Source organism: Dipodomys spectabilis, unplaced genomic scaffold (assembly GCF_019054845.1).
Source record: "Dipodomys spectabilis isolate Male_0828 unplaced genomic scaffold, ASM1905484v1 ptg000215l, whole genome shotgun sequence".
NCBI lineage: Eukaryota > Metazoa > Chordata > Mammalia > Rodentia > Heteromyidae > Dipodomys > Dipodomys spectabilis.
In genome coordinates, this window is record NW_024870892.1 from 9,011,382 (window position 1) to 9,148,189 (window position 136,808).

General features: G+C 49.6%; 4 protein-coding genes and 1 pseudogene across 18 annotated transcripts; 3 read left to right on the forward strand and 2 right to left on the reverse strand.

Annotated features, from left to right (window-relative positions):
• The first annotated feature begins 2,271 nt into the window (after positions 1–2,271).
• Positions 2,272–58,179, forward strand: Ap3d1 (adaptor related protein complex 3 subunit delta 1). Of its 2 annotated transcripts, none has more exons than XM_042697040.1 (32): positions 2,272–2,590; positions 15,239–15,334; positions 17,282–17,362; positions 22,322–22,402; positions 24,747–24,854; positions 26,557–26,686; positions 34,040–34,179; positions 34,324–34,397; positions 36,026–36,075; positions 37,026–37,075; positions 37,954–38,002; positions 39,085–39,230; positions 39,494–39,642; positions 39,726–39,956; positions 42,351–42,582; positions 43,569–43,714; positions 44,167–44,308; positions 45,566–45,637; positions 46,543–46,618; positions 46,755–46,957; positions 47,373–47,446; positions 48,093–48,273; positions 49,006–49,074; positions 49,445–49,576; positions 50,161–50,313; positions 50,631–50,678; positions 51,849–52,038; positions 52,779–52,867; positions 53,061–53,146; positions 55,950–56,071; positions 56,343–56,422; positions 56,913–58,179. In XM_042697040.1, exons 1-32 carry the CDS (start codon positions 2,495–2,497, stop codon positions 57,006–57,008), a joined length of 3,672 nt encoding a protein of 1,223 aa, XP_042552974.1. In that variant the 5' UTR covers positions 2,272–2,494; the 3' UTR covers positions 57,009–58,179. The 2 variants fall into 2 exon arrangements, with proteins under 2 accessions (XP_042552974.1, XP_042552975.1); XM_042697041.1 differs by having other exon boundaries at positions 49,469–49,576.
• A 1,562-nt stretch (positions 58,180–59,741) lies between these two features.
• Izumo4 (IZUMO family member 4) lies at positions 59,742–63,047 on the reverse strand. Of its 8 annotated transcripts, none has more exons than XM_042697206.1 (10): positions 62,358–63,047; positions 62,180–62,260; positions 62,024–62,095; positions 61,386–61,412; positions 61,220–61,295; positions 61,040–61,087; positions 60,921–60,935; positions 60,555–60,572; positions 60,346–60,360; positions 59,742–60,056 (listed from the first exon to the last, which is right to left on the reverse strand). In XM_042697206.1, exons 1-10 carry the CDS (start codon positions 62,644–62,646, stop codon positions 59,966–59,968), a joined length of 732 nt encoding a protein of 243 aa, XP_042553140.1. In that variant the 5' UTR covers positions 62,647–63,047; the 3' UTR covers positions 59,742–59,965. The 8 variants fall into 8 exon arrangements, with proteins under 8 accessions (XP_042553140.1, XP_042553141.1, XP_042553142.1 ...); XM_042697212.1 differs by having other exon boundaries at positions 59,979–60,056; positions 60,555–60,568; XM_042697207.1 differs by lacking the exons at positions 61,040–61,087; positions 61,220–61,295 and having other exon boundaries at positions 60,872–60,935.
• Positions 63,048–63,173: 126 nt separating this feature from the next.
• Mob3a (MOB kinase activator 3A) lies at positions 63,174–93,674 on the forward strand. Of its 2 annotated transcripts, XM_042697216.1 has the most exons (5): positions 63,174–63,294; positions 74,306–74,387; positions 80,745–81,273; positions 88,063–88,265; positions 93,066–93,674. In XM_042697216.1, the coding sequence occupies exons 3-5, from the start codon at positions 80,853–80,855 to the stop codon at positions 93,093–93,095; spliced, it is 654 nt and encodes a 217-aa protein (XP_042553150.1). In that variant the 5' UTR covers positions 63,174–63,294; positions 74,306–74,387; positions 80,745–80,852; the 3' UTR covers positions 93,096–93,674. The 2 variants fall into 2 exon arrangements, with proteins under 2 accessions (XP_042553150.1, XP_042553151.1); XM_042697217.1 differs by lacking the exon at positions 63,174–63,294 and having other exon boundaries at positions 74,277–74,387.
• On the reverse strand, positions 92,379–92,596 carry LOC122122818 (annotated as a pseudogene).
• A 21,757-nt stretch (positions 93,675–115,431) lies between the features above and the next one.
• On the forward strand, positions 115,432–129,287 carry Mknk2 (MAPK interacting serine/threonine kinase 2). Of its 6 annotated transcripts, none has more exons than XM_042696989.1 (14): positions 115,433–115,574; positions 115,750–115,884; positions 120,209–120,317; positions 120,423–120,524; positions 120,603–120,700; positions 122,859–122,938; positions 123,219–123,292; positions 123,517–123,621; positions 123,714–123,769; positions 123,875–123,970; positions 124,458–124,652; positions 125,481–125,645; positions 126,423–126,466; positions 126,824–129,287. In XM_042696989.1, exons 2-14 carry the CDS (start codon positions 115,834–115,836, stop codon positions 127,062–127,064), a joined length of 1,416 nt encoding a protein of 471 aa, XP_042552923.1. In that variant the 5' UTR covers positions 115,433–115,574; positions 115,750–115,833; the 3' UTR covers positions 127,065–129,287. The 6 variants fall into 6 exon arrangements, with proteins under 6 accessions (XP_042552925.1, XP_042552923.1, XP_042552924.1 ...); XM_042696990.1 differs by having other exon boundaries at positions 120,209–120,296; XM_042696991.1 differs by lacking the exon at positions 120,209–120,317 and having other exon boundaries at positions 115,432–115,574; positions 120,423–120,516.
• Positions 129,288–136,808: the final 7,521 nt, after the last annotated feature.

A 136,808-nucleotide genomic window follows, 5' to 3' on the forward strand; every position in this document is an offset into this window, starting at 1 on the left:
TGTGTGCTGGTACTGGGACTTGAACTCAGGGCTTTGTGCCCTTGTTTAGCTTTTTTGCTCCAGGCTGGTGCTCTACACTTGAGCCTCACCTCCATTTTGTTGGTTAATTGAAAATAAGATTCTCTTGGATTTGTATGCCCAGGTGGCTTGGAATCCAGATACTCAAACTTCAGCCTTCTGAGTAACTACGATTATAGTTGTGAGCCATAACTATCAGGAGACCAGAACTCACTCTTGGCCCCAAACCTCCCCCCTCCCCGAAAACCAAGACTGGCAATGCAGTTCAAGCTGGCCTTGAACTGGAGATCCTTCTGCCTCAGTTTTCCCCTTTCTGGATTTGATGATAATACTAGGATTTGAACTCAGAGCCTTGTGTTTACTTAGGCTGGCACATACTAGGCTAGGCTTCCACCATGCTTTCAGCCTCCAGGTGCTGAGATTACATGTATGTTCCATCATGTCCTGTTTCAGATATTTTTTGTTTGAGGCAAGGTTTCCCAATGTAACCAGGCTATCCTTGATTCATAATTCTGCCTCAGTTTCCTGAGTGATGGAATTGTAGATATACACTACTATTTTCAATCTGTTTCAATTATTTTAAAGATAGGGTCTGGTGGAGGTATGGGATGGGGAATGCCTGAATGCAATCTCAGTCAAAAATCTGAGGTAAGCCGGGCACCAGTGGCTCACGCCTGTAATCCTAGCTACTCAGGAGGCTGAGCTCTGAGGATCATGGTTCAAAGCTAGCCCAAGCAGAAAAGTCCATGAGACTCTGATCTCCAATAAACCACTAGAAACCGGAAGTGGCACTGTGGCTCAAGGGGTAGAGCACTCGCCTTGAGCTGAAGAGCTGAGGGACAGCGCCCGGGCCCAGAGTTCAAGCCCCACGACCGCCCCCCCCCCCAAAAAAAACAAAAAACCAAAAAAAACTGAGGTAGGAGGATCACAAATCAGAGACCATCCTGAATAATACAAGATCCTGTCTCAAAAAAAAAAAAAAAAAAAAAGGAAAAGAAAAAATAGCAGGATGCTGCTGTTCACATCTGTAATCCTAGCTACTCAGGAGGCTGAGATCTGAGAATCACAATTCAAAGCCAGCCCAGTCAGGAAACTCCATGAGATTTTTTTTTAAATTGTTTTTTGCCAGTCTTGGAGCTTGAACTCAAGGCCCTGGCACCGTCCCTGAGCTTCTTTTGCTCAAGGCTAGCACTCTACCACTTGAGCCACAGCACCATTTCTGGCTTTTTCTGTTTATGTGGTACTGAGGAATCGAACCCAGGGTTTCAGGCATGCTAGACAAGCACTCTACCACCGACCACATTCCCAGCCTCCATGAGAATCTCATCTCCCATTTACCACCAGAAAATTAGAAGTGGTGTTATAGCTCGAAGTGGCAAGAGCACTAACCTTGAGCAAGCCTCACAACCAACAAAAGAAAGATTTCTGGGTGTTGTTCAAGGCTGGAACCAAATTCCTGGGATCAAACAATCCTACTGTGGGGCTGGGAAGGTGGCTCAGTGGTAGAGGGCTTGCCTTGCATGCCTGAGGGCCTTGGTTCGATTCCTCAGCACCACCTAAGAAGAAAGCCGGAAGTGGCGCTGTGGCTCAAGTGGTAGAGCGCTAGCCTTGAGCTGAAGAGCTGAGGGACAGCGCCCAGGCCCAGAGTTTGGTTCTATATTTAATGTGGAGGTCATATAGTTGAAACTTCCTTTTGAAATCAATTCTGATCACTCCTCTGTGTGTGTGTGTGTGTGTGTGTGTGTGTGTGTGTGTGTGTGTGTGTGTGTGTGTATTTTGTGAAACGGAAAGGGGCCAGATTGCTTCGCCGCAGCGTGGGTTTGGAGGTTCTCAGGTAGCGTCATCTTTTAGATTTAGAAAAGGCGGAGCTGGATTCTTCAGAACCTGAGGGATGAGCGCCACGTGGAGCCACGCCCACAACTAGCTCCGCCCACACGAAAACACTCCTATTAATGTCACCTAGCCAAGGGGCGGAACAGGCCTGCCATTACTCAGGGGCGTGGTTAGAACCCGGAATAAGGAAGTCGATGGAGTTCCATAAGATACTGACCAATGAAAGAACAGGACTCCGAAAAGGAAGAGGAGGAACGGAATAGTCAAAAGGGCGGTGTCCGCCTTGATATTGGGTTGCCTGTCGTCGTCAAGGAAACCGAATTTGAAGGGCGGGGATTCTAGGAAGGCGGGGCTTCCGGGGGCGGGCCGGCTAAGACCTGACGGCCGCTGTCAGCTGACCTGCCGCCATCTTGTCCGCCATTTGCGAGCGGCCGGGAGTGGGAGCGCGGGCCCTTGTCCAGCGGGTGGCCGCCCCTGCCGCCGCCGCCGCCGCTCCCAGACCCCGCCGCCGCTCTGGCCTGGGCGTCTGCTCCACCGCGGTGGCCGGCAGCACTGCGTTCCGCCGGCGGTAGGCGCGGCCTCCGGGCTTCCTTGCTGCTCCCGGCCGGGGTTCTCCGGGGACCACAGCCCGTGGGCCGCCGCGATGGCCCTCAAGATGGTAAAGGGCAGCATCGACCGCATGTTCGACAAGAACCTCCAGGACCTGGTCCGCGGCATTCGTAACCACAAGGAGGACGAGGTGAGCCGCGCTGATCGGGGCTGCCTGATTTGGTTCCTGCCTGGGCCCTGCCTGCCTGGCCCACTCGGCCTCCAACCAGCCCCTGGGTCGCTCGCGAGGTGCTTCTCTGGTCTCGGGTCCGGCCCTGGCTGCCTGCCCTCAGGGGCTGTAGCCCGGCATATTCTCTCCTTTACCTTAGCGTCAATTCACCCGTGAGCAGCAGTTGTCTGTCCACTTGGGGGGCAAGTGTGTACATAGGCGGGGTGTCGGGCCCCGATGCTGGGTGCTGTTCTCAAAGCCTCGGTTTACTCGGAGCGAGTTTCAGGTGTGCTCTCACACCTCCACCAGGGACCCCACCCTCACCCAGCGCGACCTCGCAGGTGCCATCTCACCTTAATGCATTTCTGAACCGGGGGTGCCTGTCCGGATCTCTAGTAGAGATTTCCCCCTTGACAAGCCAAGCCAAGGGTCCACAGGTTCCTGCTGAAGAAAAGTCTTTTCCTTCGGCCGTTTTCTGGGGCCTGACAGTAAATCCCACTGGGGTTTCAGGCTCTAGACTCTGGGTCCTAGCTCTCAGGAAGGTAGGGCTGCTTATGGTTGCAGCCTAGGACACAAAAAGGAGTGGTTGGGGGGTAGGGGTGGGGGAGATCCTGGGATGAGGAAGCCAGCTTCAAACAACCTGAAAGCCGGGGCTGGGAAACGGTTTTCCAGAAGTAAAATTGTTGCTGTGAGCTTCATTTCCTTACCCTCCATTCCCTTCCCCCAACTTGTGACCTAGATTAAGGAGAACAGAGATCGTGGCCACTTGCCTCTGGCTTCATTGAAGGATACCATTTAGGCTGTACAAGTAGTAAAGTCTTTCTACTGAACAGAGGAAAAAGTCCTGAAACAGGGCAGCTGTCTGATGCCTTTTAATGCCAGGTTGTTGGCTGAACCACTCACTGTGAGGGGTCATCATAAGAGGCAGAGAACCTGGTTCTCTGGTTCCATTCCAACCATTCCCTGGTTGGGGGATGGGGGAGTTCTGCTTTCTCGCGACATTGTTGCACTTTTCCTGATCCTGTGACTTCTGACATTGGTAAGGCTATTTTTTGCTCTGCCTTCCACTCCCCTTCTCTCCTGCCTACTGGTATGTTTCCTTACCTGGCTGCTTCAGTTACAATATATAACTAACCTGGGTGTCTTCTTTAGTTTCTAATGGAATGGAGGGAATAAGCTGATTGGCTATTACATGCTGATTGGAAATGCTGTTTTCTCCCCTAGGAGAAATTCATTATTTAGTGGGTAACTTGGACAACTTGTTTGGGTACTGTGAGTGAGGACAAATGACACACACTTTTTTTTTTTGTCAGTTATGGGGCTTGAACTCGTCCTGGGCACTGTCCCTCAGCTCTTCAGGTCAGGGCCAGTGCTCTACCACTTGAGCCAGAGCCACAGTGCCACTTCTGGTTTGGTGGTTTATTGGAGATAAGCATCTCATGAACTTTCCTGCCCTGGTTGGCTTTGAGCTGCAATTCTCAGATCTCAGCCTCCTGAGTAGCTAGGATTACATGTGTGAGCCACTGCACCCTTCATACACACACAGGAGTTGTTTTTTTTTTTTTTTAATTTTTTTTTAGTCTGGTCGTGGGGCCTGAACTCTGGGCCTGGGCACTGTCCCTCAGCTCTTCAGCTCAAGGCTAGCACTCTACCACTTGAGCCCCAGCGCCACTTCCGGCTTTTTTCTTCTTGCTTATGTGGTGCTGAGGAATCGAACCCAGGGCCTCATGCATGCAAGGCAAGCGCTCTACCACTGAGCCACCTTCCCAGCCCCACACACAGGAATTTTGACATGCTTCGTTACCTACCTGAGCTCCTCATCTCTCTCCTTAGGCAACCCTGGAACACACCATAGTTGTATTTATTTATTTGTTTATTTAGTCAGTCATGGGGCCTGAACCCTGGGCCTGGGCTCTATTCCTCAGCTCTTCAGCTCAAAGCTAGTGCTCTGCCACTTGAGCCACAGTGGCTCTTCTGGCTTTTTCTGCTTATTTGGTGCTGAGGAATTGAACCCAGGGTCTCATGAATGCAAAGCAAGCACTCTACCACTGAGCCACCTTCCCAGCCCAAGGAACACACCATGGTTAGGATATTGTTCTGCCCCCTCTATACTAGGGTTTGAAATCAGGGTCTTACTTCTTTTTTCTTTTTCTTTTTCTTTTTCTTTTTCTTTTTCTTTTTCTTTTCTTTTCTTTCTGTGTGTGTGTGTGTGTGTGTGTGTGTGTGTGTGTGTGTGTGTTTTGGGTCCGGTCATGGGACCTGAACTCTGGGCCTGGGCGCTGTCCCTCAGCTCTTCAGTTCAAGGCTAGCGCTCTACCTCTTGAGCCACAGTGCCACTTCCGGCTTTTTTCTTTTTGCTTATATGGTGCTGAGGAATTGAACCCAGGGCCTCATGCATGCAAGGCAAGCGCTCTACCACTGAGCCACCTTTGAAGCCCATCTTTTTTCTTTTTTTTTGTGGGAGACTTAAACTCAGTATCAAACTCAGTATCTGATACTCTCTCATTGGAGGGTACTCTACCACCCAGGCCTCCAACTCCTTGCATTTTTATTTTTATTTATTTACTTTTTATTTTTGCCAGCCTCTCTGTGCTCAAGGTTAGCACTCTACCACTTGAGCCACTTCAAGACCCATGACTGACCCCCTCTCCCCCAAAAAGCACTGTGGCTCAAAGCAGTAGAGCACTACCATTTAGCAAAAAGAGCTCAGGGACAGCTGCCAGGCCCTGAGTTCAAGCCTTAAGACCCCTCCCCCCCAAAAAAAAAATGCTTCGTAGAGTTTTCTTGCTACCCAAGACACCTGAACAAATATTTCCAGTAGTATGTTTTCCGTAGCAGCATAATTTCCCCGAAATGTGTTCCCCACACACACACACCTTTTTTTTTTTTTTTTTTTGCCAGTCCTGGGGCTTGAACTCTGGGCCTGGGCACTGTCCTTGAGCTTCTTTTGCTAAAGGCTAGCGCTCTACCACTTGAGCCACAGTGCCACTTCTGGCTTTTTCTGCATATGTGGTACTGAGGAATCAAACTCAGGGCTTCATGCATGCTATGCAAGCACTCTATCACTAAGCCACATTCCCAGCCCCCCAGCCTTGTACTTTTTTGTGTGTTTGTGCAAGTATAGGAAGATCTGACTTGTGTTTCTGAACCTTCCTAGTGCAGCTGTCTAGGTTTTTAGCTGTTCCCTTTTGACAGGAACCTCAATGGGTCAGGCGTTGCTACATTTATCCTGCAGCATAGTCTGCAGATCTGGGGGATGAAGTCCACAGAGGACACCAGGAAGGACACTTAGCCCCATTGCCTGGTGCCTGGCTTTTAGAAGCTTCTGAAGATATCACCAGATTGAGTGTGACCCAGTGTGGGTCTCCCAGACCTCTAGTCTTGGGAAAGGGGAATTGAGGCTGGCTCTCTTGTGCTTTATCTGCCAAAGACCGCACTGCACAGCTGCTCCAGCAATGTTTGAGTACAAAGGAACACCAGGAGGTCCTCTTGGCCTTGATGGACTTTGTAATAATCCCAGGGCCAACTGCATAAGATGATTTTGACCAGTCTCATAGACATGCTTCTGGGGTCTGGAATTGAGCTTTAACGTGACACATACTGGCTAACTCCTCTTTTTCCCATGTAGCTGGGATGACAGGCATGGACCATCACACTCAGCTATTTGTGTGTGGTACTGGGGCTTGAACACAGATCCTGAGTGCTAACCCTTAGCTTTTTCACTCCAGGCTGGCACTCTGCCACTTGAGCCACAGCTCTACTTCCACCTTTTTTAGTGTTTAATTGGAGATACGCGTCTCTTAGCCTTTCCTTCCCAGGCTGGCTTTGAATGGCAATCCTCAGATCTCAGCCTCCTGAGTACTTAGGATTCAGGCGTGAGCCATCAGCACCTGGCCATTTCTGGCTTTTGGTAGTTCTTTGAAGATAAAAGTTTTATAGACTTTCCTGCTCAGGTTGGCTTTTTTTTTTCTTTTTCTTCTGTCAGTTATGGGGCTTGAACTCTGGACCTGGATGCTGTCCCTCAGCTCTTCAGCTCAAGGCAAGCACTCTGCCACTTCAGCCACAGCATCATTTCCAGTTTTCTGATGGTTAATTGGAGATAAGAGTCTCACAGACTTTCCTGCCTGAGCTGGCTTGGAACCGAGATCCTCAGATCTCAGCCTCCTGAGTAGCTAGGATTATAGGCATGAACCACTGGTGCTCAGCTTTTCAGCTATATATATATATATATGTATATATATATATATATGTATATATACATATATGTTTGTGGTGTGTGTGTATATATATATAATATATATATGTATATGTAATTTTTGTCGGTCGTGGGGCCTTGAACTCTGGGTCTGAACACTGTCCCTCAGCTCTTCAGCTCAAGCCTAGTGCTCTACCACTTAAGCCAGAGGACCACTTCTGGCTTTTTCTGCTTATGTGGTACCGAGGAATCGAACCCACCACCTCATGCATTCAAGGCAAGCACTCTACCACCGAGTCACCTTCCCAGCCTCTCCAGCTATCTTTTTGAGATAGAGATCTTAATAACTTTCTGCCTGAGTTGGCTTCCAGCTGTTACTCTCCTGATCTCTACCTCCTAAGTAGCTCTGAGATAGCAGATGTGAGCCACTGCTGCCTGGCTTTTTTTTTTTTGGTCGATTGTGGTACTTGAACTCAGGGCCTGGGGTGCTGTTTCTGAGCTCTTTTGCTCAAGGCTAGTGCTGTACCACTTGAGCCACTGCACCATTGCAGTTTTCTGAATGGTTTTTTGGTGATAAGAGTCTCTCCGGCTTTCCTGCCTAGGCAGGCTTTCAAACGCAGTCCTCAGATCTCAGCCTCCTGAGTAGCTAGGATTACAGACATGAGCCACTGGTGCCTGGCCTTTTTTTGGGGGGAGGGGGGTGGTCAGTCGTGGGGCTTGAACTCTGGTCCTGAGCACTGTCCCTCAGCTCTTCAGCTCAAGGCTAGCGGTCTACCATTTGAACTACAGTGCCACTTCCAGTTTTCTGGTGGTTTATTAGAGATAAGAGTTTCACAGACATTCCTGCCCAGGCTAGCTTTTTTTTTTTGTCGGTCGTGGGGCTTGAACTCTGGGCTTGGGCACTGTCCCTGTGTTCTTCAGCTCAAGGCGAGCACTCTACCACTTGAGCCACAGCGCCATTTCTGGTTTTCTAGAGGTTTATTGGAGATAAGAGTCTCACAGACTTTCCTGCCCAGGCTGGCTTTGAACCACAATCCTCAGATCCAGCCTCCTGAGTAGCTAGGATTAGAGGTGTATGCCACCAGGCTGGTGGCTTTTTTTTTTTTTTTTTAGACAAGATCTCATCACAAGCCAGGCACTGGTAGCTCATGCCTGTAATCCTAGCTACTAAGGGCTGAAATCTGAGGGTCATGGTTCAAAGCCAGCAGGGACAAAAAAGTTCCCGGGAAACTCTTATCTCTAATTAATCACTCAAAAGCTAGAAGTGGTGCGGTGGCTCAAGTGGTAGAGTACTAGCCTTGAGCACAAAGAGGCTCAAGAACAGCACCCAGGCCTGGAGTTCACGCCACACAACTGACCAAACAAAACAAACGAAAACCTCATCATTGTGTAGCCCTGGCTACACACTTGTTCCAGGCTACACTCTTGTTCCTTCTGCCTCAGCTTCCCAAATACTGGGATTATGAACATTTGCCCCTACATCTAGCGAAGGCCCATCCTCTTTGCTCTGTCCATTTCCAGCACAAACTTAAAGATTTTTTTTTTTCTTTTTTTCCAAAATGAGGTCTGGCAGTGTTGGCTAGGCTGGCTTTCAATTCCTGGACTCAAGTAATTCTCACATCCCACTCTTCTGAGTAGCTATTTGAATCCCTTTTTGAATCCTTTTTTCAGTGATTTCATTGACTTGATCTGGCCAGTCACCTGCTCCGCAGGTGCTGTCCATTGTTCAGGCAGGCTCTGTTTTCCTGCCAGTTCCCCTCCAGACAGGACCTTCTTCCCCAGAGGCCCTAACTTCTAGGTTTCTGCTGCGGCTATAGGAACTGCTTCCTCCTTCCAAATAATCTTACTGTTTTCCAGCCCCTGTGTGATATGGAGACTTGAGGGTGACTTTATTGTGCTTAGGTAGATACTGGGCACCATAGATGCCTGTCTGGGGATCATCCTCGATCATACAGACCTACTGTCACCACAGTGTAAGAGGCAGGCAGAAGCCAGGCTGAGATCTGAGTGGATCATGATTTGAAACCAGCTCAGCCAGTAAAGTCCATAAGTTATCACAAATTAAGCTCCCCAAAACCAGAAGTGGGGCTTTGGCTCAACGTGGTAGAGTGCTAGCTTTGAGCACAAATGCTTAGGGACAGCACCAAGCCCTGATTTCAAGCCCCAGGATTGCTCCCCATTCCACATTGAAACAAGCAGGCAGGAAGATCGTAGAGCAAGATGGGAGATGCTACTACTATGAAGAGGGAAGAGGGGGCCTTGAGCAGAAAAAGGATTTGGGGCCTCTGGAAGCTGGAGCAGGTGGAACCCAAATCCTCTGGGAAGGACCACCAGCCCTACCTGGACCTTAGCCTAGTAAGGATTGTTTGACCCCTTTTTTTTTTTTTTAATTGGTAGGTCATGGAGCTTGAACTCTTGGCTTGGGTGCTGTCCCTGTGCTCTTAAGCTCAAGGCGAGCACTTTACCGCTTGAACCACAGCGCCGCTTCTGGTTTTCTGAGTGGTTTATTGGAGATAAGAGCCTCACGGACTTTCCTGCCCCAGCTGGCTTTGAACCGCAATCTTCAGATCTCAGCCTCCTGAGTAGCTAGGATTACAGGTGTGAGCCACCGGTGCCTGGCTGTTTGACCCTTGTATTACGAAAGGTCTGCTGTTTCAACAACCACACTTTTTTGAGTATGTACATGGATCAGTCCCTGGCCTTACAGTCCCCCTTCTTCCCTGTGACCTTTCTCCTATCCCATGCCAAAAGCTATGGCTCTACCCCCTCACATCCCAAGAACCTGATCCATCCTGGCTATTTGCCTCTACATTGTCCTGTATCATGGATGCCACATGTCTGACTTGGCTTCCGCTCAGCAGCCCTTTTAGCATACATTGTTCGCGTACAGGTGCCTGTTGCAGTGTGCTCCTTGGGGGCACTTGGGCTCTTGCTGCATTTTTCTGTAATACACTACCCCTGGCTTCACTGTTGCTTCTGCAGTTAAGCTCAACTGAACATCTAGGACTTTCAGCACCCAGACCTGTGAGAATAGGCAGGACTTGCAGCCACCTACCCAGTCCTTTCATCCCACTTCTCTGCTACCTCATCCTTATCACCATATTAACCAAGTTGGTTCTGCCAAAGAAACTACCTGGAAGGGGTTAGTCTGGACCTGACTTCCTTGGAAACACACAGCACAGAAGTCCGTCGTGAGGGCTGGGAAGTTGGCTCAGTGGTAGAGCGCTTGCCTTGCATGCCTGAGGCCCTGGGTTCGATTCCTCAGCACCACATAAGCAAAAAGAAAAAACCTGGAAGTGGCGCTGTGACTCAAGTGGTAGAGCGCTAGCCTTGAGCTGAAGAGCTGAAGGACAGTGCCTAGGCCCAGAGTTCAGGCCCCACGACCGGACTCCCCCCCCCCCCCCCCCAAAAAAAAAAAAAAAAAAAGAAGTCTGTCGTGACTGAGGAGGAATGGGCAGGGGGTAGAAGGCAGGGAAAGGAGAAACATTCCTGTCCTGAGTGGGCCACCGTCATCCCTGCAAGATGAGATGATGGGGATTCCAGTGCTCCCCAGTGTAGCCCAACATTGCATGTGTGGCTCTGGCCCCTGCTGCCCATCAGTGCTCTCTGGCATTCAGGACCACCGCTGACTACAAATAGAAACAATAACAACCATGGATGGTTTAAATCTCCCATTTAAAGCAATGAGAAAGAGCCGGGTGCTGGTGGCTCATACCTGTAATCCTAGCTACTCAGGAGGATGAGATCTGAGGACTGCAGTTTGAAGCCAGCCTGGGTAGGAAAGTCTGTGAGACTCTTATCTCCAATTAGTCACAGAAAAGCCAGAAATAGTGCTGTGGCTTAATTGGTAGAGTGCTAGTCTTGAGCAAAAGAAGCTCAGGGACAGCACCCAGATCCAGAGTTCAAGCCCCAGGTCTGTCAAAAAAATTGAAAAAATACATAGTGGTTTATTGGTACATACTTATAATCTTAGCACTTGCCTCAGGAGACTGAGGTGGGAGAATGGGGAGTTTGAGTTCAGTTAAGGCAACATTGCAAGACTTGGTCTCAAGAAGTCTGTGAAGCTCAAGTGGTAGAGTACCAGCCTCTAGAGCTTGAATTTAAACTCTAGTATTACTCCCCCCCCAAAAAAAACCCCATAAGATACAGTTAATTATAAAAATACATTTGATCTAACACAATGTATCTCAGATCTTGGCATTTCATGACAATGTAGAGAGGCCATTTGACATGCTTGTTTGCCTGTTAAGTCTTGAAGACATAGCATGTGATTGGCTCTCACACTTGGTTCTGATTAGCCACATTGCTATATGGGAGGCTGGGAGCTTCCTTAGGAAACTTGTAGCTCTGATGTCATGACACTCTCTGTCTGTTTGTCTGTCTGTCTCTCTCTCTCTCTCTCTCAGCCCCTGCTTGGATCCCAAGCATCTCAGCAGGACCTGGAAGTACAGACAGGACCTGAGTGCCAGGAACTCAGAGGCTCCTTTGGACTCAGTCTCTGTCCCTTTTCTATCCTGTTTTCTTAGGACTTGCCCCTCCTATCATGGCACATGAATGTGCTCTAAGCTCTTACTTCACTGCCAACTTGTAGCTAACCCAACTGGCTGCCTCCTTTAGTTGCCTCTAGGCCTTCGCATACCTGGCCTGCCCGTCCTCAGTTCTTCATGCTTGGTTGCTGGTATGGCCTCTGGCTTATGCAGGACTCAGGAATACTTTTAGAACAATTATGAAAACACAGTATTACCTTGCAGCATCTGTTAGGTGTCCTGTCCTTGGGTGGCTGAAGAATACCGGTATTAGTGTATAGATCTGTAAATGGAGCTTGTTCACCACATGAATAGGACAATATTTCTGGGTTGCTGCATTTTTCTAGCCCTGACTTAGTTAGCATCACAGTATCTGCACTTGGCTCACCTACTACAGCCCTGCCCAGCAAACATGAGGCCCTCATTTCAAACCCCAGTATAGTCATATATAATACAATACAATACAATATGATACTAGACAATACGATAGGATGGAATTTGTGTAAACACACATTTCACAATTGGAGCTTGATTTATCTCAGGGCTAGAGCGCTGTCCCTGAGCTATTTTTGCTTAAAGCTAGCACTCTACCATTTTGGCCACAGCTCTACTTCTGGCTTTTGGGTAGGCTAATTGGAGATAAGAGTCTCATAGGCTTTCCTGTGCAGGCAAGAAACCACAATCCTCATATCTCAACCTCCTGTGTAACTAGGATTACAGGCTTCAGCCACCAGCACCTGGATCAGCTGAGTTATTTTAAGAGCAAGGTAGCCAAGGATAGCCTTGAGCTGTGGAACCTTTTGTCTCAGATTCTAGTGCCAGAATGACAGTTGTGTGCTGCCACCCCAGGCTCCTTTCTTTTTTCTTTTTCTTGCTGTGCTTAGAATAGAATCCAGGGGCTCGTATGCTAGGTAAGCACCCACTACTGAGCCATAGCTGAGATTTGAACTCAGGGCTGGACTCTGTCCTTGAGCTCTTGTGCTCAAGGCTAGCACTGTACTACTTGAGCCACAGCTCTGTATCTGGCTTTTTGGTGGGTTAATTGGAGAGGAGAGTCTCATGAACTTCCCTGCCCAGGATGGCTTTGAACCATGATCCTCAGATCTCAGTCTCCTGAAAAGCTGGGATTAGACATGAGCCACCAGTGCCAGCTCGAGAAATTCTTGACTCCTGTTAACTAGCAAAAAGCCAAAACTGGAAGTGTGGCTCAAGTGGTAGAGTGCCAGCCTTTAGCAAAAAAGCCTAAGCAAGAGAGCATGGCCCTGTGTTCAAGCAGTACTAGTACAAAACAAAAACTCAGTCTTGGAAAAAAGTTGTTACACTATCCTCTTTAGTGAATCATAACAAAATTCTGTACTGTTCAGCACCAGAGATGCAGTGATGTTATTTGTTTTTTTGTTTTTAATGGTTCTGGGGTTTAAACTCAGGACCTTGAGCTTCCTAGTGAGACAAAAATTTTCAACCCAAGGTTGGTTGCATGTAGGAATGTAGAACCTGAGAATACAGAGGGTGACTATGATCTTTTTATTCTAGATCATTTGTGTACTATCATCAGGTAATTATTTTCTTCTGCTTTTCTGGTAGCAGTGTTGTATGGAAAGAAATTTGAATGCCACCCTTTTTACAGCATTGCTTACTGTCATTGTAAATTGTATTCTGTCTGTTACCAGAAATGAGTGCTGTCAGGTCCTTCTAAAGATCAAGAGGGAACCCCAGGAGGGCTTTGCATGTCCACCTATGTTCTGTTCCAACACCCATACACGTGGCATACATATGGGCTGAAATTGGTGTTCCAGTGATAGCGTATTTCATCTTGGAAAGAGCCTCCAGCCTGTTTCCATACAGGCTTACCCTGTGTCAGTCCCACTTACCAAATAAGAGAGGGGCAGTTCCTTCACATGGGGTTGTCCTCTGATGTTTGCTTTTTAAATCACTGGCAGTGATGTCCTTGCCGGGAACAAGAACTGAGGGTCCTGGAGTGGGATTTAGTAACTGGAAGCACATTGGAAGGATATGATGGCGCTTGTTCTATTGTGCCAAGTCTCAATCATAAACTATTCAAAAGGCTATTCTGTGACTGGGAGGACACTGAGCTACTGTGCCCCCCCCCCCTTTTTTTGTTGGTGCTGTGCTCATGGTGAAGATCTCAGGTTGGGTCAAAGTGTGGTCCTGGGGTGACAATTATGACCCCAGAGAGCAGCCTGGAAAAGTATGAGGTCAGATCCCCAGGCTCTTTGGAATCAGGGCCTGACATCTGTGCCTTTCAAACTGGCCTTGGGAAGCAGTAGCTCTGTAGATGGTATGTTGGAGCAGGCAGCAAGACAGGGGTCCAGTAATTGTGGCTCTTGGTCCCTCTGTCAGATCTCATACATACTCATGAGCCAGATTTGCTGTCATGCATCACTTGATCTGTGGAATCCTGGTGTGGGGTCCTCATATCCTATAGCTACCTCTTCTTCTCTCATTGGGATCTTCAGTTTCTCCACGGGGCTGACATTGGGATGTCTGCCTGTGTCATAGTGTGGTATGAGCCACTCCCAGAGGACCATGTTCAATCACTACCTTGCACATGTAACTCTGTACAGTATTTTCACAATAAAAAACTTATTAAAAAAAAAAGAACCAAAAAGGTACAGGATACTGTACTTGGAAATCCTGCTGGCTTGCTCAGCAGCTACTCACTACAACCAAGAAGTAGGATGTCTGTCTGTCCACCATGGAATTGATAATCCAGTGTGCTGTCTGTGTATATGATGGGATGTCATGTGACTGTCATTACTGTCTAGGTCCAGAATGTTTAGTCACCTCTAAAGCACCATATTGTCATAAGCAGTCACCTCATCCTTTCTCTAGCCCTTGGCACTTACAACATTGACTTCCTATTTCTGGATGTTTCCTATCAATGGAACTGCACATTATAGGGTCTTTGGTGTCTGACTTTCTGAAATGGTTATTATTTATTTTTGTTAGTCATGGGGCTTGAACTCAGGGCCTGGGTGCTGTCCCTGAGCTCTTCTGCTCAAGGCTAGCGCTCTACCACTTGAGCCACAGTTCCACTTTTAGCTTTTGTCGTTAATTAGAGATAAGAATTTCACAGACAACTGGGGCTGGGAAGGTGGCTCAGTGGTAGAGTGCTTGCCTTGCATGCATGAGGCCCTGGGTTCAGGTCCCACAACTGACAAAAAAAAAAAATTCGCAGACAAGCTGGGCACAGTGGCTCACACCTGTAATCCTAGCTACTCAGGAGGCTGAGATCTGAGGATTGGGGTTCAAAGCCAGCCGCCCGGGCAGGTAAGGCTGTGAGCCTCTTATCTCCAATAAACCACTCAGAAAACCAGAAGTGGCGCTGTGGCTCAAGTGGTAGAGTGCTCGCCTTGAGCTGAAGAGTGCAAGGATAGCACCCAAGCACAAGCCCTACGAACAACAACAAAAAGAATTTCACAGACTTTCTTGCCCACATTGGCTTCAAACTGTGATACTAAGATCTCCTGAGTAGCTAGGATTATAGGTATGAACCATTGGTGCCCGCTTCCCTCCCCCTCCACCCCCCCAATTCTGGGGCTTGAACTCAAGGCCTGGGCACTGTCTCTGAACTAATTTTGCTCAAGGCTAGCACTCTACCACTTGCCACATCACCACTTCCAGCTTTTTCTGTTTATGTGGTACTGAGGAATCAAACCCAGGGCCTCAAGCATGCAAGGCAAGCACTCTGTAAGAGCCGCCTTCCCAGCCCCAGCTTTTTTATTTTTTTGAGACAGAGTCTCACTATGTATTCCAGGTTGGCTTCAAACTTGAGATCCTCCTGCTTTAGCCTCCCAAGTGCTGGGATTATAGACATCACCACTATGCCCTGCTTGAAATGATGAGACTGTTAGACATTTGTGACTTAATTTTTTTCCCTCTTTTTAGGCAAAGTACATCTCTCAGTGCATTGATGAGATCAAGCAAGAGCTGAAACAAGATAACATTGCTGTGAAGGCGAATGCAGTCTGCAAGCTGACATATGTAAGTATCCCTCCGACTGCCTCTCGCTTGTACCCCTGATGTTGCCAGGCTTCTGAACTGTTCCACCATCCGTGCACCCATCACCTGTCCAATATTGACTGCTGCTATTTACCCTGCAGGGCTAACTCAGCCACATGTGATTATCACATGTTTGGTATGGTCAGGGGCACAGGCATGGCTGGCATAGAAGAAGCCCTTTCTTTAGCCTCCACTCCTCTCAGGATGTGCCAGGGAGCCTGGTGGGTGGCACAGATCTGGGGTCCCATTCTAGTTGTGAGTGTGGGTCACCATGTGAGCTGTAGGTCAACAAATACCTGACTTCCCGTAGAGGTAGGGTAGTGAAGGGCAGTGTTCTAAGAGTCCCCCGTGAAGGTCTTACGTTATTATAGCTATAACAATGAGCCAATTGGCCCATCATTGATAGGAGCATTTTTGGGTGGGGGGGAGGGTGATCGGTCGTGGGGCTTGAACTCTGGGCCTAGGAGCTGTCCTTCAGCTCAAGGCTAGTGCTCTACCGCTTGAGCCACAGCACCACTTCTAGTTTTCTAGAAGTTTATTGGAGATCAGAGTCTCATGGACTTTCTTGCCCTGGTTGGCTTTGAACCCCAATCCTCAGATCTCAGCCTCCTGATAGCTAGGATTACAGGAGTGAGCCACCAGCGCCCATCTGAGCATTTTGTTTATTTGGGGTTATTTGAGGTGAAGTTTTGTTACAGATCCCAGAGTGGCCTTAAACTGGAATCCTCCTGCCTGTGCCTCCCTAAGTGTTGGGATTGCAGGTGTGGACACAACAATCATCATGGTGGGAGAACTTTTAACTACAAATGCCATTATTTTCAGTTACAGATATTTATTGTCTTACAGTGTTCATTGTTTATCTGTCTTTGTAGATTTATTTTTATTTTTTTTAGTTTTTTTTTTTTTTTTGGCTGGTCATGGGGCCTGAACTCTGGGCCCGGGCACTGTCCCTCAGCTCTTCAGATCAAGGCTAGCACTCTACCATTTGAGCCACAGCACCACTTCCAGCTTTTTCTGCTTATGTGGTGCTGAGAAATCGAACCCAGGGCCTCATGCATGCTAGACAAGTGCTCTACCACTGAGCCACCTTCCCAGCCCGATTTATTTTTATTTTTATTTTTTTTTGTCGGTTGTGGGGCTTGGACTCTGGGCTTGGTTGCTGCCTTTGCGCTCTTCAGCTCAAGGCAAGCACTCTACCACTTGAGCCATAGCGCCACTTCCGGTTTTCTAGTGGTTTATGGGAGATAAGAGTCTCACAGCCTTTCCTACCTAGGCTGGCTTTGAACTGCATTCCTCAGATCTCAGCCTCTTGAGAAGCTAGGATTACGGGCGTGAGCCACTGGTGCCCGGCATCCTTGTAGATTTTAAAAGCTTTTTCTTTAATTTGTAAGGCTGGCGTGAGCCACTGGTGCCCGGCGTCCTTGTAGATTTTAAAAGCTTTTTCTTTAATGTGTAAGGCTGGAGGTGAACCTAGGGCCTTGTACATGCTCACTGAGCTACATCCTAACCTTCATTTATTTTCTTTTTCTTTCTTTCTTTTTTTTTTTTTTTTTGCCAGTCCTGGGACTTAAACTCAGGACCTGGGCATTGTTCCTGAGCTTCTGTTTGCTCAAGACTAGCATTCTACCACTTGAGCCAGTATCACTTCTGGCTTTTTCTGTTTATGTGGTACTGAAGAATCAAACCCAGGGCTTCAAGCATGCTAGGCAAGCACTCTACCACTAAGCCACATTCTCAGCCCTGTCAGAGTCATTTCTCAGGAAAAGAAATGAAAAGTCCCAGGTTGTGTCTCTGGTGATATTTGTGTGTTAAGACTGTGCATGGAGTTTGTCTTCCCTGTGCTTGGAGCAAATGTTCCATGTTACGGCTTAAACCTTTTGTCTCGCTTTGGCTTGTGAGTAAAAGTCACCGTGCCTCCCTTTTTAACAGTTACAAATGTTAGGGTACGACATCAGCTGGGCTGCCTTCAACATCATCGAGGTGATGAGCGCCTCCAAATTCACATTCAAGGTGAGGCTGGGGACAATGAGGGACTGTGGGTGCTGGGGTATGAGATCCCTTGGGGGGAGAGGAGGGATCCCTCTATACTGAGCATCCCTGAAGGTCTCTCTGTGGTCAGAGGCACCACTGTGCAGGGTAATGGGGGCTCACCCTTCTAGATAGTGTCCTTCATCCTTCCTGCTAATGGCTAGGGTATGTGATATATTATTACCATCCTTTCTGAGGGGGAATAATATCAGCATACTGAGCCCCATTCTAGCCACCACTTCTTAGATGGTGAGCCCATATCCAAGATGAATTTACCTGCTTTTAAACACACTCAGATGGAGTGGTTCAGTGTCCTGAGCATCAAAAATCAAACTTTATATTTTTGAAGTAGTGGTAATTCTGGGGCTTGAACTCAGGGCCTGGGTGCTATCCCTTAGCTTTGTTGTTCAAGGCTGGTCTTCTACCACTTGAGCCATAGCTCTATTGCTTTATTTTTTTATTTTTTTATTGTGAAAATACTGTATAGAGGGGTTACAATTACATGGGCAAGATAATGAGTGCATTTCTTATCAAGCATTGTAGCCTCCTCCTTTGTTTCCCCTTCCCATCCTCCCCTCTATTGCTTTTTTGGTGGTTAATTGGAGATTAAAGTCTCATGAATTGTGTGTGTTTGTGTGTGTGTGTGTGTGTGTGCGCGCATTAAAGTCTCATGAATTGTGTGTGTGTGTTTGTGCGCGGGCGCGTGCGCGCACATGCATGTGCCACTTATGGGGCTTGAACTCTGAGCCTGGGCACTGTTCCTGAGCTTTTGTTCAAGGCTAGTGCGTAACCACTTGAGCCACAGCTTTTTCTGATGGTTAATTAGAAATGAGGCTCTCATGGACTTGTTTTTCTGCTTGGGCTAGCTTTGAACCTCAATCTTCAAATGTCAGCTTCCTGAGTAGCTAATAGCTAGAATTATAGTTGTGAGCCTCCTCCTAACACTTGGGCCAAACTTTTTATGATTTTTGATTTTTGTTCAGGTCCTGGGGCTTGAACTTGGAGCCTTGGCACTATCTCTGAGCTTTTTGTTCAATGCACTTTTTGCTCACTATACCACGTAAGCTACTTCTCTACTTCTAGCATTTTTGTGGTAAAGTGGAAATAAGAGTCTCACAGACTTTCCTCTCCATGCTGGCTTCAAGCCATGATCCTTAACCAATGTGTTCAGCACACTTAGTTTGTTTTCTGTTTTTGGTTGTTTGTGGGGGCTTTTTGTGTTTTTGTTTTTGTTTTTTTTTTGCTGGTTGTGGAGCTTGAACTCTGGGCCTGGGCAATGTCCTGAGCTCTTTAGCTCAAGGCTAGCACTCTATCACTTGAGTCATAGCACCCACTTCCAGCTTTTTCTGTGTATGTGGTGCTTAGGAATCGAACCCAGGGCCTCATGCATGCAAGGCAAGCACTCTACCCTTGAGCCACGTTCCAAGCCCCTGTTGTTTTGTTTTTAATCTCTGACTTCTGAGTACCTGGATAACAGGTATGTCTTTTTTTTTGGGGGGGGGGACTAGGGTCTCAGTAAATTGCCCAGGCTGGCTTTGAACTTTATTTACTTATTTATTTATTTTTGCCAGTCCTTAGGCTTGAACTCTGGGCCTGGGCACTGTCCCCACTCTACCACTTGAGCCACAGTGCTGCCACTTCTGGCTTCATGCATGCTAGGCAAGCACTTTACCATTAAGCCACATTTTCAATCCAATTTGAACTTTTTCTTTTTTTTTTTGGTCGGCTGTGGGGCTTGAACTCTGGGCCTGGGCACTGTCCTTCAGCTCTTCAGCTCAAGGCGAGTGCTCTACCACTTGAGCTACAGCGCCACTTCTGGTTTTCTGGTGGTTTATTGGAGATAGGAGTCTCACGGTCTCTCCTGCCCGGGCTGGCTTTGATTTTTTTTTTTTTTTTTTTTGTCGGTCGTGGGGCTTGAACTCTGGGCCTAGGTGCTGTCCCTCAGCTCTTCAGCTCAAGGCGAGCGCTCTACCACTTGAGCTACAGCGCCACTTCCCCGGGCTGGCTTTGAACCGCGATCCTCAGATCTCAGCCTCCTGAGTAGCTAGGATTACAGCCACCAGCGCCCGGCTCCCAATTTGAACTTTTGATTCTCTTGTGCCAGTCTCCTTTAGCAACCCAAATTATAAGTATGTCCTACCATGTCTGGCTTAGACTTTCTTTTATCTTCCTTTCTTTCTATTCTGTGCTGATACCAGGGCTTGAACCTTTCTTGCTTACAGCTGGCACTCTGCCATGTGAGCCATGCCTCCAGTCCAGCTTTTTGTTGGTTCATTGGAGATGGAGTCTTGTAGGTTTTTCTGCCTGAGCTGGCTTCAAACCTTGATCCTTAGATCTCAGCCTCCTGAATAGCTTGATTTATAGTTGTGATCCACCAGCACCCAGCTATTATTTTCTTTTCAAGTGTAACAAGCTTGTCTTTTTTTTTTTTTTTTTGGTGGGGCTTGAAATCAGGGCCTGGGTACTATCCCTGAGATTCTTTGTGCTCAAGGCTCTAGCGTTCTACCACTTGAGCCACAATACCACTTCTGGTTTTTGAGTGGTTAATTGGAGATCAAGAGTCTCATGAAGACTTTTCTGCCCAGGCTGGCTTCAAACCACAGTCCTCATATCTTAAGCCTCCTGAGTAGCAAGGATGACAGGCATGAGCCACTGGCACCTGCCTGTAAGCTTGTTTTTTTGTTTGTTTTTTTGGGTCTGGTCGTGGGGCCTGAACTCTGGGTCTGGGTGCTGTCCCTTAGCTCTTCAGCTCAAGGCTAGCGCTCTACCACTTGAGCCACAGCGCCACTTCTGGCTTTTTTCTTTTTCTTTTTTCTTTTTTTTTTGGGGGGGGGGGGGTCCGGTCGTGCCGCCTGAACTCTGGGCCTGGGCACTGTCCCTCAGCTCTTCAGCTCAAGGCTAGCACTCTACCACTTGAGCCACAGCGCCACTTCCGGCTTTTTTTCTTTTTGCTTATGTGGTGCTGAGGAATCGAACCCAGGGCCTCATGCATGCAAGGCAAGCGCTCTACCACTGAGCCATCTTCCCAGCCCCTGTAAGCTTGTTTTATGCCAGTAAATTTCTCAAAAATGACCTTGTATACATGGATGGTCTTTCATATATTTTCTTAGTGCAGGTGGCCAACGCTGACCAGTATTTCCTGTCTTAAAGGCTCTTATCTGCATGTCATTATCATGGTCACGTCATGTCTCATTCTACCTTAGGTGATATCCACCAGTGGTATCCACTGAACACTTGTCTTTTTTCTTTTTTCTTCTTTTTTTGGTCAGTCAAGGGGCTTGAACTCGGGGCCTGAGCACTGTACCTGAAGTCTGTTTTTCGGTCAGTTGTGGGGCTTGAACTCAGGACCTGGGCACACACTGTCCCTGAGCTCTTTGCTCAAGGCTGGCGCTCTACCATTTTGAGCCACAGTACCACTTCCATTTTTTGAGTAACTAGTTGGAGATAAGAGTCTTATGGGGACTTTTCTGACTGGGCTGGCTTCGAATCATAGTCTTCAGGTCTCAGTCTCCTAAGTAGTTAGGGTTACAGACATGAACCACCATCTCCTGACCTATCCCTGAGCTCTTTTGCTCAAGACTAGCACTCTACCACTTTGAGCCTCAACTCCACTTTTGGCTTACTGGAGGTTAATTGGAGATAAGAGTCTCATGGACTTTCTTGCCAGGACTGACTTTGAACCACAATCCTCAGATCTCAGCCTCCTGAGTAGCTAGAATTATAGCCACCTGGCTTGCTTGCTTCCTTTCTTTGTTTCTTTCCTTGTTTGTTTGTTTCTTTCTTTCTTTCTGTCTCTGTCTCCCTCTCCCTTCCCTTCCCTCTTCCCTCCTTCCTTCCCTCCCTCCCTTCCCCCTCTCTCTTTCTCTCTCCTTCCTCCCTCCCCCCCCCCTCTCTCTTTCTTCCTTCCTTCCTTTCTTTCTTTCTTCCCTCCCTACCCCCCACTCCTGGGGCTTGAACTCAGGGCCTAGGCACTGTCCTTGAGCTTCTTTTTTGCTAAAGGCTAGCACTCTACCACTTGAGCCACAGTGCCACTTCCAGCTTTTTTTGTTTATGTGGTACTGAAGATTCTAACCCAGGGCTTCATGCATGCTGTGCAAACACTCTACCACTAAGCCATATTCTCAGCTTTCTTTTTTTTAGTTAACATATATCAGTTGTACATATTATTAGAGATCAGTGTAATATTTGTAAGCATTCATATTGCAAGCACTGATGGAATCTAGTCTCTCTCTTCTTACCGGTCATGATGCAGAAATTAAATACTATCGCTGTCAAGTAGGGCAGCTGCCTATACACAAGTATCTTAGAACTTGGTATGCATTTCTTTTTTCTTTTTTTTTTGTTGGTCCTGGGGTCTGAACTCTGGGCCTGGGTGCGCTGTCCTTAGCTCTTCAGCTCAAGGCTAGTACTCTACCAATTGAGTCACAATGCCACTTCTGGCTTTTTCTGATTATGTGGTGCTGAGGAATCAAACCCAGGGCCTCATGCATGCAAGGCAAGCACTCTAGCACTGAGCCACCTTCCCATCCCAGCTCTGCCACTTTTGACTCACAGCTCCACTTAAGCTTTTTTGAGTGGTTAATTGGAGGTAAGAGACTTATGGGGCTGGGAATGTGGCTTAGTGGTAGAGTGCTTGCCTAGCATGCATGAAGCCTTGGGTTCAATTCCTCAGTACCACATAAACAAATGGCCAGAAGTGTTGCTATGTCTCAAGTGGTAGAGTGTTAGCCTTGAACAGAAAAAGCTCAGGGACAGTTCCCAGGCCCTGAGTTCTAGCCCCAGGACTGGCTCCTCAAAAAAGAGTCTCATGGGACTTTTCTGCCCCGGCTGGCTTCGAACACCAATCCTCAGATCTCAGCCTCCTGAGTAGCTAGGGTTGTGAGCCACCAGTGCCTGGCTTGGGCCTGGCCTCTTCTGACGCAGCATCTGTTGGCTCCACAGCGAATCGGCTACCTTGCAGCCTCCCAGTGCTTTCATGAAGGCACCGATGTCATCATGCTGACCACAAATCAGATCCGAAAGGTAGGTACCCCCAAAAACCTGCGCCCTGGGGTGTCTGACCCCCAGGGATGATCTTCTTGTCACTCCTGTAACATGGAGAAAACCTGAGAGCCTGTGGTTTGCTTAGCAAACTGATAGGGGTTCCCTGGAGCTGTTGTCTTCTCAGCAGTCATGATGACGTGGTTCTTAGTAGGGCCAGTCTTTTGTGCTCTGTGGGTTTGTGAGGCTGACGTCTTGTTAACACAGCATCCTTCTCAGCTTGCTCTTCTTATTTCCTCTACCTGGTGCTTGTAGACTGGCTGTGACTGCTCCAGGTGTCCTCATTGGGGCTGTCCCCATTCTCCTCTTGTGGTAATATTTGCCCTGCTAGAGTTGCATTCTCTTCCCTGCTACAATTGCTTTCTGCCCCTGTTGTTTTTTCTTAACCTTTTGAAATGGTTTTTGAGACCATAGAATAAATGTTTCCCCTTTGGCCTGCTATGTTGAGCATGTTTTCTTTCCCCCCCTCATGATGGAATCAGTCATCACGAAGTGTCAGAGCATCAGAAGCCCACTTTTGCAGTGGGCAGCTGACCTCTTTTTATTTCATAAAGGCCATAGCCCTGTGCTCACAAATCATGGGGAAAAGGGCCTAGGCTGGGGGATTTGGGGGCATGCTGTAGAGAAGGGGTGTGTGGTGCCATTCTGAGCCACAGTGGTCTGGCAGGGTTCATGGTGCTGGTGAAGCTGGCTCTCAGCTGGTGGTTTAGGGTAAGACTGCAGGACTGCATCCTGCCAGAGCCACATGCCAGATTTGATGCCTATAGAATCAGGTGCTCAGTTGTAGGTGTGGGGCTCTAACGAGGCTCAGCCAAGTGTATCCCTGCCCACCACTCTGTAGACTCAGACCACCACCCTACCAGGAAGTCTGCTTAAACTCAGTTGTGACTGAGGTGCTCCAGACCCTTGCAGCTTCCTTCATGGCAGAGTATACAAAGTGTCAACTTCACCAAGAAAGATTTGGAGATTTACCACTTTCCCTGTGCCATTTCCACCTTTGCCTTTTGCCACCCTGCCTTAGAGAAATTCCTGTCATCACAGGTCCACAACCCACAGTAGTCCCTGTGTCCATTTACTTATTTTTATTTTGAGATGGGGATCTTGGCATGTAACACAGGCTGGCCTGGAGCTTGCCTTGGACCTCACCATCTTCCAGCCTGCGCTCTCCAGGTTCTGGTGTGCATCACTCCATGTAGCCCTGTGCAGATTTAAATAAAGCTGGAGATATTTGGGCACAAGTTGATCACTTCAGAAAGGCTGTCTAACTGGGCACTGGTGGCTCATGCCTGTAATCCTTGCTACTCAGGAAGCTGAGATTTGAGGAGTGCAGTTGAAAGCCAGCCCGGGCAGCAAAGTCCATAAGACTTATCTGTAATTAACCACCAGAAAACCAGAAGTGGAGATACAGCTTAAAGTAGTAGAGCACCAGCCCTGAGCAAAAAGAACTTAGGGACAGCACTCAAGCCCTGAGTTCAAGCCCCATGACCAACCAAAAAAAAGAGAAGACGAAGAAAGAGAGTTTGTTCAAGGACCAAGCAAATAAGTAGTTGCCCACACAACAAGAAAAGTCCTTTGCTATACACAGGTGGTTAGTAAGGGCTGGGGTTCAAGGTGATGGGAAGAGGATCAGTGGAGGCTGCCCTCTTCTCATCTCTCAGTTTATCTCCTGTTGGGCTGAATAAGCTTAGCCTTATGTGAAGCTTCCCAGTATTTGGAAAGTAGGCAGAGTATTTGTTCCTGATTGTCAAAGGGAAAAAAGCCCCAATGGAAGTAAGAGTCCCTGGATCCCATCTTATAGGGCTCCTTGCGTCCCTCATCTGTATGGACGCACACGGCTATGTAGGGGTAGGCAGTCCTTGCCCAAAACTCTTGAGCCAGCATCTCTGTCAGGAAGGAACCCAGAGACTAGTTGGCTTTTTTTTTTTTGTCAGTCATGGAGCTTGAACTCTGGGCCTGGGCACTGTCCCTGTGCTCTTCAGCTCAAGGTGAGCACTCTAGTGCTTGAGCCACAGTGCCACTTCTGGTTTTCTGGTGATGTATTGGAGATAAGAGTCTCATGGAGTTTCCTGTCCAGGCTGGCTTTGAACCATGATCCTCAGATCTCAGCCTCCTGAGCAGCTAGAATTACAGGCGTGAGCCACCTGCGCCCGGCTGACTAGTTGGCTTTAATGTAGAGTTTTCTGGTTCTCCACCTCAGACCTCACTTGTCCCTAGCTCTTATAGAAATGGCTATGAATCATTTTGCCTTGGTAACAAGGACCCAGAACACCGTGTGTAATAGATAGCCTGAGGGCACCTCTCTAACCTTTCTCCTTTCCTCTTACAGGACTTGAGCAGCCCCAGCCAGTATGACACTGGAGTTGCACTGACTGGTCTGTCCTGTTTTGTTACCCCAGATCTTGCTAGAGACCTGGCAAATGACATCATGACGCTGGTGAGTTTGCTAGTGGGCCCCCCACTGCTTTATCTTTGCCCCACAGATCGATGCCTGAAACCAGGGTTAAAATGTTACAGCAAGTAAGTATAGGAAGTGAGACTGCCAGTGTGGGTCTTTTCTGCCTGGGCTGGCTGTTGGTGTGGGACTTTTCTACCTGGGCTGGCTTTGAACTGTGACCCTCAGATCTCAGCATCTTAACTAGCTAGGATTACAGGCTTGCCACCAGTATCCAGTCCTCCCTCCATTGCTAAAATACTTTCCACAGGTTTCATTGTTATGTTCTATTTTCTTTTTCTTCTTCTTTTTTTGCCAGTCCTGGGGCTTGAACTCAGGGCCTGGGCACTGTCTCTGAGCTTCTTTTGCTCAAGGCTAGCACTCTACCACTTGAGCCACAGCACCATTTCTGGCTTTTTCTGTTTATGTGGTACTGAGGAATCGAACCCAGGGCTTCATGCATGGTAGGCAAGAACTCTACCACTAAGCCACATTCCCAGCTCTCTAGTCTATGTTCTGTTTTCTCCCTTTCTCACTTCTTCCCTAACTTCCCTTCCTCTCCCTCACCTCTACCTCCTGCTCTCCTTCCCCCTCTCTATCAGGATGTAAATTAAGGGCCTCACACTTTCTGGGTTGGTGCTCTACCACTAGAGCCACATCTCCACACTGGCTTTTGTTGGTGAATCTCACAGGAACTTTTCTGTCTAGGCTGGCTTCAAACTGTAGTCCTCAGATCTCAGCTTCCTGAGCAGCTAGGATTGTAGGTATGATCTGTTGAATCCCAGCTTTACTTATTTATTTTGCCTATCCTAGGGCTTGAACTCATTACTGGGCCCTATCTATGAGCCCCTCTGTGCTCAAGGCTAATGCTCTACCACTTGAGCCACAGGGCTACTTCCAGCTTTTTATGTTTATGTGGTGCTGAGTGGTAGAGTGCTTGCTAGGCAAGTACTCTACCACTAAGCCACATTGCCAGCCCCTCTTTTATTTACATTTATTTATTTATTTATTTTTGTTGGTCATGGGTCTTGAACTCTGGGCCTGGGAGCTGTCCCTGAGCTCTTCAGCTTAAGGTGAGCGCTCTACCTCTTGAGCCACAGTGCCACTTCTAGTTTTCTGGTGGTTAATTGGAGATAAGAGTCTCACAGACTTTCCTGCCCGGGCTGGCTTTGAACAGCAATCCTCAGATCTCAGCTTCATGAGTAGGTAGGATTACAGGCCTGAGCCACTGGTGCTGGCTTTGAACCTTGATCCTCCAGATTTCAGTCTCTTTGAATCACTATTATTATAAGAATTAGTGATCAGCTCATTGTTTTATTTTACATTATTCCAGATCATTACTGTATTTTCATGTATGTAAATACTTTAACTATATTCCACAGCATTACTGAGACAGGAAGGCAGGAGGGAGGCTATTCTTGGCCACTAGAAGATGGCTAGGACACAGAGAGGCAGGGTCAGTGCTAGTCTGTGGTCTTGGGGCTGGCAGGCAGCATGTGGGGGGTGGCAGGCAGCACGGGAGGCTGGCTGGTCAAGAGCTTGAGGCTCCTGTAGGTGGAGGAGATGAACTAGGGCCAAGGGAAGTGGGACTAAGGGTGATGTGAGGAGGTGAGCTGAGGCGATATGGGCAGGGCCAGGTGGCAGACCAGGTGTACCATATGGAGAGTCATAAGTGCCTGTACTAATGTCCTCACTCTTTCTGCAGATGTCACACACGAAGCCATACATTAGGAAGAAGGCTGTGCTCATCATGTACAAGGTCTTCCTCAAGTACCCTGAGTCACTGCGCCCTGCCTTCCCCCGGCTGAAGGAGAAGCTAGAGGATCCTGATCCTGGTTAGTGGATAAAGACTTAGGGACTTGACCAGTGTCAAAAGGTTGTCAGGGAGTCCTGTGGTCAGGGACGGGTTAGGGCATTGAATATGGAAGTCACTGGAAGTCTCTATTGGAGCATTCTTCTGGCACTCCGTACTGGTAATCAGGAGACATGGCAGATTGACATGAGGCTTTACATGGCCTACTGGCAGGCCAGGGTCCTCCTTAGCCTGGATAACAGCATATGGTCCAGTACAGCCAACCCATGGCAAAGGCAGCAGAGCTCTGAATGCTTCTGTTCCATCGCTTTCCTGCCCCACCTCTGCCACCAGCATGGTGGCTGTGCAGTTCAGGGGCAGTATAGACCTTGAATCGTATGTGGGAGCTTTGCATAGCTGGCAGGTATTTGTAATGTGGCAACTGAGGTGCCATTTTAACATTTTCTTTCACCAAAGTTGTAATCTAGGATTGCAGTGTAGACAGCACCCTCCCAGTGATTGAGTGATACAGGCAGAAGGATTGATTGTCATTCAAAAGTCCTAGATGTGCTGTGCCTCTGGAGTCCCACAGAAAGGTCAAGGAAGGGCATGGAAGGGAGGGCATACATCCTCCTTTGGCCCAAGAGCAAAGCAGTAAGCTGCATGGGCATCATGGTCTCTGTGTAGTCCACATGAGGGTGGCCAATAGAAGCCAAGTAGGCTGTAGCTGGCTGTCTCATAGAGAGAGAAAGTTGCCAGGAAGCAATGGACAGAAGTCTGAGTAGTATACTGGAGGAACTAGGGCAAGTCAAGAACTGAACTGGCTGAAACAGTTGCTGACCTGAGATACCTAAGACTGTCTCTAGAAATGATAGTAAGGTAGCCAGAAATTAGTCACTCTAGAAAATACCTTCTGTTTATACAGTGCCTGTGCCTAAAGCCTGTATGTGACAGCATTGAACACAGCTTGACATAGGCCTGCAGAAGGCAAATTCCTGAGGTCCCTGGTCAGGAAAGAAGATGCTAACCCTAAGTATCATATGATATGGACTCTCTGGAATGTTGGCCAGTTAGAGCAGGAGACTCATCCTGATACCCATTCCCCTTTCCCCTCCCTCTCCTGTCAGATTGATGGCTGGCAGCCTGAGAAGCCATGCTCCTTTCCTTGCCTCTGGAGGAGTAGGTGAGGCGTGAGCCCTCAGTGGAACGTTCCCAGCATATGCTTCTGCTAAGGCTTGCTCCTGAAAAAAGAGCCTCACAGACTTTTCTGCCCACTCTGGCTTTGAACTGTGATCTTCAGATCTCTCTTTTTTGTAGTTGTTTGTTTTGTTTTTGGGTCTGGTCGTGGGCCTGAAATCTGGGCCTGGGTGCTGTCCCTCAGCTCTTCACCTCAAGGCTAGCGCTCTACCACTTGAGCCACAGTGCCACTTCTGGCCTTTTTCTTTTTGGTTATGTGGTGCTGAGGAATCGAACCCAGGACCTCGAGCATGCAAGGCAAGCGCTCTACCCCTGAGCCACCTTCCCAGCCCTCTTTTTTGTTGTTGTTCATATTACTTGAACTGAGGGCCTGGGTGCTATCCTGAGCTCTTTTTGCTCAAGGCTAGCGCTCTACCAGCTCTACCACTTTGAGCCACAGCTTCACTTCTGGTTTGAGTGGTTAATTAGAGATAAGAATCTCACAGGAACTTTTCTGCCCAGGCTGACTTCAAAATATGGTCCTCAGATCTCAGCCTCCTGAGCAGCTAGGATTACAGGTATGAGCTACTGAAGCCCATCCTTTTTTATTTTTAAGATTATATTTTTATAACCTTTATTTATTTATTTTTTTTTGGTCGGTTGTGGTGCTTGAACTCTGGGCCTGGGCGCTGTCCCTCAGCTCTTCAGCTCAAGGCGAGCGCTCTACCACTTGAGCTACAGCACCACTTCCTTTTTATAACTTTTAAATAGTCAACAAATCTGTTTATAAATAAAGTGCATCTTGGCTAATATCCCTTTCATTATCGTTCCCCATCTTCCCTCTCAGTTTTCTTTTTCTGGATGTTTTATTTATTTTTTGGGGGGGGGGGGCGGTCCGGTCGTGGGGCCTGAACGCTGGGCCTAGGCACTGTCCCTCAGCTCTTCAGCTCAAGGCTAGCACTATACCACTTGAGTCACAGCACCACTTCCAGGTTTTTTCTTTTTGCTTATGTAGTGCTGAGGAATCGAACCCAGGGCCTCAGGCATGCAAGGCAAGCACTCTACCACTGAGCCAACTTCCCAGCCCTCATTTATTTATTTTTGTCAGTTGTGGGCTCTGACCTCTGAGCCTGGGCACTGTCCCTCAGCTCTTCAGTTCAAGGCTAGCACTCTACCACTTGAGCCACAGCATCACTTCTGGCTTTTTTTCTGCTTATGTGATGCTGATCAAACCCAGGGCCTCATGCATGCAAGGTGAGCACTCTACTGCTTAGCTACCTTTCCAGCCCCCTCCTTTATTTTTTGACAGTATGGAGACTTGGACTTGGGCTTAGCCTTGTGCTTGTTAAGCAAGTGCTGTACCACGCCACACACTCCAGCCTTTTTTGTTCTACTTATTTTTAGGTAGTGTCTGAATAACAGAAGTGATAGACCCAATCAGTGTACCCAGCTTTTTTTTTTTTTTTCCTTTTCTTTTTTGTCGGTCGTAGGGCTTGAACTCTGGGCTTGGGTGCTATCCTTGCCCTCTTCAGCTTAAGGCGAGCACTCTACCGCTTGAGCCACAATGCCACTTCCAGTTTTCGAGTGGTTTATTGGAGATAAGAGTCTCACGGACTTTTCTGCCCAGGCTGGTTTTGAACCATGATTCTCAGATCTCAGCCTCCTAAGTAGCTGGGATTACAGGCATGAGCCACCAGCACCTGGGTGTACCCAGCTTTTTATTGGTTGAAATAAGGGTTTTTGTTTTGTTTTGTTTTGTTTTTATGCCAGTACTGGGGCTTGAACTCAGAGCCTGGGTACTGCACCTTAGCCTTTTTGCTGAGGGCTGACACTTCCAGTTAAGCCACAACTGTACTTCTAATTTTTTGTTTTGTTTTTTGTCATTGTGGGGCTCGAACTCTGGGCCTGGGCACTGTCCTTGAGCTCTTCAGCTCAAGGGAAGTGCTCTATCACTTGAGCTACAGCGCCACTTCCAGTTTTCTGGTGGTTTATTAGAGATAAGAGTCTCATGGGGTTGGTAATGTGGCTTAGTGCTTAGTGGTAGAGTGCTTGCCTAGCATTCATGAGACCCTGGGTTCGATTCCTCAATACCACATAAGCAGAAAAAGCCAGAAGTGGTGCTGTGGCTCAAGTGGTAGAGTGCTAGACTTGAGCAAAAGAAGCTCGGGGACAGTGCCTAGGCTCTAGTTCAAGCCCCAGGACTGGCAAAAAAAAAAAAAAAGTCTCATGGACTTTCCTCCCTGGGCTGGCTTTGAACTGTGCTCCTCAGATCTTAGCTTCCTGAGTAGCTAGGATTACAGGTATGAGCCACTGGTACCCGACTTACTTTCAGTTGTTTTGCTAGATAATTGGAGATAAGAGTCTTTAGTACTGTCCTTCCCAGACTAGCTTTGAAATATGATCCGCATATCTCAGTCTTCTGAGTAGCTAGGATTACAGATGTTAGCCACTGGGAGAGTTAGCTACTGGGAGATAGAGTCTTGTATATTACACACATACACAACACACACACACGTACAGATGCGCAAGCACGCACACACACAATCTCTACCTTACCCCCACCCTCACTCCACCCCCACCCCCACCCTCCAATATCAAACTAGGATCCTTCTGATACTGGCCTCGCTAGTAGTTAGGATTGTAGGCATGAGCCATGAGCCACTGTCCTGGCTCTCCCTCCCCCCCAACCCCCAATAATCAAATTACTGTAAAAGTTTTACTTTTCAGTGATGATGATGATGATGATAGTGACAGTGACCTTGGCCACTTGATTTAGGTGGTACCTATAAGAACCAATGTTAACTTCTCTTCTTACTGAATGAGCACCATTAAATCTGTTTCCTGAGTTCCATATCACTACATATTGAACTAATCTTGGTTGGAAAATACTTAAAAAAATAAATTATGGGGGCTGGGAAGGTGGCTCAGTGGTAGCATGGGTGAGGCCCTGAGTTCAGTTCTTCAGCATCACATAAGCAGAAAAAGCTGGAAGTGGCGCTGTGCCTCAAGTGCTAAAGTGCTAATCTTGAGCTGAAGAGCTAAGGGACAACGCCCAGGCCCAGAGTTCAGGCCCCACGACCAACCTCCCCCCCCCAAAAAAAAAAAATTCTTTTTTTAAATTATGGACCTGGCATGGTGGTCTACACCTGTAGTCCTAGCTACTGGAGAGATGGAGATCAGGAGGATTGTGGGGCTTATTTATTATTATTTATTTTGTGCTAGTCCTAGAGCTTGAACTCAGGGCCTGGACACTGTCCCTGAGTTTCATTTGCTCAAGTCTAACACTGTACCATTTGAGCTACAGCTCCACTTCAGCTATTTTGGTGAGGTTAGTGTAGGTAAGAGTCTCACAGACTTTCCTGCCTGGGCTGGCTTTGAACTGTGATTCTCATATTTCAGCCTCCTGAGTAGCTGGTATTATAGGTGTGAATCTACAGCGTATGGCTGGCTTTTATTATTACGTGTGTGTGTGTGTGTGTGTGTGTGTGTGTGTGTGTGTGTACGTACGTGTACTTGGCTCGCTTCTTCCTTCCTTCCTTCCTTTCCTTCTTTTCCTTCCTTTCTTTCCTTCCTTCCTTCCTTCCTTTCCTTCTTTTCCTTCCTTCCTTTCTTTCCTTCCTTTCTTTCTTTCCTTTCCTTCCTTCCTTTCCTTCCCTTCCTTCCTTTCCTTCCCTTCCTTCCCTCCTCTTTTCCTTCCTCCCTCCCTCCCTCCCTCCCTTCCTTCCTTCCTTCCTTCCTTCCTTCCTTCCTTCCTTCCTTCCTTCCTTCCTTCCTTCCTCTCCCTCCTTCCTTCCCTCCCTCCCTCCCTCCCTCCCTCTTTCCCCCTCTTTCTTTCTTTCCTGTCGGTTATAGGGCTTGAACTCTGGACCTGAGTAGCTAGGATTACAGGTGTAAGCCACTGGCACTTGGCTAAGTTGGCTTTTTTACTCACAAACTGGGGCTCTATCACTGGAGCCACACTTCTAGCTTTTTGCTGGTTGATTAGAGATCAGTCTTTCAGATTTGTCTACTTAGGCTGGCTTCAAACCTTGACTCTCAGATCTCTAGCTACTGATGTAGCTAGAATTACAGGCAGTGAGCCACCAGCATCCAGCAGGGTTGTGGTTTTTAGACAAGCCTAGACAAAAGTTCATGAGACTTCAGCAGATGCATGATGAGATGCATTTATTATTACTGTAACATGGGAAATGTAAATGGGACCATGTGTATATAGTCTAGGCTAGCCCAGGAAGAAAGCAAAACCATATTTGAAAAATAACAGGCAATGAGGGCTAAGGGTCTGGCTCAAGTGGTAGTAGTGCCTGCCTAGCAATTGGAAGGCCCTGTGTATAAAACCCTAGTACCACAAACACAGTAGGAATTACATTTACCCTAAACAGATGCAGATTTTTTTTCCTTTATGCTCTGAATAGTGTAGTATAACAACTATTTGCCAACCTACCGTATGTGTTGTGTCGTAGCGCATATAAATCATCTAGTGGTAATTTAAAATCTTTGAGAGCTCCACACAATGGTGCAATTACTAGAGTAATTCAGTACCCAGGAGGCTAAAGCAGGAGAATTGAGAGTTCAAGATAGCTTGGGCTACATGAAATAACTCTTGTCTCTAAATAAGTAGGGAGGGAGGGTGATGTACACAGGTTCTGTTCAGTACCACATCATTGTATATAAGGGAGTTGAACACCTGTGCATTTTGGTATGTGGTGGGGAATGATCTTGGAACTAATCCTCTGTGGATCTGGGGGATAACTGTATCTTGTGGGTGATACTTTGAAACTGTAAGTTTGCTTTTTCCTGTTAAATTTAGCAAATGTGAGGCTGGGAAGGTAGCTCAGTGGTAGAGCGCTTGCCTTGCATACATGAGGCCCTGGGTTCAATTCCTCAGCACCACGAAAGCAAAAAGAAAAAAGCCGAAAGTGGCGCTGTGGCTCAAGTGGTAGAGCGCTTGCCTTGAGCTGCAGAGCTGAGGGACAGCACGCAGGCCCAGAGTTCAAGCCCCACGACCGGACCCAAAAAAAAAAAAAATTTAACAAATGTGATGACTGTGGTGATTAGCACTAACTGGATATGAAAGTGGTACTCTTCTGTTCTCTGCTCTATCTCCAATAATAGCTAGGAACCCTTTTCCTTTCCTCATTTCTTCTCTTATTTGAATCACCATGGACTCTAAATATATCTCCATTCTGTGGGCCATGATCTGTATAGTGTTTGTCCCCAACTTGTTAAACATTGGCTGAGGGCCGCCCCTTTGTGTGGGTCCTAAAGAATATTTCCTTTCAATTTTAAATTAAAATTTTTTGTGTGCCAAAACTAAGACTTGAACTCAGGACCTTGTGCCTATTGGTCAGCATTCTTTTTTTTCTTCTCTCTTTTTTCCCCCTCTCTTTTTTCCCCTTTGGTCATGGGCTTGAACTCTGGGCCTTGGCACTGTCCTTCAGCTCTTCAGCTCAACGTTAGCACTCTATCATTTGAGGCACAGCACCATTTCTAGTTTTCTGGTGCTTAATTGGAGATGAGTCTCACTGACTTTGCTGCCCAGGCTGGCTTTGAACTGAGATCCTCAAATCTCAGCCTTCTGAGTAGCTAGGATTATAGGCCTGAGCCACTGGCACCCAGCTTGGTCATCTTTCTTGATGACAGCTTGTGTCAGCTGGTTTTTTACACTTGAGCCATACCTCCAGACTGGCATTTTGCTAGTTAATTGGAGACAGAGTCTCAATGGCTTTTCTGTCCAAATTGGCTTTAAACCACGATCCTCCAGGTCTCAGACTCTCAGCTACTTTCCTGATTGGCTGAAATTAAGGTATGAGATACTGGTGCTCACTTTATTGTATGACATTAGGAAGAATCTATTTCTCACAGTAGCCCTGGTTCCTTTGTTGGTAAATAATATTTGAGACTAGGATCTGAGGTGTTTCAGTATCATCAGTTCTGGGCCACTTGGCAGACAGAGCTAGAAGTATGTGTATGCTTACTTGTAAACAGTTGTGTTAGTTTTTTTTGTTGGTGGTGGTGTTGCCAGTCCTGGGGCTTGAACTCAGGGCCTGGGCACTGTCCCTGAGCTTTTTGCTCAAGGCTAGCACTCTACCACTTGAGCCACAGCACCATTTTCATCATTTTCTGTTTTTTTGTCAACTAGGATACCTAGTATTGATACCTTGCCCCTTGTTTGTGTGGACGTTTGTTTCATTGATGTGGATGTCCCACTCTTGATCTTCAGGGGTCCAGTCAGCAGCTGTCAATGTCATTTGTGAGCTGGCCAGACGCAACCCCAAGAACTACTTGTCCCTAGCTCCACTCTTCTTCAAGCTGATGACATCATCCACTAACAACTGGGTCCTCATCAAAATCATCAAATTGGCAAGTACTACCCTGTGCTGCTACCCTTCCCTGGGAGACATGGTCCTACCTATGTGGTACCTGCTGCAGTCAGTGACTATGCTCTTCCCCCGCTTTTTGGTGGTACTGGGATTTGGCCCGGTCCTTACCCTACTATCCCTGCAGTTCGGTGCCCTGACCCCTCTGGAGCCCAGGCTGGGGAAGAAGCTGATTGAGCCTCTCACCAACCTGATTCACAGGTAGGTTGTTTTTCAATTGCTCAGCCACCTCTGGGCAGTGATGCCTTGGAGATGAAACCCCATCTCCATTTCCTATCCCCTCCCTATCCTTGAGAATGTTACAGAGTCACTGAGCCAGATTCCTACTAAAAGAGAAGGCAATCCCTGTTTAATTTTGACACAGGTACTGAGCAGCACCCTGGGGGCAGAGCTTTTATTCCTTGGAATTCCCCTTCTAAAAGCAGCAGTGAAAAGGAGACTGCTGGCAACATTCATATTGATTGGGCATTTGACAAGAGTTGGGGGAAGCTGTGTCCAGGTGTGAGCAGGTTTGGCTTTAAACAAATTGCCAAATTTGTGGAGAGGCTGCAGCCCTCAGAGAACACTGCCAGGTAGCCCAGGGTCCCAAGACTGTGGCACTGAACTACCACTGGTAGGCATCCACCACTCATGGGCATCTACTACTTGTGGACATTCGTGGGGGGGTGGGGAGGGAGAGAGAGAGGGAGAGAAGGGGGCCTGGGTGCTGTCCCTGAGCTTTTTTACTTAAGGCTGGTGTTCTACCATTTTAAGTCACAGTGCTACTTCCAGCTTTCTGGTGGTTAATTGGAGATGAGTCTCACAGACTTGCCTGCCCAGGCTGGCTTCAAACTGTGATTCTCAGATCTCAGCCTCCTGAGTAGCTATGATTACAGGTGTGAGCCAGCCTGGTGGGCATTCTTGTCCTTCAGCCTTCTTTTGGGGTTCAGTGATTTGGGGTAGTAATCTCAACCCACGAGGATGTCACGGTGGGGCAGGCTCACCCATGCATCTTTCTGGGTCTATTCTAGTTGTCAAAGTCATGGCTGTTATGCTGGCAATGTCCTCCTGTTCTTTTCGAGAAGTTTCAGTCACATGGGGTTCTAGGCTGCTGGAGATGTTGAGGATGTTGAAACGGCTGAGAATTGAGTCCTGGAACCTCTCAGAGTATCTGTCTTTGGTTATTAGAAAGAAGATACTTTTTTTGTCCTTTTTTTTTTTTTTTTTTTGGTCATGGGGCTTGAATTCTGGGCCTGGGCATTGTCCCTCAGCCCTTCAGCTCAAGACAAACACTCTTATCACTTGAGCCACAGCACCACTTCTGGTTTTCTGGTGGTTTATTGGAGATTAGAGTGTCACGGACTTTCTTGCCTGGGCTGGCCTTGAACTGCAATCTTCAGATCTCAGCCTCCTGAGTAGCTAGGATTACAAGTGTGAGCCACCAGTGTCAGACCTTTTTTGTCCTTTGGACAAAGAATGCTGCAAAGTAGCCATGCTGATGCTATGGAGCAAAGGGTAGAAGACCTAGGATAGGTGTCTGGGGATGTAAGCGGAAGTTCAAGAGCCTGTGGACAAGATGTGGGAGGAGCCAGGGTCCTGGCATGGCCCCTTCCACCCAAGGAAAAAGGAAGGCAGGCTGTGCCGTGGAGTGAGAAAGGATGGCAGGCTGATGTCAGATAAGGAGGGTCTATTGTGCTCTCTCTCCCCCAGAAGACAAGTTAGTCTTGGACTCACTATGTGGCCAGGCTTGGAGAGGGGCAACAGTGATGCTTTCTCCATGAGCCTCTAAGAGCATCTGATGCAGCTGTTGGGCTTGGGTCCTCAAATACTGCTTTCCTTCCTTTTTCTAGCACATCTGCTATGTCCCTTCTCTACGAATGTGTAAACACCGTGATTGCAGGTGAGCCCAGACTGACCATAGCTCCTGCCAGGCGGGTGGCTGTGTTAATGAGAGGCCACCAGGCTGGATGATAAGGGTTATGGAGCTGGGGAAGTGAGGAGCTGGGGAAGGGATGGAGCTGTCCAGGCCTTTGTGGCCTCCCCTGGAGTCAGATGGCCCACCCCTCTTCAAACTTCCCATTGCCCCTCATGATATAGCCACAGCCTAATACCATCCTGTGTTTCTTTGCAAATGTAAGAGGTTTCCCATCTACCTGGAGCCAGAGTCCAGCAGCCCAGCACTCTCCTTTTCTGGTGGTTAGCACCCTACTGTTACCAATTTCTTCAGGCCCCTCCCACAGATTGGTTTTCTCTCAGTTGAAGCACAGCTGAGAATTTGTGTGACTTTGCCACTATGTAATTAAGTGTTGGGCCCTGACACACTTGTGGCTTGACTCAGCCCTTGGCCTAAATGATTGAACTTTCTCACCCCCTGGGACCTAATCTGGCAGCATTGGAAGGTGGTCAAGTAGATCTGGAAGTTCAGGCAGGACTCATCTCAGGGCCATTCTCAAAGCTGCTCTTTACAGCAAATGGAAGCTGGGGAGACTAGGCATCTAGAATCCTCTCCCTGGGAGTCACACAGGACACATTACATCCCCAGCAATGAGCTGTTCCTCAGGAGCTCACAGAGACTAATGTTTTGAGGGAAATGTGGCCCCTCTGTATCATTTGTAACAGCAGTTTAGGCCCTGGAGCTTCTCCCAGGGAAGGTAGAGCCCCTAGGCCAGGTCTCCAGACATCTTGAGGGCCAGGGCAGCCACCTTCTGAACACAGGAAACAATTAGGCTGAACAGTTTCCAGCCTGGTGGCATTGCCTCTTGAGTCAGTTCCCTGGGCAGGGGTGATGCCACATGCATGTGGGAGTCAGGTGTGTGGCTCAGGTGGCTGATCTGGGACCGTCCGTTCCAGTGCTCATCTCGCTGTCCTCCGGCATGCCCAACCACAGCGCCAGCATCCAGGTGTGTCCCAAGACCGACCAGGACCTGCATGGAGTCTGCAGTGGGCTGGAGGTCCTACAGGACTGCCAGGCCAAGCCATCTGTGCTTCTCCATGGGCTGAGCATTCTGCTTGAACCTCTTCCCTCCTCCAAGCTCACCTTAACACTGTCCAGTTCCACTATCCACTCCATTCTCACCACACTGCTGTCCTGTGCAGGGCATGTGCCCTGGCCCCAACTCAGATTCTCTGCACCTGTGGGGGACATGAAGCACTGAGGGAATGAATATACCATGTGGGTCTTGATCTGGTGCTAATGCTGACTGCACTGCCCCTGGTGACCAGGGCTCTTCCCAGTCAGCTCAGCAGGCTGAGCTCCTTACAGCTCCATCCCCACAGCAGCCTCACGTCTGTCTCTTCTCTGTGTAAGGACAGCATCTCTGTCCATGAGTTGCACCTGTTGCTGGCCCTTGTGCAATGCTTCCTCCATTGTGGAGTGTAGCTCAGGAGCTAGCCTTGGGACCATTGCGATGGTCAGAGCCAAGTTTATTTTAATTGTACAGCACTTGTAAAAAAAAAAAAGTCCCTGTGTGGTAGCTCTCTCCAGAGGGTGCCACTGTACCAGTGCACCTCCACTTGCCCCTCATGGGTCCTGCACATGGCCTAGTGGAGGTTTGTTGGACTTGCTGTCCAGTCTTCTTACTGGCATTTGTTGCTCTCCTGTGGCCCCAGTCACCAGTCCTCCTTGTTCCCAGACCCATGGCACCCATGTTGCTGTAGGGCCTCTCTCTGCATAGGGTTGTGTAGTTGGGGGCAGATGGGGGTGATGGGCCAGGGACAGTATCAGCTGAGTTCACTCTTACTTTTGGAAAGTGTAACCAGGTGGTTTTCCTCTTCTCAGCTTTGTGTTCAGAAGCTGAGGATATTGATAGAAGACTCCGATCAGAACTGTAAGTCATTCCCCACCCCTCTGTCACAAGCCTGTGGGTACTTTCAGCTCTGGAGCATCAGAACAAAAAGGATAGGATAGAGTGTTATAGATGCTAGAGGTCCTCCTGCACAGACAGCACAAAAAGTCTAACACTAACTTCAGAAGCAAATCTCCTCCTCGCACATCCATACACAGTGGGCAGTCCTTCTTGTGTCTCAGCCAGGTTTTCTCATGACTTCCTGGGCTGAGCTGTAGACTTTTATTCATGGGGAAGTTACTTTAGCAGCCCCATTCTAAGGAAACATGGAAGGGCTGCATCAGGTGTAACAAAGACATATAAAAAGATGGTAGCAGATGGGCAGAGCCACACCAAGGCCACTGCCAAAGGTCTGGTTCCAGTTAAACATGTGACTAGCACACGCATCCTTGGTTTTCAGAAAGGCACACAGCTGCACAACTGGTTTGCTTATAGAGCCGTGCCTTTGCCTTTTCTGTGGATTGTTCTAGTGAAGGATCTAGACTGGTACCATCCATCTGGCACCCGGTGAAGTTTCAGATGAGTGATTTGAAGGGGAGGGGTTTGGTGAGTGCCTGGACCCAGCAGGGCTCAGTCATTCTGCTTAGAGCCCAAAAGGGCTCATGAAAAGTATGTCTCCTGCCTTGTGGAATACAACTGCTTATGCCTGCATGGTTTCTCAAAATCCCATGTGGCTGATCCACAATCTGTAGATGGGCAGCATAGCCTTTCTCAGTAAAACCCCATCATAGAACCAGCTTCAGGTTCCTGAGCCTAAAACTCATTTGTAGCTCTTGGTGTAGATAACTGTTCTTGCCTGGATGCCTTCAGGCTTGGCTGCTATCTTCTCTGCAGAATCAAAATGTGGGCTGACAAGGTAGGGACTGGTAAGCCCTAGGGACATGAGACTCTGTATTGGGCCCACAATTAATTGCCATGTGCAAGCCAGGAGAACCTCCCATCTATGCTCAGGTTCTCAGGCCCACAGGACAGTTAAAAGTGGTAGACCCCCACCCACCAACTCTGTACTTCATGCCAGCAACATTTCTCTGTTCCATGCTGATGGCTGCTTGATCTCCCTACAGTGAAGTATCTGGGGCTGCTGGCCATGTCCAAGATCCTGAAGACGCACCCAAAGTCTGTGCAGTCACACAAGGACCTGATCCTACAGTGCTTAGATGACAAGGATGAATCCATCCGCCTTCGGGCCCTCGACTTGCTCTATGGCATGGTGTGTGTCTTACCTGCCACAGCTCTGTTCTTTCTACCTCAAATGTGTGGTCTCAGTGCCATTAGTTTCTGGAGTCAGCAGAGGGTACACACACATGGGAATAGGCCCATCTAGGGCCTGTGGATTTTGATTAGAGGGCAGAGGTGAGGGCAGGTGCACCTACATGTGGGTAAGGTTCCACCTGTGGCCTCTGCCCTTGTGGGGACATGACCTTTTGTGTATGGACTTGTGAAAATGCTGCTCAACAATGATTGCCTCCTCAGGTATCTAAGAAGAACTTGATGGAGATTGTGAAGAAGCTAATGACCCACGTGGACAAGGCTGAGGGTACCACCTACCGTGATGAGCTGCTCACCAAGATCATTGATATATGTAGCCAATCCAACTACCAGTATATCACCAACTTTGAGTGGTCTGTTCCCCATTGGCCTTTGCTTAGGGGTGGACTGGTGTTGTGGTATACATTGGTGCCTCTCACAGTCTCCTTGCCTGCAGGTACATCAGCATCCTGGTAGAGCTGACACGGCTGGAGGGCACTCGCCATGGCCACCTCATTGCTGCCCAGATGCTGGATGTGGCCATCCGCGTGAAGGCCATTCGCAGGTTCGCTGTGTCCCAGATGTCCTCACTGCTTGACAGCGCCCATCTGGTGACCAGCAGCACACAACGCAATGGAATCTGCGAGGTGCTCTACGCAGCTGCCTGGATCTGTGGGGAGTTTTCAGAGTAAGTGGCATGGGACCCAGTGATGGTAACCTGGTATGCCAAGGGTGAGAGAAGAGGACCAGGGACATGTCCAGGGTCCCTCATAGCTTCCTGGACAGGTATTGTTCTAATGACCACTTGCCTCCCTCCACGGATCTGACTTTGCTGTCTACTGTTTCCTCTGACTTAATAGAGTCACTTAGAGATTGTAGGACCCTCATAGTTGACTTTGCCTGGGACCTCTCCCCAGATGAGCAAGTTGCAGCCCCTCCCTAGGTCTAACCTCACCTTCCTGTGGGTGACAAAGAAACTTCTCCATATACCCAGCTCCGGGATGGCTTGTTGAAATGAGGCTTCTCATGACAGCAGGCTGTGCTGGTGAGGCGCTGATACCATCCTGTCTCCTACCAGGTCCTGCTAGGAGCCCAAGGTCTCGTACCAGGTTCCAGGTAGGACAGGTGCATGGGCCACATGGTCCTGAGAGTAGTGCCCTGCCATCATGGGAAACATAACCTTCTCTGAGAATACAGATGGCCCTAGAGGCCAGGTGACAGGCATTGACCAAGGTGTAAACTTGGATCATTGACCTTGTTGAAGTACGGGGCTGGGAATGTGGCTTAGTGGTAGCGTGGTGGCCTAGCATGCATGAAGCCCTGGGTTTGAGTCCTCAGTAACAAATAAAAAAGTCCAGAAGTGGCTCAAGTGGTAGGATGCTAGCCTTGAGCAAAAGGAGCTAAGGGGCAGTGTCCAGGCCCCAAGTTTAAAAAGAAAAAAAGAAAAGTGTAAGCCACTGGCTCACACTTTTAATCCTAGCCACTTAGGAGGCTATGATCTGAAGATCCCAATTTGAAGCTAGCCCAGGCAGGAAAGTCTGTGAGACTATTGTCTCCAGCTAGCCAGTAAACAACCAGAAGTGGAGCTGTGGCTTAAGTGATAGAATGCCATTCTTGAGTTAAAAAGCTAAGCAAAATTGAGAGACCCTGAGTCTAAGCGCCAGTACCAACACACAAACACAAAAACAGTGAATTTACTGTTACATCTTAAACTTAGGAGTTACCACACACAAATCTGGATACCTAATTTCTGGAAAGCAGCATAGGCCAGGCTCCAAGTCCTGTCTTCACCACCCCTGACTTTCCTACCCTGTTCCCCATATCAGTTCAGTGTCTGCTTTGATGGACCCGGCCAGGAGTCAAGTGTAGGCACCTTACCTCTGGAACCCCAAGGGGCCTAGCCGAACTATAGATGTGTGCTTCTTCTGCTGTTAGTTTCATTTGCTTATTGGTTTGGTTTGTTTTTCCTCCTCCTGTTACTGAGATTTCAACTTAGGAGCTCACATTCATTCAGCTTGCTTGGTCTGGACTGGAACTCTTTGTGGTGTTTTTCTGTTTGTTTTTTGTTTTTCCAGTCCTGGAAAAACTCAGGGCCTAGGTGCAGTCTCTGAACTTCTTTGTGTCAAGGCTAGTGTTCTACCACTTAAGTTGTAGTGTTACTTCCGGCCTTTTGAGTGGTTTAAGAATCTTACAGACTTTCCTGCCTGGACTGGCTTCCAACTGTGATCCTCAGATCTCAGCTGCCTCAGTAGCTAGGATTATGGGCATGAGCCACCAGTACCCAACCAGCCCATCCTTTTTTGATAATTGTTTTGGAGATGAATATAGCAGACTTCCCTGCTCAGGCTGGCTTCAAATCACAATCCTCTGGATCTCAATCCTCTGAATAGCTAGGATTACAAGTGTAAGCCAGTGATGCCCAGCTGCCATTATCTTGCCATGAGAAATTTAACAATGATCTTTTTTTTCCTTTTCTTTTCTTTTTTTTTTTTTTGTCAGTCGTGGGGCTTGAACTCTGGGCCTGGGCGCTGTTCCTGAACTCTTCAGCTCAAGGCTAGCACGCTGCTATTGAGCACAGTACCACTTCCAGTTTTCTGAGTGATTTATTGGAGATAAGAGTCTCAGACTTTCCTGCCCCAGCTGCCTTTGAACCATGATCCTCAGATCTCAAGCTCCTGAGTAGCTAGGATTACAGGTGTGAGCTGCTGGTACCTGGCTAACAATGAACAATTTTTGGTCACAGAAAAGAAAAAACAAAAAATCAGATGACATTGAGTCATGCCAGACAGATCTTCTATAATTGCCAGGTCTTTCCCCAGGCTCCCTTCTCCCACTTCTGGTACCTAGGCTATGATTGTTACACCTTTGTTGTTGTTTTTTCAGCTGTGTCCCCTTACATGCCATTATGGTTCCTGACCTTCCCCATCCCACCTCTCAGCTCTGGCACTTGCTTAGGGAACAAGAGCTCCCCAAGGTTGCCCATTGGGTAAGAAGCCCTGGGCTCTCTTTCCCTATCCCTGCCTGCTTGCAAGGTTCTGTGGGCAGGTGTACACAGCTGTCTCATGCGGCCGTTGTCCCCCAGGCACCTTCAGGAGCCCCATCAAACCCTTGAAGCCATGCTACGCCCCAAAGTCACCACCCTGCCTGGCCACATCCAGGCAGTGTACGTGCAGAATGTGGTCAAGTTGTACGCATCCATCCTGCAGCAGCAGGAACAGGCAGCAGAGGCCGAGGCAGCCCAGGAGGTGACCCAGCTCATGGTGGAGCGGCTGCCCCAATTTGTGCAAAGTGCAGACTTGGAGGTCCAGGAGCGGGTAAGGAACCTGTATATGGAAAACCTCACTCTGGAAAAGCTTGGCCAATTTCTAAGGCTCTGTCCCTAGCATCAGCCAGTTACAGGGCTTTTTGTCCCTTTCCCAAAATGGGTTGATAAAATACTTGTGTTACAACCTGTGCTCCAGCTGGTACTTCAGTCTGTTAGCTTGGGGGTGATGGACCTAAGAGGCAGCCTCATACGTAGCCGCAGGGTCTAGGAGGTGGGGCCTTGCTTCCTGTCAGCTGTGCACAGCAGGAAGTTGAGGGCCCAGGAGCCTGATTTCTCCTGGTTTCTCCTCTGAGGGTGCTATGGGTTCTTAATGAATCAGTCCACATACAGAAGTGCCTTTGCCTCCAGAAAGAAGTAGGTGTGTGGTTGGTTGAACTCAGAGATGCATAAAAGGCAGCTATGTACAGTTTGCTGCCTGTGATCCCTGCACTCTGAGGAGCTGGGTCTGTTAGTCCTGCCATGTTCCTGCTGAGCCAGTAGGGAGCAAGTATCCAGAGGCAGCCTCCACAAGGCAGCACTACTGGCTTGGTACAGATCTGGTGTGGGATATTTGCACTTGAGGAGCTAAGCTCCTTTTTTTTTTGGGGGGGGGGGGGAGGGGTGGTCGGTGGTGGGGCTTGAACTCTAGACCTGAGCACTGACCCTGAGCTCTTCAGCTCAAGGCTAGTGCTCTACTACTTGAGCCACAGTGCCACTTCCATCCTTTCTTTTTATTTGGTACTGAGGAATCAAACCCAAGGCCTCATGCATTCGAGGCAAGGACTACTGCTGAACCACCTACCCAGCCCCCTAAGCTCCTTCTTGTCATGATCATTCTTTGTGGAATATTAGAAATAACTGTGGACATGGGTGGATATATGGCTTTCACATGGAGTGGCCAGATAGAGCAGGCCCAGAGACCTGGCCCCTAAGCCCCCCGGGTGACTAAGTGGCCTCAGATTGAGCATCATCTGTCTATGAATACCTGTCCCCTAGGCGTCCTGCATCTTGCAGCTGGTCAAGCATGTCCAGAAGCTGCAGGCCAAAGGTGTGCCTGTGGCAGAGGAAGTGAGTGCTCTCTTTGCTGGGGAGCTGAACCCAGTGGCCCCCAAGGCCCAGAAGAAAGTCCCAGTTCCTGAAGGGTAAGGACCCAGAGAGCCAGGGCTAAGAAAGTGTGGCCATAACTGGATATTGCCATCCCCCAATGCTGGGAAGAGACTGGGGTGTGGTTTAGGGGTGGGTGTCTGACTACATCCTGGGACCTGATATCAGCCAGAAAGAATCAGGATGGTAAGGGGATAGCCCCATGGATCAGGTCCTCAGGCACTTACATAGAGCCACACAGGGCCTGGTGCTGCCCTTCCTCCTTACCCCAGACCTCTGGGGAATGGCTTGATCTTCCTTGGGTTTCCAGAACACATAGTTAGCACCAGTTTCCAGGGTCACTAGAGCTGCACATGACCCTGCTGTGTCCTCACCAGCCATCAATCTTCCCACATCTCCATGTATTCTTAAGGGGGTAGAAATGTCCCCAGTCAGGATAGTCTGCAATTATGGTAGGGCAGGCCAGCTGACATGACCTTGTTTGGTGCAGCCTGGACCTGGATGCCTGGATCAATGAGCCACCCTCAGACAGTGAGTCTGAGGATGAGAAACCCAAGGCCATCTTCCATGACGAGGAGCAGAGGCATGTCCGGCATCGGCAGCCTGAGGTGGATGAGGAGGAGCTGGCTCGGGTGAGTGGCCACTATAACCTCATTCCCTTCCCCTCACCTGGATCCCTTTAAGACTGGACCTCATGGCAGAGCACAGGTTCCTAATAGCACTATAGGAGTAGTGTAGGCTGACAGGAGTGTCTGTCCTGCTGTCCTCTTGGAAGCATTGGGGATATTTGACAGTTGGGTTGGAGCTACCTGCCACACAGAGGTCCATAGGTGCTGTCACCTCAGTCTAAGTTTGGTACTAAATAGCACAAGGTAGCTCAAAGACAAGAGGAAGAGCTCGAATCCCACCGTGTATCCCCATCACCTGACCCCTGGATTCTTTTCTGCTGAAACTTTTGGTCCCCCCACTTGTCCTTGTTAGGAGAAAGGAGCAGCACCTCTCACAAGCCCCCTCTACTTGGTCCTGCAAGTGGGGACCCAGAAGAGATACCCTCATGTTGAGCCATCTAGAGCAAGAGTTGATGATTAGGATCCCTGGTTCAGGATGGATAGACCCAAGGCCCTCTCTTGGCTCCTCTGGGTAGGAGGCACTTCTCCTATACTTTCGGAACTGTTCCTGAGTTGGGGCATCATCATCATCCCTGGACATCAGTACTTGTTTCTTTCTTTCTTTTGTTTTGTTTTTGTTTTTTTTGTCGGTCATGGGGCTTGAACTCGGCTTGGGCTCTATCTGTGCGCTCTTCAGCTCAAGGCAAGCGCTCTACTGCTTGAGCCATAGCACCACTTCCTGTTTTTTAGTAGTTTATTGGAGATAAGAGTCTCATGGAGTTTCCTGCCCAGACTAGCTTTGATCCTCAGATCTCAGCCTCCTGAGTAGTTAGGATTACAGGCGTGAGCCACCAGCGCCCAGCTTTTCTTTCTTTTGTTATGAGGCTTGAAACTCAGGACCTGGGAGCTGTCCCTGAGCCCTTTTGCTCAAGGCTAGCACACTACCACCTTGAGCTCCACTTCCAGTTTCCTGTTGGTTAATTGGAGATAAGAGTTTCATGGAGCTTTCTGTCCCAGCTGACTTTGAACCACAATCCTCAGAGCTCAGTCTCCTGAATAGCTAGGATTGCAGGCCTGAGCCACCAGCGCCCAGCATCAGCACTTCTTTCACTTGACATCTGCTTTTCCCCATGTAGGCCTTGGTTTCCTTGTTAGTAAAAGCCCAGCTGTAAAAATAACCAGACCCTCCCCTCCCCATCTTAGTCTTGGGGAACTGTTGGATGGTGGCCTGGGCACCCCATATTGTTCCACATGGGTTCACATCAGGTCCTATCCTTGTAGCGTCGAGAGGCCCGGAAGTTGGAGCAAGCCAACAATCCTTTCTACATTAAGAGCTCTCCATCTCCGCAGAAGGTGAGATAGTCTCTTGTTCTTGAGCTGGTACCATCTAGCCTTCCCTGACCCCAGCAACATGCTCTTTCTGCCCATCCAAGAAAGAGTGACATACTGTCCTCATGGACCCACTCAGCAGAGAGGCCAGAGGGTCTTGGCATTGCTGATGAGCGCCATCAGGATAGTACATGTCGTCCTGTGCCATGCCAGGTCCAAGCTGAGATGGTGCCTCCACTTAGATAGAGAGCCTACAGTGGGGGGACTTCCCCACTGCTCAAATGTCCTGTCTGGGTCCAAGGATGGCACCCATCCCCTTCAGGCACAACATCCACCCAGCTGTCCCAAGAAGCACCGGCCTCACACAGGCAGGTGTCCTAGCCATTCTGCACTTTCTTTTTTTTTTTTTTTTTTGCTTATGTGGTGTTGAGGAATCGAACCCAGGGCCTCAGGAATGCAAGGCAAGTGCTCTACCACTGAGCCACCTTCCCAGCCCCCCATTCTGCACTTTCTAGCCCATCAAGTCTCTGGAGTTTTCAGCTTTGTGAGCAGATGGAGTATAGTTAGGGACCACAGGTAATTGTGATGAACCAAAGGAGGCTTCTTGTCATCCTGAAAGATGTGGGGTTGCCTTGCTCTGGTGTTAAGCCAGTGTTACTTCAACAAAAAGTTACTCAAAGTTACAAAAAGTTACTTGTCCATCTGCAGTAGTTTTGTATCATTTCATTCCAGTGACAGAATTTCCCTGTCTTTACAAAACATAACACAGAGATGAGCTGTGTTCATTTGTCCATGGGCAACAAGCAAGACCCTTACTCCCCAGGGCATCAGGGATGTGCTCATGCTGGTGCATCCATGTCCCCAAGGCTTGTCCCCTATGTGTACATAGCCCCTTCGGGTGCTGTATTGCCCTGGAATTGCTCTTCTAGAGGTACCAAGATGCGCCAGGTGTGGAACACATTCCTGTGGTACAGATTGACCTCTCTGTACCTCTGAAAGTTCCAGGTAAGTACCTGCTGGCTTCAGGTGGCATGTGGCACATGGGCTGTATCCAACCCCTGTACCTACCCCACCCAGTTCCCTGTGCATTGCTCCCTGTGAGGGCTCCCTGCAGGCTTTGGTTGAGCATCCTGCCCCACAGGAATGCCCATGTCAGACCAGTATGTGAAGTTGGAGGAGGAACGCAGGCACCGGCAGAGGCTGGAGAAGGATAAAAAGAAGAGGAAGAAGAAAGAGAAGGAGAAGAAGGGCAAGCACCGCCGCCATAGCTCATTGCCTACGGAGAGTGACGAGGACATTGCCCCTGCCCAGCAGGTGGACATTGTCACTGAGGAGATGCCTGAGGTCAGCTCTGCAACCTAGTTATATAAACGGGGGAGAAGTTCCCACATCCCTGTGTGGGTGGGGCTGTTGGCCCTGGTAGAGATGGTCTTGCCTACATTACCCCAGTGGATAGGGACATTTGAGCCTTGCTGCCTTCCCTAGCCAGTGAGCAGGCCTGTCTTGGCATCTCACAGAGCAGAAAGAAAGGGGGCTGGCTTACTGTGAACAGACACACACCCCCACCTCCCCCCCCCCCCCCCCCCCCAGTGTCTAATCTAGCAGTCTTGGTATGTGTGACACTGAGTGACATCCTCCCAGGCAGAGTCATGCATTGACCTCCCCGGCAGTTCTGTCATTTGACAGAGGGAAAACAGAGATTTCTTTAAAACCTGGTGGTTGCTGGTTAACTAGACCCTGAGTTCCTTTGTCTCCTCAGAATGCTCTGCCCAGTGATGAGGACGACAAAGACCCCAACGACCCCTACAGGGCTCTGGACATTGATCTGGATAAGTAAGTAAAAGGTGGGCAGGAATTCTGGTGTCCTACAGAATCCACAGACAGATGGGCTATGTACTGGACTAGGACTACATGTGGACATGATTGGTGGCCAGTGGCCTTGTGCCATTGGAGAACTCAGGTCTTCCAGAAGTACTGAGGAGTTCCTAGCCTGGATTAAGAAACATATGAGCCAGGCACTGGTGGCTCACGCCTGTAATCCTAGCTACTCAGAAGGCTGAGATCTGATGATCGTGGTTCAAAGCCAGCCTGGGCAGGAAAGTCCGTGAGACTCTTATCTCATATAAACCATCAGAAAACTAGAAGTGGTGCTGTAGCTCAAGTGGTGGAACTCTAGCCTTGAGCTGAAGAGCTGAGGGACAGCGCCCAGGCCCAGAGTTCAAGCCCCACGACTGACAAAAATAAAAAACATGAATGACCATCAGAGACTTGAGCAGAAACACCCTCATAGGCCATAATCAACTTTGGACTATTTCTAGATGTTCTGGGATGCTCAAGCCGGAGGGGTATTTTCGGAGCTCCTGTGACCTTTTACCTCTTAGAGCATATAGGAACCTTGTAAATGCACAAAGGGCCAGGCAGTTGTGACAGCAGGGCCATGGCTGTGCATAGTGACCCCAAGTCTCTTTCCTCTCCCAAGGCCCTTAGCTGATAGTGAGAAGCTGCCTATCCAGAAACACAGAGATGCTGAGACCTCCAAGTCCCCAGAAAAAGAGGATGTTCCAGTGGCAGAAAAGAAGAGCAAGAAACCCAAGAAAAAAGAGAAGAAACATAAAGAAAAAGAAAGAGACAAAGAAAAGAAAAAAGAGAAGGAGAAGAAGGTTTGCTGTGCTGGGTCAGGCACAAAAGGCTCTCAGCCTTTTGTCCCATGCTTCTTAGTACAATACAGCTGGTCTCTTGGTGACTCAGGTTGGGGATAATGAGGATAGAGACCCAGAGCAGGACTCCAGCAAATACCCTGGTATCCCACAGTATTTGGTGGGGGTTTAAGAGCCACAAAGAAGCTTTTTACTCCTTAGCCACACCTCTATCCAGAAAGGGTTTTTTTGAGAAAACTACTTGAATGGCACATGCCTACATCAGCCTTGTGCAGCCATATTTTGGCTGTTGCTGGCATTTGGTGGTTGGAAGATCTATGGACATCCCTTTAGTACAGTAGCTAGGACTGGATGTTGTCCCTGCCACTTGGTTCAGAGGTTATGCAGAGCAGTCACTCTGAGGCCTAATGGGAAAAGTCATAGCCAGGCACCAGTGGCTTATACCTATAATCCTGGCTACTTAGGAGGCTGAGATAAGAAGATTGCACTTCAAAGCCAGCTCAGGCAGGAAAATCTGTAAGACTTTCACCCTCCAGTTAGCCACCAAAAAGTGAAGCTGTGGTAGAGTACTAGCGTTGATCAAAAAAGCTTAGGAACAGTGCCCAGGCCCAGAACTTGCATAGAAAGGGGTGGGGGAGCCAATAGGCAGCCATGCCCTTCACCTTACCTTCCCCATCCACCTCCTGCACTGGACTCTTTCTGCTTTGACTAAAAGTCATTTTTCCATGGCTGCAGGGTGAGGACTTAGACTTCTGGCTGTCTACTACCCCACCACCTGCCACTACCGTCCCTGCACCATCCACAGTAAGCACCTGGTGGGTGGCTTGTGCTGGCCCCAGTATGTCCTCAAAGCTCTTGACTGGGCACTTTCTGCAGGAGCAAGTAGGGGGAATGCTGCTCCCTTCTCACCCTGGGTACAAGCTGGAGCCATAGATGAAGTATTAGCAACAGAGAAAGCGTGAAGCCTGATGCATATAGTCCTCAGCCAGGCCCCATGCCTTCCTACCCATGGCCAACACTTGGGTAGGGCCACTTTCTACAGGCTCCAGGTCATTTGGAGGTGGAGGGTGTCTCAGATGGGAATAGGACTGGCAGAGAGGCCACCCAAATACCTCTTCCTTCTGTCTTAAGCCATGAGCTCTCCCAGCATCCTAGGATCCCCGTGAGCCCCCAGCTTTCCTTTCCTGGCTCCCTGCAGGAAGAGATTGGTGTGCATGCTGTCACCACCCCCAAAGATGAATGTGAGGGATCCAAGAGGGAGGAACCAGAAGATGAGGATGATGACGTGGAACATGACCAGGAGAGGGTGAGGCACCATGAGTGGTTGACTGGGTCATGGGGTGGGTCTGCAGTCACCCCAGAGGTTATGGGGAGACCCTAAGTGGATATGAAGTCATCCCTAAATCCTGTGGCCACATGAGTCATTCCCATATGGGAATAGGACAAATGCATCCTAAATTCTATAGACAAGTACAGCCCAGCCAGCTGCTGTCATTGGGGAGGGTGGTCACTGTTGTTACTGGTATTTTAGTGTTTACCTTTTTTTTTTTAATAATTGAAGTTTCATTAATAATTTTTAAACTTCAACCCTTTAAAGTGTATAATGTATTTAAAGTACAATCTTAGTTGCACAGGACCTATGAAGGTCCAGAACATTCTATCAGCCTAAGGAAGCTCTGTCCCATTGCAATTTTCTGGGTCCTTGTGACCTACAAATCCACTTCTGGTCTCTGAATTTTCCTATTCAGGACATTTGCTAGAGCCACATACTAGGGGGCCTTTCCAGTCTCGTTCTCTGGTTTAGAGATGTGTTTAAGTCCCTCTAAGTAGCATGCCTCACAGTCTCGTCCTATTCATGCCTATGTGATGCCCAGTTTTTCCCCATTACAGAAATCCTCCAGGCATAAGAAGAAGAAGCACAAGAAGGAGAAGGAGGAAAGATCCAAAGACAAGAAGAAGACCAAGAAGAAGCAGTCTGAGCGAGAGGAGGCGACAGCTGTGGAGCCAGTAGAGAACGGTGCAGCTGAGGAAGAGCCCATTCCAGTGAGGACACTTCTGCCACCCTCTTGCACTAGGGCTACTGCTCATGTGGCCCCTTGGGTCTTCGATTTGATTTGGGGAGAGTGCTGCAGAGTCTGGGAACTCATCCTCTTGCAGACCAATAGTGGGACCCTCAGGGATTGGTGAGGCAGACCTTATGTTGTGGTCTGGGAGCCTGGGAGCCCAGAGTATAGCACCTTGAGGGCCTGGTACCATGTAGTTCCACTTGTTCGTAGGGAGCATGTTATACCTGGGCACTGGGTATTGCCACATCCCTGAAGTCCTTATCACCCATACCTTACACATTTTTTCTTCTTCAGCCCATGTCCAGTTACTGCCTCCTTGCTGAGAACTCATACATTAAGATGGTGAGTGATGGGTATGTTCCTGCAGGGACAGGGCTATCTTTTGTTGAAGCAAAGGGCTGTAGGGAACGTTAAGGGGCTGCAGCAACTACAGGGGACATAAGAGGCTCCCACTATCAGCCCAGGCATATCATCACACATGCAGGGCCCTGTTCCCAGGGGAGGTATCCCTGGCAGAATCCAGACCCCAGATGTACTTCTGATTTTGTGACAGTACAGACAGCACAGCTGCCTGAGAGTCAGTAGTTTTTTGTTTTTGTTTTGTTTCCTTAACAACAAAAGACAGGAAAGCTGAGTGAGTGTGTCTGTATTGGTCTGTTACCTCACTATTTGGGAGACAGGCAGGAGGATCTTGAGTTTAGGCCACCTGGATTACATAATGAGGTTCTGTCACAATTTTTTTTTTTTTTTTTTTTTTTTGGTCTGTCATGGGGCTTGAACTCTGGGCCTCAGCTCTTCAGCTCAAGGCTAGCACTCTACCTCTTGAGCCACAGCACCACTTCTGGTTTTCTGAGTGGTTTATTGGAGATAAGAGTCTCATGGTCTTTTCTGCCATGGCTGACTTTGAACCGAGATCCTCAGATCTCTGCCTCCTGAGTAGCTAGGATTACAGGTGTGAACCACCGGAGCCCGGCCTGTCACAAAATTTTAATTAATGAAGGCTGTGAGTATAGCTAGAGTGCTTGCTTAGCTTGTGCAAGAACTTGGGTTCAAACCCTAGTATAGCTCCAAACTTAAAATGAGTTCAGGCTACACCCAGACTTCCATCCAGGATGGGATGGGCAAGGAGCCTTCACAGGTGTTGAATGCAGATCACTTTCTTTTTTTTTTTTTTTTTTTGGGGGGGGGGGGGGGGGGCGAGGTCTGGTCATGGGGCCTGAACTCTGGGCCTGGGCACTGTCCCTCAGCTCTTCAGCTCAAGGCTAGCACTCTACCACTTGAGCCACAGCGCCACTTCCGGCTTTTTTCTTTTTGCTTATGTGGTGCTGAGGAATCGAACCCAGGGCCTCATGCATGCAAGGCAAGCGCTCTACCACTGAGCCACCTTCCCAGCCCATGCAGATCACTTTCAATCAGCACAGGAGCAGTTGTCATGGTCCTGGTGGTGAATTCACACTTTGGCCTGTCACTGGGGTTCACACTCTCCCTTCACCCCACCCTTATCTCGTGCAGACGTATGACATCCAGGCTAGCCTGCAGAAGGACAGCCAGGTCACTGTGTCCATCATCCTGGAGAACCAGAGCAGCAGCTTCCTGAAGAACATGGAGCTTAATGTGCTGGACTCGCTCAACACCAAGATGGCCCGGCCAGAGGGCTCCTCTGTTCATGATGGTGTCCCAGTGCCTTTCCAGCTGCCCCCGGGTGAGCCAACCTGTCCCTTCTGTGGCTTATACTGAGCATGGTGAACTGAAGGAGGCCAGTAGTTTCTTCCCCACTCCACCCCCACCCCCCCAGTCTTGGGGCTTGAACTCGGGGCCTGGGCTGAGTTCTGTCCTTGAGCCTCTCAGATCTCAAGGCCTAGTGCTCTACTATTTGAACCATAGCACCACTTCTGGCTTTTTCTGAGGATTTTATTGAGAAGTAAGAGTCTCATGAACTTTCCTGCCGTGGCTGGCTTTGAACTATGATCTTCAGATCTTAGTCTCCTAGGATTACAGGTGTGAGCCACCAGTGCCCAGCTTGAGGCCAGTGGTTTCTGATAGCATCTAACTCCTGCTGCTTGCCCCCTTCATCCTTTGTCCATGTATAAGCAGATCCTGACTCTTGAGGGCCATTGGAGGCCACGGGCCCTGAGGTCCTTGAGTATCTGGAGCACTGTGACCCTTGGGCGGGTTATGATGGAGTCCCCAGGTTAGCATAACACTCGTAGGCTTTCCTTGTCTAGTGACAAAGGTTGTTACTTGTGGCATGGGGCCAGGACAGGTCTAGGCCAGATTTGAGGACATTGGTAGTTTTTTGCTCCTTTTATTTCTGCCCCATGTCCATGGTACTTCTCCGATTTCCAACCCAGAGGGACCCTAGAGCCACTGCTAGGGACAGACCCTAGGGGCCCCAGCTGAGCCCCACAGGATCTCAGGCCCACTATCTCTCATCCCCACCAGGCGTCTCAAACGAAGCCCAGTTTGTGTTCACCATTCAGAGCATCGTCATGGCCCAGAAGCTCAAGGGCACACTGTCCTTCATCGCTAAGGTATATGCTGTGAACCCTACTCTCAAGGGACTCCTGTTGGCATGTCCTCTACAGGCTGGCAGCACCCAGAGCCTCACCAGCTCTGTGTCTCCTTCGCCCTGTCCCAGTGGGTGTTGGGCATACCCAGGAGAAGAGAGCACCTGCCTGGGGAGCCCCTGGCTCTCCACTCAGCTGCTGCCTTCCCTCCGCGCAGGATGACAACGGAGCCACCCATGAGAAGCTGGACTTCAGGCTGCTCTTCAGCTGCAGCTCCTACCTGATCACCACACCGTGCTATAGGTGTGTGCAATCCCCTTGGTTAATCCAAGCAGTTTTTTTTTTTTGTTGGTCGTGAGGCTTGAACTCTGGGCTTGGGCGCAATCCCTGCACTTTTCAGTTCAAGGTGAGCGCTCTACCGCTTGAGCCATAGCGCCACTTCCAGTTTTCTAGTGGCTAATTGGAGATGAGTCTCACGGACTTTTCTGCCTGGGCTGGCTTTGAACCGTGAGCCTCAGATCTCAGCTTCTTCAGTAGGATTACAAGCGTGAGCCACCAGCGCCTGGCTAATCCAAGCAGTTCTTTGGCCCTCCAGTGTGGCAAGCACAAGGGCAGAGGCCCTGGGAATCTGCTGGGATTGTCTTCAGTGCCTGAAGACAGAGCTGAGACTTCAGACTGTACTTGTCTTCCCCCAATCCTGGAGGCTGGGGTTGCAGGGCTGATTCCTTCTGAGGCTGCCCATCTTGGCTCTTGATATGTGGCTCAGGTAGGCCTTAAGATCCCTACTTCAGCCTCTCCAATTCTGGGTCATGGTCACCACACCTATCTTGTGTGTCTCTGTCTCTTTTCTTTTCTTTTCTTTTTTTTGGTCAGTCATGGGTTTTGAACTCTGGGCCTTGGCACTGTCCCTGAGCTCCTCAGCTCAAGGTGAGCACTCTACCACTTGAACCACAGTACCACTTCTAGTTTTCTGTTGGTTAATTGGAGTCTCACGGACTTTCCTGCCTGGGCTGGCCTTGACTCGTGATCCTCAGATCTCAGCCTCCTGAGTAGCTAGGATTACAGGTGTGAGCCACTGGCACCCAGCTCGTGTCTTTTTTAAATACTTTTATTAGCATATATTTTTTATAAAGGTGAATCACTGTGTGTGTGTGTGTGTGTGTGTGTAACTGCTAGTACTCTAGTACTCTACCATAGATTAAGGAATACCTCTAATACCCACCCCCCACCCCCGTTAACTGGAGATGAGTCATGGATTTGTCTACTTTCACTTATTTTCTTTCTTTCTTTTTTTTTTTTTTTTTTTGGTCTGTCGGTTGTGGGGCTTGAACTCGTCTGAGCCTGGGTGCTGTCCCTCAGCTCTTCAGCTCAAGACTAGCACTTTATCATTTGAGCCATTGCGCCACTTCCGGTTTTCTGGTAGTTTATTGGAGATAAGAGTCTCATCCTACCCGGGCTGGCTTTGAACCTCCATCCTCAGATCTCTGCCTCCTGAGAAGCTAAGATTACAGGCCTGAGCCACCAGCACCCAGCCAGTGTGTTATTTTCATACATGTATATAATCATGTAATAATCAAATTCACTCCCATTATTACTCTTCATACTTCTTTTCTCCCACTTTGGTGTTTTTCTTTTTTTTTAGTCTTTACTGGTATTTTTACAAAGTAGTCTTTACTATGTGTATGCTATTTTACTATTTTCAGTATGTAAGAAAATATTACCCACATCACTTTTCCCTTTTCCCCCTTCTACTGGTGTCCTCCTAAAAAGTCTCTCTTTTACTTTTTTTTTGTTGTTGTTGTTCATGGGCCTTGAACTCTGGTCCTGAGCACTTTCCCTCAGCTCTTCAGCTCAAGGTGAGCACTCTACCACTTGAGCCACAGCAACACTTCTAGTTTTCTGGTGGTTTATTGGAGATAAGAATCTCATGGCCTTACGTGCCCAGGCTGGCTCTGAATCATCATCCTCAGATCTCAGCCACCTGAATAGCTAGGAATACAAGCATGAGCCACCAGTGTCCGGCTTCCCTTTTACTTTTATGTCATGGCTTTTTTTTTTTTTTTTTTTTTTCTTCGGTCCGGTTGTGGGGCCTAGGTGCTGTCACTCAGCTCTTCAGCTCAAGGCTATCACTCTACCACTTGAGCCACAGCGCCACTTCCGGCTTTTTTTTTTCTGCTTATGTGGTGCTGAGGAATCGAACTCGGGGCCTCATGCATGCAGGGCAAGCGCTCTACTACTGAGCCACCTTTCCAGCCCTTTTTTTGTTGTTTTTGTTTTGTTTTTTGCTTTTTGTCCATCATGGGGCTTGAACTCTGGGCCTGGGCAGTATCCCTCAGCTTTTCAGCTCAAGGTGAGTGCTCTACCACTTGAGCCATAGCACCACTACCAGTTTTTGAATGGTTAACTGGAGATAAGAGACTCACAGATGTTCCTTCCCGGGCCTTGAACCACAATCCTCATATCTTGGCCTCCTGAGTAGCTAGGATTATAGATGTGAGCCACTGGCGCCCGGCAATGCTACTGTTTTTAGGTACATGTGTGACTTTTTTTTTTTTTGCGGGGGGGGGGGGGGGGGGTGGTCCTGGGGCTTGAACTTTGGGCCTAGGTGCTGGCCCTGAGCTTCTTTTGCTCAAGGCTCTTGCTCTACCACTTGAGCCACAGCACCACTTCCAGCTTTTTTGAATAGTTTATTAGAGATAAAGAGTCTCACAGGACTGGCCTTGATCCACAGTCCTCAGATCTCAGTCTCCAGAGTAGCTAGGATTATAGTACCAGCACCTGGGTATGGGTGTGTCTTGATCTCATCTTGTTATTAAGACACTAGTCAGATTGGAATAGGCCCCACCCCGATGATGCACTTTTGCCCTAAATGCCCTATTTCCAGTCAAACCTTGAGTTATCAGTCTTTGGGTGCCAGCATTGAGCATATGGCTTTCTTTAGAAGAGGACGGAGCTCAACCAGAACAACTTCCTCACCCTGGAGATCTCCCAGGCCTCAAGTATAGCAAGGATGCCAGCCGTTATCTATATCTTGTATCTTGCTGGATAGAAGCCCCAGCACCCAGACTACACACCTGTCATCACCTTGCCTGTATCCTTCCCACAGTGATGCCTTTGCCAAGTTGCTAGAATCTGGGGACCTGTGTATGAACTCAATCAAAGTCGATGGCACTAGTATGTCTTTCCACAACCTTCTGGCAAAGATCTGTTTTCACCACCATTTTTCAGGTAAGGATACAACATGGCTGTTTCAGAGTTTGTAGCATTTACCCACGTTTTCCTCATGGGGCCTGGTCCCACCTGTACTGCAGACCCCACCCTGACCCAGAATAGCTCATGTGTGTTCAGTCCTGAACCTCAAGGACTTGACAGAATGCAGTGACTCCTGTCTCGGCCACCTACTGCTCTTGGTCCCTTGGAACTGTGGCTGAGGTACCTCCTGGGTGGGGCCTTGTGCATGCAGGCAGGTAGGTGGACCTCATCTGGTGCTCTGTTACAGTTGTGGAGCGAGTGGACTCCTGCGCCTCTATGTACAGCCGGTCCATCCAGGGCCACCATGTCTGCCTCCTGGTAAAGAAGGTGAGTATAGGACATGGCCACAACACCATGCCAGGGAGCTGTCAGGCTTTTCCCAGTCCAACTGACAGTGGAGAGAAATGTTTTACCCATATACCTCTCTGTCAAGGAGGCTCTTTCTTGAGAGGCCCCCTGCTTGAGAGTAGGGGCTTTGCTGAGTGCTGGAGGCTCATTCCTGTAATCCTAGCTACTCAGGAGGCTGACATTTGAGGATTGTATGTAGTTTCAAACCCACCAGGCAGAAAAGTCTATGCGACTCCAATTAACCGCCAAAAAGCCAAAGTTGAGGTGTGGCTTGAATGGCAGAGCACTATCCTTGAGTATAAAAGCTCAGGGACAGCACAGTTCAAGCCCCAGGATTGGCACAAAAAGAATATAAATTTCAGTACAAGGGGGGTGTAGCCCCATGGCAGAGTTCTCACCCAACATGCACAGGCCCTCTAATTCCTCCCACACAGAGAAGCAGTGTCTCCTCACAGCTTTCTCCTCTCAGGGTGAGAACTCAGTGTCGGTGGACGGGAAGTGCAGTGATGCAACTCTGCTCAGCAGCCTGCTGGAGGAGATGAAGGCCACACTAGCCCAGTGCTGAGTACTGCCTGGAGCCCAGCCTGTGGAGGACACCCGGTCAATGGACACCAGATCTGACGTCTTGCCTCTCTTTTGTGGTGTACTGTCCTCACATCCAAGCATTAATTTAACTCCACTGTCCACTGTGTGACTTTTGAGACCCTATGTTGCATTGATTTATTATCCTTTTTTGACTCTACGTCCCTTTGGCAAGAAGTCCTATCCCAGTCCCCAAACTACCAAGGGGCTCCCTGGTTCTGCTTGCCACCATATACTAGGGCCTGAGCTCCTTACAGTGTGGCCACAGGCCACTTACCAGGTGGTGGGACTTCCTGGGTCAGTGCTCAGTGGGCACCCCGATAAAGCCTGCCTCCAATAGGAAGGGTGGAGCTGACCTTCCTATGTCCTGTACCTAGGGAAGCCTGACAGCTGCTTTTGTCCCCAAACATCCTGACTGGCTCTGGGGAGATGAACAGCTAGCCACCACCATGCTTCACTCTGCCAAACTCGCAAGGAGAAAAGACCTGTTGCCACTGCCTGCTGTTTTCGTTGCTTGTGAGCTGACAGCAAGGCATTGAAGCCATAGGCTGGGCCATGGACAGAACCACTGATACCATGGACTGGCCTTTTTCTTGTTGGGACAGTATCTGGTCTCCTTGGGGGTGAGTGGTGGTGGCAGTGGCATGCAGTTTCATGACCATCTGCTTGTCACTACATACCACAAGGCTTATCCCGACATTATATCCACGGCTGTCTGGAGGGCCCTGGTAGAACTGGAAGCTCCATGTCTGGGTGGCTCATAGTGGAGGACACGTGTCCTGGATGCCCTTTAATTCCTGCTCAGTTGAATGAATGGGCTGCCCCTAGGCCAGGTCTCCTGGAAGGCGGCCTTCTGGGCAAAGCAGAGTGGAGACCCTAGGTGGCTCCTCTGCATAACCAGGCAGCCTGGTCACGTGCTGTACCTCCCTCAGGTGACAGTTCTCCATGACATTTTAACTGTCCTTTGATGAAACTGTCACTGTAGCATGTAGCGTAATCTATTACAGAATCCCGTGCCGTGATTCTAGAACTTTGAGATTGTATGATGTGTTACATAACAATTTATTTGCTATCGACATTCCCATATAAAAAAGACATATCACGCTGCTGTAATGATTTTTGTGTCAAGATGATCAATAAAATTGCAAAGCAGACATTCACGAGGTAACTGTCCTGCTAGTACCAGTGAGTACCCTCATCTGTTTGTGTCAGTCCCCCACTTGGCCCTACAGGCTCCTGGGGCTTAGGTGGTACATGGGTGAGCAAGCCCCTGACCTCCACCTGTACATATTACCATCCTCCCTGCCATGGGAAAGCCATTGCTGTGGGGCAGTGAGGCGAGGAATCTGGAGCTAAAAAGACCAGCAGGAGCGTGACTAGCCTTGCCTCTGTGTTAAGTAGCCACAGTTCTACTGGCCTTATGGCTAGTGTAGACAGGGGACAAAGTCATGCTCGGAGGAAAAGAATGTGTCAAGTCAAACTTGATACCCAGATGCTGCCATGGCTGACCGGGCTCAATGGGAGGGGTAGAGCACTGACCCCAGAGTGCCAGGGCTGCCCTACCCTATTGTGCACCAGTGCCTTTCTCAGACATGAAGCTGTCCCAAAAGATTACCCATCAGCCTTTTTCCATTCTCAATATCTAAGGCAGCCCTTGCTAAATGAGCACTGATGGTGTAGTTGGTGACCATCCACCTGGGGTAGGGTCCACTCACTACCATCACTACTATTCTCAACATCCCCATTATTGTTAGCCTTTTTGTTTTGTTTTAGTCTGTTAAGGGGCTTGAACTCCGGGCCTGTGTACCACAGCTCCACTTCTCTTTTTCTGGTGATTTACTTCGAGATAAGAGTCTCACAGATTTTCTTGCCTAGACTGGCTTTGAACCTCTGTCCTCAGATCTCAGCTCCCCTGAGTAGCTAGGATTATAAGCATGAGCCACCAGTACCCAGCCTGTTAACCCATTTTGTGTGGCTCTGACCTCCCAATATTGTGTCAAGGGTATCTACCCTGAAGGGAAGCCCACAGAGGTATTCTGTGTATTGCTCCCACACAGAGATAGCAATAAGCCCTTACCTTTCCTTCTTGTGTCAGCAAGCACCGAGCCCAGGCAGCTAGCTCTGCTCTTGGACTGCTAGGTGTATCATGTGACAGGATCCGTAGATCCTGGATCCCACTTAAATGACAAAAACTAAAATGCGCTAAAACTAGCCTGGCTTTCACGCAACAGTCATTGTGTCATTGAAAGAACCCACTTATTTCCTTCACCCCCCCCCCAAAAAAAAAACCACTTAGACATGCTCAGGTGTGTCATGATCCTGGAACCCTAAGTAGGGCTTACTGGGCTTCATCAAGTCCTATTTGTGGGTCAGAGGCCTGAGCCTACCTACTGCACTCAAGTGAGGATCTTCAAGCCTCCCAGTTTCTTTCTCCTGAACCAACAAAAGCTGTTCTTCAGTAGTGCATGAGTGGCTCATGCCTGTAATCCTAACTACTCTGGAAGCTGAGATTTGAGGATCACAGTTCAAAGCCAGCCTAGGCAGACACATCCATGAGAACAATTATTTAAAATTAACTGCCAGAAAGCTAGAAGTAGAGCTGTGACTCGAGATAGAATGCCCATCCTTGAATGAAAAAGCTAAGGGATAGTGCTCAAGGTCCTATGTTTAACCCTTAGTACTGACATGAGAAAGGGAAAAAAAAAAAAAAACAGTCTTCAATAAGAAATTAGGACGCTTTAATGGCCCCATCAAACTGTTCTTTGGCCCTGCTGGGGCCAATGCTATCAATACACAAACCCATCTCCCTCCCACAACCCACAACCCAGGCTGAGCTCCACAAGAATAGAGGGGGAAATTCAATATGGCAGCCAGCTTGTTCCCAGTCTGGGATAGCTGAGCTGAGTCCTGACCCCTGTTGTAGCCTGAGGCAGGTCCTTGTCAGTGCTGGGTCAGACATTCAGAGACATTTTCCAAAGTCAGGTTGGCCAATTGCTGGGGCTCCAGACAAGTGAAGCTTGGTGATGTCAGGCTGTGTGGGACAAAGTGCCCTCAATCCTTCCTTGCCTGCTGTTGCCTCCTTCCTTTATCTCTGCTGGGAGCCCTGTGCCTCCTTTCAGCCTGTTCCTGGGTCCCCAAAAGAGTCCCAGGAGGGTCCACCCACTGTCCCTGATACACATATGATGGGCCGTATTAAGACATAGGAATGCTTTGTGGAAAACTCACTGTGGGGTTTGGATTTCTAGTTTAGGACATTCCCACCTCCAGAGTCCACTGCTTCCCTCCAGCCTCCCTCTAGCCTCCCCTTCAGGAATACTCACAAGGCTGGGGTGGTTCTGCACATCCCAGGTGAAGCGATGAGGAAGACCACGTGAGTGTGGCTATACAGCAGAGGTCCAGCACATCCAGGCACAGAGTCCTGCTTATGGTGTCTACCCATCCAGCACCCCCATGGACCCAGAGGACCCCAGAGCACTCAGTTCTTCCCTCTTCCCTCCCCGTTCTTCCCTTGCAGAGGGCCCAGCCTTACCTCACACTGGTATTCTGGCTGAAAGATAGGATAGGGCTCCAGTTAAACCTTATTTTCTATTCTGAGGCTGCAGCTATATCCATGGCCCTTAGGTATCACTTCTGGGGCTCTGCCACCAGACTATGGGGACCCTTCAGCTAGGATGATCTGTCTCCCTCCTCCAGCTGAGCTCAAGAAACTCTCAAGGGAGTTGAGAACTGAGTGGTCCCAGCCCCCTCCTTTATAGGCTCAGATGGGTGACATTCTGCCTCCTGGTGGCCCCTGTGTAGGTCCTGGGAGCCACCCTCTGCATATCACCCCCAAAGGTACTCACATACCCACACTGCCTCTGAAAAACTGATGTTGCATTCGAGGAGAGGGACTTACTTGTGCCAATTATTTCTGCAATGAAAATGAGTTTGGAGTTAGGGAGTCCTATAGTAACTTTGATCAATGTCCCCCTCCTTGAGCCTAGGCCTGTGGGCAACCAAAACCCATCAACTCACAAGTAACTCAGAAGACCCTTTACAGCTGATTCCCACTGTGCTGATGACCTGTGGGGGACATAGGACTTGGAGGTAGGGTACTCCCCCAGCCCCAGGCCCCACCCTACCCAGGAGGTGATAAACCTGGGACCCCACAGATAGTAGGGTCCTCCATAGGTGGGGCTAACAGCTGAGCCCTACTCGCAGTTGTAGCCAAAGCAGACGACATGTGAGTCTGTGCAATTGGTGCAGGAGATGGTCTGATATTGGAAGATGCCTGTAATACAGGAGAGTTGGCCAAGAGCTCCCCCTCGGCCTTCCAACTTGGACGCCCTGTTGCTGGGCCCCTCAGCCTGGACCCACTTACCACAATGACGCTGACAATCGATGCGGCCTGTGGGGGCAAAGAATAGCTCAGTGCCTGTCCTTGTGCCACCTGGGGCAGAGTCATATACGGGTTTCATGTGTGTCCGTAGCCCAGAAGAAAGGGGCCATTGAAAGGCCCCCAGAGTAAGATAGGGGGGAAAAAAAACACCTCAAGGGAGGATGATTTCAGTGCTCTTATTAGCACATTTGAGGGACTAATTTTAAAAGGTGCTGGTGACTCATGCTTGTAATTCTAGCTACTCAGGATCGCAGTTTGAAGCCAGCCAAGGCAGGAAAGTCTGTGAGACTATTATCTCCAATAAACTACTTGGAAATAGCCGGAATTGGCTGTGGCTCAAGTGGTAAGAGTGCTACCCTTGAGCACAAAGACGCTCAGGGACAGCGACCAGGTCCTGAGTTCAAGCCCAGGATTGGCAAAAAAAAAAAAAAAATTGCTGGGGGGTGACATTTACCCTGGTGACCATATGATGAAAAAGATCCCACCTGGGAAGCTGCCTCCGTCTCACTTTTCCCTGGGTGACTGGGACTCCCAAGTCCTCATCCCCAAAAGTCCTCAGTTCTGGAGGAATTCGCGTCCCTGGGCATCATCACCCCTTCCCCGAGCCTTCCTGTGCTCACTTTCGATGATGGCATTCTGGATGAGGTGCACTTGGTCCCGGAAAATGGCTCGCAGCTCATTGGGAAAATACCCTAATGTGAGAGGCAGAGCGAGGAGGTCAGGCTTAGGAGGTGGTCAATGTGGGTGGGACTTGCCTCGATTTCCCCACTCCTTACCTGGGAAGTACATTTTCCCCTGGTACAGCTGGTCCATCCTCAGGTACACGGCTTGGGCTACTTGGTCCAGCTTCTCCCGGGCTGCGAAGGGGGTTTTCGGGGGCAGGTAAGCGGGCCTGGGGCGGGGTTCTCGAGGTATGTGGGTGGGACCGACCCCGGGGAAGGGTTCTGCACTTACTGATCTCCGCTGGGATGGCCAAGTGTAGTTCCTTCATCGTGTCCTGACTCCACTCGGTGAGCAGCGCCCCAGACACGGGGATGTCACCCACCCACCAAGACTTGAGGTTCACGTGGTGGCGGTAGAAGGAGAACTTCTCCGAGAAGTTGCCGTTGCAGTGCAGGCAGCCTTGGGCCAGCGCTGTGGCCATCCCCAGGCACAACAGCAGGGCCATGGCCCGCCGCTGCCCACCAACCAACGGCGCCGCCAGGGCCACGCCCTCCAGCCGCGCACCAACCAACGGCGTCATCAGTACCCTCCTCTCCACATACCCAACCAACGGCGCGCGCTCGGGCCGTAACTTCACTCCCACCCCCGGGCTCAGGCCCCGCCTCCAGACAAGGCCCCGCCCCCGGTCTCCACTGGGAAGTGACTACCCAGTTCCGCCTCCAGAACCTCGGCCACTTAGATGTCAGTCATAGACCAGGCTCCGTCCTCGACTTGACCTCGCCTCCCCTTTACAGAGCCTAGCTCCAGGGCCATCAACACGCTACATCTCCTCTTCCTGGGCCGGCCTCTGCTTGAGGATCCGCCACACGCTTACAACTACGATATAAACTCCGCCCACAAGTCTCGGCCAATGGCGGCAGAGGCCAGTTCTAGTTGCTAGACGACGAGGAGCGCGACCTAGCGCTTTGTCAGAATCCACGCTTCCATCCGGGGCACCCCGGACCTTTGACGAAGTGTTTCTCCATCCGGGCCTGGGCAGGGGGGGGGGGGGGGGGGAGTCCTGTATAGGAAGTAGGTCCGGCCCACGGGTGCGGCAGGGGCGGGGCTTTCGACTTGTCCTTCCGCAGGCGTGTCCCTCCGCAGGGCGACGGCCAAGGAGGGTGACGGGAAACTGGCAAGGCGGGAACCGGGAGTGCTAGGATCACGGCGGTGGCTGTGAGGCGGTCAGGTGAGTCCCCAGGAGGATGGAGGTGGCGACGTGCCTAAGTCGGGAGCGCTAGCCTGTCAGGGAGGGGCCGGAGCGGGCGGCAGGACGGCTGGGTCGGGTGAAGTGGCGACGAAGCTGAGGAGGGCGCTGAGTCAAACTGAACTGTGCCTTTGGGACCAGTGCCTCAGCCCTCCCTCCCCGGCTGTCTGGCCCAGCCCCGCAGGATGTGCCAGAAATTTCTTCCAGGAATTCCAAGCTTCCCCCAAACCCATAGAGAGGTAGGGCGGTGCGCAGAACTGGTGCTTGTTGGTTGCTCCGGGTTACAGAGCAACTGAGCAGGTGGCCGGGTGGGTGAGGAGGTGTGGGGAGATGTCCGCATCACTACTTCCAGGACTTTAAAGCCCTTCCCTGTCGGGTGCTAGTGGCTCAACGCTGGTAATCCTCAGGGAGGCTGCGATCTGAGGATCGCGGTTCAAAGCCAGTGCCCACAGACAGATTCCAGAGGCTCTTTGGCCAGTTAACCGCCCAAAAGCCGGAAGTGCAGTATTAGCATTAGCCTTGCGCAAAATGCTAAGGGACAGCGCCCTGCCCGAGTTCAAGCCCCAGGACACACACACACACACACTCACTCTCACCCTATTTTTCTCTCTCTCTCACACACACACACACACACACACCCCTACCTTCCTTGTGCTGAACTGCTAGGCTTGGATTTGTTTTAAAGGACCACTTTTCTTGTGCTGCGGATGGAATCAAGGGCTTTTTTGCGTAGTGAGCAAGCGCTTTTACAAACACTGGGCCACACGAAGCCCAAAGAACCATATTTCTTGTTTTTTTTGTTGTTGTTGTTGTTTTGTTTTTAAGTCCTTGAAGTCCCTGCACTGGTCTCTCCTATAATCGTTGCTACTCAAGAAGCTGAGATCTGAGGATCATGGTTCAAAGCCAGCCTGGACAGAAAGTCTTTGAAACTTTTCGGTTGTGGGGCCTGAACTCTGGGCCTGGGCGCTGTCCCTCAGCTCTAGGCTAGCGCTCTACCACTTGAGCCACAGCGCCACTTCGAGCTTTTTTTTCTTTTTGCTTATGTGGTGCTGAGGAATCGAACCCAGGGTATCATGCATGCAAGGCAAGCGCACTACCACTGAGCCACCTTCCCAGCCCAGTTCCTGAAACTTTTATCTCCAATAAACTACCAAAGAGCTGGAAATGGAGCTGTGGCTCAAGTGGTACAATGCCAGCATTATGCAAAAGTAGCTGTTTACCTCCCAGGACTGACCAAAAAAAAAAAAAGCCTTTAAACTAGGAGGCCTGGAGGAGATTGGAAAATGGAGTTACAAAGCAGAAAATAGATTTTCAGAGAGAGACAGTATTAATGTGAGGGATAAAATTTCTGTTCTTTATCAATGCTATTTTCTCTTTTCTTTTTCCATGTGTTTCTTTCCTTGAACTGAGGCTTGAATTCAGTGTTCTTGCTTAGCTTTTTCCCCTTAAGGCTGGTGTTCTTAACACGTGAGCCATACCTCTAACTTCCTTCTTTTTTCTGGTTAAGTGGAGATAAGTATCTGGTTTTTCTTCTCTGGAAGGCTTAGAACCTAGATCCTCAGATCTCAGACTCCTAAGTAGCTAGGATTGTTCCCCACATTTTTATATTGATATAACTGTCATAAAAATAAACTACCCACCCAGGCACTGGTGGTGCATGCCTGTAATCCTAGCTACTCAGGAGGCTGAGATCTGAGGATCACAGTTCAAAGTCAGTTCCGGCAGGAAAGTCCATGAGATTCTTATCTCCAATAAACCACCAGAAAACCAGAAGTGGTGCTGTGGCTCAAGTGGTAGAGCACTTGCCTTGAGCTGAAGAGCTGAGGGACAGCACCCAGGCCCAGAGTTCAAGCTCCACACCAACAAAAATAATAAATAAATAAACTATCCAGATTCAAAGCTCAAGATTGATAAATTGTGAGGCACAGTTCACATGTGCTTTTGCGTATTTCCCAGCCCACATTTCTATTATTATCTTCTAGTGAGACCTCTTTCCTATTATTTCATAAATTTGCAGAGGCTTTCAGTCGAATTTTCAGGCCTCTCCTAGTTTTAGCTCTCTGTCTTTAAAGACAGTCATGTGGATAGGCACCTTGGCTCGTGCCTGTAATCCTATCTACTCAGCTTGGGCTGGAAAGTCCATGGGACTATTATCTCCAATTAACCACAAAAAAGCCGGAAGTAGAGCTGTGATTCAAGTCATAGAACACCATCACTGAGTGGAAAAAGCTAAGGGACAGAGGCTCAGGCACTGAGTTCAATCCCTTCTACTGGCACACATGCATCCTCATACACACAGACTTGTACACACAGTCATGTTACCTTGCTCTAGGTTTTCTTTATTTTTTTGTTTTGTTTTGTTTAACAATACCCAGGTTTGAACTAAGGGCTTCACCCTTGTTAGTTTAGTCTTGCTGGATATTTGGACTGAACTTCCATTGACTGAACCTCAATCCTCCAATTCTCAGGCTCCTAGATTATAGGTATGGTCCACCTATAATGTCAGCAGTGCTCTAGGTTTTGACAGTGACCTCAGACTCATGTTATTTTACTGGGAGAAGGAAGGGGATCGTGTGTGTGTGTGTGTGTGTGTGTGTGTGTGTGTGTGTGTGTGTGTGTGACTTTAAAGGCCAGTGTGTGTGTGTGTGTGTGTGTGTGTGTGTGTGTGTGTGTGTGTGTGACTTTAAAGGCCAGATCATAGGTGAAGCCTGAAGCTTAGTTGTTGGATCATTTGGTTGTTTTAGAAGTATATAGGAAAGCCGGGCGCTGGTGGCTCACACCTGTAATCCTAGCTAATCAGGAGGCTGAGATCTGAGGACCTCGGTTCAAAATCAGCCCAAGCAGGAAAGTCCATGAGACTCTTATCTCCAATAGACAACTAGGAAACCAGAAGTGGCGCTGTAGCTCAAATGGTAGAGCGCAGTAACAGCACTCAAGCCCAGCGTTCAAGCCCCACGATCGACAAAAAAAAAAAAAAGAAAAGGTATATAGGAGGCTCACTATCTGGTAATTCTAAGGAGGCTGAAACCTGGAAGATCCATTCTTGAAGGTTTGAAGCCTCAGGCAGAAAAGTCTATGAAACTGTCTTCCAATTAACCAGCCGAATGTGAGAGTGGCTCAAATGGAAGAGTGCTTTTCATATCCAAGCAATTTAAGAGCATGTGGTCCTGAGATAAGTCCCAGTACTAGCACTTGCACACATGCACACACATATAGATTTGAAAAAGTGACAGCTGGCTATAGCAGGCCGCATCTCAGAGGCACTCTGAAGTGAAGTGTCTGAGCACTTCTAGAAGCCAGGTTCTTTTTTTTTTTTTTGGCCAGTTCTGGGGCTTGAACTCAAGGCCTGGACACTGTTCCTGAGCTTCTTTTGCTCAAGGCTAGCACTCTACCACTTAAGCCACAGCACTACATCCAGTATGTGGTACTGAGGACTTGAACCCAGGGCTTCATGCATGCTAGGCAAGCACTCTACCACTAAGCCACATTCCCAGTCCGAGATCTAATTATTTTATCTGTTCTTTTCCTTTTTTTTTTGGATGTGGCTGCTAGGAAATTTGGAACTACGTGTTTCTGGAGCTTTCCATAGCATTTATTCTTCAGCAAGTTTGTTTTGAATCTCTTCTTTCATGAAGTTTGTCATTTTCTACTTTTGTTTACTCTTGTGATGAGGTTAGGGACTCATACATACTAGGCAAGTGCCCTACCATTCAGCTAATAATAATCTCCATCCCTTTTATTATTATTATTATTTTGTGCCAGTATTGGCGCTTAAACTCAAAACCTCATCTCTCCCTTACCTTTTTCTGATCAATGCTGGTACTTCTGAGCCACATTTCTACTTCTGCTTTTTTTTGGGGGGGGGAAAGGGGGGTCCAGTCGTGGGGCCTGAACTCTGGGCCTGGGCCTGGGCGCTGTCCCTCAGCTCTTCAGCTCAAGGCTAACACTCTACCACTTGAGCCACAGCGCCACTTCCGGCTTTTTTTTTTCTGCTTATGTGGTGCTAAGGAATCGAACCCAAGGGCCTCATGCACACAAAGCAAGCACTCTACCACTGAACCACCGTCCCAGCCCCTACTTCTGCTTTTTGATGATTAATTGAAGATGAGAATCTTTTGGGGCTGGGGATGTGTCTTTTTTTTGGGGGGTCCGGTCGTGGGGCCTGAACTCTGGACTTGGCCACTGTCCCTCAGCTCTTCAGCTCAAGGCTAGCGCTCTACCACTTGAGCCACAGTGCCACTTCCAGCTTTTTTCTTTTTGCTTATGTGGTGCTGAGGAATCGAACCCAGGGCCTCATGCATGCAAGGCAAGCGCTCTACCACTGAGCCACCTTCCCAGCCCCTCGGAATGTGTCTTAATGATAGAGTGCATGCCTAGTATGTATGAAGCCCTGGGTTCTATTCCTCAGTATCACGTAAACAGAAAAAGCCAGAAGTGGTGCTGTTGCTCAAGTGGTAGAGTTCTAGCTTTGAGCAAAAGAAGCTGAGGGACAGTGCCCAGGCCCTGAGTTCAAGCCCCCCAGGACTGGCAAAAAAAAAATCTTTTGGAATTCTCTGCCTAGACTGACTTTGAACCTGGGTCATCAGAACTCAGCCTTCCTAGTAACTAAGATTACAGTCATGAACAACAGCACCCAGCATGTTTATTATTACAGTTTTTGTTGCGGGGGGAGGAGGGAGCAGATAGGATCCTGGGGCTTGAACTTAGGGCTTGGGTGCTGTCCCTTAGCTTTTTGCTCAAAGGTCTACCACCTGAGCCACAACTCTGCTTTCTGCTTTTTGATGGTGGTTAATTGGAGATAGTCTCACAGACTTTCCTGCCTTGGCTAATTTTGAAACTTTATCCTCAGAGCTAGAATTACAGGCATGAGCCAGCAGCACCTGCCATGTTTATTATTTTTATTATTATTATTATTTTTTTTTTGTCAGTCATGGGGCTTGAACTCTGGGCCTGGGCACTGTCCCTGAGCTCTTCAGCTAGCGCTCTACCACTTGAGCCACTGCACTGCTTCTGGTTTTCTGGTGATTTATTGGAGATAAGAGTCTCACGGATTTTCCTGCCCAGGCTGGCTTTGAACTGCAATCCTCAGATGTCAGTCTCTTGAGTAGCTAGGATTATAGGCATGAGCCACTAGCACCCAGCTGTTTATTATTTTTTAAAGAGGAAAGGTCTTATCATGGTGCTCAGGCTGGTCCAGAGCTCCTGGTCAATAATGATCTTCCTCCTTCAGTTTCCTCAGTGGGTATAATCACAAGTGTACACTACATCCCATAGCATAATGGAGCTTATCTTTAGAGTTGCTTTATTTAGCTTAATATCATAATTGAATTCACAACACAAAGTTGCCACATACCCTGTGCAGGCACCTACAGGTGCATGCCCCACCTCCCCTAGCATAATATGGTGGTACCTTTGTCAGTCACTGTTGAGCCACTATCCTGTCACCCAAGTCCATAGGTGACATTAGGGCTCACTGTGGGTGTTGGGTATTGTTCAGGTTTGGACAATAGACAATCACATGCATCCACCATGGTACTGTCAGTACGAGGGTGCTCCTCCTCTTCATCCTCCTGGCACAGACTGGCCTTTTGTTTTTTGTTTTTGTTTTTGCCAGTCGTGGGGCCTGAACTCTGGGCCTAGGCTCAGTCCCTCAGCTCTTCAGCTCAAGGCAAGCACTCGGTAGAGTCAAAGCACCACTTCTGGCTTTTTCTGCTTATGAGGTGGTGAGGAATCGAACCCAGGGCCTCATGCATGCAAGGCAAGCACTCTACCACTGAGCCACTTTGCCAGCCCATCCACTGGCCTTTGTCATCCCTATGCTTTGGCCTTTTCTAGAATGCCATGTAGTTGGAGCCACAGGATGCCACTTGTTTACACTGGCCCCTTTCTTGAATGACAGGCATCAGGACTCCAGCATTTCCCATAACTCAGAATCTTTCCACCTGGGCCTTGCTGTGGAAAGGGGCCAGTTTTGTTTGTTGTTTATTTATTTTTGTGCCAGTGCTGGGGCTTGAACTCAGGCCTTGGGTACTGTCCCTTAGCTTTCTCTACTCAAGGCTGGTGCTCTACCATTTGATCCACACCTTCAGTTCTGGATTTTTGTTGGTTAATTGGAGTTAATAGTCTCACAGTCTTTTCTGCCCATATTGGCTTCAACCCATCATCCTCAGATCACAGCCCCCTGAGTAGCTAGGATAATGGGTGTGAGCCACTGTCTCCCAGTTAAAAGGGGTCATTCTAATATCTTCCAGCTCTTGCCAGGCCTGCCATGGTGGCCTCACAGAGTAAGGGGCTTTGTAACTGTTTCACACTAAATTCTAATCTTCCCTCTCTCCTTCACAGACACCATCAAGGTTGTTTTTTGGTTTAGTTTTTATGTTTTGATTTTGAGAAAGGGTCTTGCTAGGTAGCCCAGAAGATCCCCAATTCTGCTTCTAATTCACAGGTCCTGGGATTATGGATATCACCATCATGTCTTCTTGCAAATTGTGGTGCGTTTTGATTTGGTTTGATTTAGTTAATTATTTATTTATTTTTGGTTGGTTGTGGGCCTGAACTCTGGGCCTGGGCGCTGGTCCCTGAGCTCTTTAGCACTCTACCACTTGAGCCACAGCACCACTTCCGGCTTTCTCTGCTTATGTGGTGCTGAGGAATCAAACCCAGGGCCTCATGCATGCAAGGCAAGCACTCTACCACTGAGCCACCTTCCCAGCCCCTAGTTTAGTTTAGTTGTTTTTTTTTTTAATGTGGTACTGAGAATAGAATTCAAGGGACTGATATTTTCATCTCTAGGAGATTTTTCAAAGTACCATTTCATTTCCTGGACTTGTTGTACCTCTCATATTTTCATCAAGTGTGTTGTATAAAACCCGCATAGGCCCCAGGTTCTCTGAAAAGCTTGACATTTCTCACATTTCAGGGGCCAGTGGTCTAGGAAGCACCTTAGTGTAAAATTCCCTCACCAGCCAGAATGAGCTGTACTGTGGGAAGTTTTAGGATATTCCCTGCTAGTGGGCGTGGCTTCTGTTTTCCTGGAATTCTGATTCAGATGCTTTAACCCAAAAAGGCAAAGCCCACTTCAGAAATCAGCTTCTGGGCTGGGAATGTGGCTTAGTGGTAGAGTGCTTGCCTATCATGCATGAAGCCCTGGGTTTGATTCCTTAGAACCACATAAACAGAAAAGACCAGAAGTGGCACTCTGGCTCAAGTGGTAGAGTGCTAACCTTGAGTAAAAGAAGCTCAACGACAGTGCCCACGCCCTGAGTTCAAGCCCCAGAACTGGCCAAAAAAAAAAAATCAATTACCTTAATCTCTTTTTGGTTTTTAGATTTTGTCTTACTTTTATTAGTTATTTATTTTGTGCCAGTCCTTGAGACTTGAACTAGGAACTGTCCCCGAGCATTTTTACTCAGGGATAGTGTTCTATCATTTGAGCTACAACTCTACCTGTCTCTTTTTGTAGTTAAATGGAGATAAGAGTCTCATGGACTTTCCTGTCGGGCCTGGTTTTGAATAGTGATCCTCAGATCTCAGCTTCCTGAGTAACTAGGATTACAGACAGGAGCCACCAGCCGTGGCTGATCATTTTATCATTTTTAAATTGTTTTTATTGTTATTATAAAGGTGATATACAAAGGGGTTTCAGTTACATAAGTCAGATAAAAAAGACATTTCTTTTTGGACAATGTCACCCCTTCCCTTGCTCTCTCCCTGTCCTCACCCACAAGTTGTCATTCTCAGCATAATGTCTAGTGAATACCACTGCTTCATTTGTTTACCTTTTGTCCCTCTATTTGTGTCCCTCCACCCCTTATCCTTCCAAGACAGATAAACCAGACAAAAAGAAAACATAAACAACAAAGTTAAAAAAAAGCTCTTGTCTCCGTTTCCTGGTGTTCATTTCAATGATTTTTTTTTTTTTTTTTTTTTGTCATGACACCTGAACTCTGGGCCTGGGCACTGTCCCTCAGCTCTTCAGCTCAAGGCTAGCACTCTACCACTTGAGCCCAGTACCACTTCCAGCTTTCTCTGCTTATGTGCTGCTAAGGAATCGATCCCAGGGCCTCATGCATGCAAGGCAAGCACTCTACCACTGAGCCACCTTCCCAGCCCCTCATTTCAATAAATACTATCTTATATGATCAGAGGAACATAGCGTTTGTCTTACTTTTAAACAGAGTCTTGCTTTATAGTCTAGGCTGACCCCAGAACTGACGATCATCCTCTGCCTCCACCTTCTCATGGTTGGGTTTATGGGCTCATCATGTCTAGCTAATCTTAACTTGGGAGCAGAGCTCCCTGTATGTTACATAGTATGTGTTTTTCTTGTCCCATTTTATGTGCTATTAAGAGCTATCCTGTCTCATGGGGGCGCTAACAGAGCTTCCCCTCTGCATTGTGCACACTGGGGTTGGATTGTTCTCTAGGAGAGCATCCTGAGCAATGTCGTTGGCCTTCATCCAACTCGATGCCAGGTGTTCCTCAGTCGTTATAGTCACACAAATCCCCACACATGGCCCATGGTCCCAGGGGGTAATGGGAGGAATGGCCACTGCTCCCATGTTGGGGGGAGGGCAACACTCCCTGGGCTACCTGGTAGGGCTGGAAGAAGGAAATGGGTGTGAAAAGCTCAAAGCAGGACTCTCATATCTTTCTGTGGCAATGAAAGGCTTATTTGCCTCCCTCCCCCCCCCACCCCCCCTCAAAAAAATATGAGTCAGGCTGCCAGCTCTGTCTGGCTATGTTTCTGGTTTTAGAATTGTCCAGGTAACTGGTTGCACCCAGGGCTGAGTCCTCCAGGGACCTAAGCTAGGCTGAGCACAGATGGGTCATGTATCAGGAACCCGCAGAAGCTTTCTGGGAAGTCCCTTGTACAGCAAAAGAGGAACTGGAAAGCTACTGATCCGATGTAGAGGCACGGGGCCTTATCTGGAGACATGTGTGGCTGTCACAAATGGGGAGCCCCTAGCATGGAGTGGGTGGAGGGCAGAAATACTACTCAGCACTGTGTAGGGCCCAGGACACCCCCACAGAGAATCGGCAGACCTAGTATCCATGGTACCCAGAGGAACCATGGTCTAGTAGAAAATGCACTGGATTTGGAAACTTTTTTTTTTTTTTTTTGTCAGTCGTGGGACTTGAACTCTGGGCTTGGGCGCTGTCCCTCAGCTCTTCAGCTCAAGGTGAGCACTCTCCTGCTTGAGCCACACTCACACTTCCAGTTTTTCTAATGGTTTATTGGAGATAAGAGTCTCTGGGACTTTCCTGCCCTAAGTAGCTTTGAACTGTGATCCTCAGATCTCAGCCTCCTGAGTAGCTGGGATTACAGGCGAGAGCCACCAGGCCAAGCTGGATTTGGAATCTTAAGGATTAAGGTTCTAGCGCCACCTCAGACCCTTATCTATTTGCACTCAAGAAAGCAGTGACTTCAGCTTCCTAATCTGCAGAATGCTAGTTCTCTGCCTACCAGAAGTGCTAAATGTCATGGAGATCTTCCCAGTATGCATTATTATTGGCAGCTCTCAAAATGAGAGTTAAAAGGCCGGCATGGTGGCTCATGCTTGTAATCCTAGCTACTCAGGAGGCTGAGATCTGAGGATCACAGTTCAAAGTCAACCCGGGCAGGAAAGGCTGAGAGACTCTTATCTCCAATAAACCAGAAAACCAGAACTGGCACTGTGGCTCAAGTGGTAGAGCACTATCCTTGAGCTGAAGAGCTGAGGTACAGTGCTCAGGCCCAGAGTTCAAGCCCCATGACCAACAACAACAAAAGAGAGTTAAGAATTGTCTCCTTGGGGCTAGGAAGGTGGCTAAGCGGTAGAATGTTTGCCTCACATACATGAGGCCCTGGGTTCGATTCCTGCGCACCACATAAACAGAAAAGGCCAGAAGCGGCACTGTGGCTCAAGTGGTAGAGCGCTAGCCTTGAGCTGAAGAGCTCAAGGACAGCGCCCAGGCCCAGAGTTCAGGCCCCATGACCAACCAAAAAAAAAAAAAAGAAAAGAAAAGAATTGTCACCTTTGCCCAAGGTGTTGGTGGCTCATACCTGCAATCCTAGCTATTCAGGGGGCTGAGATCTAAGGATCATAGTTCAGAGCCAGCTTGGGCAGAAAAGTCTGTAAGACTCTTATCTCTAATTAATCACTGAAAAGCCAGGAGCTGTGGCTTAAATGGTAAAACTGTAGCCTTGATTCAAAAGCACAGGGACTGTGCCTGTTTCTCTAGAGCCAGGCAAAACAGATTGACTTGCAGTGGCCAAGAAGAAATAAAGGTGTGCTTTCTACCTGGTCTGCCGGACACTTTACACCAGGAGTCTTATCCCTGCTATATGGTACTCATAAAAGAAAGAGAAAGAAGAAATAGTGTCACAAAGAACAAAGCATTTTTTCTGCACCTCTGCATATGTGTGTGTCTGTCCAGGCTTTCTGAAATCCTCAGATCTCAGCCCCTGAATAGCTATGATTACAAACATGAGCCAACAGGCTCAGTTACTTTTTTGTTTCTGTTTGCAATGCTAGGGATGAACTCAAGGCCTCAAGCATGCCAGACTAGTGCTCACCACTAAGCCATACCCCAGCCCCAGGATTAAGGTTTTCATGCAGAGGGGACTCTAGATCCCTCACTGCCTTTAGTCAGTCGGACAAATTCTAGGCTTTGAGCATATTCCAACCAAGTATTGGGCTTCCAGGCTGGGAGGTTAGTGTTGCACACTGATCAAGTACATGGAGCTAACCTCTAAGCTTAGGCCCTGTTCCCCACGATGGTGACAGGATGTGAAAGACTCCGGAAGGAAGTGGGTGACTGTGGGCTTGTGAGCTGCCTGCCACACCTCAGCCAAGGAAGGGTCATGACAGTTGGTTGTCTGTATTGTTGTGCTTTACTTTCAGAAAAAGAAAGGGGTGGGGGAAGGAAAAGGGTTTATGCAGGGGGAGCTTGTCATATTATCTTTTTTCTTCTTGAAGTTTCCAAGTGTCTTCTGTCTCATCTGTCCTAGGGAAGACCATCGGAAGAAGAGAATTTGAGAAGCTATTGTAAGTACACTAAGAAGATTGAAGAGGAAAGGAACCCCAAAAAAGGTGACAACTGAGACTTGGAGGGGCAGTGATGGGGAGATTGTCATTCAGGCCCAGCCTGGCCTCCTATCACAGTCTGTGGGCAAAAGCAACTTCCCATAGCCAGAGTCCGCCCCTTGGTGTCGTAGAAGCCATGTTTATTTCTGACAGAAACCTTTGACTTTCAAAGGGCTTATTCCCTTTCAGGAAATTTCTAGGAAAAAAAAAAAAAATACTTTCAGGGGGCTGGGAAGGTGGCTCAGTGGTAGAGCGCTTGCCTTGCATGCCTGAGGCCCTGGGTTCGATTCCTCAGCACCACATAAGCAAAAAGAAAAAAGCCGTAAGTGGCGCTGTGGCTCAAGTGGTAGAGCGCTAGCCTTGAGCTGAAGAGCTGAGGGACAGCGCCCAGGCCCAGAGTTTAGGCCCCACGACCAGACCCCCCCCCAAAAAAAAAAAAAAAAAACTTTCACCTAAAAAAAAAAAAAAAAATTCTCCCATTTTGTAAAAGTAGCCAAGAGTGGGAGCACTTTACCCATTCTAGAACATTTTCTAGAACAATCCTGATAGATGGGCACAATGTTGTAGAGAAGGCCTATGGAGATCCTTGGTGGTTTGGTAGGGACATGACCAGAGAGATTGGTCATCTTTTCCCCGAGACCCAGCCTGGGAGACATCTCCAGAGACTATGACAGTGTCACAGGGGCTGTGGAGGCCCCATAAGATGTCACATCCTGGTGACAGACTTCTTTCAACCTGTCCTATTCAGGTGACACTAGTGGAAGGAACTCCCAAAACTATCCCCCAGAAAAGCCCCAAAATAAACAAGAGGGCTGCCCCTGGCCAGTGGCAAGTCAGGACAAATGAGGAACCCAGAGACAAAGGAGGAACCTTGGGCCCTGCTAATTTCTCCTTACTGGAAAGAGGCTAATAGCCATATCCTGTGAACAGCGGGATGATGTAGCTGGACTTCCAGTAAACAGTCTAGGGCTTCCTTAGTGGCAGAGTGGATCACCTAGACAGGAGTAGATCACTGGAAAGGTTGGCAGCCACAGCTGAGGAATACCAGGAAGGCTTGGCCACCCTGATAAAGCTGGAGAATAGCCAAGGCTATTCTGATTGGGCACCTCAAACATGGAGAAGCATGTTACCATATGTTGGACGAGATGGAGGAATATTGGAATCTCTGGGAGTTAAAGTGCCAGGGAGGCATGTGTCACCTCCACCCATGCAGTCAGGGTCTGTGCCCTGTCCCTCTATCCATCAGCTATGTGAACTGAGGTGCTGGCTGCCATCTAACATGGAGGGTTCACCTGGTAATGCTGCCCTTAAGGCCAGTGATATCTGAAGAGATATCTGAAACCATACGTGGTTGTCATGATTGGAGAACCCCTGGCAAAGAATCTTTTTTTTTTTTTTTGGTCGGCCGTGGGGCTTGAACTCTGGGCCTGGGCGCTGTCCCTCAGCTCTTCAGCTCAAGGCGAGCGCTCTACCACTTGAGCTACAGCGCCACTTCCGGTTTTCTGGTGGTTTATTGGAGATAGGAGTCTCACGGTCTCTCCTGCCCGGGCTGGCTTTGAACCGCGATCCTCAGATCTCAGCCTCCTGAGTAGCTAGGATTACAGGCGTGAGCCACCAGCACCCTGCCCTGGCAAAGAATCTTGCTCAGCCCCCTACAAGGCTCAGAGAACAACCTGGCTGGGTGCCCACTGTACCCACGGGAGATCAGGCCTCAACTGAATCCTATGTAAAAAGAAAGAAAGCATTTTCTTAGAAAAATATGAAGTGCACTGGATGTTGGTAGCTCATGCCCGTAATCTTAGCTTCAAAGAAAGCTGAGATCTAAGGATCATGATTTGAAGCTAGCTCAGACAAAAATCCATGAGTCTCTCATCTCCAATTAACCACAAAATCCTGGAGGTAGAGCTATAGCCCAAGTGGTAGAGCACCAGCCTTGAGTAAAAAAAAGTTCAGGGAGCCGGGCGCCGGTGGCTCACGCCTGTAATATTAGCTACTCAAGAGTCTGAGATCTGAGGATTGTGGTTCAAAGCCAGCCCTAGCAGGAAAGTCCATGAGACTCTTATCTCCAATAATCCACTAGAAAACCAGAAGTGGCACTGTGGCTCAAGTGGTAGAGCTGAAAGAGCGCAGGGACAGCGCCCAAGCCCAGAGTTCAAGCCCACAACCGACCAAAAAAAGAAAGTTCAAGGACAGTGTGCCAGAGCCTGAGTTCAAGCCCCAGAAAGAAAAAGCATGAGAGACAGAGAGAGAGAGAGACAGAGAGAGAAAGAGAGGAGAAGGAGGGAGGGAGGGAGAGGTAGGAAGAAAGGAAGGAAGAGAAGGGAGGGAGGGAGGGAGCAAGGGATCAAGGAAGGAAAGGACGGTTCTAAAAGCTGGAGTCTGACTAGGGGTGCTTTCAGATGCCCACAGTGTCTAGGGACACTCTCTGAACTAAAGTAGAAGAAAATTGGTTGGGAAAGGATTTTGATATGGACCATCTGGGATCATTGGGGCCCACGGTCACTACAGGATCTTCAGAAGAAAGAGTCCGGAGGGTGAGAGACTAAGAGGCCTCACATTGCTGGCTTTGAAAAGGAAGCAAGCAAGCAAGCAAGCAATAAAACTGGGCCACACCTGTAATCCTGGTATTAGGAGGCTGAAGCAAGAGGATTGTGAGTTCATGGCCAAACTGTACTTCATAGTGAGATCCTGTCTCAAAACAGCTGACAAGGCTAGGGGCTGGTGGCTCATGCCCCTAAACTGCTCAGCTGCTCAGGAGGCTGAAATCAGGTTCCTGGTTTGAAGCCAGCTTAGGCTGACAATTTCAAGATTTCCATCTCTAACCCACAAAAAGCCAGAAGTAGAGGCATGGTTCAAGTGGTAGAGCACCAGCTGTGAGTAGAAATAGCTAAGTGAATAAGAGTGTGAGTCTTTTTTTTAAGCCCAGTACTGGGGGGGGGGGGAGGGGGAGAGTTACATGTGCGCGCACGCGCGCGCACACACACACACACACACACACACACACACACACGCAAGGTTATATAGCAATGGAACCCTCAATCCATGATTGGTAGGAATGTAGCATGGCACAGCTGCCATGGAAAGTGGAAGTTCCTCCAAAGGAGAAACAGAATCCCCCAATTCCATTCTAAGGTACATCCAAAAGAATTGCTCAGGGACAACACCTAAGCCCTAAGTTCAACAACCACCACCACCAAAAACAACAACAAAAAAGCTGTGCTAACAATTGACCTGACCTCTGCTACGGGGGCATGAAAGAACTACAGGACTGTAGGAGTGGCATAGGGAGCCTGAATACTGAATCAAGGGATACGGTGGCCTCTAGAAGCTGCAAGGAATGGAGGGCAGATCCTCCCTGGAACCTGCATAGGGTGCAGCCTGCCACACTTGAGCTACCCTACCCTTGGAACCACAAAAAGGAAGGGGTCACATATATTTATTCTTAGGTACCTGGTCTGTGGCACAGCCACTGTAGGAGACAGTCCACAGGACAGGACCAGTTAGTTACATAGTTACAAGTGACAAAAACTTGTCTCCGGCAACATAAAAGAAAAAAGCCAGGTACTGTAGCTCAAGCCTATAATTATAGGCTGGGATCTGAGGATCACAGTTTGATGCCAGTCCAGACAAGAAAGTTTGAGACTCTTACCTCCAATTAACCACCAAAAAGCTAGAAGTAGCTGGGTGCCAGTGACTTACATCTGTAATCCTAGCTACTCAGGAGGCTGGGATCTGAGAATAGCGGTTCAAAGCCAGCTGGGGCAGCAAAGTCCATAAGACTCTTATCTCCAATAAGCCACCAGAAAACTGGAAGTGGTGCTGTGGCTCAAGTGGTAGAGTGCTTACCTTGAGCTAAAGAGAGGAGGGACCGCCCAAAGTTAAATCCCCATGACTAACCAAAAAAAAAAAAAAATGTACTCTTTACCTGACTCAATAATTTTTTTTTTTTTTACAGTCCTGGGCTTGAACTCAGGTCCTGGGCACTGTCCCTCAGCTTCTTTTGCCCAGGGCTAGCACTCTACCACTTGAGCCACAGCACCACTTCCAGCTTTTTCTGTTTATGTGGTACTAAGGAATTGAACCCAGGGCTTCATGCATGCTAGGCAAGCACTACCACTAAGCCACCTTCCCAGCCCCTGTACATCACTTTTATTATAACGATTTAATTTTAAAAGAAGGAAGTAGATCTGTGACTCAAGTGGTAGCATGCCCCGCCTTGAGTGAAAAAGCTTAAGGAACCCCACTCAGACCCTACGTTTAAGCCCCAGGACTCACACAAGAAAAAAAGAAAACAAGTGGCAGGGATTAATTATAATATTGCATGTGGTTATTTATGACCAGCTGACTTTGCTACTCTCCATCATTACCCTTTCTACTGTTTCCTCTTTGGAGCTCCCCAGAGTCCCCATTTTGTGACCTACCTTCCCTAAGGCCCCAGGTGCCACATTCAAGCCTTATCTGCCTTCCCAAGTGGGCATAGCCCATGGACCGGGTGCAGTGAGGCCTACTCTGGCCTATAGGAAGATGACAAACGGGTATTGTCAAGGGACAGGGGCAGTAGCAAACATGAGGCTAGTGATAAACACATTCTGTATATCCTGACAAGCTCATGATGTATCATTCGAGGTATCCACTGCTGGATGGAGTCACCTACTGTGATTGCCAGAAAGGTATTGTGGGGAGAAGAGGTGGCTAGGTGAATCTCAAGCATGGACTCAGGGAGACAGGTAACCAGATAAGTCCTTGCTTAAAATCATCTCATCTCTCTAGTGCCAGCAGGCATCCAACAGGTTACCACTGAGACATAAACAAGTTCCCTGGGGTCTCACTGTTGAGTTCATGTCCCCCAAATTGAGGTCCACATGGGATCGTTCAGTGCTGCCACATTTGGAAGGACAGTCTTTGAAGATGTAATTTAGATAATGTCAAACTGGAAAAGGACAGGTCCTTGCAGTGGCTGGTAATTTGGACAATCACCAGGGAAAGAGCACAGAGAGAGCAGGAATTCCATTCTTGAGGCTGGAAGCCTAAGGTCAATGTGTGGACAGGGCTGGTTCCTTCTGAGGCTGCCAGGGAGAATCTGCCTCTGCCTCAGGCCTCTCCTACCTCGCATCTGATGGTAGCTAGTGAGCCATAATGCTCCCTGGTTTGAAGTCATGTTACTGCAGTGTCTGAGTGATTATCTTTGTTCTCTCTCTTCTGTGAATTGAGGACCTAGAGATGAGGGTCTCAGAGGCTTTTCTCTCCAGGCTGGCTTCAAACCATAATCCTCAAATCTCACCCCTCCTGAGAAACTAGGATTACAGGTGTGAGCTACCATGCCCAGCTCACCTCTGTATTATTTTGGAATTAGGGCACTCAACTAATACAACTTCACCTTTTTTTTTTTGTTGTTATGGGGCTTGAACTCTAGGCCTGGATACTGTCCCTCACCTTTTCAGCTCAAGGCTAGCGCTCTGCCACTTAAGCCACAGCACCACTTCTGGTTTTCTGGTGGTTAATTGGAGATAAGAGTCTCACGGGCCGGCGCTGGTGGCTCACACCTGTAATCCTAGCTACTCAGGAGGCTGAGATCTGAGGATCACGGTTCAAAGCCAGCCCGGGCAGGAAAGACTATGAGACCCCTATCTCCAATAAACCACCAGAAAACCGGAAGTGGCGCTGTAGCTCAAGTGGTAGAGTGCTCGCCTTGAGCTGAAGAGCTGAGGGACAGCGCCCAGGCCCAGAGTTCAAGCCCCACGACTGACCAAAAAAAGAATCTCACGGACTTTTCCTGCCCCAACTGGCTTTGAACCGTGATCCTCAGATCTCAGCCTTCTGAGTAGCTAGGATTTACAGGCGTGAGCTACCGGGCGCCTGGCTCTCATGGTTAATTGAATCTCGCTGACTTTCCTGCCCCAGGCTGGCTTTGAACCGTGATCCTCAGATCTCAGCCTCTTCAGTAGTTAGAAGTATAAGCATAAGCCATTGATGCCCAGCATAGCTTCATCTTTAGATTTTCAACTTTCTCACATCTGCAAAGACCCCTTTTCAATAGATGATGGAGTCCAGGGGTTTTAGGCATCATCAGGATGTAGGCACCTCCTCGTGGAGGCCACTGACAGCCCTCTGCATCCCCCCAGCACAACAGAAGCTCAGTGTCCTCCCCCATATTGTTACCATATTGTCAGAAGACATGCCTGGAGCAGTGAGTCCAGCCGCCCCAGGTGGAGGATGCAACTGCTCTAGGTTGGGGCCATGGTTATTAGTGTTGTAAGCATTCAGGCTTCTGGACTGTGCCACATAGCTACTTATTCCAGGAAGCCAGCCCTAGGGAAGGTCCTCATTTTGTTTGTATCCTAAATATCCCTCTGTGTGTTTCAGATCCCAGGAGAGAGAACAGGTCTAGTGCTATTCTCAAGGCCTTGGGAGTGACTCAACACAGGCCTCCGTCCTGCCCTTAAGGTGACCTCAACAGTAGGTGTTACCAAAATGTCCAACCCCTTCCTCAAGCAAGTTTTCAACAAGGACAAGACATTCCGGCCCAAGCGCAAGTTTGAGCCTGGCACTCAGCGCTTTGAGCTGCACAAGAAGGCACAGGCATCACTGAATGCGGGGCTGGACCTGCGGCTGGCCGTGCAGCTGCCCCCAGGTGAGGAGCTTAATGACTGGGTAGCCGTGCATGTGGTGGACTTCTTCAACCGTGTCAACCTCATCTATGGCACCATCAGTGATGGCTGCACCGAGCAGTCCTGCCCCATCATGTCTGGGGGCCCTAAGTATGAGTACCGCTGGCAGGATGAGCAAAGGTTCCGGAAGCCCACTGCATTGTCAGCACCCCGGTACATGGACCTGCTCATGGACTGGATCGAGGTACAGATCAACAACGAGGACATCTTCCCTACCAACGTTGGTGAGTTGGGTGGCTCTCAGGATCTTGATTTCTTCCTCATGCTGGTGCTGCTTGCATGTGGTCCCAGTGACCTCAGAGCCTGAGCAGACATCACAAAGACCAACCAGCTGGGTGCTGGTGGCTCGTGCCTATAATCCTAGCTATGCAGGAGGCTGAGATCTTCGGATCACAGTTCAAAGCCAATGAGACTCTTACTTCCAATTAATCACCAAAAAGCTGAAAATGGAATTATAGCTTAAAAGTGGTAGAATGCTAGCCTTGAGCAAAAGAAATTTAGAGAAGTGCCCAGGACCTGAGTTCAATCCTGAGTTCAGGACTGGCAAAAATAAAGAAAAGAAAGGGGGCAAAAAAAAGAAAAGAAAGCCGGGCGCTGGTGGCTCACGCCTGTAATCCTAGCTACTCAGGAGGCTGAGATCTGAGGATTGCAGTTCAAAGCCAGCCCGGGCAGGAAAGACCGTGAGACTCCTATCTCCAATAAACCACCAGAAAACTGGAAGTGGCGCTGTAGCTCAAATGGTAGAGTGCTCGCCTTGAGCTGAAGAGCTGAGGGACAGCGCCCAGGCCTGGAGTTCAAGCCCCACGATCGACAAAAAAAAGAAAGAAAGAAAAGGAAGGACCAACCAGTCTCTACTTCCTATTCTCCTTTTTTTTTGGGGGGGGGAAGGGGGGGGATGTCAGTCATGGAGCTTGTCTTTTTTTTTTTTTGGTCTGGTCATGGGGCCTGAACTCTGAGCCTGGGCGCGCTACCACTTGAGCCATAGCACCACTTTCGGCTTTTTTTTTCTGCTTAAGTGGTGCTAAGGAATCGAACCCAGGGCCTCATGCATGCAAGGCACTGAGCCACCTTCCCAGCCCTGGAGCTTGAACTCTTGAGCCTGGGTGCTATCCTTCAGCTCTTCAGCTCAGGGCGAGCCCTCTACTACTTGAGCCACAGCGCCACTTCTGGTTTTCTGAGTGGTTTATTGGCGATAAGAGTCTCACGGACTTTCCTTGCCCAGCCTGGCTTTGAACCGTGATCCTCAGATCTCAGCTGGCATGAGCCCCCAGCGCCCAGCCTGGGCAGGAACATCTATGAGACTCTTATCTCCAATTAACCACCAGAAAACCAGAAGTGGTGCTGTGGCTCAAGTGGTAGACCACTTGAGCTGAAGAGCTCAGGGACAGCTTCCAGGCTAAGGTCAAGCCCCATGACCAACAAAAAAAAAAAGGCTCATGGACTTTCCTGCCCAAGCTAACTTTGAACTGCACTCAGATCTCAGCCTCCTCAGTAGTTAGACTTATAGATGTGAGGGGCTGGGAATGTAGCTTAGTGGTAGAGTGCTTGCCTAACATGCATGAAGCACTGGGTTCAGTTCCTCAGTACCACATACATAGAAAAAGCTGGAAGTGGCACTGTGGCTCAAGTGATAGAGTGCTAGCTTTGAGCAAAAAGAAGCTCAGGGACAGTACCCAGGCGCTGAGCTCAAGCCCACGACCAGCAAAAAAAAAAAAAAGAATTATAGATGTGAGCCACAGGTACCTGACTGGAATGTCACTTTCTTTCCCCCTTTCATTTTGTTTAAGGATGGAGCCCAGGGCTTTGCGTGTGCTAGACAAGCACTTAACCACTGAGGCACAGCCCCGCCCCGTTCACTGAAAGTATCAGTTGAGGAGTTCACATTACATTAACACTCAGCTTTCACCTCTGTCAATTCCAGAACATTCCTGATTCCTGGTTCTGGTCCAAATATTGTCCCATAGTTCCCAACACTTGTTGCAGTGTCAGTTGCATGCAAGAGCCCACATGCCTCCCAGGGCACCAAGGGAAAAGACTGGTCACTCAGGGCTTATCCACTTCTAAGAGATATTGGCTCAAGATGGTGGACAGAAGTCCTCATGGGCAAGCAACCTTGTATCTCTGAGAAAATCCTGACACACAGCCAAGGAAAGGACAGTGTATAAGGAAAGTGTCAGAGCTGGGTGCCAGTAGCTTGGAATCCTAGCTACTTAAGAGGCAAGAGATCTGAGGATCACAATTCAAAACCAGCCCAGGCAGAAAAGTCTGTGAGACTCCTCAGTTTACCAAAAAAGCCAGTAGAGCTGGCTGTGGCTCAAAGTGTTAAGAGTGCTAGCCTTGAGCATAAAAGCTCAGGGAGCCAGGTACTGATGGCTCATGCCTGTAATACTACTCAGGAGGCTGAGACATGGGGCTGGGAAGGTAGCTCAGTGATAGAGTGCTTGCTTTGCATGCGTGAGGCCCTGGGTTTGATTCCTCAGTACCACATAAGCAGAAAAAGCTGGAAGTGGTGCTGTGGCTCAACTGGTAGAGCACTAGCCTTGAGCTGAAGAGCTGAGGGACAGTTCCCAGGCCCAGAGTTCAGGTACCATGACTGGCAAAAACAAAAGGAGGCTGAGGGGCTGGGAAAGTAGCTCAGTGGTAGAGTGCTTGCCTTGCATGCATGAGGCCCTGGGTTTGATTCCCCAGCACCACATAAGCAAAAAGAAAGCCGGAAGTGGTGCTGTGGCTCAAGTGGTAGAGCACTAGCCTTGAGCTGAAGAGCTGAGGGACAGCACCCAAGCCCAGAGTTCAGGCCCTATGACCGAACCCAAAAAAAAAAAAAAAAAAAGGGAGGCTGAGACATGAGTATTGCAGTTCAAAGCAGCTGGGGCAGGAAAGTCCCTGAGAATCTTTTTTTTTTTTTTTTTTTTTGCCTGTTGTGGGGCCTGAACTCTGGGCCTGGGCGCTGTCCCTCAGCTCTTCAGCTCAAGGCTAATGCCCTACCACTTGAGCCACAGTGCCACTTCCAGATTTTTTTTCTGCTTATGTGGTGCTGAGGAATCGAACCCAGGGCCTCATGCGTGCAAGGCAAGCGCTCTACCACCTTCCCAGCCCCTGAGAATCTTATCGTCAATTAACCACCAGAAAACTAGAAGTGGTACTGTGGCTTAAGTGGTAGAGTGCTCACCCTGAGCTGAAGAGCTTAGGGACAGCGCCCAGGCCCAGAGTTCAGGCCCCATGACTGACAAAAAAAAAACCCTCCAGGATGGCACCCAGGCCCTGAGTTAAAGCCAGGACTAACACACACACAAAAGGAACCACTGGGAATAAATCCTGGGCAGCATGAAAGAGGTCTTGAGATGAAGGAAAACATATCTTTGGCCTCATTCTTCTAGAGTGATGCAAACCAGGGAAGGATGCACAAAAGCTATATTTCAGGGAAATGAACCTGAAGTCTGTGTGGTCAGACAAGGTGGTGGACAGTGCCTGTGACCTGCCTCCACACTCCCTCACTGGCCAGATCCTCTGGGCCCAAGTCTTTGGGGTCCCAGCACTTGGCCTGTCCTGCTGTGGCCCCAGGAACAGCCACTGTGGTGCTCCAGTTAGAGAGGTTTTTCCTCTTCTCCTTGTGGGAACTTGGTGCAGCACAACATAGACATGAATAGTTTTTCAGCCTTCCCCCCTACCCCCCACCCAGTCCTGGGGCTTGAATTCTGGGCCTGGGCACTGTCCCTGAGCTGCTTTTGATCAAGGCTAACACTCTACCACTTGAGCCACAGCACCACTTGCTTTTTCTGAATACTTTATTGGAGATAAGAGTCTCACAGACTCCTTCCCTGGGCTGGCTGTGAACCACGATCCTCAGATCTCAGCCTCCTAAATAGCTAGGATTATAGGTATGAGCCACTGGCGCCTGGTCTCCAACCTTTTTTTATTGGTTGTTGCTAATACAATAGAGTATCACTATGTCACCCTGGTTGGCTTCAAACTCACAATCCTCCTGGCTCAGCCTCTTACATGTTGGGATTATAGGCCCACACTCCTCTCTGCTATAAAAGGAAAAACAGAGGCCTACATTGGTTATACTTCCTTGGGTGCAGTTCAGAGTTGTGCTCAGATCATAGACTATTAAATGGAGACCTGGCCAGGTGCTGGTGGCTTATGCCTGTAATCGTAGCTACTCTGGAGTTGGAGATCTAAGGATAAAGGTTCAAAGATAGCCCAGGCAGGAAAGCCCATGAGACTCTTACCTCCAATTAACTACCAAAAAAGCCAGAAGTAGAGCTGTGGCTCAAGTGATAGAGCACTATCCTTAAGCACAAAAGCTCAGAGAAAGTGCCCAGGCCCTGAGTTCAAGCTGCAGGACCAGCACACACACACACACACACACACACACACACACACAAGAGAGAGACCTAGTTTCAGAGAGGATTTGCATTTCACAGCTTCCAGAGGTCCTGCATCCCTTGGCTCTGGACCCCTTCCTCAGAGAAGTCCCATAGCATCCTGTCTCTTAATCTCTTTGCCTTTGACTTCCTGTTTCCTGCTTCTTTTGGGGCTCAGACCATCCAGGACAATTTCCATCTTAAATTCCTTAACTTGATCCCATCTACATAGTTTCTCTGCCACAGGTAGCATGTCTGAAAACTCAGGATTAGGTTGTGGATATCTATGGGCCTTAACTAGCAACCCAATGGCTGGAGAAGCACGGTGCTCTTCAGCTGCATCTCTAGAAGATGTGGTCTAGGTACCCATGGGCTTCTCTGTAATTTATGTCTGTCTATTCACCAGTGGGCACTTGGTGATGTTGGCTGGATTAGGTGATCCACAGCTCCCCCTATCCTGGGAGAAATGCTTAGCTTATACATTTGTAAACCAGTGCTCAGTACCCTGAGAGGTTTGTAGTTTCCTGGACTGAGTAGGACAGGAAGCCATGGTGGGCAAGGAAGCAGCCAAGACTTTAAGGGAGTTCCCTGAAATCTCTGCAAGAAGATGCGAGCTGGGCACTTGTGACTCACGCCTGTAATTCTAGCTACTCAGGAGGCTGAAATCTTGGTTCAAAGTTAGCCGAGCAAGAAAATCTATGAGACTTTTATCTCCAGTTCACCTTCAGAAAGCTGGAAGTAGAGTTCTGGCTTAAGTGATTGAGCACCAGCCTTGAGCAAAAAAGCTGAATAAGAATGAGGTCCTAGGGGGCTGGGAAGGTGGCTCAGTGGTAGAGCGCATGCCTTGCATGCCAGAGGCCCTGGGTTCGATTCCTCAGCACCACATAAGCAAAAAAGAAGCCAGAAGTGGCGCTGTGGCTCAAGTGGTAGAGTGCTAGCCTTGAGCTGAAGAGCTGAGGGACAGCGTCCAGGCCCAGAGTTCAGGCCCCACAACCTGACCCCAAAAAAAAAAAAAAAGAAAAGAAAAGAAAAAAGAAAAAACCAGAAGTGGCGCTGTGGCTCAAGTAGAGCGCTAGCCTTGAGCTGAAGAGCTGAAGGACAGCATCCAGGCCCAGAGTTCAGGCCCCCACAACCGGACCCAAAAAAAAAAAAAAAGAATGAGGTCCTACCGGCAATGGTGGCTCACACCTGTAATCCTAGCTACTCAGGAGGCTAAGATCTAAGGATCATGGCTCAAAGCCAGCTCCGATAAGAAAGTCCCTGAGACTATCTCCAATAAACCACTAGAAAACCGGAAGTGGCACCGTGGCTCAAGTGGTAGAGCACTTGCCTTGAGCTGAAGAGCACAGGGATAGCGCCCAAGCCCAGACAGAGTTCAAGGCCCATGACTGACCAAAAAAAAAAAAAAAAAGAATGAGGCCCCGTTTAAGATCCAGTACTAGCACAAAAGAAGACCACGGAGGGGCTGGGCCACAAGGGGACACAGGCAGGCTGCTGTTCTTGTCTTGGATAAAGAAGCTCCTTTCCAGGGATGATAGGACTCAACACTTGGCTTCAAGAAGAAAGTCATCTTGGGCCGTAGGACATAAGTTTTGTAACCCCAGACAAGTAAGTGCCATACTGACTCTGAGCCTCATGGGTTTATATATTTGTGGTTCAAAGAAGGAGCATGGGCCAAGTATCAGTGGCACACAACACCTGTAATCTTTTTTTTTTTTTTTGGGTCCAGTCGTGGGACCTGAACTCTGGGCCTGGGCGCTGTCCCTCAGCTCTTCAGCTCAAGGCTAGAGCTCTACCACTTGAGCCACAGCACCACTTCCGGCTTTTTTCTTTTTGCTTATGTGGTGCTGAGGAATTGAACCCAGGGCCTCGAGCATGCAAGGCAAGCGCTCTACCACTGAGCCACCTTCCCAGCCCCAACACCTGTAATCTTAACTACTCAGGAGGCTGAAATCTGAGGATCGCAATTCAAAGCCAGCCCAGGCAGGAAAGTCTATGAGACTATTATCTCCAAGTAATCACAGAAAAAGCCAGAAGTGGAGCTGTGGCTCAAGTGGTAGAATGCTAGTCTTGAACAAAAGAGCTCAGGGACCATATCCAGATCCAGGCCCAGAGTTCAAGTCCCAGGACTGGCAAAAACAAAAAAAGAAGGGAACATGGAGCCAGGCGTCTGGGGCTCATGCCTATAATCCTAGCTACTCAGGAGGCTGAAATCTGAGGATCGCAGTTCAAAGCCAGCCTGGGCAGCCTGGGTCCGGTCGTGGGGCCTGAACGCTGGGCCTGGGGCGCTGTCCCTCAGCTCTTCAGCTCAAGGTTAGCACTCTACCACTTGAGCCACAGCGCCACTTACGGCTTTTTTCTTTTTGCTTATGTGGTGCTGAGGAATTGAACCCAGGGCCTCAGGCATGCAAGGCAAGCGCTCTACCACTGAGCTACCTTCCCAGCCCCTCTGTGAAACTCTTATGTCCAATAAAGAAATAGAAAACGGGAAGTTTTGCTGTGGCTCAAGCAGTAGAGTGCTTGCCTTGAGCTGAAGAGCACAGGGACAGCACCCAACCCAGAGGTCAAGCCCCAGAACTGAAAAAAAAAGAAGAAGAAGAAGAAGGAACATGGTCTCAGGGCTGGTCCCTCTCTCCACCCATTCAGGCACACCGTTCCCCAAGAACTTCCTGCAGGCCGTGAGGAAGATCTTGTCTCGGCTCTTTCGTGTCTTTGTGCATGTCTACATCCACCACTTTGACCGCATCGCCCAAATGGGCTCTGAGGCCCATGTGAACACCTGCTACAAGCACTTCTACTACTTTGTCACCGAGTTCAACCTTATCGACACCAAGGAGCTGGAGCCCCTGGTGAGTGGCAGAGTGCAGGCTGTGGGTGGAGGGGAGCCTCCACGGTGCCCTATCTTCTGGGTCAGCCCCTAGGCTTGAGATTTGGAGTAGAAGCATTGCAGATAGGGCATCCACGAGGTGGCCTAGAGCCTGCGTCTTCAGCAGGAGGGGTTCTACCCTAATGTTTTTGGATAGCTGTGGAAGGGGTGACAATGTATACCTCAGGTGCCTAGCCTAGATGTTCTCAGATTGTTGAATATCTACTCTTTTCTGAGAGTCTTGTGTGTGTGTGTGTGTGTGTGTACACATACATACGTACGTATGTGCTTGCGTGTGTGCACGTGCACACACCCAAGCTAGGATTTAAACCCAAAGCCTGGATATTGTCCTTTATTAGCTGTTTTGCCCAAGGCTAGCACTCTTAACACTGAGTCACAACTCACTCTCAGCTTTTTGCTTATTAATTGAAGGATCTCATGGGCTTTCCTGCCTAATCTGGCTTCAAACTATGATCCTCAGCAGCTTATATTCTAAGTGTAAGCCCAGATTTTCTGGTTTTTATGGATATAAAACTCACATAAGCTGGGTGCCGCAGTGGCTCATGCCTGTCTCAGAAGGCTGAGATCTGAGGATCATGGTTCAAAGCCAGCCTAGGCAGGAAAGTCTGTGAGACTCTTATCGCCAATTAACCACCTGAAAACCAGAAGTGGCACTGTGGCTCAAGTGGTAGAGCACTTGCCTTGAGCTGAAGAGCTCAGGGACAGTGCCCAGGCCCAGAGTTCAAGTCCATGACCAACGAAAACAAAACATAATTCAGCCACTTTAGAGTATGACTCATCACCACTTACCACATTGTGCACCCACCACCTCTGTGGAGTTTCAGAACAAATGTCTCTAAAAGTAGCCTTCCCCAGAAGCATTTACTCCACCCCCTCCCTAGAGAACTGTTGTGGGGAAAAGAGTCCACCCAGAGACAGCCTCATGTAAAAAGATGACTTTATTGGGGAATTGGAAGCTGACCGGCCAGGGACGCAGGACAGACTCGAGAGCTGAAACTGCAACCCCGAACAGCCCTCAAGCTAGGGTTTTTTTTGTTTTGTTTTTTTGTCGATCGTGGGGCTTGAACTCTGGGCCTGGGCGCTGTCCTTGCACTCTTCAGCTCAAGGCGAGCGTTCTACCACTTGAGCCACAGTGCCACTTCTGGTTTTTGAATGGTTTTATTAGAGATAAGAGTCCTGACCAGGCTGGCTTTGAACCGAGATCCTCAGATCTCAGCCTCCTGAATTGCTAGGATTATACAGGCATGAGCCACCAGCGCCTGGCAAGCTAGAGTTTTTTAAAGGCAAACTCAATGTGGTCAAGCCTAGCCACACACAGGTGGCCAATGGGATTGTAACACACACGTAAAGACTGCATATTTATGTCAGTGGCCAATGAGGTTACAGTCCATCTCATAGTCACTGTTTGAACTAACCTATCATTTGGTTTGAATTGGCGTGGGAATTTGGGGTCCCCACACAAAGCAGGCGGATATTCTTACTCATGGGGGCTGCATTCCAGAAACATAATGTCATATGCCCCTGCACCTTTGAAGCTGGGGGCTGTGACGTAGACAGCTACAGGAGATTTACTACAAAGATAGCTAAGGAGGATGCACAACGCTGCACGGTATGAGAGCGCCGAAGTCCGTGGGAAATATGTTTTAAGGTCTCCCTATGGCCTCTCTTTGTTTTTAGTAAAGGCTCAGTTTCTCAGCTTAGTTTTTCTCACACAGTCTGGGACCTTAACAGTCTAGCAGACCCTTCCCCCCTACAAGAACCACAATCCACTTCCTGTCTCTGGATTCACCACATCAGTGTGGATTCCCTTGGGGATGGATAGGCCTTAGATAGCAGGACTGGGGTCCCTATGTCAGGGGCTCCCCTGTGACTGCTGATGGCAGGATCCTAGGACTTTTCAGGTGTGCTGCTGGGTCTGGGCTTGGAGAAATCAGAGGAGATACAGGATGGGGCTGCATCCTGGAAAGTTGTGGCACTGGCCTGGATCTCCCTCTGGATGGAACCCTCGTTACTAGCCCTGGCAGAGCTGGAAGGTTGGATGAGTTAGTTGGCTATATAAGGCAGGTTGGAAGCTGTAGCCCAGCACTGACAGCCCACATTTTCTTTCTTTTTTTTTTTTTTTTGTTCTGAGCCTGGGATTCAAACCCAGTACCAGAAGCTTGCTCATTGGCTGCTGCTTTGCCAACAGAGCCATGCCTCCAACCCCATTTCTTTTTTTTCTTTTTTTTGTGGGTCGTGGGGCTTGAACTCTGGGCCTGGGCACTGTCCCTCTGCACTTCAGCTCAAGGCTAGCGCTCTACCACTTGAGCCACAGCATCATGTCCATCTTTTCCTATTTATGTGATGCTGAGGAATTGAACCCAGGGCCTCATGCATGCAAAGCAAGCACTCTACCACTGAACCACCTTCCCAGCCCTCCAACCCCATTTCTTTTTGGTGATATTGGGGTTTGAACTCAGGGCTTTGTGCTTGCTAGGCAGACATTCTGTCACTTGACCTATATCTCCAACCTGACAGCTCACTTTTTATTGTTCTTTAGGATTGTTTGGGGTTTTTCTGTGCCAGTACTGGGGCTTGAACTCTGGACCTTTTGCTCTCACTTTGCTTTTACACTCAAGGATAGCGCTCTACTATTGAGTCACCACTCCACTAATGGCTTTTTGGTTGTTTATTGTAGATAAATGTCTCACAGACTTTCTTGGCCAGGCTGACTTTGAACCACAATCTTCAGATCTCAGCCTCCTGAGTAGCTAAGATTACAGGCATGAGCCACTAGCACCTGGATGGCAGCCCACTTTTTTTTAAGGGTAGAATTAATATTTTATTATTTATAATCAGATAAACTGAGTATATAATCTCCATACTTCATACTTTTGTAAATTAAAAAACTCATAAGTTTTCAAACAGCTGATGGACTGGTAATGTTTTTCAGAAAATGTGACTACAAGCCAGGTGCTGGTGGCTCACACCTGTAATCCTAGCTACTGAGGAGGCTGAAATCTGAGGATCATGGTTCAAAGCCAGCCTAGGAGGAAATTTCATGAGACTCTGATCTCCAATAAACTACAAGAAAACCAGAAGTGGCACTGTAGCTCAAGTGGTAGAGTACTGACCTTGAGCTGAAGAGCTGAGGACAGTACCCAGGCCCAGAGTTCAAGCCCCATGACAAAAAAAAAATACACACACACACACACACGACTACACTAATTCACTAATGGTTGCTTCTAGCTTTTCCTTATTAGCTCCAGAAAATTCTCCCACCATGTCTGGGAATGTGGCTTACTTGGTAGAGTGCTTGTCTGGAATGCGTGAAGCCCTGGGTTCGATTCTGTAGTACCACATAAACAGAAAAGGCCTAAAGTGGCTCTGTAGCTCAAGTGGTAGAGTGCTAGCCTTGAACAAAAAAAGAAACTCAGGGGGCTGGGAAGGTGGCTCAGTGGTAGAGCACTTGCCTTGCATGCCTGAAGCCCTGGGTTCGATTCCTCAGCACCACATAAGCAAAAAGAAAAAAGCCAGAAGTGGTGCTGTGGCTCAAGTGGTAGAGCGCTAGCCTTGAGCTGAAGAGCTGAGGGACAGTGCCCAGGCCCAGAGTTCAGGCCCCAGGACCGGACCCAAAACAAAAAACAACAACAACAACAACAAAAAAGAAGCTCAGGGACAGTGCCCAGGCTCTGATCAAGTTCAAGCCCCAGGACTGGCAAAAAAAAAATAATAATAATTTTCCCACCTTCTGACCCTTTTAAAAAAACTGGAAAATTGGGGCTGGGAAGGTGGCTCAGTGGTAGAGCGCTTGCCTTGCATGCTCGAGGCCCTGGGTTCAATTCCTCAGCACCACATAAGCAAAAAGAAAAAAGCTGGAAGTGGCGCTGTGGCTCAAGTGGTAGAGCACTCACCTTGAGCTGAAGAGCTGAGGGTCAGCGCCCAGGCCCAGAGTTCAGGCCCCACAACTGGACCCAAAAAAAAAAAAAAAACCTGGAAAATTGGCTGGGGGTTTAGCCCAGTGGAAGGACGCCCACCCAGCACACGCAAGGCCCTGGGTTCGGTCCTCAGCCCTGGGGGTGGGGAAGGGACTGGAAAATTGGCATGCATTTGACATCAGTCTGTAGCCACATCCTGACAGTCATCCACATTGACTTTGAGGACTGTCACATTGGGAGAATTTACATGAAAGAAAGGCTTGATCATTTTTCAAGGCCCATACCATGTGGCTGAAAAGTCAACTACTACACGATTATCTCCTGCAGTGTCCAAGGCTTCCTGAAAGGCATCCTTGCTCTCTATCTGCTTCACCAGTCATGGGGCTTGAACTCTGGGCCTGGGCACTGTCCTGAGCTCTTCAGCTCAAGGGGAGCGCTCTACCACTTAAGCTACAGTGCCACTTCCGGTTTTCTGGTGGATTATTGGAGGTAAGAGTCTCAGGAGCCGTACACTGGTGGCTCACCCCTGTAATCCTAACTATTCACTCAAGGCTAAAATCTGAGGATCATGGTTCAAAACCAGCCCGGGCAGGAAAAGCCATGAAACTCTTATCTCTTATCTGATAGTTTATTAAGCTACCAGAAAACTGGAAGTGCCGTTGTGGCTCAAGAGGTAGAGTGCTAGCCTTGAGCTGAATAGCTGAGGGACAGCGCCCAGGCCCAGAGTTAAAGCTCTGGGCTGTTGTGAAAACATGGTCCTTGCTCTATGCCCCCTGTGTTTCTGTGTGTTAATGTGACACCTTTGTGTGTGTGTCTATGTCTGACATCCTACTCACTCTTAACAGAAGGAAATGACCTCTCGGATGTGCCACTAAGAGCCTAGGATGCCCCAGTCTTGGAGACATCTTTGAGATATGCAGCCAAGCGACTGTGAGACCATTAGGAGTCCAGTGGGGACTATGGATCCTCCTTTTCTTCTCTGGGAGCAGCAGCCACAAGTCCTTACCACCTCCCTGAGTCCTGGGCTCCTGAGCTGTCAGCAGGCGGTCTGAACTTGAACTCTGCAGTGTTCTGTGCTCTCAGCAATGGGAAACCCACTCTGTCCATAAACCACAACACCCACAGGAGGTGGGAGAGCTCAACCTCCCACCCCGCGCCCCCCACCCCCGCCCTGGTGGCCCTTCTCAGACTTGTACCCCACCCCCATGCTGACCCTATCTTGACCTCTGACCTTGTGCCTGCAGCTCAGCCTCCTACTTTAGAGCTTCTATGGCCCACTAACAGGTGACTTTTCCAGAGGTACGACCAGGCTGCAGTGCTGTACTCCATAGCATTCCCGTCCAGGTTAGGACTCCAGGTGCTGGGCCCACGTCATCCGCACCTTCCCCTATTACAAAACTTTTTTTTTGGTCAGTTGTGGGGCCTGAACTCTGGGCCTAGGTGCTGTCCCTCAGCATTTCAGCTCAAGGCGAGCGCTCTACCACTTGAACCAGTGCCACTTCCAGCTTTTCTCTGCTTATGTGGTACTGAGGAATCAAACCCAGGGCCTCATACGTGCAAAGTAAACACTCTACCACTGAGCCACCTTCCCAGCCTCAAACATTTTATTTTTATACAGTCTTGCTTATAACGATCTTGAGGGTTTTTTTGTTTGTTTTTTGTTAGTCATGGGTCTTGAACTCTGGGCTTGGATGCTGTCCCTGCACTCTTCAGCTCATGGCAAGCGCTCTACTACTTGAGCCACAATATCACTTCCAGATTTTTAGTGGTTTGTTGGAGATTAGAGTCTCATGGACTTTCCTGCCCGGGCTGGCTTTGAACCGTAATCCTCAGATTTCAGCCTCCTGAGTAGCTAGGATTACAGGCATGAGCCACTGGCACCCGGTTTGAGTTGTTTTTTTCCTAGGTGCTGGTGGCTCACACTTATATCCGAGCTACTCAGGAGGTTGAGATCTGAGGATCATGGTTCAAAGCCAACGCTGGACAGAAAAATTCTTCATCTCTAATTAACCAGCAAAAGGCTAGAAGTAGAAGTGTAGCTCTAGTATTAAAATCACCAGCTTTGAGTGAAAAAACTCAGGGGCAGAGCCCAGTCCCTGAGTTCAAATCCCAGTACTGGCGCACGCCCACACACACACACACACACTACATATATAGTATATATAGTGTGTGTATATATATATATATGTAGTATATATATATATATATATATACATATATGTAGTATGTATATATATATATACTATATATGTAGTGTGTGATATATATAGTGTGTGTGTATATAGCATGTGTATATATACATATGTGTATATATATATAATTTTTATACAGTCTTGCTTACAACCTTCTTGACATGTTTTTTAAAATGTTTTTGCCAGGTGCTAGTGGCTCATGCCTGTAATCATAGCTAATTAGAAGGCTGAGATCTGAGTATTGAGATTAGATTTGAAGATAACAGCCTGGATTAGCTGTTATCTCTTATCTCCAATTAATAAATGGTAGAGCACCAGCCTTGAGTGAAAAAGCCAAACATGAGTATAAGGTCTCTTGGGCTGGGAAGGTGGCTCAGTGGTTAGAGCGCTTGCCTTGCATGCCTGAGGCCCTGGGTTCGATTCCTCAGAACCACATAAGCAAAAAGAAAAAAGCCAGAAGTGGCGCTGTGGCTCAAGTGGTAGAGCGCTAGCTTTGAGCTGAAGAGCTGAGGGACAGTGTCCAGGCCCAGAGTTCAGGCCTCACAACCAGACCCCCAAAAAAAAAAAAAAAAGGATATGAGGTCTCAAGTTCAAGCCTAGTACTGGCACACAATACAAAAGGTTATTTTGTTTTGTTTTGTTTTCTTTTTGTCAGTCCTGGGGCTTGAACTCAAGGCCTGGGTGCTGGTCCCTGAGTTTTTTTTTTTCTCAAGGCAAGCACTCTACCACTTTGAGACACAGAGCCACTTCTAGTTTTCTGGTGGTTTATTGGAGATGAGTCTCATGGAAGGGGCTGGGAAGGTGGCTCAGTGGTAGAGTGCTTGCCTTGCATGCATGAGGCCCTGGGATCGATTCCTTAGCACCACATAAGCAGAAAAAAAGTCTGGAAGTGGTGCTGTGGCTCAAGTGGTAGAGTGCTTGCCTTGAGCAAGCTCCCAGACCCAGAGTTCAGGCCCATGACCAACCAAAAAAAAAAAAGTCTCACGGACTTTCCTGCCCAGGCTGGCTTTGAACCGCAATCTTCAAATCTCAGCCTCCTGAGTAGCTAGGATAACAGGTATGAGCCACCAGTGCCAGACTAGTTTTTAACCAATACATCATGGCACCCTCTCTTCCCCCACCCCCTTTGAACAGCCCAAGACTGAGTTCCTCCAGCTGCCTTTCTCCACTCCTCACTGTGAACTTTGTAAAGGCCCTTTATGGGTACCCTCCCTTACTCCCTAGGGGCCAGGCCACAGGACCAACCAAACTAAAGCAGACCCCAAGAGGGTCTGTGACCAAAGGGATTGTTAGTGGACCATGACCCCCAAAAATTGTTGTGATTTCCCAGTGTCCAGGAAGCTCAGAGCTGAACAAGTGCCATTAACAGAGTGTCACTGCCTGAGCTTGAAGCTCTGAAACTCACTCGCAGAAAGTTCTTCCAGAAGCCACCAGCACAGGTGGGTACTGAAGCCCTGGGTGGACCCAAAGGCCAAGCCCTCAAGAGCCTCAGAGAGCCAGGAGTGGCTTAACTGAATGTATCTCCTACTCACAAACACCGCAGCCAGACCCTACCACCACTGTGCCCACCACACTGATGTCCTAGCAAGCAAGCAACCTGCCCAGGGGAAAGGTCCTCCTGAAGAAGTCCTCGTTCCTCTTACTCTATCCTGTCCCTGAGAAGCCCTTCCCTACCCTCATATAGACATCAAAATAAAATGTCATTTTCATACCCAGAGCTGCTGGCTATCATTTATTTGTTACCCCAAAGAGTGCCTGGGGGCCCCAGACATAGATTTTAGAAGAGAAGTCACTGTAATTATCTCTGGATGAGGCACTGATGGCTCATGCCTGTAATTCTAACTACTCAGGAGGCTGAGATCTGAGGATCATGGTTCAAAGGAAAGAAAGTCCATGAGATTCTGGTCTCCAATTAGCCACCAGAAAAATGGAAGTAGCACTGTGGCTCAGAGTGGTAGAATGCTAGCCTTGAGCTGAAAAGCTCAAGGACAGTGCCCAGACCCTTAGTTCAAGCCCCATGACCGACCAAAAAAAAAAAAGATTAATGGATGTAGTTTATATTTCAGAGGTTGGGAGGACTGAAGCAGAAACATCTAGAAAAAAGAGGTTGAAAACTAGGCACTGGTGGCTCACACCTATACTTCTACCTACTCAGGAAGCTGAGGTCTAGTATCAGAGTTCAAAGCTAGCCCAGGCAGAAAACTGTGAGACTTTTTCCCCCACTTTGGTTGGTTGTGGGGCTTGACTTTGTGAGATTCTTATCTCTAGTTAACCACCAGAAAACTGGAAATGGAGCTGTGGCTGAAAGTGGTAAGTGCTAGCCTTGAGCAAAAGAGCTCTGGGACAAGGCCAAGGCCCTGAATTCAAGCCCCACAATCAACAACAACAAAGCTCAGAGACAGTGTCCAGGCCATGAGTTCAAGCCCCAGGACTGGCACGCACATACACACACACAAATCCTCCATCCCTATTAGTAGTCACTCAGCCCTTGGCCCTCATGAGTCCAAGTACCTGGGCCCTGGTTCAAAACCAGTGACGGACAAAAAAAGGAAAAAAGGTTGAGGGCACTGATGAGTAAGGGACCTCACAGACTTCAGTTTTTATTTTGTCTGTTTCTTTCCACTACAACCCAATCTCTACCTTACTTGTTCCATATAACTAAAGGGCCAGGCACCAATGGCTAATACCAATCATCCTAGCTACTCAGGAGACTGAGATCTGAGGATTATGTTTTGAAGTCAGTCAGCCAAGACGTGAAAGTCCATGAGACTGTTATCTTCAATCAACCCATAAAAAGCTGGAAGTGGAACTGTAGCTCAAGTGGTAGAGTGCTAGCCTTGGACACAAGGGACAATGCCCAGGCATTGAGTTCAAGCCCCAGGACTAGAGGAAAGCAAGGAAGCAAGCAAGAAAAAGGAGGCCTAGATTTGAGGATCACAATTCAAAGCCAGCCCAGGAAGAAAAGCCCATAAAAGGCTGAGAATTGGATAAGTGGTAGAGTGCTTACCTAACATGCATGAAGCCCTGGGTTTGATTCCTCAGTATCAAACAGATAAAGCCAGAAGTAGTGCTGTGGCTCAAGTGGTAAAGTGCTAGCCTTGAGCAAAAGAAGTCAGGGACAAGCCCTTCAAACCCCAAGACTGGCAAAAAAAAAAAAAAAGTTCATGAGACTGTATCCAGTTACCCTCCAAAAAGCAGGAAGTAGCGTTGTGCCTCAACTGGTAGAGTACCAGTCTTAAGTAGAAGAAACCAAGTATGTGAAAGCTGAGTTCAAACCTATACTGTCAAACACAGTAGCTTGGTGGTGAGCACTTGCCTTGCCTGAGTCTGTACCCAGTATCACAAAAAAGAAGACAATACAAAAAATGGTTTCAGTAGCTCCTCTCAAGATAAAAATTCCGGAAGTGGCGCTGTGGCTCCCCGGTAGAACGCTAGCCTTGAGCTGAAGAGCTGAGGGACAGCGCCCAGGCCCAGAGTTCAAGCCCCACGACTGACCAAAAAAAAACAAAAAAAGAATGGAGGATTTTGGGCTGGGAAGGTGGCTCAGTGGTAGAGCGCTTGCCTTGCATGCCAGAGGCCCTGGATTCGATTCCTCAGCACCACATAAGCAGAAAGAAAAAAGCCGGAAGTGGCGCTGGGGCTCAAGTGGTAGAGCGCTAGCCTTGAGCTGAAGAGCTGAGGGACAGCGCCCAGGCCCAAAGTTCAGGCCCACGACCGGACCCAAAAAAAAAAAAAAAAAGATAAAAATTCCAGTTGGAGCAGACACTGGTGACTCATGTCTGTAATCCTAGCTACTCAGGAGGCTGAGATCTGAGTATCACGGTTCAAAGCCAGCCCAGGCAGGAAAGTCCCTGAAACTCTTTTTTTTTTTTTTTTGTCGGTCGTGGGGCTTGAACTCTGGGCCTGGGCGCTGTCCCTCAGCTCTTCAGCTCAAGGCGAGCGCTCTACCACTTGAGCTACAGCGCCACTTCCGGTTTTCTGGTGGTTTATTGGAGATAGGAGTCTCACGGTCTTTCCTGCCCGGGCTGGCTTTGAACCACGATACTCAGATCTCAGCCTCCTGAGTAGCTAGGATTACAGGCGTGAGCCACCAACGCCCGGCAGTCCCTGAAACTCTTATCTCCAATAAGCCACTAGAAAACCAGAAGTAGTGGTGTGGCTCAAAGGGCAGAGCACTCGACTTGAGCTGAAGAGCTGAGGGACAGTGTCCAAGCCCAGAGTTCAAGCCCCACGACCAACTAAAAAAAAAAAAATCCAGTTGGGCACCTGCAGGTCACAACTGAAACTCTAGTTACACAGTAGGCTGAGATCTGAGGATTGAGATTTAAAGTCAGACTGGGAAGTAAAGTCCATGAGACTTCATTTCCAATTAACTGCCAAAAAGCTAAAATGGAACAGTGGTTCAAGTGGTAGAGCACCAACCTTCAGCAAAGAAGCTAAGGCCAGCACCCAGGCCTTGAGTTTAAGGCCAAGGACATACACCAGAAAGAAAGAAAGAAAGAAAAGGGCTAGATTGAGGGGCTGGGAATGTCACTCAGTGGTAGAGTGCTTGCCTAGCATGCATAAAGCCCTGGGTTTGACTCCTCAGTACCACATAAACAGAAAAAGCAGAAAGTGGTGCTGTGGCTCAAGTGGTAGAGCACTAGCCTTGAGCACAGAGAGGCTCAGGGACAGTGCCCATGCCCTGAGTTCAAGCCCCAGGATTGGCAAAAAAAAAAAAAAAAGATTGAAAGGGAACAAAGGGGTGATCTGTGTCTCTACCATTGCTATCCAGCTCTGTGGCTTTAGCCTTCTGACAAATTTACACTGCAACTTCTTTATTTTACATGCAGAGTGTGGGGACAGAACTCTCTAAGTCCCTTTGAATGTAAAATGCCCTGGTTCCAAACCCAACAGGAGATTCTTAACTAAGAGGCCTTTAAGCCCTTAGTGTGGGCTTCTTACCTCAGTGGGACCAGTAAGAGGCACCAGGCTTCAGTAGGTGGGGTGCCTACAACCCTGTACCTGCCAGGTGTTGTACTGCGGCTCCTCATCCCTAGAGGGCGCTGCAAATCGTGGAAGGAGAAAAGCCCAAGGTGAGGCTAGTGGAAATTTCCAAAGCCTCCTGGGCTCTTCTCCTGGCTGGGGAACAGCAAAACTGAGATATCCTGGCTTTAGATATCTGCCACACAGAAGGCATTCTTAAGACATCAGCTCTTAGCCACATGCCCGTGGCTCAAAATCTAAAGATCGCGGTTCAAAGCCAGCCTGGGCAGGAAAGTCCACGAGACTCTTATCTCCAATAAACCACCAAGAAAACCGGAATTGGTGCTGTGGCTCAAGTGGTAGAGCTCTAGCCTTGAGCTGAAGAGCTGGGCACTGTCCCTCACCTCTTCAGCTCAAGACTAGCACTCTAGCCGGGTGCCAGTGGCTCATGCCTGTAATCCTAGCTACTCAGGAGGTTGAGATCTGAGGATCACAGTTCAAAGCCAGCCTGGGCTTGGAAAGGTGTGAAACTCTTCTCTCCAACAAACCACTAGAAAACTGGAAGTGGGGGCTGGGAAGGTGGCTCAGTGGTAAAGCGCTTGCCTTGCATGCCTGAGTCCCTGGGTTCGATTCCTCAGCACCACATAAGCAAAAAGAAAAAAGCCGGAAGTGGTGCTGTGGCTCAAGCGGTAGAGCGCTAGCCTTGAGCTGAGGAGCTGAGGGACAGGGCCCAGGCCCAGAGTTCAGGCCCCGCGACCGGACCCAAAAAAAAAAAAAAGAAAGAAAGAAAACTGGAAGTGGCGCTGTGGCTCAAGTGGTAGAGTGCTCACCTTGAGCTAAAGAGCGCAGGGGCAGTGCCCAAGCCCAGAGTTCAAGCCCCATGACTGAGAAAAAAAAAACTAGCACTCTACCTCTTGAGCCACAGCGCCACTTCCAGCATTTTCTGTTTTTGTGGTGCTGAGGAATTAAACCCAGGCCTCATGCATGTGAGACAAGCACTCTACTACTGAGCCACCTTCCCAACCTACTTCTGGATTTTTTGTGGTTAACTGGAGATAAGACAACACACACTTCCTGTCCCATTGCTGTCTGGAGCTACAGAGCTGAGGTGGGTCTAAGCAGGCCAAGGCTCAACCAGAAAGAAACTACCACCCACACTCAAGGGGCCATACTAGTCGGGATGTAACCACAAAAAGGGGGAGTGGCAGCTAGGTGCAGTCTGTACTGCATAAGTATCATCTTGCCTTTCCTCTCCAGGTGTAAGTGGCAAGCCCAGGGGCTCACAGTGACTAGGATTCAGTTCACATGAGTGAAAGAGGGCCCTGGGCTGAGGCATGGCTCAAGTGGTAGAGCCATTGCATAGCAAGCATTCAGTCTCTGGGTCTATTCCCCAGCAATACCACACACACACACACACACACACAGTGGTTGAAATTTTCATCTCCAGAGACTGAACTGAATGTTCCTTTTTTATTATTTGGGGGAAGGAGGTGGATTCAATCATGGGGCTTGAACTCAGGGCCACAGTGCTATCCATGAGCTTTTCTACTCAAGGCTAGTGCTCTACCACTTTGAGCCACAGCCCCACTTCTGGTTTTCTGGTGGTTAATTGAAGATAAGAGTGTCACGGAGCCGGGCGCTGGTGGCTCACGCCTGTAATCCTAGCTACTCAGGAGGCTGAGATCTGAGGATCGCGGTTCAAAGCCAGCCCAGGCAGGGGAGACCATGAGACTCCTATCTCCAATAAACCACCAGAAAACCGGAAGTGGCGCTGTAGCTCAAATGGTAGAGCACTCGCCTTGAGCTGAAGAGCTGAGGGACAGTGCCCAGGCCTAGAGTTCAAGCCCCACGACCGACAAAAAAAAAAAAAAAAAAAGCGTGTCACGGGGCTGGGCACTGATGGCACTAGTATGAGGATCGGAGTTCAAATCCAGCCAGCGCAGGAAAGTACAAGAGACTCTTATCTCTAACTAACCACCAGAAAAACAGAAATGGAGCCTGTGGCTCAAAGTGGAAGAGTGCTAGCCTTTATTTAAAAAAAAAACTCAGGGACAATGCCCAGACTCTCAGTTCAAGCCCCACAATTAACCATAAAGAAAAAGAAAAAAAAAAAGTCATGCACTTGCCTGCCCTACCTGGCTTCAAACCATGATCCTCAGACCTCAGCCTACCCAGTAGCTAAGATTACAGGCGTGAGCCACCAGTGCCCAGCCTTTATTATCTTCTGTGTGTGTGTGCATGCACATGCACCTAGACACACACAGGAGCATACTAGTATTGGGACTTGAACTCATGGCCTCATGCTCTTGCTTAGTTCTTTTGCCAAGGTTGGCACTCAATCACTTCAGCCACAGCTTCACTTCCAGCTTTTTTTGCCAGTTAACTGGCAATAAGAGTCTCATAGACTTTCCTGACCAGACTAGCTTCAAACCATGATCCTCAGATCTCAGCCTTCTGGGTAGCTAATATTATAGGCATGAGCCACTGGGCATGTGGCTACTTTGTCCCTTGAGTTCACAGCAGCTGACAGTAGTGTCTTCCTCTGAGTTAGAGTCTCACATATTCCCAGCCCTGTACTCTCCCTACTGTCTGTGGAGCACGTTGGGATGACCTTTGCCTCTCTGGCCTTCATTCACCTGTTGGGCAAGAAACCCAGGAGTCTTGCTGTCCTGACATCCACCAGGAGATGTCAAAATTGCCAGGGTCAGAGCTGGGAATGTGGCTTAGCATGCGTGAAGCCCTGTTTTTGATTCCTCAGTACCACATAAACAGAAAAGACCAGAAGTGGTAGAGTGTTACCCTTGAGCAAAAGAAGCTCAGGGACAGTGCCCAGGCCCCAAGTTCAAGCCCTAGGACTGGCACCACATACACACACACAAAAAGCCAGAGTCACCACACACCCCACAGGGTACCTAGGGCTGCAGCTATCTTAGTGAAACTCCTTTGTTGAGGTGAAATTCACACACCATTCCATCCCTTCATCTGAAACGCCAAGAAATCGTGTGTGTGTGTATGTGTGTGTGTGTGTGTGTGTGTGTGTGTGTGTGTGCTCTTCAGCTCAAGGCAAGCGTTCTACTGCTTGAGCCACAGTGCCACTTCCAGTTTTCTAGTACTGTATTGGAGATAAAAAGTCTCATGGACTTTCCTTCCCGGGATGGCTTTAAACCATGATCCTCAGATCTCAGCCTTCTGAGTAGCTAGGATTACAAGTGAGCCACCCACGCCCGGCTTACACCATTAGTTCTTAATGCTCTTGCTATTCTGTGCAACAACTACCTCTGTATAGTTCCAGAACATTCCATCACCTCAAAAGATGCCCAATCAAGTTGAGTGCTGGTGGCTCACGATTGTAATCTGAGCTCCTTAGGAGGCTGAGATCTGAGGATCATAGTTTGAAGAGCCATCCTAGGCAGAACAATCCCCATGAGATTCTTATCTCTATCCACTCATAAACAAGCCAGGAGTAGAGCTGTGACTCAAAATGGTAAAGCACTAGCCTTGAGCAGAAGAGCTCAGGGATAGTGCCCAGGCCCTGAGTTTAAACCCCACAACTGCCAAAAGAAAAAAAGAAAAAAGAAAAGATGTCCAATCATCAGGCACCAATGGCTCATGCCTGTAATCCTAGTCACTCAGGAAGCTGAGATCTGAGGATCACAGTTCAGAGCCAGCCCTTGAGACTCTAATTCAAGTTAACCACCAAAAACGCCAAAAGTGGAGGGACTGGGAAGGTGGCTCAGTGGTAGAGTGCTTGCCTTGCATGCCTGAGGCCCTGGGTTCAATTCCTCAGCACCACATAAGCAAAAAGCCGGAAGTGGCGCTGTGGCTCAAGTGGTAGAGTGCTAGCCTTGAGTTGAAGAGCTGAAGGACAGTGTCCAGGCCCAGAGTTCAGGCCCCACAACCGGATCCCCCCGCCCCCAAAAAAAAAGCCAAAAGTGGAGCTGTGGCTTAAAGTAGTAGAGCTCTAGCCTGTAACAAAAGAGCTCAGGGATACAGCCGAGGCCCTGAATTCAAGCCCCACAACTAACAAAAAAACAAACAAACAAACTCAGAGATAGCAGCCAGGCCCCAAGTTCAAGCCCCATGACTGGTACATACACATGAGCACACATACAGACACACACACACACACACACACATGCCCCATCCCAATGAGTAGTCACTCAGCCCTTGGCCCTCACAAGTCCATGTCCTGTCTTTGCATTCACTGGTTCTAGATATTGCCTATGGATGGAGCCATACACTGCCTTTTGCTTCTGGTTGTATCACTGAACATGATGTCCTCAAGGTCCCTCCACCCTGAAGTGTGTGTGCCAGCGCCTTATCCACATTCCATACTGTTGCTCTGTTCCCCACGCACTGGGCACTGGGCTGTCCCCACCTCCTGGCGTTGTGCCCCCCACGTGTCCAGCACTGGTGTTTGGGCTGCTGTTTATTGTGCACTTCTGCTGACCTCTGGTACCACTGCTGGAGCCACCCCGGGGGCGTGGCCCACAATCCTAGATATTTCTGGGGCCTCTGCCCTCTTTCCAAGCCAGAGTCAGCGGATAGTAAACAAACCCCACTGGTGGTACGGCTCTGCCTGCCCACAGCCCTGGGCAGGGCCTCTCCTCTGAGAAGAACCACTAGGGAAGAAAAGAGCTACCCATGAGCCCGGGGCCCCCAGGCTCCTGTCAACCTGCTGTCCAGCCCCAGGGATCAGACTGAGCTTTGACAATAGGAGCTGCTGACCTGCCCTTCCTATGACTAGTTTGGCCTGGCACAAAGTCAGGCTCTGTTAATTTCAAACCCCTACAGCTCAGCCCTGCTCAGTGCTGGAAACTTCTTTATTTGATCAGATGCCAGCTGTTGTTGTGATCTCAACCTATTTGAGTGACAGGCACAAGACTAGGAGAGGCCCTCACAGCCAGGTCCCTTGAGGGTCATGACACAGGGAAGTGGCCAGGGTCACCACAGACATCCTGCAGCAGCTCAATTCTCTGTTTTCCCAAACCACGTCCATGTCCAGGGCTAAGCAGACCACCTGCTTAGCCAAGGTGAAGGCTCAGGATGGTGAAGAATAGAGATACCTATGCAGCCGTGCTGGTCACCTATTAGAGCAGCCACAGGAAACCAAGGCCTTCTGGATCCACCTGTAGGGCCAGTGGACTCAGCTGTGCTGTTTTCCTGGGCCTGCAGAATGAAGTAGATTTTGTAGCTCATAGCAACATCATCTGTCAGTTCTAAAGGGCACTGGTGCTGGGTGCTAATGGCTCACACCTGTAACCCTAGCTACTCAGGAAGCTGAGAGCTGAGGATCACAGTTCAAAGCCAGTCTGGGCAGGAAAATCTGTGAGACTCTTATCTCCAATGAACCATTCAAAAACCGGAAGTGGAGCTGTGGCTCAAAGTGGTAGTGCACTAGCCTTGAGCCAAGAAAAGAGCTTAGGGACAGTGAAGTCAAGGGGGGAGAAGAACCAAAAAGGCCAGAGAACAGAGCCAAGTGGGTAGAAAGTCACGAAGTGACTCACACGGTCCCTTTAAGAGGAACAAGACTCTCTTCTCCGCCCAAAAAGAACAGGTTCATTGGCTAGAGTGCAACCCGTGACCACACCTCCTCATTAACTCTCTGAAATGACATTGGTCTGATGTGCAGGCCCCGCCCATCGCCCTGTTGGAGCTCGAACAACCCTTTGGTTTGCTGACGCAAACTCGTTGCTCCGGTAACTGCTCCCCGCCCCCAGGGCAAAGGGGCCCCGTCCCCAGAACTAGAACGCGTGCGCCGTGCGCCTCAGTGACTGTCTGAAGCTTGCAGCTTTCAACTTAAGAGTCCAAGGCGTGCCCTGTGTATCCCTGTTGTCTGTCCACCCAGAGCAGAGGACAAGGGGCGCCACAAAGGCCTAACCACAGAAAGGGGGTGGGCAGAAGAAGAGGAGGAAGCGAAGGAGGCACCTCCCCCAGGCGGCTGAGGTCCTTGCACTGGATCCGACTTGCTTGCAGCGGCCTGCTTCGAAGGGTACGGGCAGGCAGGACACTAGTGACACACCAGACAGCAAGAAAAGCTTGAGGATTCAGCCACACAGCCAATCCACTCACGAGGAAGGCCAGCCTGGGTCTGTCCTAGGAGTCCTCTACCACCCAACTTTCCTGTTCCCCCACCCTTCCAAGGCCTGTGACTGTGAAGAGATCTGGATCTTACTCCAGTCTGTCTTCTGCCAGCTGCCTGTGCCCTACTTCAGTATTCTCATCTGTAGAATAGGAGTGGGGGTCCCAATTTAGGGCCTTAGAAACATTGAAACTGAATACACACTTCTGAACCAGAGCCTGACATCAACTCCACTGGGGAGGTAGAGAAGAAGTCCAGGTCGGTCAGGGCAGGTGGGAGCTCCAGGGATGATCAGAGGCCTCCCTCTTTGATTTTTGGCTTTGTGCCCACCATGAGACTTCAAGGCCTTTACTCCTACTTGGCTTTCTTGCTCAAGGATGGTGCTCTACCATTTGAACCACAGCTCCACTTCAAGCTTTCTTGGCGAGATAAAAAGTCTCTCAGATTGTCTGCCAGGGCTGGCTGTGAACTGCAGTCATCAGATCTTAGCCTTATTTGTAGGTAGGGTTATAGACACGCCTGTCCTCTTTCCCAGCAGCATAGTTTCTCTCTTCACTTTTGGCATCCTGCCTCCTCTAATGAGGACCCAGAGATGACACTGGGCCAGGGATGATCCAGAATGATCCCTAATCCAGAATTCTTAGCTTGATCCCATCTTCAGAACTCTTTGTCCAGGAGACATAACATGGCTAACCCCCTCCCAGTATCTGCATGTGCACCTTAAGAGCTCCTGCCCAGGGGCTGGGGAGGTGGCTCAGTGGTAGAGCGCTTGCCTTGCATGCATGAGGCCCTGGGTTTGATTCCCCAGCACCACATAAGCAAAAAGAAAAAAGCCGGAAGTGGCGCTGTGGCTCAAGTGGTAGAGCACTAGCCTTGAGCTGAAGAGCTGAGGGACAGCGCCCAGGCCCAGAGTTCAGGCCCACGACCGGACGCAAAAAAAAAAAAGAGCTCCTGCCCAAATTAGGGACTCTCCTACAAGATGCTCCAAGTTCCTGTTGGATCTGGCACCTGATAACCAGGGTTCCCTGGGCTAAAGCTCCTAGAGCCAAGGAGTGTCCTCCAGGGGACATCACAGGGTAATAACTCTCAGGAGGAAAGACAAGGAGGAGGCCAAATGATAACAAGGTGCCTTGTTTCAGGTCACTGGAACAGGAACATGGCTTTTGGCCATCTGCTGAGCCAACTCTGCTCAGCCACATAGCCCTGACTCCACACCTCCCTGAGGGACAGTGCTGTAACTGAGCCTGAGGGAGGCAAGACTTGATTGGTGTTACTCTGGTCACCGCAGGGCAGGCCCTAGGGCTATAATCACAACTGGGAAGCCCCAGCTCCTGGCCACACAGCTCAGACTCTCCCCACCCTTCCCCAGCATAGGATAGCAAGGGCCCTGGCTCCATCCACACTTCTGTACTTACTGGGATAGCACAGTGAGTCAGCCAGCAGGAAAGACCTCTTGCAGCCACTTGCATCAGCTGTGCCCCATAGCCAAAGTGGCCAGTTTAGGATGGCCTCTTTGCATATTCCACCTTCAGCTACAGGCCCTCCAGGGAGCCACCACTCCCATCCCTGAAGGGAGAAGGGAGCAGGCAAGGATGGGTGAGGAGCCATTGGCTTTAGCACTGGCCCAAACAGCACCCAACTACAAGCATGGGCAAGGCTGAGCTTTGTGGTGGTAGTGATAGGATGTGTGTTAGGAAAATGGAGGAGAAAGGAAGGAAACAGGCTGGACTCAATCTCAACAAGCTAGGACTGTTTATTTCCAGCAAGAGACACAGACCTTCCCAAGGGTATGAAGGTTGGAACGGGGGAGGGGGATTGGAGTCAAGATTTTTATAAGGTCTGAACTGAGCCAGGCACCAGTGGCTCATGCCTGTAATCCTAGCTACTCAGGAGGCGGAGATCTGAGGATCAGGGTTCAAAGCCAGCCCAGGCAGGAAAAGTCCATGAGATGCTTATCTCTAATTAACCATCAGAAAACCAGAAGTGGTGCTGTGGCTCAAATGGTAGAGCACTAGCCTTGATCTGAAGAGCTCAAGGACAGTGCCCAGGCCCAGAGTTCAAGCCCCACAACCAACAACAACAAAAAAAGGTCTGAGCTACACAAGGAGACAGGGGTTACATGAGTTTAGTATGGGAGGGAAGAGGAGGATTGACTGCAGGTGTGGGCAGAGAATAGCGTAAGTATTCCCTTATCCAAGGTCTCCAGCGTTTTTAATGTTCAAACAGCTCTACATCTGTCTTGCCTAGACATTTTGACCTTCACAGTGCTTAACCCTTTCCTGGCCTCACAGCTTGGCCTTAGAGCCTTACAATGGAATGTTTACAGCCAGGCTCAGGTCAGATTGTTCTGCTTGTGTCAGGCAGTCTATGCATATCTTTGTTGGCTTGCCTGGTGTCTGTATGCACCTGGGGAAACAGGGTGGGAGTCAATCCTTCATATTCCATCTTTGGATACATAGAAAGAATGGGCCAAGAGGGGAGAGGCAAGTCCTTCAGAGTGTGCGTGTGTGTGTGTGTGTGTGTGTGTGTGTGTGTGTGTGTGTACCAGTACTAGGGCTTAAAATGATGGCCAGTCCTTGAGCTTTTGTGTTAAGGCTAGTGCTCTATCACATGGGCCACAGCTCTACTACCAGCTTTGTGCTGGTTAATTGGAGATAAGAGGGCCATTTAAAAAAAAAAAGTCTCAGCCAGGTGCCGGTGGCTCAAGCCTGTAATCCTAGCTACTCAGGAGGCTGAGATCTGAGGATCACAGTTCAAAGCCAGCCTGGGCAGGAAAGGCTGTGAAACTCTTCTCTCCAACAAACCACTAGAAAACCGGAAGCGGCTCTGTGGCTCAAGTGGTAGAGTGCTCCCCTTGAGCTGAAGAGCAGGGACAGCGCCCAAGCCCAGAGTTCAAGCCCCACAACCAACAAAAAAAAAAGTCTCATGTCCTTTCCTGCTTGGGCTGAACTTCAAACCTTGATCCTCAGATCTCAGTCTCCTGAATAGCTAGGATTACAGGTGTGAACTTCTGGCTCCTGGGTTGGCTGAGCTTTCTGGGTTCCATCCAGTCAGGGCATAGGAGGAAGAAGAGGCACCCTCTTCATCAGGCCTGTCATACACGCATTATTGAGGTGGGTTCAGGGACACATGAGTTAGTCCCCATGATCAATGGGAGAAATCCTAGTCATTAGGACAAGTACCCTTTCCCAGCTGAGTGACCCTGAGCAAATAGCTGTGAGGGTGGCAGGGGTGGTCTAGGGACCCAGGACATACTGGAGCTGGCCCACAGGAAAAGGAACACCCTGAGCATCCTGTAGGACCAAGCCATGAGACATTTAACAGACTAGCTGGAGCAGTAGGCTTGGACTTGGGAAAATGGACACAGGTCCAAAAGGTCAGCTGGTAAAAAACCGGGCACTGAGGGGCTGGGAAGTTGGCTAAGTGGTAGAGTGCTTGCTTGCCTTGCATGCATAAGGCCCTGGGTTCCATTCCTCAGCACCACATAAGCAGGAAAAAGCCGGAAGTGGCGTTATGGATCAAGTGGTAGGGCGCTAGCCTTGAGCTGAAGAGCTGAGGGACAGCACCCAGGCCGAGAGTTCAGCCCCTATGACCAACAACAACAACAACAAAAAATGGGACTGAGTTGGGCACTGGTGCTCACTCCTGTAATCCTAGCTACTCAGGAGGCTGAGATCTGAGGATTGTGGTTCAAAGGCAGGCCAGGCAGGAGTCTGTAGACTCTTTATCTCCAAGTAACCATCAAAAACCCAGAAGTGGCACTGTGCCTCAAACTGGTAGCGTACTAGCCTTGAGCTAGTAAAAGCTCAGAGACAGGGCCCAGGCCCTGAGTTCAAGCCCCATAACTGACACCACCACCACCAACAATAACAAGTTAGTGCTGAAGACAATTGGTAATGACACCAGATCCATACAGTAACAGAGCTCTGGTGCTCAGAGGGTTTTAAAGCCCATCTCCCACATACCCTATATAGCTGTGCCAGCCCTTCTTGTCACCATATCTAGGCCTATTCTCCAGGCCTATTCTCCCACCATTGAGAGAGGCCAAGATCCTTGTCAGGGTTGACTCATACCTGCCCAAGGTACTAATGCCCACTGTGCGCAGGTGGGGAGGGAGGCAGAGCCTGGCTGGGCAACATCCATGGGACTCAGGCCCTATCCTGCCTTAGAGTAACCCCCACAGCCTTGATCTAGAACTCTAGGCAGGCATGAACTAGGCTTGGCCCTAGGAAAACTTCACAAAACAGGAAGCCAGGATGATGCCCAGACATGGCTCAGGAGGCTCCTTTGACCAGTAGCAGGGTGCAAGTGGAGGAGAGAGACAGAAGCCTCTAATATCATCCCCTACCTTGCCCTGGCCAGGTACTAGTCTTGGGTACCTTAGAAGTAGTTTCAGGCAAACAGGGTGGTACTGTGTTTGGCAGCCAGGCCAGGGTCAAGGAAATGTGGAAGCATTAAGGTGACCAAATCTTGTCCTCTTTTTGTTTTTTTTTTGTTTTTTTGTTTTTTGTTTTTGTCAGTCGTGGGGCTTGAACTCTGGGCCTGAGCACTGTCCCTCAGCTCTTCAGCTCAAGGTGAGTGCTCTACCACTTGAGCTACAGCGCCACTTCCGGTTTTCTGGTGGTTTATTGGAGATAGGAGTCTCACGGTCTCTCCTGCCTGGGCTGGCTTTGAACCGAGATCCTCAGCCTCCTGAGTAGCTAGGATTACAGGCGTGAGCCACCAGCGCCCGGCTTGTCCTCTTTTTGTATGTATGACTGTACTAGGGCTTTGAACTCAGGGCCTAAACACTGTCCCTTAGCATTTTTGTTCAAGGCTGGTACCCTACCACTTGAGTCACAGCTTCACTTCTGGCTTTGTGCTGGTTAATTTGAGATAAGAGTTTCATGGATGTCCCTGACTGGGCTGGCTTTTCACTGAGATCCTCAGATCTCAGCCTCTTAAGTAGCTAAGATCATGGGCACCTGGCTCAGAGCCTATCCTTGTGGTGGGAACTCACGAACTTTCATTGTGTGAGTTTTTTGGTAAAGAAGGATCTGGGTTGCTAAGGGAAGGAGGAAAAGAAAGGGTGAGTGAGCAGGGTGTGGTGGTTCATGCCTGTAATTCCAGCCTTCCAGCCGTGGTGGTACATGCCTGTAATTCCAGCAATTGGGAGTCGGAGGCAGGAAGACTGAATTTGAGGCCAGCCTGAATTACACCGTGAAACCCTGTTTCAAAAATGCAATGGTGAGCGGGGGAGGGAAATCGGGAGGAAAAAAGGAAGGGGTGACAATGTTGGACAAGAAATGTACTCATCACGTGTGCACTGTAACCCCTCTGTACCTCACCTTTCCAAAAAAGTTTCATTAAAATTTTTAAACAAATGTAATGGTGAGCACTTGCTTAACATGGACATGGTCCTTCCTTTATTCCCAGTACTGAAAAACAAAAACAAAACAAAAAATGATAAGGGACGGAAGAGAGGAAGGAAAGAGGGGGGCAGGGAGGGTCCCCACAGTCAGAGAATTATGCCAACTGATGCAGGATTCTGGCACCCTCTATTACAGCCCCACCTCACTTCCTGTTTGCTTCCTTTGTGAAGACAGCACCTCTCAGGGCCTACTTCAGCTCTAGTCCCCAATGGGCAGTCCTGAGGGAACCTCCCCTAGGAACCTAGGAGACAATACGTTTCCTGGGCTCTTCCCAGCTACTCTGTTCCTCACTCCATGCCTGTCTGTCCTTTGCCTGGGTCACCTTCACAAGCCAGTCTGGCCCAACTCAGGAAGGACAGAGGAAATGCGCTGGAGCAGAGGTTAAGGCTCAGACTTCCTGCTTCTGCCTGGCCACCCCTTCCACTCAGGGAAGGAGAGCTCCCCCTGCCGCCCCAGCCCCCTACGACTCAGCTGGGAGCTCTCTGGACACCCAGCTTGTCTGTGAGCTTCACTTGTAAACAGGGCGTCTGTCTGGAGGAGGAGACTGGAGACTGGCAGGGTTGATGGCAGGGCTGGCAGCTAGCCCAGGCAGGGCAGGGCAGGGCTGAGCACAGCTGCAGTCCCTGCCTTGTGCATTGCACACACACACACACCCCACTTCCTGTTCCCACTGGCCGTCTCCCTTCGGGTGCAGACTGGTGGGGCCCTGGCTGTCTTCAGAGGAGCTTTTTTTTTTTTGTCGGTCATGCGGCTTGAACTCAGGGTCAGGGCTTAGGCACTGTCCCTCAGCTCTTCAGATCAAGGTGAATGCTCTACTACTTGAGCCACAGTGCCACTTCTGGCTTTCTAATGCTTTATCGGAGATAAGAGTCTCACGGACTTTCCTGCCCCAGCTGGCTTTGAACCTTGATCCTTAGATCTCAGCCTCCTGAGTGTAAGGTCTGCACAGGGACACCTCCCTCCCTTTTGGCTGTTTCCGCCCAGTATCTGTTACCTAGGTAACTGGCAGACCTGGGAGCAGTCACCTTCCCCTCCTGCTAGGTCACATCCTTGGCCACCTCTGGTCTAATACCTCCCCTCTGACCCTAGGAGGGTCTCAGACCCCTCCAGATCCAGTGTGGCCACACCTTTCCCCCACCTGGCCACACCTCTTCCTGTCCCTGGCCTAGATAAGTCCTGGCCCAGAGTTGGGTCACCTCTCTTCCTCCCCCCCCCTTGCCTTTTCAGCCATGCTTTCCCACCATGCATGGCAGGGGCAGCAGTTCAGTAAATAAACTTTTTTTCCTGCCTGAATAGTGCATGGTGTTCTTATCTGCTACCTAATGAAGCCTACCTATTTAATAGACCTTACACTGAGTAGCTAGGATTACAGGCGTGAGCCACGGGCGCCCAGCTCTCAGAGGAGCCTTTTTACTCATCACAGATGTATTGCTTAGCCCATCTATAGGGTCCCTAATCTGTTTGTTGGAGGTGGGGGAGAATTTGTACATGCAAGCTTACCTGAGGCCTGCACATGACACGAGTGTGCAAGAATGTGGGCATCCAGAACCCATCTGTGTGTACACCAGACCCTCGGAGCAATCACAAGATAGCTCCCACCCAGCGTGTGTGTGTGTGTGTGTGTGTGTGTGTGTGTGTGTGTGTGTGTGTCGGGGGGGGGGGGAGTGCTAGAGCTTGAACTCAGGGTATCATGCTTTCACCTGGCTTTTTCTTTTCTTTCTTTTTTTGCTGGTCCTCCAGCTTGGAATTGGGCCTGAGCTCTGTCTTTGAGCTTCTTTTGCTCAAAGCTAGTGCGCATTTAAGCCATAGCACCACGACTGGATCATGACTGGCTTTTTCCAAGTATTAGAGATAAGTGTCCCACAGACTTTGCTGCCTGGGCTAGATTCGAACCACTATCCTCAGATCTCAGCCTCTTAAGTAGCTAGGATTACAAGTGTGAGCCTGTCACTCTCCTGAGCACGTGGATGTCAGGCCAGGTTGTTCTCTAGGTGTATCCTGAGCACTGCAAGATGCTAGCTGCATCCCTGGCCTCAACTCCACTCCAGGCAGGAGTTTCCCAGGTGTGACAGCCAGCCACAAATGTTCCCAGATGTGCACGAACATCTGTTTGAGGGCACATCCCTCCTCTAGAGAGACCTCCCTTCCCCATGGAAGAAAAGAGGGAATCAAAAGGGTAGGCGCCAGCCTGCTCTTATGGATAGAAAGGTAGAGCACCAGCCTGGAGGAAAAAAAAAAAAAAAACTAGGGGCAGTGTCCATACCTTGAGTTCAAGCCTCAGAAATGGCACTCACACTCACACACACACAGGTCTTTGCAGATGTAATTAGTTAAGATAAAACACATGTAGGCATTTTTAGAAATGAGTCTTGAGTTTGATATGGTGGTACACACCTGTGATTCTAGCTACTCAAGAGTCCTCAGAAGAGACCCTGTCTCAAAAACAAAATACAAATAAAAGGGCTAAAGCATGGCTTAAATGATAGAACACTTGCCTCGCATGCACGAGGCTTCTGGCTTGATCCCCAGTAGAGGAGAGGGGAAGGCCAGGGGGAGAGCTGAAACCTGAAGGACTCACTCTATTCAGGGTGGCGCTGATGCAATGGCAGCATCTTCATACCTAAAGAGAAATTTACACATAGAGACACTAGGAGACAGCTGTGAGACAGAGCCACAAGACAAACAATGTCTGGAGCTCTCAAATGTTGGGAGAGGCAGGAAAGACCATTCCTGGAGCTTAAGAGGAAGCCTGGCCTCAAACCTGGCTCTTGGACTTAGGGTTACAGAGAATCACAGAACAAATTCCTTTTGTTTAAAGCATCCAGCGCATGGCCTCTTGTTATAAGAGCCCCTAGAGGGGCTGGGAAGGTGGCTCAGTGGTAGAGCGCTTGCTCTGCACCACATAAGCAAAAAGAAAAAAGCCAGAGGTGGCGCTGTGACTCCAGTGGTAGAGTGCTAGCCTTGAGCTGAAGAGCTGAGGGACAGCACCCAGGCCCAGAGTTCAGGCCCCACAACCAGACCCCTCCCCCCCCCAAAAAATAAGAGCCCCTAGAAACCATATATACAATCCTGAATGCTCACATTGGCACATACCTTTGCAAATCATGTTCAATCAGCACCTCTGTGTACCAGGTATTGGATACACATAGGGGACAGACCTGTGCTCTTGAAGAACTGGTGTGTAGCCATCCTCAATACACAGAAGCACATGCATGGCATATGATAGCAAAGCCTGACCCTTGCATGCAGATATGCAGATAACACATACCAAAAGGCAGGAAAGATGGAGGCAAGGGTGGGAGGGGGATGGGGAGGAGAGGAGAGCAGTGGGGCCTCTTTTGAGCAGGCAGGTTTAACAGCCCTACCCAGGACACACACACACACACACACACACACACACACACACACACACACACACAATCCTTCCCCATCCCCCTCTATTGCCAAGAACACTAACAACTGAGGGGAGGGGCTGGCTGGCTGGGGAATTCCCTGAAGCCTCCTCCACAGGAGGGGGAGGGGGTCAGCCTGCAGGACAAGTGGACAGCTCAGGGCTTGATTGGGCCACGGGAGGAATGAATAGTGTAAAGCTTCTAGGAGACAAGCTGGTGTGGTGAGGGAAAATCCTTTAGGCCCACCTCAGGGCCTCAGGAGTGAGCAACAGGACTCGGAGGGAGCTGTAGGCACCAAAGGTTCTGCTTTTTTGCTCAAAGCTGGTGCTCTCCCACTTGAACTACAACTCCACTTTCTGCTTTTTCTTGTGGTTAATTGCAGATAAAAGTTTTATGGGTATTCCTGCCAGGGCTGGCTTCAATGGATCCTCAGATCTTAGCCTCCTGAGTAGCTAGGATTACAGGCTTAAGCAAACGTAGTACTTGGCTTGTAGCTGAATTGGAATGGTTTTTTAGCCTCCTGTCCAAGCTATGCACACACCAGGGGCTTCTATCCAGTCAGTAGGGGATCCTGGTTTCCCCTGAAACGCAGTTCCAGGACTGAGGAAGCCTCCTCCCGTCTCTGTCCTCTCCTGGTCACTACCAACAAGGGAGTAAATTCTTGGGGAGCTTCCTGGAGGCATTCCTGTTCCCTAGGCAAGAGGCAAGATGTAGGCCGTGGTGTCCTCATCCTGCATTAAAAAGGAGGGAGGAAATGGGTCTCAAAACGTTCTGAGGTGCATGGTCTAAGGGCGTCAGTATCTTAGGTCGCAGCAGTCAGGCTAGGGGATCTTGTCCTGCAGGACTCGGCTCGTGGTCATAGTTCCGCAGATCCCCGAGCCTCGGGAAGTCCCAAGAACCCGCCCAAGCCCGCCCACACCTCCCGCCGGACGGGTACTAGAAATGGGTAGCCGGAGCCCCGTATGCCCTACTGCGCAGGCGCAAGACGGTCTTCCCGGACCCAGAACGCGCAGCCTCACACTGCGTCCCGAGCGTCCCTCAGGCTCCGCCTCCCGCCGCTCATAGGGGGCGTGGCCAGGGCCGGGGCTGCGTCGGGGGGCGGGGCGAAGCCAGGGCCGGGTCTATAAAAACGGCGGCAGCGGCGACGCGCCCGGCTCCTCTCGGCGGCGGCAGCAGTGGCCCTGGCAGAGGAGTCCGCGGAGGTGGCGGCGGCGGTGGCGGCGCTGTTCCCCGCGCGGTCCGCGGAGCGGGGTCCGGGCTGTGCGACGTCGGGCGGAGGCGGCATTGCGGCCCCGGCCCGAGCCCGATCTCGGTGAGCTCTACTCCCCCGGGGCTCCCCCCTCCCCCCTCCCGGCGCCGACCCCGGGTTGTGTGTGGAGAGCGGGCCCCACCGGAACCCTCGCCGCCTGCTCGGGGCCGCGCTCCCCGCAGGCTAGCCGCCGCCGCCGCCGCTCACCGCCCTCTCTCTTTGTCTGGTCTGCCCCAAGGGTCGCCTCCCCGGCCGCCCCCCGCCCCCGGGCCGCCCCCCGGGCCCTGCGTCCCCTCCCCCGCTGGCGGGGCCCGGACAGAAGATGGTGCAGAAGAAAACAGCCGAACTTCAGGGCTTCCACCGTTCGTTCAAGGTGAGGGCCTGTCTGTGTTGAAGGGCTGCTGCGGGACTGGACCACCAAAGTGGCCCGTGTGGGGGGACCAGAGCCCGTCCCAGAGGAGGCTCGCGTAGCCCGCCTCCTCCCCCCCCTCCCCTCCCCCGCCCGCCTGTTCCTGGGACTGTCCCAGCCGGGTGTGCGCTGAGAGGGAGGGGTCAGAAAGCCGCAGCCCTGTCTCCAGCTCTGGCCTGTGAAATCTCCAGGAACCCCAGTCGGGCCTCGGAGCCCCCCCTTCTGCCAGGAGCGGTGTAGCTCCCCTACATGCCCCAGCCATGTGTGTGCTGGTGTAAGGGGGGCGGGGAGGGGGGGGGGTCTCACTAGGCCACAGTCCAATCTCCTGTGCTCTGTGTGATTCCCTCCTCCAGCAATCCCTGGGGAGGCCCTCGTTTCCCTGCAAGCCCCAGCTGGTTGTGCCCTGTTTGGGGAGGGATCAACAGGCCCCAGCCCTGTCCGCCCCTTTGGCTTGTGGGGACTTACTTTCAGGAATCCTTGGCGAGGTTGGTCCCCTGACTCTCACCCCCTGGTGGCCTGGGGAGTGATTGAATGCCCCTCCCCAGATACCTCAGGCCCAAAGTGCTATTTCCTGTCTGAGCGGGAAGTTTCTGCAGAGGCTTGTGACTGCTGATTCCTGGTCTCAGATGAGTGAATCTTGGGGCGGTGAAAACGGCAGGTGCTTGGGCTTAAAGCCCCCGCGGGGCCTGGCCCTGGGGACGCAGTGATGTCAGCTTGACTGCCCCACCCGACAGGCTGGGTTATGTAATGGCTTCCCTGGGCTTCCTTGGGGGCAGGGACCTGTTGCCCTCTTACAGAGAAGGCAGGACTTGTGTGTATGTATGAGAGTGTGTGTGTATCTGTGTGTAGTGTACACATTCACCCACATCAGTGTGGGAGAAGTGTGTAGAGCCTAGAGAAGAATTCCCAGGCCTGTCCAGCCAGTGTCTCCAGCCAGTTGCCCCACCCCTTCTCTACATGCCTGTCATCCCTGTTTCTCCTAGCTTGGCCAGCAGCATGTAGGGGCTGGGGCTTAAGAGGGGTGGATCTGAGAGGTCACTTATAGTGGTCTTTCTTGGCGCTGGGTGGAAGCTAAGACAGGGTCAGTGTAAAGGGCCAGCACAGGGCCAGTGAGATAGCCAAAGCAAACCCGAGTTTTCTGGATGGTTCCAGCCACCTCCTGCCAGGGCCTGCTGACTCAAGGCCCACAGCCAGACCCAGGGCAGGCTGGGACTAGGCTACCCACACGGTTTAGGATTGACTGACTGCAGGCTGGCCTCTGCATGGCCTACGCATAGCTATGTCTGGACAGTGGGAATGCATCAGGGAGGCAAGAGGGGGAATGGACAGAGGTCCTGGCCAGGAGACTGCCCTCCAGGAGGCTAGGGGCCCATCATTCAAGGACTCTCCTCCCAGGATTCCCCCAACCATCCCTCCCCCCATACACACACATGGCTGTTTTCTTGGAACAGACTGCAACATAGCAGAGAATCACATTTGCCAGGTCTCCTGGGTTTATCTTCCATTTATTTAATTGTTATTTTGGTTTGGGGGGATGAAACCCAGAACCTCAAACACACTAAGTGCTAGATGAATGCTCTGCTACCAATCCATACCCTATTTTGTGTTTGTGGGTGTGTATATCTCTGTGTGTATATACACACATGTGCATGCATGCTTCAGTACTGGAGCTTGAACTCAGGGCCTCATGCTCTTGCTTGCTTTTTGCACTCAGAGCTGGCACTCTGCCACTTGAGCCATGCCTCTATTAAGCTTCCTAAATTTTTTTTTGTCAGTTTTGGAGCTTGAACTCAGGGTCTGGAGGCTGTCTCTGAGACTGCTTGTGCTCAAAGATAGCACTCTACTACTTGAGCCACAGTGCCACTTCCAGTTTTTGAGTTGTTGATTGTTGTTAAGTTGGAGATAAGAGTCTAATGGGGGCTTTTCTGCCTAGGCTAGCTTTAAGCTGCAATTCTCAGAGCTCAGCCTCCTGAGGCTGGGAATGTGGCTTAGTGGTAGAGTGCTTGTCTAGCATGCATGAACCCCTGGGTTCAATTCCTTGGAACCACATAAACAGAAAAAGCCAAAGTGGTGCTGTGGCTCAAGTGGTAGAGCACTAGCCTTGAGCACAGAGAGGCTCAGGGACAGAGCCCAGGCCCTGAGTTCAAGACCCAGGATGGCAAAAAAAAAAAAAAAAACTCAGCCTCCTGAGTAGCTAGGATTACAGGTGTGAGGCATGGGCACCTGGCAAACCTCCTAATTTTTATTTATTTATTTATTTTTAAGGTTCTAAAAAGGAGGATCCAAGATAGGACCAAAAATCCCTGTGGGTGAGGGTGACCAGGCCTGGTGCCCTGGCCCCTGTAGATCTGTCCTTTCATTGACTTCCTTAATGACTGCCCCATCTGTCTCAGCCTTTCTTTGTTGGAGGCTGTGACAGCATGTATAGACAGTGACTGGATAAGGCTAGAAGCTCAGACTGGGCCCAGTGGCCTCTTAGCCCTTTTCATCCTTAAGAGATTCCTAGAATTGGAGGCAGCTGAAGATCTCAAGCCTCATGCCCACCCTTCCTCCTAGTCACCTGCTTTGTATGGTTGTTACCCTGGGGTTCTAGACAGGGTGCCTTATCTGAGCACTAGGTGTGCATGCTTCTCTGCTTGGTTGACTGGGGTTCCTTCTCTGCCAGGCTCCTAGCAACTATCTGCCAGGGCAGTGCAGTGAGGAGGTAGGGAGGGCCTAGACTGCCTTTCATTCCTGCTGGCCTCCCCTCTGGGATCAACCCATTGTCTGTGGTGCCTTCTGCTCTCCTTAGGGTCTCCTAGAGGGGGCTTCTCTGTTAGATGGCTCTCCTAGATGTCCAGGTTCCCTGGCTTACCCTGCTATAGCTCTGTGCCCAGCTCTCAAGGCCCCCACTCCCTCAGGCAGACTGTCTCAGCCCAGTATGTCTCATTTATTTGTGGAAATATATTTATTTCAGCATTCTTCTGTTCAGGGCCAGGAAAATTTTTCTCTTGATTTTCAGCCTCCATCTTTTCCTGTTCAGGATCTCAAACCCTCCTTCATACCCTGTGTTCCTTTGTTACCTACCTAAGCTCTAGGCATGAACTAGAACCAAATGGTTGTCTTAGTTAGCAGTTTAGGATCTGGAGGAGCTCCAGGGGTGACCCACAGTACTGGAGCTAGGAGTGACATAGCTAGTCTCTGGCCACCATCAAGTATGATGCTCTGTGCTCTGGTAACTGCTGTAGGATCAGTTCTGTGTTCTCAGGAGGAGGGCTTGGATGCACAGAGCAGGTGGTGATCATGGGACACCACATACCTGTGAAAGCAGGTGCCTCTCATCTCTGTGGCCTTCCAGAACACCAAGCATGGTAGTCACAGATCCTCTAAACAAGGAAAGAGCAAGAGCAAGCTATTTACAGGGAGGAGAGGGAGCCCCAGTTCAGAGGGAAACCAAGGTCCCAAAGGCCACGGGCTGCTTGCAGTGTCATCCACGTAGGGCTCAGCCACTCTGATACAGTCCAGGAGGCCATGGGAAAGCAGATTGGCAGCCCTGCCTGAAGGCTGCTGCCTTGCCACATCCCAGTCCTGACATCATCGGGCCTCGGAGGCTGTCTCCTTTCTGTACATAGCTCACTGAGACCCAAGCTGTGTCCCTTTCATTACTCAGTCCTGGGCTAGAAGTAGAAAGTCAGGTTTCTAGCTGGGCACAGGTTTCTAGATGGCTCATCTATAATTCTAGCTACTCAGGAGGCTGAGGTCTGAAGATTGAGGTTTGAAGCCATCCCATCTGTGATACTCTTCTTTCCAATTAACTACCAAAAAAGCTGGAAATAGAGCTGTAGCTCAAATGGTAATGCATTAGCCTTGAGCAAAACTGCTCAAGTACAGTGCCCAGGTCCTGAGTTTAAGCCCTAGGACTGGCAAAAAAAAAAAGTCATTTTTCTCATGGTGGACATACTGGGAAGTGACCTTGGCATTAACGGATATGGAGCAGCATCCCTGGCCTTCACCCACTCCATGCTCAGAACATGAAGCATATGACAGTTGTAATGGCCCCCTACATGCTCGGTGTCTCCTGGGGAAACCCCTGGATAATGGAACCCATAGACCCCAGGAGATACTATTTCTGACCAGTGCCCTGCTAAGGACTTAGGACACTACCCACATTGAAAGCCACACACTTTGTGTGGTGAAGAGAGGGCATTCCTAAGAGGTGGAGTCCCCTGCTTCCCCACCTGCTTCCTGATTCTGTGTGTTGGGGCCCAGCCTGACAGGCTGAGCCTCACAGCCCTCTCCTAACCTGCAGGGGCAGAATCCTTTCGAGCTGGCCTTCTCCCTAGACCCGGCCCACCACGGTGAAGCAGACTTCAGCCCACAGTGCGAGGCCCGCCCTGGTGAGGGCCTGAGGGGGAGGGGTGTGGTGCCCAGGGTTCTCTTGGCAGAGGGGGAGGGTGGGGTTCCATGGGAAGCTAGGCTAGGCTGGGCAGCTCATCCTGAGCCTGTGCATTCCCCCACCCTAGACATGCCTGCAAGCCAGCCTATTGACATCCCAGATGCAAAGAAGAGAGGCCGGAAGAAAAAGCGGTGTCGTGCCACTGACAGCTTCTCAGGCAGGTTCGAAGGTGAGCGGGGTTGCAGGCTGGGGTATCAGGGAGATAGTACTGGGCTCTGCCTCCTCACCCCTTCCCTCTGCCTCTTAGATGTCTACCAGCTGCAGGAGGATGTGCTTGGGGAAGGAGCCCATGCCCGCGTGCAGACCTGTGTCAACCTCATCACCAACCATGAGTATGCTGTCAAGGTGAGCTATCCTGTCACCAGGGTGGCATTCAAGCTCCTAGACAACAGCTGGGGAAAACCAGTGTCTAAAAATGGCCCCAGGCCTGGTGACTCAGGCTACCCCATGAATGCAGGTCAACTCTGCCAAGCCCCAAGTCCCAGCAGGAAGTGACCATTTTCTCTGGCCCCTGTCTACCCCATACACCTGTGGCCAAGGACCTGTGGCTGTTGACAGCTGATTAGAAGCTGAGCTGGCCTGCTGAGTCTTTCAGATTGTGTCGTAGCTCTGAGTCTCTTTAGTCTGAGGAAGACAGTTACTTAGAGGATTGCTTTCTGGGACCAAAAGGCAATGTCATCAAGTAATGTGGCATAAATTTATAATCACAGTACTTGGAAAACAGAGCTAGACCCTGTCTCAGAGAATAAAACCAAAAACAATGGTGTCAAGTTGGGCTCTGGTGGTTCACACCTGTAATCATAGGTACTGAGGAGGCTAGATCTGCGGACCACAGTTCAAAGTCCATGAGACTCTTATCTCTGATTAACCACCAAAAAGCCTGGAGTAGAGCTGTAGCTCAAGTGGTGGAGCACTAGCAATGCCCAGACCCTGAGTTTAAATGCCAGAACCAGCAAAAAATAAACAAATAAAGCAGTGGTGTCATATGTAAGCCTCAGAGGGAGCTGCAAATTTGAGAAAACCAGTACAGGCCCGGGAAGGCATCTTCTTTTTTTCTTTTTTTTTCCTCCCCCTCAGTCCTGGGGCTTGGACTCTGGGCCTGGGCACTGTGCCTCAGCTGCTTTTGCTCAAGGCTAGCACTCTACTACTTGAGCCATAGCACCACTTCTGGCTTTTTGTGGGTGTGTGTGGTGCTGAGGAATCAAGCCCAGGGCTTCATGCATGCGAGGCAAGCACTCTACCACTGAGCCACCTTCCCAGCCCCATGAAGCCATCTTATGTCTTCCTGTCCATCTGTGTATGTACCCTCTGTGCCCTGGGTATGTGTAACAATCTGGAACTGGAGCCCTGAAAAGGACCTAGTGTGCCACAGCTCTGTGTTCTGAGAAGCCTTCCAGGTTTCCCTCGTGACCCTACATCCAGTTCCAAGGTGGATGGTGCTGCTAGAGGGCTGGCGGCCCAGGCAGGAGGGCAAGTGCCCCCTGGTGAGTGGGGTTGGCTAGAGGAGGAGCCTTGTCATCCTAGTCCCCTGGGCCAAGGTACCAGAAAATTAGACATGCAGGACAGGCTTCCATCTTAGCACTTTCCTCTTAGTGACCCTTTAGGGGAACCTTGCTTCCTGAGACCTGGTTTGACAGAGAAACTGAGTCACCCTGTGTGGCTTCATTGTCACCTTGTTGTAACTTGGCATAGTGCTAGAATCTGGAGATCTGTCTCAGTGACATTGAAGTGTGATGCTAGTGGGAAGACTTTGCCTGAATTTGGGAGACTAGGAGGTAGAGGAGAGCCAGACTGGGTGAGCAGGAAATCCACAGTACTATGGGGTTGAGGAATGCTGTCAGGGGTCTCTGCCCCTGTCTGTGGTGCCCACTCTCCTCAGGATCATGATGGGGTTCACTTTTATCCAGAACTATTCAGAGCACTCCAGCTTCAGCTTTCAGCAGAGGCTTCATGAAAGGGTATCTTACAAGTTCCCTTTCTGGGACAGCTGTGTTTGTCACAGGCCACACAGGACAGTATCTAGGCAGTGGGGACCCCACACACAGACTAAAGTAGTAGTCACTGGCCTCTGACCCACCAGGTGAGGGCTAGCATGAACATCCTAGCCTGGGCCTGGGGAGAGCTTAGAGGCCTGTCTCCTACTCTGAAAGCAAAGGTGGCTAGGGCCCTGTGGGGAGGGAGCACAAACTCTCCAGGATGGGGGAGGGTGGTGAGCTGCCTGACTGCCTTATCATCTCTTGCTTTCCCTTCCCTGGCTGGTGCTGCTGCCAGGGAGGCATAGTGCCCCCTGCTTGTGCTGACACCTCAGTTCTGACTTCAGCAAATTCCAGGCCCCAGTAGGAAAGCCCTGCTTTTTCTCAGGTTGAAAAGTAGAAGCTTAGACAGTGGAATTGCAGGCGGAGTCCAGGGAAAATTAGGGGCTGGGGGCAGTATCTTCTGTTTCTTTTGGGTTGTGAGTGGGTGCTGCTGACCTGGGTGATGTCCTGTCTCCCGCCTATTCCAGATCATTGAGAAGCAGCCAGGCCACATCCGCAGCAGGGTTTTCCGGGAGGTGGAGATGCTGTACCAGTGCCAGGGACACAGGTAAGGTGACCCACTCCAGCCACAGTGCTGGGCCCCAAGCCATCTTTCCATGGATGAATGGGCCTGAGTGCCACATCACCCAGCAGAATGCTGGCCAGGCTCAGCTGGGTGTTGTGGGTGGGCTCAGTAGTGGGCAACTGGCAGTTCCAGATGGGCTGGGTGAAAGTGGGCCCACGGTCCCAAGTCCTTGCCTTCCTATGGGCAGATGGCTGGACAGCAAGCAGGTACATAGAAGCCTCAGAAAACCTCAGCTCTTCTCCTGCCCCTACCCCATCTATAGGAATGTTCTAGAGCTGATTGAATTCTTCGAGGAGGAGGACCGCTTCTACCTGGTGTTTGAGAAGATGCGTGGTGGTGGGTAGGGGCTCCTGGTGAGGGGTAGGGGTGAGGGAGACATTTCCAGCTGGGTCCTCGTGGCATTGCAGCTCAGAGCCACCTGAAAGGACCTTTCTGACTCAGGAGGGGGCTTGTGGGATGGACCCAAGGAACCTAGTAGATTTCCTGCCAGGGTAGAGATGAGCACTGGATGAGCCCTGGACCCTGGGGGTAACTAGTGTTCTCACCACACTTTGCTCTAGGCTCCATCCTGAGCCACATCCACAAGCGGCGGCACTTTAATGAGCTGGAGGCCAGCGTCGTGGTGCAGGATGTGGCCAGTGCCTTGGACTTCCTACACAACAAAGGTAGGTTGTGGGGCCAGCCAGGATGTGCAGCCCACCTAACCAGGATTCTTAGAGATGCTTCCATGCCTAACCCCCTGCTCTGTTTCCCCCAGGCATCGCCCATAGGGACCTAAAGCCGGAGAACATCCTCTGTGAACACCCTAACCAGGTGAGGCAGATAACCTGCCCCAGGCCCAGGTGGGTCGCCCTTAGGAGCATCCCTCCATAGGCCCTAGGGCTGGACCCCTTCCACAGCCCCCTGCTGACCCTCCAGGTGTCCCCAGTGAAGATCTGTGACTTCGACTTGGGCAGCGGCATCAAACTCAATGGAGACTGCTCCCCCATCTCTACCCCAGAGCTGCTCACACCGGTGAGGGCTGCAGGGCCAGAGACAACCACAGAGGGGCACAGGGAGAGGCTGGATAGACCCAGGCCATGCTTACATGACTTTGAGATACTTGTGCAGGCTCTGCAACTCTGACCTGTGGAACTTCTGCTTCCACTTAGCAATAGCTTTGGATTGGCTGGGTGGAGAGTGGGGAATGGGTTCTTATCACCTCCTGATTGGACAGGGCTGGAACCTAGCAGCAAATACTGATTGCAGCGGTGAAGATGAGAGTGGAGGCAGGTTCAAACTGGGAGGGGGATGGAAGAGTCAGATTCCTTGCATCCACTTAACAGGTCAAGCTGAATATGAGGGTGGAGCTAGTGGGTTTTTGGCTTGAGTTCCATGTACCTGATGAGTGGGTGGGAACAGGCCTGGTAGCTGCTCTTAATGGCCCAATTAGCAGAGACGGGGAGGCTACTGTTGCTGAGCTGCAGTGGGCCTAGGCTGACCTCACCTTCCTGGCCCGCAGTGTGGCTCCGCGGAGTACATGGCCCCAGAGGTGGTGGAGGCCTTCAGCGAGGAAGCCAGCATCTACGACAAACGCTGTGACCTGTGGAGCCTGGGGGTCATTCTCTACATCCTGCTCAGTGGCTATCCACCCTTTGTGGGCCACTGTGGCAGTGACTGTGGCTGGGACCGAGGGGAGGCCTGCCCTGCCTGCCAGGTGCATTCCCACCCTGGTGCTAACCTAACCTCCCCAGAGGGGCCAGCGTCCACAGGGCAGTGCAAGACCTCCTTCCAGAGTTCCGAAGACCAGGGGAGAAAGCACACAGGTCAAGGGACACACAGGTCAAGAGGTGGTTCAGGATGACTGTCCACAGTGTGAACTTAGCATTCATGACTTGTATCTCCCTGGAGCCAGGCTGCTGAGCTCCCTTTTTAAAAATCGAGCCACGTGGGCAATGTTTTCAAAGTCAACTCTGGATACCTCCCCACAAATACCTCTTTTATTCTTTTTTTGAGGGGGTGGAGTGGGGGTGGGTGGCACTGGTCCTAGGCTTGACCTCAGGCCTGAGGATTGTCCTTGAATCTTTTTGCTCTAAGGGTAAAGCTCTACCACTTGAGCCACATCTCTACTTTTGCTTTTTGGTGGTTAACTGGAGATAAGACTTTCCTGCCTGGACCAGCCTTGAATTTTGGTCCTTAGATATCAATCTCCAGAGTAGCTAGGGTTACAGGCATGAGCCACCAATACCCAGCTCCTGCCTTTTTGTGTCCTCCAGAGCCACCAGACCCGTCAGCTGGTCCCAGGACCCTGGCCCCTCCAGCTTCCCCTTACCCTCAACACCCTATATTCTGGATGGCAGGTTTCACATCCCTCTCTACATGTGAGCCAGGTCATAAGTTAGGGTTACCTAGTCAGGTCTGGGAGTCCCTGGCAGTCAGTGGTATCCAGGTCTTCCCTCGGGGGGGGGGGGGGTGGCGGGGAAGGTTGCAGGGGATGTGGCCATGGCCTTGCAAGCTCACTGACTCCTATACATCCTACCCCTAGAACATGCTTTTTGAGAGCATCCAGGAGGGCAAGTATGAATTCCCCGACAAGGACTGGGCTCACATCTCCTTTGCTGCCAAAGACCTCATCTCCAAGCTGCTCGTCCGTGATGCCAAGCAGAGGCTGAGTGCTGCTCAAGTCCTGCAGCACCCCTGGGTGCAGGGGGTAAGCCCCAGCATGCCTATAAGAAGAGGGGGATGCCCATCTCCCTCCAACTATTGATGGCCATATGTCACAGCAAGTCTGTGGGCACTCTAGCAGATCAAGTGGGCACCCCCAGATACAGCAAGCCTAGGTGTAGATCTCCAGGATCCACTGCAGGCTTACAGTGCCAGGGCATAACCCTGAGCTATAAGGGCAGCTAAAATCTCCACTGTCCACCTAAAAGTCAATTGGGGCTGCTCAGAGAATCCCCACCACACTGTCCCTGTGCCTGAGTTGCGAGGTTAGCAGGTAGCACGTGCTAACCAGCCTCGGGGGCAGGGCCAGCGTACCCTCTGGCCTGCCAGTCTGTCTGGGAAAGGCTGGACATTTCCCCAGGCTTATGAAGGCTCAACTGCCATCCCAAGGGAGTGAGATTACAGGAAAAGCAGCAAGTTTTCCTAATAGCAGAAAACTGAGGTCTCTTGGAACCGCAGACAAGGGCAGCTTCAGATCCCTTCTGGAAACATCCAAGTCTCGTTTGAGAATAGAGGCTGGGAGGACTTGGACTGGAAGCTGTCCACCAGATCACCCCCCCACAGGAGTACATCAGAATATTAGCAGGGCTGCGGTCCTGCTCCCATCCTCAGCGTGGCTTAGGTTCCCTGCCCCATCTGCACCCAGCCTCTCTGGTGGGAAGATTGGCTGGGAAATTCACGGCTTCCCTTGGCCACATTCCTAATTAGCTCTTTGGGGTGGACTGGCATGCTCTCTAATCCTGGCTATGCTGTCTCATTGCAGTGTGCCCCCGAGAACACCTTGCCCACACCCATGGTCCTACAGAGGTAAGGCTTACCTCCAGAGATGGGGTGGGGGCTACATGATTAGACTTCTCTTTCTGTGGTGCTGGGGATGGAGCCCAGGGTCTCCCACGTGCTGAGCATGTGCTCCACCATTGAACTGGCCCTTCAGCCTTTTTGAGATGTACAAGTATTCATGGGGAAAAGGACACCAAGCACTTGTATGGCCTGGTACCATGTGACTCCACAGAGCTCCCGATTGGGAGCCCTGGTGTCCAGAGGGGCCCAATGATAGGGAGGGATCTTACAGCCCTTGTCCAGGGCACTATGAAGATCCTAATTCCTTGGGAAGCAAGGAAGGATGTATTGTGGGTGACCATCTTCTACCTTATCCTGTTCCAGAAACAGCTGTGCCAAAGACCTCACATCCTTTGCAGCCGAGGCCATCGCCATGAACCGGCAGCTGGCCCAACGTGAGGAAGATGCGGCCGAGGAGGCCCAGGGCCAAGGCCAGCCCGTTGTCATCCATGCTACCTCACGCTGCCTGCAGCTGTCCCCACCCTCTGAGTCCAAGCTGGCCCAGCGGCGGCAGAGAGCCAGCCTATCTGCTGCCCCTGTAGTCCTAGTGGGGGACCATGTGTGACCCCCCCTTCTCTGGCCCCCTGTACATAGGTCGCCCCCTTCCCCCGTCAGATCTAAGGTTTTTAAGCTATGGTGGCGGGGACCAGGGGCTGCCCTCCCCCCTGGTTGCATTTCCAAGCACTGAAGTCAGCCAGAGGGCGTGGGTTGGGTTTTTTGTTGTTGTTATTGTTGTTGTTTTTTTAACAGGTTTTTGCTGTTGGGTTTTTTCCTTTTCCCCCATCCCTCTTCCAACTTTTTTTTGTTTTTGTGCTCCCTTCCCCTCCCCCCCTTTTAATGGTGTTTAAAGCAAAGTAAGTGCCCAGAAGGAGAGCAGAGGGCGCGTGGAGGGCGTGTGGCTGGGGGGGTGCCTGCTACGCCCCAAGATGCTCGCCTGTACTGTGAAGGTCTCAGTGCTCCACCCAGCCATTGGCACCCTGCCTGATGTCTGCCCCTTCCGCTTCCAGCCAACTTGCTGTCTTCCAATGCAGGGAGTGGGGGGGGGGGCTACAGGGTTACCATTCCCATGCCCCCCTCCCCATCCCTCAGTATTTTCAGGGACAGTCTCTCCTCCTAGTGACAGAACAGTATCCTCTTTATCCCTCACACCCAGAGTACCCTGGTTGGGCAGATCAGGGGCTTCTTGTTCTTGTCTCTGGAAGGAGGGCCTGGCAGGCAGGGTGGATGATAGCCCACCCACTGGACTCCCCAGGCCCTGGGCCCAGGTTGGCCCATTTTCCCTTTCCTGGTGAGAAGATGACAATCGAGGCTTTCCCTCAGGTCTGTCTGAGCAGTGAGCAGGCCCCTGCCTGCTGGACATGGCCTGGCTGGACCTTAAATTGCAACTGACATAGGACAAGCTGCCCCCTCTCCACTCTCCCCACTCCCCCAGGAACTGAAGTTGGAGCAAGAGGGTTGCCATAGTAGCCTTGTCCCCAGCTGGTTCCAAGATGGGTGAGCCACTGGACAGGTGCCCATCCGCCAATGTGGGGTCCCAGAGTATCTTCCCACCCCAGGGCACCCACGTGCCCCTTCTCAGGGCTCAGCTTGACCATGGTCGTATCCTGAGTCTGGCATTTGGAAGTTCTGTTTGGTTCCCTTATCCTCAGAGCTGGGGCCAGACCCAGAGGTTTCTAGACTCTTTTCCTGCTCCCAACCCTAAGGGCAGCGATTTAGGTGTTCCCACCTTCAGGAAAAGGGCTGCCACTGCCTCAGCTACCCTTGGGGCACCCAGGAAAGGCTGGAATGGTCTACTGGGGGACCTTGCTAACTCTCCCCCAGTTCCATCAAGGCCTGGTCAGCCTGACACTGGGCTTGGGGATACCACCGCCTGGGCCTGGCTGTGAACTACTATGCAATACAATTCCTATTTTCTACATGTATACGGCCCTGCTGGTCAGGGGGACCGCCCACCCCAGCCCCAGGTCTGCTCAGGTGTCTCCAGGGCAGGGATTGTAACCCCCCCCCCCCCCCCCGCCTCAAACCGGTCAGGATTTGTCTCATTTAATGTTTTGGGATTTTTTTAAAAAAATACTTTATTTGCTCCCCCTCCCTGATCTCAAAAGAATACTTGAATGTTGGAGGGGCCTTTGTGGGGGGGGGGGGAGGGGGGCTCAGAAAAGGTCTGTCCACCCATCTCAGCCCTCCCCTTGGTCTTGTAGGATTATTGCAGTCTGGTGGCCTGGTGATCCTTTGCTCTTGGGCCCCTACCCTCCTGTGTGTACTGGCCTTTCCAAAGACCCCTGGTGGGGCTGGAGCTGCTTGGCCACACCCCATCTCTTCCCCCATCAGTGATTCTGAGTTTTGCACCTGGGGATTTCTCTGCCTTTTTGTATAAAAGAACAAATGGACCTTTCCCTGTGGCAGGTGCCCATGGCCACCTTACTCCAAAAGGCTCCACAAGGAATAGCTTTGGGTTTTCTTTTTTCCCCAGAGGTGGGAGGTTGTCATTTTTCTTTACTCCTCTATCACCTCCACGTTTTGACCTGGGGACTGCTTAGAGCCTTTACTGTGAATGACTGGGCGGTGCATGGGAAGGGACCGGCCAATAACAAAGTGGTTCAGAAGCCACACATACAGATTTAAAAAAACAAAAACTTTTTTTTTTTTTTCCTAAGTGGGGCGAAGACATCCAAGCACTTTATCTCCATTGTATCAGGTGAACTGATAGAGCTCGAAAGTTCCTTTACACCAACGCCAGAATTTTGTATTCTGTTTTGTAAGGATTTAATAAAACATAAAAACCTGCCTTATGTGTGCACTTGGTTTTCTGTGATTGTAATGGTCTGGACAAGCCTGCAACCAAGCGAGCTGCCAAGGCAGGATCCAGAGGGCCTGTGGGGCAGTGGAGGCAGGGAGGGGGGAGGGCATTCTTGCCAAGTAGGAATTCTGGGCAGGGTATGTCATGTCAGAGAAGGCAGGACTGGGAAGGGAGAAGCAGGGTCTGAGAGAAGGCATCTGGTTCCAGCCAAGCACCCCCAAAGGAGAGGACCTCACATATTGGAGGAAGAAACAACCCTAAAAGCAGTAAGTGGGAATAATCTCAGTATTTGAGACATGCAGACTACACTGGGCGTTTGGATCCTAAGGAAAGTGGGCCTCCTTCCAGTCCTGGAGCTTGGGTTCAGGGCCTGGGCACAGTCTCTGAGCTGCTTTTGCTCAAGACGAGCAGTATTATACCACTTGAGCCACAGTGTCACTTTTGGCTTTTCCTGTTTATGTGATACTGAGGAATGGAATCCAGGGCTTTGTGCACGCTAGGCAAGCACTCTACCACTGAGCTACATTCCCAGCCCCCTGGCAGCTTTTTCTTAGCTAACAGTTTGAGATAAGCCAGGTATTGGTGGCTTTTGCTTGTGACCCTCACTACTTGAGCAGCTGAGATTGAGATCTCAGGATCTCAGTTCGAAGACAGCTCAGACAGAAAAGTCCTTAAGACTCTCCAATTAAACACCAAAAAGCTAGAAGTGGATCTGTGGCTCAAGTGGTAGAGCACCAACCTTGAGCAAAACAAGCTCAGGGACAGTGCCCAGGCCAAGTTCAAGTCTCAGGACCTACACACACACACCACACACTCCAAAAAAATTAGCCCATAGTTGTGATTAGACATGATTTTAATGTGACAAGATCCAGCATGCACATACCTCTTTGCCCAGCTGGGGCATTCAGGAGAGTAAGACCAAGCACCAGCACCAGCAACCAGGCAGCTGGTGACTACATTTGCCCAGGTGGAAACTGGCTAGACCTGGTTACTGGACCTTTGAAGGCTCCAGGTTTCTCCAGCTCCAGGGTTTTCTTACCACTCTGGAGGAAGACAGACGTGGAAGGGGCGGGCTCAGCAGGCTGAGAGAAAACCACAAAAATAAAATCTAGAGCAACGGCTTAGAGGACAAGCTGTTCCTGGCAGGAGGCTGGAGCCAGGGAGCGGTCACCGCATGACCTGGAAGGGCAGGGCAGGGCGGGATGCCACCTGGGCAGGCAGACTTGGCATGTGGAACCCATGCCACACACACACACACACACACACACACACACACACACACACTACCACCACCACCACCACCATCACCAGGCACAGGAACAGGGAAGCCAATCACAAGCCCTGAGGATGGAAGGAGGGTGGAGGTTGGACAGAGCTGGTTCTCAGACATCCACCCATTTACTCTTTCACTCAGTGTCTGTGTAGCAAACTCATGTAAAATCAGAACTGGAGCAGGGAGTTGGTTATTCATGCCTGCCTGTAATCCTAGCTACTCAGGAGGCTAAGATCTGAGGATCATAGTTCAAAGCCAGCTCAGGCAGAAAAGTCCATGAGACTCTTATCTCCAATTAAACACCAAAAAGCTGGAAGTAGGGCAGGAACCGATGGGAAACACTGGGAGAGGACAAAGGAAGGAGTGACAATTGTCCACAGAGAAGCATAATCATTATCTACCTTATGAAATGGAAACCCCTCAGTACGTCGTCTTTATAATAACATTGGAAAATAAATAGTTGGAAGTGAAGGTGTGGGCTCAGGTAGTAGAATGCCAGCCTTGAGCCCAAAGCTCAAGAACAGTACCCAGGCTGTTCAAGCCCCAATACCAACATCCCCTCCCCCCACACACACACCCTGCAACATCTGTTGTTGACAGAGAAGAGTCCCTTAGGCAGGAATTGGAGCTCCAGGGGTCACCTCAGGAAGTGACCCATGAAAAGAGACTGAGCTGAGCTAGCCTATAATCATAGCTATTCAAGAGACTGAGATCTGAGAATCCCAATTTGAAGCGAAGCCAGTCTGGGCAGGAAAGGCCATGAAACTCATGTCCAATTAACCACTAAAAAGCCAGAAGTGGAATTGTGGCTCAAGTGAGAGTGCTAGCCTGGAGCTAAAAAGCTCAAGGATAGTGCCCAGGCTTTCAGTTAAAGCCTAGGACCATGGGAGAAAAAAAAGAGGGGGGGGGGGGGTAACTGAGGCAGGGAGAGGGGGGTGAGGGAGCTAAGCTTTTGGCCTATGCCAAAAGCAAGGCTTGGGAAGGAAACATGGAGTCCTGGTGACAAAGTATTCCAGAGCCGTTGGGAGCCACAGGAGGTGTCAGAATAAGGGTAAGTCATAGTTATTCTTTTTTCTTTCTTTTTGTAGGTCGTGGGGCTTGAAATCTGGGCCTGGACGCTGTCCCAGAGCTCTTCAACTCAAAGCGAGTACTCTACCACTTGAGCCATGGTGCCACTTCCGGTTTTCTGGTTTACTGAAGATAAGAGTCTAATGGACTTTCCTGCCCAGGCTGGCTTTGAACTGGGATCCTCAGGTCTCACCCTCTTGAATAGCTAGGATTACAGGCTTGAGCCCCAGGTGCCTGGTGCATGGCTGGTTTTAAGTCATTAGAAGAAGGGGGTATGGTAGTCCCAGCCTGGGGTCATGTGAGTGAGGGGGACAGAAGAGATGGGTTTTAAAAGACATGCCTAGGAGACAAGACCCAAAGGGTGTGGGAGTGAGAGAGGAACAACTGGCAGGGAAGATTCAACTGGGAGAAGAGAGACCTCAGGGCCCCAATCAGGATGGAGATCTGCCCCCAGCCAGAGGAAAGCGGGTAGGCCAGTCTCTGATCCTTCTGCACCCTGCTCAGTCCCTTCAGGAGGAACAAAGGGAGTGAGAGGGGATTCATTCTTCCTCCAGAAGATATGCCAGGAATGTCCACTAAGCAGCCCAAATGTTCACTTAGCAGCTGATTTGTTAGCCACGTCCACAGTGTGCACTTGTGTGCCCGCACACGCGTGTGTGCACGCACGCACACACACAATATTAAAAGGTAAACTGAAAGCCAGGTACTGGTGGCTCACACCTGTAATCCTAGCTACTCAGAAGGCTAAAATCTGAGGATCGTGGTTCAAAACCAGCCTGGGCAAGAAAGTCTGAAGATTTATCTGCAATTAACCACTAGAAACTAGAAGTGAAGCTGTGGCTTACAGTGGTAGAGTGATAGTATTAAGCAAAAAGGCTCAAGGACAGTGCCCAGGCCCTGAGTTCAAGCCTCATGATAGACAAAAATAAATAAAGGCACTGATAGCTCATGCCTGTACTAGTTACTCAGGAGGCTGAGATCTGAGGATCCTGGTTCAAAACCAGCCTGGGCAGAAAAGGCTGTGAGACTCTTACCTCCAAATAACCACCAATAAACTAGGAGTAGAGCTGTAACTCCAGTAGTAGAGTGCCAGCCTTAAGCAAAAGAGCTCAGGGACAGCACCCAGGCACTGAGTTCAAACCCCAGGACTAGCACCAAAAGTAAAATAAAAGGTGAATTGAGTCATGCAAATTTCACAATTTACTTTAAAATGCCCAGAGGATAAAGCACCTGTGATTCAGGCCTATAATTCTAGTTATTCAGGAGGCTAAGAGCTGAAGATCAAGATTTGAAGACAGCCTGGGAAGGAAAGTCCATAGGACTGTTATCATAATCAACAAGCAAAAAGCTGGAAGTGGAGCAGTGGCTCACGTGACAGAACACTAGCCTTGGGCAAAAAAAGCTAAAGGACAGTGCCAAGACCCCGAGTCCAAGCCCCAGTCCCAGCACACACAAAAGAAAAGAAATAAAATAAAACAGCCACAGTACCCACCCAGTCTACATCAGGTCTGATACATAGTAAATGCTTATAATATATACATATATATATATATATGTATGCATGTATAACAAATGCTTATATTAATAGGAGAAAGCAAGAGAAAATATCACCTGTCAAAAAGCAAAAAAAAAATTTTGTGCCGGTTCTGAGGCTTGAACTCAGGGCCAGGGCACTATCCCTGAGCTTTTCTACTCAAAGCTAGTGCTCTATCACTTGAGCCACAGCTCCATTTATGGCTTTTTGGTGGCTCATTGAGATAAGAATCTCAGGGACTTTCCTGCCTAGGATTTCTTTGAATGGCATTCCTCAGATCTCAGCCTCCAGAGATTACAGGTATGAGTCCTGTTTTTGTGTTAGTCCTAGGGCTTAAACTCAGGGCCTTGTGCATTGTCCCTGAACTTCTTTTGTTCAAAGCTAGCATTCTATCACTTGAACCATAGTTCCATTAGGGCTTTTTTGGGGGGAGTGGGGGTGAGGAGGGGTGGTATTCTAGTGCAGGTAAGAGTCTCATAAACTTTCCTACCTGGGCTAGATACAAACCAAGAGCCTCAGATCTTAGTTCCCTGAGTACTTAGGGTTATAGGCATGAGCCACAGGTGCCTAGCTCTCCTATTTATTTATTTATTTGTCATCGTGGGGCTTGAACTCTGGGCTTGGGCACTATCCCTGCACTCTTCAGCTCAAGGCGAGCACTCTACTGCTTGAGCCACAGCATCACTTCCGGTTTTCTAGTGGTTAATTGGAAATAAGAGTCTCACGGACTTTTCTGCCCAGGCTGGCTTTGAACTATGATCCTCAGATCTCACCTTCCTCAGTAGCTAGGATTACAGGTGTGAGCCACAGACGCCAGACTTATTTTTATGTTTTTAAAACAAAGATAAGTAGGCCTTGAGAAAAGTTGATGGGAGAAGACTTGTTAGATATCTGACTACCACTAGCTAGCACTCTACCACTTTGAGCTACACCTCCACTTCTGGCTTTTAGGTGGTCAAAGATAATAGTCTCACAGACTTTCCTGCCTGGGTTGGCTTCAAACCAAGAGCCTTGGATTTCAGCCTGTGAGTAGCTAGAACTTACAGACGCGAGCCACTAGACCTCAGCTTCTGATTTTTTAAGTTACTTTTTTAGTTTTCATGATTATTTAGTTGTACAAAGAGATTTCAGTTCTGTAAGTCTGATTGAGGACAATGCATCTTGATCATTGTCACTTCTTCCATCTTTCTCCTCCATTTTCCTGGTCCCATCCTTATTATGATGGATTGTTTGTTTGGTTGTTTGTTTTCTTCAGTGTCAGGCATTATAGTATAGATGATACTCCAGTGTGACAGCCCAAGAATGACCAGAGTCAGAGGTAGGTGAGGTTAGGAAATGTCATCTTGGGCTGGGAATGTGGCTTAGTGGTAGAGTACTTTCCTAGCATGCATGAAGCCCTGGGTTCAATTCATCAGTTCCACATTAAACAGAAAAAGCTGCAAGTGGTGCTATGGCTTGTGTAGAGTGCTAGCCTTGAGCAAAAGAAGCCGAGGGTCAGTGCCTTAAATTCAAGCCCCGGAACTGGAAGAAAAAAAAAAAAAAAGGCCTCTTAGCGTCACCAGTTACCGTGTGTGCGGAGGACCAAGCTCGAGCTTGCAATAAACCGGCTCTTTAAAAAAAAAAAAAAGAAGAAGAAGAAAAAAAAAAGAAAAAGAAAAAACAAGCAAGAAAATGCCATTTCCCCTCCTGCTCAAGGATGCTTTGGTACAAATCATAGAAGCTGCAGCTGTGGATTGAAATCCTAAAGGCCTGACTAGTGCTGTGTGCCCTCTAGAGGCAGTGCTGAGCTTGGGTACAAGAGCTCAGGTAGAAACTCAAAATGCTGTGTGTGTGTGTGTGTGTGTGTGTGTGTGTGTGTGTGTGTGTGTGTGTGTGTGTGTGTGTGTGTGTGTGTGTGTGTGTGTGTGTGTGTAGGTCTTGGGGCTTGTGTGTGTGTGTAGGTCTTGGGGCTTGAACTCAGTGCCTGGGTGCTGTCCCTGAGCTTTTGTGCTCAGGGTTAACATTCTGCCACTTGAGCCACAGCTCCGCTTCCAGCTTTTTGGTAGTTAATTGGAGATAAGAGCTTCACAGACACTCCTACCTGGGCTGGCTTGTAATTTCCATCCTTAGATCTCAGCCTCCAAGTGGCACTGTGGCTCAAGTGGTAGAGCACTAATCTTGAGCTGAAGAGCTTAGAGACAGTGCCCAGGTCCTGTTCAAGCCCCACGACCAAAAAAACAACAAGAACAACAACAACAACAAAAACCCCTCAGCCTTCTGGTAACCAGGATTATAGGTATGAACCATTGGTATCTGGATATTTTAAGTTGTTTTTTTGGTGGTACTTGCATTTGAACTCAAGGTGTTGCTCTTACTAGGCAGGTCCTCTACCACTTGAGCCATACCTCTAGGCATTCTAGCCATTCTTGCTTGAATTACATTTCTACTACAGTCTCATGTTTATGCCAAGACTGGCCCAGATTGGAACCCTTTTATGCTTCCCACAGAGCTGTCATGGTAGCGTGATAGGGCACTCTATGACAAATGTAACTCCATCTTGAAGATAGCACAGTACCCCCACCCCCACCTGTGAGACCAGTTCCTTGAAGTTTGACATTTATAAGAAAAATGTGCTCAGTGTCCCCTAGAAACAGGTCATAGAAATGGGTCATAGAAATGGATCATACTTGTTTAAGTCATCATTTAGCTTCTGTAACGTACTGCTTGGCTTGCACCTGCAGGACAGAACCGTTGGACTTTCTACTCCTAAGCAAACAAAAAAAATGTGGGTTTTCTGCATGAAAGGAGCCCTGAAAATATCCTCAGCACTGTACTTGGGGACGCACTGACCCAGTCTAGTCACTGGCTGGCTGTCACTGGTTGTACTCTGGTCCATGTGATCTTCTGTGGTGGCATACCTCAAAACATTTTTGGAAGCCAGGTGACGGTGGCTCACTCCTGTAATCCTAGCTACTCAGGAGGCTGAGATCTGAGGATCATGGCTCAAAGCCAGCCCGGGCAGGAAAGTCTATGAGACTCTTATCTCCAATAAACCACTAGAAAACTGGAACTGACGCTGTAGCTCAAGAGGTAGAGCACTGGCCTTGCGCTGAAGAGCGCAAGGACAGTGCCTGGGCCCAGAGTTCAAGCCCCATGACTGACCAAAAAAAAATTTGGAGGCCCCAGCTAGATGCCCAGAGACTGAGACCCTGGACTTCGGGTTGTCTTGGCAAGTGGTCACGGCTCAGAAGAGGCAGGTTGGGCCAGATTCCCAGGGGAGGAGCAACTTGAAACGTTCCAGGACCCTGAGAACTCTGGCCATGGTTCTTGGATGTCCTGCCGATCCGAGATACCTGCACCAAATTATTATTATTATTATCATTATTATTATCATTATGATTTGCCAGTCCTGGGGCTTGAGTTCAGGGCCGGGGCACTGTCTCTGAGCTTTTTTTTTTGTCAGTCGTGGAGCTTGAACTCTGGGCCTGGGCCCTGTCCCTCAGCTCTTCAGCTCAAGGCTAGTGCTGTACCACTTGAGCCACAGTGCCACTTCCAGTTTTCTGGTGGTTTATTGGAGATGAGTCTCATGGCCTTTCCTGTCAGGGCTGGCTTTGTACCTCAATGCTCAGATCTCACCCTCTTGAGTAGCTAGGAT

What these genes read in the sequence shown, in the direction of transcription:
- Izumo4 (XM_042697206.1), bottom strand. Translation starts at nt 62,646, where the DNA reads ATGACGCCGTTGGTTGGTGCGCGGCTGGAGGGCGTGGCCCTGGCGGCG. An exon ending in GGGGAAAATGTACTTCCCAG is followed by an intron (nt 62,096 to 62,179) that starts GTAAGGAGTGGG and finishes CTCTCACATTAG; the next exon opens with GGTATTTTCCCAATGAGCTG. An exon ending in CCAGAATGCCATCATCGAAA is followed by an intron (nt 61,413 to 62,023) that starts GTGAGCACAGGA and finishes TTGCCCCCACAG; the next exon opens with GCCGCATCGATTGTCAGCGT.
- Mknk2 (XM_042696989.1), top strand. Translation starts at nt 115,834, where the DNA reads ATGGTGCAGAAGAAAACAGCCGAACTTCAGGGCTTCCACCGTTCGTTC. An exon ending in TACCAGTGCCAGGGACACAG is followed by an intron (nt 122,939 to 123,218) that starts GTAAGGTGACCC and finishes CCCCATCTATAG; the next exon opens with GAATGTTCTAGAGCTGATTG. An exon ending in TCTGTGAACACCCTAACCAG is followed by an intron (nt 123,770 to 123,874) that starts GTGAGGCAGATA and finishes CTGACCCTCCAG; the next exon opens with GTGTCCCCAGTGAAGATCTG.
- Ap3d1 (XM_042697040.1), top strand. Translation starts at nt 2,495, where the DNA reads ATGGCCCTCAAGATGGTAAAGGGCAGCATCGACCGCATGTTCGACAAG. An exon ending in CTGAGGAAGAGCCCATTCCA is followed by an intron (nt 50,314 to 50,630) that starts GTGAGGACACTT and finishes TTTCTTCTTCAG; the next exon opens with CCCATGTCCAGTTACTGCCT. An exon ending in ATCACCACACCGTGCTATAG is followed by an intron (nt 53,147 to 55,949) that starts GTGTGTGCAATC and finishes TCCTTCCCACAG; the next exon opens with TGATGCCTTTGCCAAGTTGC.
- Mob3a (XM_042697216.1), top strand. Translation starts at nt 80,853, where the DNA reads ATGTCCAACCCCTTCCTCAAGCAAGTTTTCAACAAGGACAAGACATTC. An exon ending in CATCTTCCCTACCAACGTTG is followed by an intron (nt 81,274 to 88,062) that starts GTGAGTTGGGTG and finishes CCACCCATTCAG; the next exon opens with GCACACCGTTCCCCAAGAAC. An exon ending in CCAAGGAGCTGGAGCCCCTG is followed by an intron (nt 88,266 to 93,065) that starts GTGAGTGGCAGA and finishes CACTCTTAACAG; the next exon opens with AAGGAAATGACCTCTCGGAT.